The following is a 138,579-nucleotide window of genomic DNA, read 5'->3' on the forward strand; positions in this document are numbered from 1 at the left end:
CCCGAAATGGTAGAGGGGAGGGTCTGCTGTGGAGGCTTCTACCCCAACCTCCAGCTGTAATGAAGATGTAAAGCACAGGAAGGACTCACTGAGAAAAGAAAGATGCTGAGGGGGCAGCCAAAGAGGTATTGAGTGGTACAAGGCTTCCCACATGCTCGTGCTGCACTTTGCTGACCTACATCCTTCACGGACATTTGTAAACCTTCAACTCTTCATCAACACACCACAGATTGTTCAGCATCATCCCCTGTCCATGCATACGTACAGCAAACCCACTGCTCCCTAGGTAGGTGCCAGGTGTGGGTTCCCAGCTCAGGATCTTCAATACCTCCAGCCCTGGGCTTGCTGCCCCACAATACCACCCAGCTTTGTTAATGTGTCCCAAGCCAAAGCTTTTGCACTCCCTGGTGCAAACCCATCGCCTCCACTCAGGCTAAGCCTGGTTCCTCGGGCCTGACCCATCAAACTTTCCTCATTAAACACTTGCAGAAGGGCAGAGGGAGCTCTGGATGTCAGGGCACATCCCACGGAGTTCGGCTGGCCAGGATGAGGTGACGTTACTCTTGCCTGCATGGCAGGACAAGGCAGGATGCACTCAGTGGCAGACAGGAATCACAAAATGCCAGGAAGTAATTATTTTATTTTTTTTTTTTTTTTCTGGCATTCCACAGAATTTATTGCACAGATTGATAAACAGCCAGAAATGATGCTGAGCAACACAGACTCTGCTTCCTCCTCCCTACCCCGAGTGGGGAAGCTGCCTCCCTCCCACGCATGAGCAAGAAGGGCTGGGGCCGGCTGAGGAAGGGCATGACGGGTAAAGCAGTGCCCCTGAACAATTAAGCACTGTCCCAGGCACTGCACACCCCTGTCCGGGAACAAAAGAGTCACACACAAGAGACCTGACTGCGAAGCCTCCATCCGCTTTCATCACTGACCCCCGGGGCAGCCAGGGCACAAGGTCAGCCCACTTAAACTCCAAACTCGGCCAGAAATAGAGCTGGGAAGTGGGCAAGGGTGGCCAAGTGCAGGGGTCCCCAACCATTTGAGGGGTTCTTTGACTGAGCCATTTCATTTCATCAAAGACACATTTTTTTCTGAGAGGAAAATGGAGAGCAGCGGGTGTGAAGAGAGTAAGGGGGAGGTGGGATGTTCACCATGAATTATGACCACTTTCAACAAGAGTCTTTTACATCGCAGAGGTGAAGAGAGGATGGGGTAATTGGGCATGTTAGACCCATGCATAATGAGGGCAAGTCTCTGTCTGTCTCCCACCTTCCACTCCACCAGCGCTCGTGAGATATGGTCCCCCATACACCCCACTGCTATCCCACTGTGGGGCTCCACACCCTAAGGGCTCAACACAAGGTTCCCAAGCTTTGACTGACAGCGCCTCACAAGACTGGCAGTCCTGGGCCGTGCAACAGCGTGTGGTAACCCCTCTGGTGTGGAAAGGCTGGAAGGCCTTATAAATTAAAAACTATCACCCAAGTCAGGGTCCGTGCTTTCCATCTGCAGGTGGTCTCAGAAAACCCACCAGGTTTTAAGTCACTGTTTTTTCAAGTTGTAAATATACTGCCTTTGCATGTAACATTTTCATACGGGTAACAGCTGGACCTTCAGGCGGGTCAGCACTGAGGATGTATAATAGTGATAGGTAGGGACAGATGCTCCTGAGAACTATCTCCTTGACTAGGAGAAAATCTGTGGGGGCAAATTCAAGGGAGAATGAAACCTGTTTGGTGCACGTGGAAATACAATGCATCTACCATAGAGCATTGTCAATTTCATCAGGCTTCTTCCCTCTGTGTAAGCTTCTGATAATCTTAAATGCAGGAAATTTCAGAAGAAGGACAATTAAAACACTGAGTGGGGGAAGAGGGCGAACACGGATGGACAGAATCAATGCACAAAAATACTGCTTTTCATCCCAAAAATGTGACATTTCACCATCCAAACTAAGTCAGCCTGATCTCCAAAGGACAGCGATATTGTGTCCTGCTGAAACTCCATGGGGCAAGCACTCAGAGCTTGGTGCCCCTATGGGAGAGGACCTCCAGCTTGGCAGAATGAACTGAAGGTAAATCTCATTCTGGGAGGAGTTTTAATACAGCAGCGATAAGATGTACAGTTCGGGAAATAAGCAGTCAGGTTATTTGTAGCTAAGTTTACAACGTTTCTCACCCTTTCCTCTCTGAGTTGGTAGCCCCAGGACACGTGCTAACAGCAAACTCCCACCCCAGCATGTGATAAACCACCCCTGAGCATGCCTGTCCCCTAAGCCACCTGAGTGGGGCCACCACCTCCACCTCTGTCTTCCACATGCCCCATGCAGAGGCCCCTGCAGGGGTCTGGAGCACCCAGCAGAAGTGGAGCAGGGACAGGGCAGGCAGGCTGTGGAGCGATGGGCAGGGAATACAACTCCCACACTTACCCACCAAACGTTCTCCCCAAAAAACAGACAACAAGGCTTGAGGGACAGCAACTGAGGAGGGTGTTAGCTCAGCATTAGTCGTGTTGATGCTGAAAACAGTAGCAGAAAAGCAGCCAGAAACATGAGATTCAGTATAGAGAAATGCATCTGAGTGCCAAGAAGCTAAACTAGTCATGCAACGTGTGATCTGTTTGCAGACTCCTTATTACACGTGATGAAAGACAAGCAGACGCAGTTCGACTCTCAGAGCCTGGGATGACTTTTCATGGGTTTTCTATTTAAGGGTGGAAATATGTCTGTATGTGCAAACTAAGCCCTTTTGATCCAAGCTGTATCGGTAGACATTAAGCAGTGAGCCCACTTTTCAGGATAAAACTGCATTTCAAATATTTGAAGCAATTATTCAGACCCATTCTTGAGCACAAACAGCTTCCTGGGGTATTTTTTACAGGCCATCAAGCCTTATTTTTTTATTTTACATTACCATTTTCAGCAGTAGTTGATTACTTTTCCTTTGAGAGAAGGTGATCAGCGGGATTTCTAATATTCAGACAGACATGGCTTTAGGGCACGTGCAGATTCATTCTGCATCTCACACAGAGAGACTCCCATCGATCCTGGACATGTTGGAACGACCATACACAAAAGGCAGGGTCAGTCAGCACACGTGTACAAAGGCTGATCCTTAAGGGACAGGCAGAAGGACACAGACAATGCACACATGTCAGCGGAGCAGCACAAAAGCAAGGCACATCAGTCCTACAGGTTTTGGTCTTGTCAGTGTCAGCAGGTGGGGTTTTATTGTTTGTTGGTTTGTTTTTTGGGGGGGTTTTGTTTGTTTATTTGTTCTGCCTCCTGTCTTTCTTTCTTGTGGCAGGAGCTGCAGGAAAGGAGACATTCACAAGGCATTTTTTCCCCTTGCAACTCTAGTAGCAGAAGTGGACTCAGGAGAAGTGGGATTCTGGGAACAGTCTGTTGCCCAGCCGCACACAAATCTCTGGGCAACCCTCTTGAGCACAAGCAAATGATTTATGTTATGCAGGTAGTTCTACCCTTTTCCCTGGAAAATAAGACCTACATCAAAAATAAGTCCTAGCATTAATTTTCAGGATTTTTGAGAATGCTCAAAATAGAAGCTCTACTCCAAAAATAAGCCCTAGTTACAGTTCATTTTAAAAGTCAATTTAAATAGTGTCCAGGCAGCTATACATGTAAAAAAGTAAAATTAATTGGCAATGGAATGCAGCAGGACAGATAGACCCTTCACCAAGAAAAGCAGGCACCCCCAAAAGAATTGCACTCAGAAGACCCCATGAGACCCAAAACAATGAGGGCTGGCAAGTGTTGGGTTCTCACACGCAGATCAGGTAGTCCTGCTGGCGTGACATGACTGTATTTGAATAAATGTTGATTTTTGTTCATGAGTATCAGTAAATGTAGATTGTTGTACATGGAAAAAGGAAATAGAGTGACAAGAAATTCATGATGGAATTCAGGGTTTGGAGAGTTATTATGATGTTCCAGAACGTGATGGCATGACTACATTGGAATAAATGTTGATTTTTTTTTATTTATTTATTTATTTATTTTATTTATTTATTTATTTGTTCCAAGAATAAATGTGGATTGTTGTCCATGGAAAAGTAAGATATCCCCTTAAAATAAGCCCTAACGCATCTTTTGGAGCAAAAAAAAATGAGTCCCTGTCTTATTTTCGGGGAAAAAGGGTAGGTTTCCCCCTCACACCGCCCCTTGCAGTAGAGTAGGAGAATGACCCCACCTTTGCGAACCCCGAATCCAGGCGCCCCTCCTGCAGCAGAAGCTCTCGGCAGTGCCCACACGGTGGAGCTCCCCGCTCACAAATGAAGCCCAGCCGGCCCGGTGGTCACCTCCTCCCGGGGGGACCTTGAGGGGCAGGAGACAGCAAAGGGACAGCGTGCGACACCCAGGGCCCTGAGCTGCTGCACGGAGCTGCCCTGGACAGGCAGCAGCCCCGACTTGAGCCTCTGCCCGCGATCTGCTGTATGACATTTGCTTCATCAGGCTTTGTCTGTGTGAGCTGTCAGCTTTGGGGGGTTGTGCGGGGTTTCCTCTGGATCCAGCAGTGCCCGATCAGCCAGGGGCTGGAGTTCAGCAGGGGATGCAATGTAACCATATCACAAATATGTCACCACCCAGCGGTCAATAGCGAGGTTATATGCTCTGAGGAGGACAGGGGGACAGGTTAAAAAAAAAAAAAAAAAAAAAAAAGCACATTTCAAAATATTTAAGAAGAAGCAAGCTATGGACAGTTGTTTTGATTCAAGAATTTGAAAGAGGATTACACAGGAAAATGTTTTCAAACGTTGCAGGATCTCTCTCAGGATCACAGCATTGTAGAATCTGTCCAGTTACATTTTCACTGTCTCTAGGGGTGTGTATTCCACCACCTCTGGGCTGCTGCAACACTGCTTACTCACCCTTATTGTATTTTTTTTCCTTTTAGCTAACTGGAATTTCCATGATGCAACTTGCAACACTTGCCTCTTGCCTATTGCTGTGCAAAAAGCCTTGGGAAGAAACTAACTCTGTGTCCTGTGCATCATCCTCAGCCAGGGCCAAGTGCTGTTTTGCTGCTGAGCCCCAGCGAGCTCCTCACGTGTAGAGGTCAGGGCCTGGCTCATCAATTCCAGTGCCTCACTGATGGAAAGCCCCCATCAGCATCCAGGGTCAGGGTGTCAGCCTCTGCTCTCCACAGAGCCCCCACTTGAAGGACTGCATTTCTCATTCAGCTTCCCTTCATAAATAAACCACCTCTGAGACCCAGGACTTCAAAGTGATTATTAACAACACGCTCTTGCCCTTGTACTCCAGCATTGTGGGTGGCTTCAGTTGGCGTTTTGATGTACGCAGTCAAGAGGTTCGTGGGGCTGCACACTGCAAACACTAGACACCCTCTCAGCCAGCAAGAGAGGTCATTGTCATCGGCCAGTCCTTGTTGCTGATCACAGTGGAGTTTTCAGTTCAAAAACTGCCTTTTCTAAAAAATCTGGGTCAATAAGTCAGGTTTGGCAGCCTGATAATTGCTCAGAAGCCAGCAGTGCTGGAAGAGATGACATGTAATGCAACAGGCAACTGCATTCCTATGGGAAATGAAAGCATTCTCCCAGTGATGGTGCTGTCTTGATGGAGGCAGAAAATGCATTTGCACACCTGATCCCTACCCTGCCACACACATCGCTGAGGACAGAACAGCGCAGAAACTTGGTGATCCTGCTGTACACATGGTGGTTTTGCACACAGCTGTGCTGACAGGCTTCCAAAACATTACTTCCACAGGTCACCACCACTGCCTTGCCAGCAGCATGAGAAATTGTGCCAGCCAGTTTCAAAGCCCTTTGTGTCTCTGCTGTTATCTGAATCATCAGTTCGGGACATGTCCACATTCACAAACGTCTTTCTGAAACGCTCCCTTCTGTGGGAGGCCAGTGCTGGGTGTGTTTGTGTAGGGGTAACAGTGCAAGCGACAAGTGCAAGAAGTGTTGTTCCCTTGAGGTGGGCACACTTCGGGTGGCCCTCCTGATGACCAAACAGCTGATAGCTCACCGTGATCCACTAACAGCAGCAGGACAAGCCACGGTGCTGCTGTCCCATGCTGCGCGGTGAAACCCTTAAACTCATCCAGCTCAGCAGTTCCCAGAGAAACGTCTTGTCTTTTGAGGGTGCCAGAGCACTGGAACAGGCTGCCCAGGGAGGTTGTGGAGTCTCCTTCTCTGGAGACATTCAAAACCGGCCTGGACACATTCCTGTGTGATCTGCTATGGGTGGGTTGGACTAGATCGGGGGTATCAAACTCATTTTCAGCCCACCATTTGGCCCTTTGAAGGCAACCGTGAGGCTGATGGGGCCCCCGCTGAAAATGAGTTTGACACTCCTGGACTAGATGATGTCCAGAGGTCCCTTCCAACCCCGACCATTCTGTGGTCCTGTGACTCCTCAGCTGCCACCTCAGAGACTCACTGCCCCCAAAGGCTTTGCCTCCCGCTGCTCCTCCAGGACTGGGGTACCTCAGCAACCCCAAGTGGAGCGGGACGGGGAGGGGGACATCCGGGAGACACCGGAGGGGGCTGGCTGCGCTGAGGTGAGCCCTCCCCGGGCGGAGGAGCCCAAGTGCAGAACCAGGACCCCGACACCACCTCCAGCAGTTCTCCGCTCCCAAGATGGCGGCAGGAGCGACCCGGCCCCGCCCCCCGCCGGCGCCCGTCCCCATGGCAACGGGGCACGACGCGAGCGGAGGGGGCGGGGCCTCGCGGCTGCTTCCGGGCTGGCCCCGGCGGTGACGTGTCGCGGGCTGACAGCACCGGGCGGCAGGTGGCGGCGGGGGCCGCGCGCCGGGCAGCCACTTCCGGTGAGCCACGGGACACCCCCTCCCACCCCCGCCCCTCAGGGCCGCAACCGGCGACCGTGTCTGTGGGGGAAGGGCTGAGGGTCCTGCTCCCCCTCCCCCTCCCGGGCTCTGTCAGGGCGATCCCCCCGAAACGGCCGTGCCAGTGCCCGCTGCCCCTCCGTACCCTCGGGGCTGAGGCCTCGGGCCGCCGGGACGTCCCGTTGTCAGGGCCCTGTGCTGCTGCGCGGTGCGGGCCCAGCCCGGTGGGCGGGCGGGGGTCGGCGGGCATGTTGGGAGCAGGCAGCGGCAACGGGCTGTGCCAGAGGTGCGAGGCCAGGTGTCAGAGGAGCCCTCGGCAGCCGGTGGACTTGGACGTGTCGGTCACCACCTCGGGTGGCCACTGCCACCGCGAGGTGAGCCGGTGTCACCCCGCTTTTGGTGCTGCCAAAAAAACACATCTGCTAAATAGAAAATTAAACAGCAGGGCTTGTCTGTGGGGAAATAATGATGCTTTTTGTGAAAATCAGTTGCGAAAAGCTTTGCATAGCCTCCCAAGACAGGAGATGAGCATCAAAAAGTGACATGACTTGCTCTGAAGTCAAGAACAAACCAGAGGTGTTTAGCAGAAGTAGGAGATAAACTAAATATCTAACTAAGTAGCAGCCAGGATGCTGGGCAGGTAGCGCGTGTGGAGAAGCAGCTTCCAAAACAGACCATGTTTTGTTCTGTGCTTTGGAGATACTGCACATGGGTGGGTTTCGAAGCATGCATCACTGAAATTTGAGGACTTTCTTCTGTTTCGTTCCAAGCAGAGAATCAGAGACGCTTGACATGTTTTGTGTCTTTGATATAAGAACAGAAACTACGATGTGAAGTTCAAAAAAAAAGAGGAGGTGGGGATTGACAAGGGTGACAGGTTGATTCTCTGCTGATTCTCTGCTGTTTTCTTTTAAGATCACTGCTTTATTGGGGTTTATTCTTTCTTCTCAGGAAGTTTGGATTAAGCAGTTTCAGGTGAACAGGCTCTACTTAACTAGAAAAATGTTTACAGATTTGGACTATGATATTGAAGAAGATAAGCTGTGAGTATTTCGCTTTTCTTTTCCTGTTTTTTTGCTAACAATAGAAATAGTCTTTGCAGCCAAGACCTAGTGGGAGCGGATAAGTTTACCTGTTCCTGACGCTGTGTGCTGAAAGGTCAGATTTACTGTTCAGTCCTGATTTCTTGCTCCCTCTGGGGACTGGGGATGAAGCATTGCCGTGCTGATGAGCAGAGGAGAGCACTTTCTATTGCTCTGCAGTGGCTACTCTGCATTTCTGACTGCAAAGTAGTGCAGACACATCTTCTGTAAATTAGCGACCTTAGCTAGAGAAAAGAATATTTACAATAGAGGAAAGATAATAAGAGGCAGGAATCAGTGGAGAGAAACTCTGGACTCCTTAGGTCTGTAAGGAGAAGAACACTGGCATTTCCTGAGCAAGTAAAAGGTCTGATGAAATTAGCAATGAATTTGACATGGAACACTTCTATCTCGTTTACACTGTGCAAGTTTCTTCTCACTCCAGCACTAAAGAGCAGCTGAAACACTCTCTAAAACATGGTAGAGTTTCCGCAGTGCCTAGCAAAGGATGAGGGTGTTTCTCCCACCCCTAATCCTTGCATGCAAGTCTCAAAAAATAGCCCAGAAGGTCCTTCTGCTGGCCAGTGCTGATAAACTCTATGGTGGAGATACTGAATTCAAATGTGTGACACCTGTTATGTTCTCAGTTTGTGTTGGCTCAGACACCAGAGCCATTTCAGACACGTGCAGCTCCGCCTACTGTGTTACCCATTCACCTGCTCTCATTCTAGGGGCATCCCCACTGTACCTGGGACGGTGACCCTGAAGAAGGACTCTCAGAACCTGATTGGGATCAGCATTGGGGGAGGAGCACAGTACTGCCCCTGTCTCTACATTGTCCAGGTGGGCACTCGGGGAGGAAGAATAAGTTACCTTTGTAAAACAGTGTTGACCTGAGAGATGGGAAGTGTGGAGAGCCCTGTGTTGTTTGTCTCAACGTGGGAGACATCATCTTACTTCCCAGGGAATGAGGGCTATGAAGATGATCAGGGCTTAGAGCACCTTTCTTATGAAAAGAGACAGAGAGCTGGGTCTGTTCAGCCTGGAGAAGAGAAGAGAAGGCTGAGAGGGGTTCTCATCAATGTTTATAAATATCTCAAGGATGGGTGTCAAGAAGATGGGACCAGACTCCTTTCAGTGGTGCCCAATGATAGGATGAGGGGCAACAGGCACACACTGAAACACAGGAGATTCCATCTGAATATGAGGAAAAACTTCTTTACTTTGAGGGTGCCAGAGCACTGGAACAGGCTGCCCAGAGAGGCTGTGGAATCTCCTTCTCTGGAGACATTCAAAACCCACCTGGACGCATTCCTGTGCAATCTACTCTAGGTGAACCTGCTTTAGCAGGTGGGTTGGACTAGATGATCTCCAGAGGTCCCTTCCAACCCAAACCATTCTGTGATTCTGTGAGGTTTCCTTACCCTAGTACCTAATAGGTGTGGAAGAATTAGATTAAGGCCTCTGAAATTATACTTCTCCTTGGAGAGCGTATTAGAATTGACAGGGGGGAGCAGTGTGACATTCTCAACATCAATAAATCCTGTGCTTGAGGAGCTACATCTTGGAGGCAAGGACTTCCCGAGAAAACAAGATGATCTGCCTGCCTCTTAGTTAGGAAAGGGGAACACCATGAACAAAATACAACTGAGTTAAGTAGAAGGGATGTAATGGTCCCTTTTTTGTTGTTTAGCCCTGCATTCACCTTTCTCTTCCTCTTGATTCAAGAGTACCTCTGCTCTTTCTCTTCTCCACTAGGTATTTGATAACACCCCAGCAGCCTTGGATGGCACCGTAGCAGCTGGTGATGAGATCACGGGAGTGAACGGCAAGTCTGTCAAAGGGAAGACCAAAGTGGAGGTGGCCAAGATGATACAGATGGTAAAGGTGAGAGGTAGGAGGGGGAAACTGGAGCTTCCGGGTTGTAGTTTGCGGTTTATTGTCCACTGGTGAAGGAAGACACTGCTACTTGCTTCCAGCACAGCAGTTTTGGATTTGGTCTTTCTCCAGGGAGAAGTGACAATACACTACAACAAGCTTCAGGCTGACCCAAAGCAGGGCAAGTCTTTGGATATCGGTAAGACTGGTTTCTTTCTCCCTAGACTGTTAAAGTGGCACAGGGTGGGAGGGTGTGAAAGATTGGTCCCAACTAAAAACAAAGTAAAATTCTGGTTCCATTCTTCCTCTTAACTCAGTCATTTTCAAATGAATACTGTCAAAGAGAATTACAGGTTTAATAGAATCCTTCCCTGACTTCTCAAAGCAGTCTTGAAAGTCAAATTGAGGCTTGACTTGTTCCAAGAGGCTTGTTTTTCCTTGCTGTGTTTAGCATGAATGATGAAACTCAACTAGATAATAATTTAATTTATTTATTTTTAATACATGTTAGTTATGCTGACCTATTAAGATTTTCAGCTATACACAGAAATCTGTCTGTTGAAAAACACTGGTTGCAGTTTCTCAGCTTGGAGAACAGTGATGAAATATCTGTCTACATTGAGTTTTGTAAAACCATGAATTTTATAGTAGATAAGGGAGGCTTTATTTCTAAAACAAAGTGTGTTTATTGAACTATACCTACACAGCAGTCTCCTTGATATGGTCTATGTTTCTCACTTTACTAAAAAATCAATCTGTTCTTTTTGCTTTCATTTATTTTTGTGGTTATTAAGTTGCTAATGAATTGTTAGGCGTTCAGGATAATGGGGAGGAATTAGATGGATTTCTGGAGAAACTGAAGTGTGGTGGGAATGTGTTTTTTTCCAGAGATGCTGAACACTGTGGCTTCAGCTGAGTTCTTGAGAGCTGCAGACACTTGGCACCCCTGCAAGTTTGCCTCTAAATAAATATAGCTGAGTCATCTGATTCCAAAGAGGACATAATTGTCTCTTGTAATTTGCAGGGTATGACCACCAAAGACAGAAAGGAATTCCATCAAGGGGTGACAAAAGGGTTTAATTAAGATCCAAAAGATAAAAGTAAGCAAAGGGATAGCTTTGAGCATTAAATCCTATTTGTCTTGCTTTCAGGCTTGTCTCTTGACTTCAGCTGAAGTAATACAGCAAGTAGCATAAGGAAAGTTTAGTTCCAAATATCATGATAGGTAGCTTATAGTGAAGTTATTTGTTAGAATAGTCTTCCAAAAGAAGCGCTGAAGCCCTATTGGGTGAAGTTACAGGATGTGAGAGTGGAACAGACGGGCAAGATAGAGGATGTGCTATGCATGGCTTGACTGAACATGTAGTTTCTATGGTTTTCTTCTTCTGTTTGCTGCCTCAAGAGTGAGTTAAGTTCAGTGAGAAACCAGTGAAGTACACTAGTGAGCTTTTCATGCCCACAGAAATTACTCTGAGCCTGGTTTGCAACTCTCTTTTGACCTTTAGTATTGAAGAAGGTAAAGCATCGACTGGTAGAGAACATGAGCTCAGGGACAGCGGATGCTCTGGGGTTAAGCCGGGCCATACTTTGCAATGGTAAGTATTGTCCAGGAGGACATTTTCGTAAGGCAACACTTACCCTCTTGTGCTTACCAGCTTTTAAAAGTTACTTGCATGTTCCACGTTATTCCTTCATAATTCTTTCCTTCTGCTGTGCCTCGCTATTGTGATTGCCTCTGCCCTATCCTGTCTCTGGGGCCATTTAAATGTTAGCTAAATTCAAATTAATTTAAAGTGGGCAATGAGTGCTGATAGGTGATGACACCACCCTGTAAAAGTGATTGGCAGTTATTTTAAAAGCTTCCCGCGTTGGACCAGGGGACGGGCTTTAGAGATAAGGGAAATTTGAATGAAAAATATTAAACTGGTGTTTTTGCAGTCTGTCAGGTGTTAACCATGTCCTGGATTTGACTGTTTTAATTCTGTATTCTGATTCTTGTTTCCATTTAGATGGACTGGTGAAGAGATTAGAGGAGCTGGAGAGGACTGCAGAGCTATACAAAGGTAAACTGTGTCATCCATCAGACACTAGGTGGGAGAGAAAGATGCCTGTGTTATGTTTCAGTGAAATGACTAAAATGCTTTTTCTGGTTTCCACAACAGGCTTGACAGAGCACACGAAGAGTCTTCTCAGAGCTTTTTTTGAGCTGTCTCAGACACATAGAGGTAAAGAATCTTGAGTGAAGGGAGCAGACATTGAAAACATGCCCTGCCAACTTCTGGTCTTTAGGGAATATGTAGAATTATTCCTCAGCTACCTGCAAGGTTATGTGAAGGAGTGGTAGTAACTGGAGGCAAGGTTCTTCTTCAGGGCCAACTTCTTTCATCTGTTTGTATTTGTTACCCTCATCCAGCATTTGGAGACGTTTTCTCTGTCATTGGTGTACGGGAGCCACAACCAGCTGCCAGTGAAGCCTTTATAAAATTTGCTGATGCCCATCGCAACATTGAGAAGTTTGGGATTCACCTTCTGAAAACCATTAAGCCGGTAAAGAATTAACCATAGGAGTAAAGGGTCCGGAGAAGAGGGGAATCTAGAAAGACAAAAGCCTGTCTTTGAAGGTGTGGTCTTAAAGATAATTTCAGAAAGAACTGTCTTTGCTTTCCTTCAGGGAACTCTGTTCATAAAGAACCTAAGAGATTACATATTGAATATATCAGTCATGTGCCTTTGACTTTTGCACATGAGTACATTCCTCTCCTTTTCTTTTGGGGATGAGAGTTTGTTCAGTGTAGTCCCTAGAGCCCTTTCCCTGATAGTGGTACCCATAGTTAAAAGGACATCACTAAACTTAAAAGAGTTTAGATAAACAGTCCAGGAACAATTTAAGAATTTCAATCAGTATACTTGAGTGAGAGTCTCCTGGGGATCTGCCCACTTAGTTTAACAAAGAGAGTATTAAATTTTTATTTGAGCACCACTTTCAGTGCCACGTTGGATGTACAGCATTGGGTAGTGGGCCATTGAGTCAGGGAAGGTGGTTTCCAGGACTAATTGAAAATGAAACAAGATTATGTGAAAGAAGACAAATTCAGACCAGAAGTGAGGCGTGGATTCCTAACGCTGGAGCCACTTGCCGGTGACTGTAACAGATGCTCTAATCATGGCAATTTTGAGTCAAGATCAAACATTTTCTTTCAGATACACTCTAGTTAAAAAGTGTTCACTTGAGGCAGCCTCATGACCCGTGCTGGTTAGAAGGTTGCACTTGATGAATTGTAGTCGTGCTTTTTGGTCTGACATTCAGCAACAGGATGTTTGCTTTGCAGATGCTCACTGACTTGAACACATATCTGAATAAAGCCATTCCTGACACAAGGCTGACTATCAAAAAATACCTGGATGTCAAGTTTGAATATTTGGTGAGTTGCTGGTTTGGTTTTTGTTTTGTTTTATTTTTGGTGCTGGTTGAAATTATGTTCCATAGAAGCTTAGCCTGAGGGTCACATATAGCCTATACAGCCACATGTCCATCCTTCCACAGTCCATGTGAGAATGCAGTATTTTTTCCAATTCTTTGTTGCCAGATTACTCAGATTCAAACACCAAATAGTTCTCAGTGGTAAGAGAGATCTCCTAGAACCCAACTGACTTATTTTCTACAACACCAAATTAATTTTCTTATTTATTTGTAAAGTGTTCCTATGCAACTTGTGTTCTTGAACTCCCCTAAATAGCTCACCAGCCTCAGAGTCCATATTTTCAGGGAGTTTTGCATAGTCTTTCTTTAGCTAGATTAAACCACTGTCAAATCATGTTAGTTTCCATTTAGGCTATGTTTTTTTTTACCCTTCTCCATTCCCTTTACCGCTTGTTTTCTATGCCCCCAAAATAGTGCATCTGTTTGGTAGCTGTAGGAATCTATTTCCTTTTATCTGTTGAGAAAATTATTTGGAGCTGCAGCCCTAAGGCAAGTGAATATGTCATCATCTCTTCCCACATCAATCCTTCCCACAATTAATCTCTTTTTTTTTTTAATCTATTTATTCCCTCCACATACTTTTCTGGTACTGTGTTTTCCTGAACAGTAGATGAATGCAGGATTTTTCTTTTACTAGGTTATACTTATCTAAAGTATTTGCTCCTGCAATATAAATAGTAAGCACATTGTCTCTTCCTCACTGTTTTCCCTTCCTGTCTTTCTTTAAATACATTTTCTTTCCACCTGGGATATTTAATATACTCTGATCCCAGTGTGCTTTCCTCAGTGGCCCTCGCTGTAGCATTGAAGGAAGGCTTGAAATGATACAACCCAGTGGCTGTGGGTGATGGTGAAATTGCTTCTAATTCTTAACATTTCTTTCTTGTTTTGCTTTTTTTTTTTTTTTTAATTATTTTAAATTCTCTGAAGTCTTACTGCCTGAAAGTCAAAGAGATGGATGATGAAGAGTACAGCTGCATTGTGAGTACTGGTACTGTGGCAATAACTGCATACTCCGTTTTTGCAGCATCCCTATGCACACTGCCTTGTAATTACAAAAGCGTTTCTGTGCCTGTGTGCACCCAAGCCAGTGAACGCACACTAAGAATTATGCAAATTTGTGCTTAATATATTAGAAATTGGAGACCCATAAATGCTACCTGGGAAACTCTGCCAATAACTGTTGTGAAGCACTGGTGCCGTGGCGTAGTAAAAGGACCAGACTTCTCTGCAGCTTGTTTGCTCGGTGGTTGCCTGTCTCAGCGTTTAAGTAATATTAGCTTGTGGAAGGAGGATTAAGGTGTTATCTTCACAGATTCCATTTGTGTGTAGTGCACAGCTTATCATTAATTCTGGACTTGTTTCTGAGAAATGGAGGTTTAGCTTCTCTAGCAAAACGTATGTGAAAGCTGTGTATGTAGTTGAAGAAAATTGATTAAAGGATCTCTCTTAACAGTAGGGTTTTTTTTAATAAAAATAAGTAATATAAAATCAGAAGACTTCCGAAAAAAAAACTGGCGACTTTCTCCAGTAACAGTTTGGTGTCTGTTGTAGAGTTTTACAATTGTAATCTTTAGCTGCTCTGTTTAAGATAAGTTAATGGTGTCCCCTACATGCTGAATTTCCCTGTATAAAAGTAAAATCTTGTTTTATCCTAGGTATTGATCTCAGAGCAGGGATTTGAATTTTTGGAATGCCTAGTTCTTAGTGCCAGGAAGGAATAAAACTTTCCTAATGCAACACTTAATTATATCTTTCCTGCTAAATGGAAAGAAAAGAATCCCAGTCTTGCATAATGACATTTTTGGGTTTTGGCGCATGCGGTGTGCATTACCAAGCCATAGTCAGTAACACAGATTTTCATATATGTTATGTTTACAGGTGCAAGGGAGGAATGCTGTTTTCCTGACAGACCTACCCCCTTTCTCTCAAAACTGTTTTGTGGACAATGTATAGGTCCATCCCTACTCGTTTCCAGCTTTGTGTCTGGATGGTTGTAGATACCACCGGGTTCCCTTTGTAGTTGTATAATATGTCATGCAATCAATATAGAGTGAAACTTGTATAATATGTCATGCAATCAATATAGAGTGAAACTTGCAGAGGAGCGCAGATGTTTTTGTGTGATTAGTATAAATTAATATATCCCTCAGACCCTAGACTTGTTTGTTCATAATATCTGTCTTAATAGTTCAGATTAAATGCCATTCCACTTCCCCATGCTAGGCTGAAAGGTGCCTGTCCTATTGTCTTTGCTTAGTGTAGTGATGCTTTTCTTCATGGTGGCTGGTGTGTTTTTGGCCTTCAAAATGGCTCATTGCCTGCCAGTTGCTGACATGGCTCAGCCTTCCTCATGTTTCCTACTTCCTAATTGCAGTTCCAGTGAGCCTGTAATAACCCAAGGTCATTGTGAGTCCACATCAGGAGGAGAACTCTGTATACAAGCACTGTTGAAGGGGTCTCTAAATTGGCACCGTGTTTTTGGCAGGCTCTGAATGAACCCCTCTACCGGGTCAGCACTGGGAACTATGAATACCGCCTTATCCTGCGTTGCCGGCAGGAGGCTCGCACACGCTTCGCCAAGATGAGGAAGGACGTGCTAGAGAAGATAGAGCTCCTGGACCAGAAGCACGGTGAGTACCACTGTTATGTCCAGCACCTGAAGGGCTTAGGTAGACACAGCTTTGGCCTTTATGCTCCTTCATCTCCGTTCAGAAGTCTTTGCTGAAGAACCCTTCTGCGGCTGTGCCCGAGACAACCACCCTCGGGCCGAAAGGCTTTAATGCGTAGGAGATTGTATCTAATGCTACCGAGGGAGGCTTGATCACAGCCTTCACACTGTTTGGGAAGGGGGTTTTCACCTAATTTGTTCCCAACGTGTCTCCGCTACAGTGCAGGACATCGTGTTCCAGCTCCAGCGTTTCGTCTCCACGATGTCCAAGTACTACGACGACTGCTACGCCGTCCTCCGAGATGCAGACGTCTTTCCCATTGAGGTGGACCTTGCCCGCACTACTCTCAACTATGGGCAGGACACATACATGGACGGGGCAGAAGAAGAAGGAGGAAGCGAGAGAGAGGGTAGCGGGAAGGAGGACGCAAATGGTGAAAAGCTCATTGATGATGCCTGACTGTGTTGGCATGGCCAGAGGAAAGACTTTGCAGACTGTTATAAAAATATGTATTTCACATGGCAATTCATCCTCTGTGATTTCTGTGTATGTGCAGCCTGGGATTCCTCCTCTGCTTCGGGTGGGGGTAGATGGTTGGATTGGGACCAACCTCTGCTTTCCTCTCTCCTCCCTTGCTTATTTGCCTGGATATTACTTGTTCCCCCAGAGACTTTTGCTGCCTAACTTGGGTACCGAGGTGTGAGGATGATCCACTACCACACCACCACGCGACTCTGTGCAGGCAGGGCACTGCTGAGCATGTGGGGTGCACCACTCTCCTCTGGCACATGGAAGCCAGTCAAACATCTGGAGATGATTACAAATTGCAAGAACAGCCCCTTTCTGTCCTCTCCTTGTGCTATGGGAAAGTGCTAACACCAGCATCGTTTTTTTTACCCCACTGCTTGCAGTTTTCAAACTTCCCATTCTCTGGCCTATTTGAAGCTTCCTTGTCTCTCCCATGGGCTGCAGGACCAATTTTTGTAGGAGGATCACTCCCACCACTGCCACATCTTTGCACCACATTTTAAGAAACAGGAGCAAGTCCGAACTGGTGCCTAGAACTGGTGGTGGCACATGTGATCTGATCACCACCTCCACCCAAGGGGCTGCTGGAGGCTCTCAAAGCAGGGGCTGGTATCATAGAATCATAGAATACCAGTCTGGAAAGGACCACAAGGATTATCTGGTCCAGCCTTTTCCAACCAGTCCATGCTGGGCTGCTGCAACCTTGCTGCAAAGGTTTAGAAGTCTCGTCCCTGACCACCATCTTCTTCATCGTCCCTGAGCTCCTGCCCAGCTGGCAGCACATGCACACTTCATAGCTATACCCCAGGGGGTGTTCCAGCTCCAGCTGGAACAGGGCTCGAATCTTGCAGGATGTGGCTCTGCCCCTCTCTGGGGGAGAGGAGGGACCTGGCTCAGGAAGAAGCCCTCCTGCTTGGCAGAGATGATGAGGTGAAGGTGTTTGTCTGAGGCAGAGAGGTTCCTGGGAATAACGGCAAAGGTGCAGGTATTTCTTTTTCCTCTTTCACTTCTGTTGTGGCTCTTTGCGATGGACAATAATGAAATGTGCTTCTTGAGGAAGTGCAGCCAGTCCTGCACACTCTTTTCTTGCGCAGGTGCCAGGAGGAGACACCTGAGAACCACAAAGGAGATATCCCATCCTTAAACTAGAGGAGAGAGGCGGGAAGCTTTATGAAGAGAAGAAGACATGGCCTGTAGGCAGAGGCTTTGAGGTTTTTTAGTGCAAAGCGTGAATAGCCCACCCGCTCCTGCTCTCCTCGTATCTCTGCACAACCATTTTGTGCTGCCTCTGGGCCAGCCAGAAGCACCAGCAAACATCCCATTCCCCAGCACAAGGGAAGGGGGAAGGGAAAACCAAGGTCAGTGAGGCTGCTTCCTGCCTCCTTCCTTTTCTCTTCTCCTCCCTCCCTCCCTCCCTCCCTCCATGTGGGCTGATGCCAGATTCAGGTGGCACTTTCCCTTTTAGCGGGCAGCACAACTGCCAGGAGTGGTGTGCTTCTCAGAGGCCAGGGTTTTGACTTCTCTGTCATTACATTCCAGTGGTAGTGAGAGAAGTTATTTAAAGGGCATTAATTTATGATTGAGATGTTTGTTTTGGTTTTTTTCTCTTTGATTTGTTTTTTTGGAGCTTAGTCATCTCTGTGGGTGCCTGGAAGAAAGCCATTCGTGGTCAGGCTGCTCTGGAAGCTTTAAATGGACTCTGATGTACTGATTGTTGTCTCTAATAAAGAAAAATGTGACATTTCGTTTCCTGTCTGTCATGGGTTTTCTTTAGAAATTTGTTTACTCATGCTCCATGGTTTTAATCTTAAAATATGGTGATGGGAAGATGGGTGTCATGTGCTGGCCATTTTTATTCTTGCTTGTACTGGTGGGTAGTCTCTGTGCCAAGCTGATGTGGTCACTGCAGCACAGGTTATAAATGCTGGAGCAAGACCAGTCCTCCATGGAATACCACATTCTCTGCATCTTGGCTTCCCAGGTAAACACCAGCCTTGTAAAGCCACCAGCTGCCTCAGTCCTGTGCAGTGGCATCCCTGCACCCCGCCAGGGCCAGCTTCTCCACACAGCTCAGCTGTTGCATCACAAGCTTGAGCTGATGCTTAAGTCCCTGATCCTCTTTCAGAGCTGCTTGTTGTGCCAAAATATGGAGCAGTTTAGAGGAACAGAAAAAAAATGCTTCAGCAGAACCTGCCTGACAGCCAACAACATGAAGTGGAAGGCAGTGTAGCCAGGTTTTTGGCAACCTGGCTGGTGGAGGGGAAGAGAGAGGGGTGGGTGTCTCACAGCACCGTCTGTAGTGAGATCTTGTGCCCTAAGGGCTTTTACATGCTTTTGTGAAAAGATTTAAGAGCGGGAGGCTTAGTGGGAAATGTTGATTGGTGACAAGGAAACAGAGGGGACCTTGTTCTAGTGACCTGCCTGGTGCTGACAAGGGCAGTTGTTTTCACACTGTGGACCTTGGACCTCTGCGAAGTTGTGGGTGACTTCTTGGGGGAGGTATTGGTGGATGAGGACAAGCCGGCCTGGGGAAACGGGGGCTAGGGTTTGCTGTGGAAGGAGCTGTGGAGCAACTTGGTCAAGCAGAGCAGAAACTGTGATCTTACTTTGTGGGAGGGGAGAACAGGTCTGCAAAGCATTGAATTAATGTCTATGGGGCTCCATCACCCTTGCTGCTGCTTCTCATTCTACCAGAGCTTTGTGTCTGGGGTTTGTCATGGTGCTTAGCCTGATTTGGGGTGTTTCTAAGGGGATTTGAGTAGGAAAAAGCCCAAAGTCACCACTGTGACTGGCTCACAACGGTGGTGTTAGTCATGGTGGGGCATGCTCCATGGGCTTTACCTTCTTCCCACCCTCATTTTCCAGTTCCTATGTCTTTTCTTAAAATGGCACTCTTCAGCACCTTTGTTTTTCTTGTAATTTACTGCTCTTTGCTCAGGAGCATCTAAAACGAAACACTTTCCTTTGTGTCCCTGTACCCTCATTGGATTTAAATGGCCTTAATAATCCTGCAGGCTTTGCATATTACCCATTAATTTTTAGTCAGTCTTGTCTGCAATGAAACACCCATTTTGAAGGTCCCATGAGCTGCGTTCCCTGTAGCCCTCTGCTTCGTTTTTGATCCCTCGCTCTAGTCACAGGTGCCCCCAGGGTCTCCGAGGTGAAGCAGTTCAGGAAAGCGGAAGGAAGGGCTTTGGCCACGGGTGTTTATAAAAGATCCAGTCCTAAAGCAGATTAAGAGTGGTTTAAGCATGCCAGGGAAGGTTGTTCTCTCTGAAACGAGAAATCCACCCCTGCAGCAGGGGTGAGGGGGTCATGCCTGCCTTGCAACGTGCTCCAACACCCTCGTTAGTGGCACGCAGGAGCTTCGGCTTAGTTCTTCTGCCCTACCTTTGATTCCTTTATGTAAGGGGGTTTTCTCTGTTTAAAAGGAAAATACACACATGCCTGGTGCCATTCGTGCTGAGTAGATAATCAGTTGGGACACACTTATTTACCTGTGCTGAAAGTCCACCCCCACAGGGCTGAATTGTTCCCTTCACGGGTCAACAGGACTCACTTCAGCCCAGATAAAGCCGGCGCGCTGCTATTCCTGGCAGTGAGGCTCTGTCTCGTGGCTGCTCGCCTAATGGCATTAGGCTTGCTTAGATTTCTTCCTTTTGCACCCTGGCAGCAGCCTCTAGCCCAGCGCTTCCCTACTGGGAAAAACAGCACCATGTGCCACAGCCCCAAATTTACCCCCCACAAAGGATGCTCCAGACAGAGGTGGTCTGAGCCGGTGTCCCACCAGTTTAGCAGTGCCCAAAGGAGGTGTTTCAGGAGACACAGTGTCTGCCCCCATGCTGGCTGATAGCTATGGATTACACCACCTCGCAAGCTTGCTGCCAGCTCGCCTGGCGCTATCCCGACCATGGAAATGGGTGGAGGAAACACTGACACCAGACCAAAGCATACCAGATCTGATTACAAAGAGTCTCTAATTGTTTGTGTTCTGTATTGTGACAACGCAGAAGGAAAGGGGAAGTCCTTGGCAGTCTCTTCAAAAGACTTTCTCCAGGGCTGGTTTGGAAGTGAGGAAAGAAGATTTTTTTTTTTTCTTTTTGGTGTTTGGGCTGCTCTGAGCCTGTGTTGTACCAGCACGGGTGCAGGATGCAAGTAGATGTATCACTGGGTAGGTATGTGGATGTATGTACATAAGGACCAGCTGTTCTTAAACCTCTCCCTCTTACTTCTTACATCTGCTTTTGTGTCAACCTTCTCCACCCCACATCCCACCTACCCTCCCATGCTGATGTGCATGCAAACAAGGCCAGTTTTATACGTGCCCGTTCCTCTGCCCTGGCTAAAAACTGTCCCTCTCCACCGTCTGGTCAGCGTTGCAGCCATCTCGTGCCAACACCTCCCCGTCCCCCGCGGGACACCCGCCTCCCTCCCCGCTCTGCTCATCTGCCACATGGTTGGCCTCCTCGCTGGCTGCCACCATGGCGTTGTCAGTGCTGTGGGCTGGCTGGTGGTTGTCACTGCTGTGCTCCTCAGCTTCCTGCACATCAGACTCTGCTTCCTCGGTGTCACTCCCGCCGCCCACGGAGGGGTTCTTTTCTGGGGGAGGCTCCTTCTTCTTCCCACGGTTCAGGCAGCAGTAGGTGGCCATGGCCAGGAAGAGAGCGGAGAGCACCACCTCTGAGCCTGCCAGGTAGAAGATCACCTCGTAGTTCTTGAGAGCATCAACCAGGCGGCCTGATGGTTGGAGAAGAGATGAGACAGTTAGCCTCAGCCTACGTGCTCCTGCATGCACAGGTGGGTAGCACCTGCTTTTGGCTGAGGACCCATTTCTTAAGGGAATATCTAAATATCTAAAAATTACCCTGGGCAAGAACCAAACTGTGCCACCAGGAGAAGTGCTGTAAGAGTGTGGGTTTGGTGTTTTTTCTTGTTTGGACAAGGTTAAATAATTGTGACACATTGATGTTATGCTCCTGCATCATGGTGGGCCACCTTCTTCTTGTCAAGGTGAGACTAGACTCTGAGGGCCTGGCTTGACTAGTCTCAGAAAAGAAACAAAATTTGAGAAGCCGTTACTATTTCTTAAGCTATCATGTCAGGAAAACATTCAGAGAAGAAACATCTATTTGGCAGAGAAATCCCTTTAGCTGGCCCACACCTGATTATTCCTCTGCCAAGGACATGTTCTCAATGCATCTTCTGAATGCACCAGGGCTGGCCATGGAGGTAGAGCTCCCAGTCCTTGGTGCTGGAGACCATGAGCAGCCACCCTGCTGCAGTCAGGGTGGAACCTACCGAGCAAGGACAGGGCATGGTGACCAGAGGCTTCATCCCAGTCCCCCGTGCTCCTGACTGCGCGTGTGGACCCGATCCCTGCTGCACTACGGGGCACAGAGGTGCCTCCCAGAGCAGTCATGGGAGGCACACAGCAAATTCCTCAGTGGGTGAATGAGTCCCTGTTCACTCCAGCCAGCCAGCATGCAGGGAGCCTGCGTGCACTGCATGTGTGTGTGCAGCTTATCCTGTGCCAAACGCCCTCAGCCCCACAGCGCGGGAAGCAGCTCAGGAGGATTACACCAAACAAAGCCACTTTGTTCAGCCCCCTTCCTCCAGCGGAGCACTGCTCTCCCGACTCCGAGCCATGGGGTTTGCCAGATCACTCAAGCTTCCCATACCATGGGGGTCCTTCAGCAGCAAGTCTCCATGGGGGGAAGGTGGGAACCGCACTTGGCTCCCCCCAACATCATTCTTTGGTGACCCTGAACCATCTGTGTCCCATTGGACGTGTGCATGGTGCCGAGGCACAGCAGGAGAGCTAAGGGATGTCCCTCATCACCATCCACTGGTTAAATCCCCTTCTCCCACCATGATCCCTCTGCAGCTGCTTCTGAGACACATATTTCTTGGCGCTCCCTGGCCTGGGACTGCCAACTGCCCCACAGGTGGTAAGACATGAATTATTGTTAGCATCAAGAGGGTCTTCTCTTGGCCACCAATTTTTACGTTGAGAGCTGGGTGGAGTTGCTGATGGCAGGTTTTGCTCTAAACTGGTGGTATGTGCTGAGGAAAAGATCATTCACACAGAGGTGTTCACTGATGGGCTTTAGCCCACGTGTTGCAGCTGAAGGAAGGGAGCGCAGGAAGCGACAGGATGGATTTGCCCATGGTCTGTCTCTGACCCTTCCTTGCAAATCACACATTGAGGGAACTGCACTTCATTTGGAAATGATTCTTTGACATGATTTGGCCTTCTCAGATACTTAACAGTAACCTATACCAACATCTTGGGTGAATGGTCTCTCCCCATTCAACTGCCTGTTTATGGGCTGTTTGTGGGGCATGGACCTTACCAGGGACTGTGGCCTAGTCTAGACTAGTTGAGACGCTGTGAGTGTCTTAATCCTCTTAAAAATAAAGTAACAGCAAATGCCTCAGGTGGCTCTACAAACTGTTTTGAGTTGATTGACACCAAAACGCCTTGGGACTGTGGTCAACACAAATTGAGACCATTATTCACAGCACCAATCAAAAGGCCATGGACACCAAGGAGCACTTGAAAGATCCTCACCTTGTTCTACCAAAGGCTCTAAAAGGTTTGCCTGCAGCATGTGCCTGACTCTTCCCATAACGTGATTTTTTGCAACATTTGCAGTGAAGGCAGAGGTCTGAATCCCAGCATGGAAGAGAGGGAAGTGTCCCTGATCGGGACTGAGAGACACTTCAAGTCATGCCATGCCACTCTGGATAGCCCTACAGCTGCCATCACGTGGGTGTTCTGAGCAAAGCAGAGAGAGAAATACCACTTTCTATCTTCTGTCCCTATTCAGATTCAGTGTTGTGCATGGAGTGAGGCTGGGGGCTTTCACTTCAGACCTCAGCTTCCATGGGAAATTTGAAGTTGAGAAATAGGGTCTTTCTTGAAGTACTGTGCCCATGCCCAATACCTGCAATACTGTGGAATGGCAGCCAAAAAACATCACCTGTGTTTTGCAACAAGACACCTACCTGCAGAGGGCGGACCGATGAGCACAGCAAAAGCCTCAATAAGTAGGACAAGCCCAATAGCACTGGAGAACTTCTGGGAGCCAACAATGGCCATCAGCACCTCAAACTGCAGTGCCCCCACCATGCCGTAAGAGATGCCAAAAAAGACGCAGAAGATGACCAGCCCCGTGTAGTTGCTAGCCCTGGCGCTGCAGATGTCTGTCAAGCCGTTGAAGAGCATGGAGAAGCTGAACAGGTACGCCACATGAGGACGGACCCACTTCAACCCTGCCACCATGCCACAGGCTGGGCGAGCAAAGATGTCTATGAAACCGATGATGGAGAGCAAGAATGCAGCCTCTGTGTCTGGTACACCTGTGTCCTTGGCATAGTTAACCAGCAATATGGGGGGCACAAAGAGACCCAAGACCAGGATGAACTTTGAAATAGTGTAAATTATAAACCCTCGATTGGAAAAGATACTAAAATCCAGAAGCTTCTTTCCTTTCCTGGGTTTCTTCTTGGCTTTCTTGGCTTTCTTGGTTCCATCAGCAGTGCTGATTCCCTCCTCTGATTTCCCTCCTATGGGCAGCATCTCCTTGGCTTCATATTTGTCCCGAGTCTTCTCCATCTTCCGCTTCATGCCCATGTCCAGGGGTCTCATGACTGCCCCACAAGTGCAGCAATTGAGCAGAAGGCCCCCCATGATAAGGAACCCTCCTCGCCAACCAAACTTCTCCAGCAGCACTTGCCCCAGTGGAGAAAGAGAGGAAAGGAAGACAGGGCTCCCAGCAGCAGCCAGTCCATTGGCAAGAGGCCGACGCTTGTCAAAGTAGGTGCCCAGCATGATCAGTGAGGGCTGGAAGTTCAACGCCATACCCAGACCTACATGAGGGCGAGAGCAAGAGTGCAAGAACATGAGACATGGTTCGCAACAAGCTGAAAACTCCCCTCAGACTATCCTAGTTCTGAAGTCCCAAGATGGGATTCTTGTGTTCCTCACAAGCCTCTGCTCCTTCATGTTGGTGGGTTGCTCCCAGAAAAGATAGGCTACAGCAGCCTATCTGCCTGACGTGTACTTGAATCACATAACTGTGGCCATGTTTAGACAGGACCTGTGGCTTAAACATGAACTTTGCCTCTCTCTCCTACCACTATGTACTGATGCCACCCCACTTGCCATGATCACTGAGCATCACTTATGTTCTTTCTGTTCCTCTCCCCTCAACCAAAGGCCCTGCCTGTTTACATCCAACTGATGCATCTCCCACAGGTGCAATGTCCAGAACTAGATGCCTCCTGTGAACAGGTGTGAATAGATGAGGGAGACCTGATGCTAGACATGGCAATACTAAAGGGAGATACAATACGATCTTGGCTTTTCCCCTCATAAGTCTGTGTCCCTTTCACCCCTCAACTCCTGGGTCTCTCACCTGTTAGCACACCAGCTGTAAGATAAAGCTCAATGATGTTGGTGGTAAAAGATGCTAGGATCATTCCAGCAGAAGCTAGGAGCCCACCGATGAGCATCACAGGCCGGCAGCCAAACTGGTTCACCATGATGCTGCATATTGGTCCTGGGAGGAAGCAGAGGAGACAGAGTAGGAGACGAGGAGGAGACAAGACAACTGAGAAGGGGCAGCCAGCCCAAGCAGGGCACTCAGGGAAGATGAAACACTAATGACGGAGATCACTGCTTGGCTGCTGACACATACATCTGTTGGGCCTTGCCAAGGGCAAGGGGCTGCGGTGTGGAGACCTCTGCTTTGCCATGCCTTCAGCCCCCTGTTCACTGGGAACACGACAGGTTGGTGCCATAGGGGCAGTACTTCAGCAATGGAGCAAACCTCATATCAAGTGTCTGAGAGGCAGGTGGGGTGACCCCTGAGGTCTCCTGGCACAGAGGAAACAGGGACATGAAATGCAGCCCACTTCTAGAAGAGAAGCGGTGGGACAATTGCATTCTGCATGTTGGTTCATGACCATGCCAGGGAACACGAGGAGAGCCCATGAGGACACGGTCTGCAAGCAGGGCCGTGAAAGGCACTAGCTGGGGAGGGGTGCGGGGGAAGTGTGTCCAAGCATCACCTGTCCCATAGAGCATGGCCAGCATGATGGAGGAGATCCAGGCTGTGTCACTGTAGCCCACGTGGAAATCTTTCATGAGCTCCTTGAAGTAGACACTGACGGCTTTCGGGAAGGCATAGGAGAAGCCGGTGATCACAAAGCAGCCGAGGAGCACGATCCAGCCCCAGCCACCATCTGGGGGCTTCACAGGAGCTGGGAGTTGCCCTTCTTCTGGATCAGCTCTCCCCATTGTCTAGCCTGGAAGCGGAAAGGCAGAGCAGGAGGAGGCAGGGCAACAGAGAGAGAAAGAGACATTTTCAGGCACTGCAAGAAGAGTACAGCAGGCAAACATTTACTACAAGGTTTGTCTCCATGTCCACCATCTCAAAGATCCAAGAGCCTCACTGGGGGGCCACATCATCTTTCTGCACCTTCATCCTGCCAGGCAAGGCAGGATTGCTTCAGGGTGCGAGGTCAAGCCACAGCTGGGCAGAGGTGGGGAGGTGGGCTCCCTCTGAGCAGCCCACAGCTCTGTAACCCCTGATCAGATGCAGCCAGGCAGGGCCACGGTTCCCAGCTGAGACCAGAGAGCTGCACCTGACGTGGTGGGGCATCAGGATCTGCAGCATCTCACTTGCTCCGCATCCGGCTTTGCCTAAAGGCTGGTGCAAGGTGAAAGCCAGCAAGGTGAACCCTGCCAGGCTCTCAAGATCTTCCTCTAAGCCTCTCCCCTCCCAGTTTGCTCCAGCTGTCAGCCTCCCAGGACCTGCCCTGCTACAGATGCCTCCAGCAGTGGGGCACCAGAGGTCCACTAACCCTACTGTGCCACCTCCCTCACCCTCCCTTCCCCACTGCGGGGGGCCAGATTTGAGAAATGGGTGAAGGGCAAGAGCACAGACAAGCCTGGTGGCGGTGGTTATTTGCATGCCAGAGAGATTAGGTCTCTGTACCTACACCGAGGGGCCGGAACTAAGCCTGAGGGGGGGGAAAGAGGGAATTAGGGGGGAATGTCTTGTGAGTCGCTCTCAGGGCTGTTAAGCTGCCCAGGAATTTTGCTCCAGTTGGCTGCTGTGGGTCTGTTTTTCTCATTTCTCCCTTAGGCACCAGGTCTCTGCCATTCCCCTTCCAGAACCTTTGGCCTCACTTTCTTGATCAGACAGGCTTGTTTTCACACCTATATGCAAAAAAACAATACTGGCCTTTGATTACAGATGCTCTTAAGTAGGTGGGACTTTGAGCTGGACTTTGCTGGGTCCAGTTTGCACTATCACTGTCCTGTTGGCAGTATGTCCGCAGTGTGGGTTCTCTCCCTTGGCTGAAGGAGCTATGAGATGTCAGCAATGTCCCCATCACTTGGCACTGGCAGTCATGGGAAATACCAGCACTCATACACTGACTGGACACTGCCGAGGGGACAAGGACACTCCGATGGATGGTGCACACAGGGCTAGGACCTGGGAGCTTTGGATTGGGGTATGTTTCTCAAGGTGGTCCCTCTTCTTTGTGTCTTCCGAGCAATGAGGACAAGTTACCTTGATTCCCATAGCACTGCTGTTGCTCAGCAAGTTAAACAAGTGCAAATCCGTTAGGCAAAAGCACAGATGGGGCAGAGTTCAGGCAAAGGGTCCTTGCTTGTCAAGAGGTGGCCCTACCGTGCAACAGCCCTGAATCTTGCAGAAGAGGAGGGTGACTGGTCTTTCTGAGGCTGCAGGAGGCTCAGTGTGCAGAGCCAAGGCTGGAAACAGGGCTGGGCAGAGTTCTGAGAGGGGTCTGAAAGCACACTTCAGGGGATGCTCGAGGAGGGACTTGCAAGACAAGACAGCTAGGCCACTTCTGGAGCCCTCCACAAGGGATGTGGCACCTGCACCCACAGCGCATCGACATGAGGAGGCACAAAATGGTCTTGTCTGGTTGGTTTTAGACCAGTGCCTGAGCCATGTTTGACCTGTGGAGGGATGGGTGGGATTGGTGTCACCAGCCAATCACAGTGGTCCCTCTCTTTCCCCTCCGAGGGGGACCCTTGCTCCTGAAACCATGTGAGGGTTTGTTCACGGCAGCACACAGGCATCTGCCACCGCCAAGGGTCTCCACAGCAGAGATCCCCAAACTTCAGAACCCGTTAGCTGTGAAAAAGGGGAGCAGGATCTGGGTCTGAGCGTGGATTGGGGCGGCTCAACTTCTGGGCGGCCACATCCTAACAGCTCTCTGGCTGAACTATGGCTGGTGCAGGCTACTCCAGTCTCCCCTCATCAGCCCAGGTCTCAGGGACTGTGGCCAAGGGGCAGAGGCATGAAATGAGAACAGGGTGCTATAAAGACACTTTCAAGGCAAAGAATTACTGCAAGAATGAAAAAATAATTATACACGCTACAGACACCCATATCTTCCTTCTCTCTCCCCTTTCTGGTGTTATCTGCATCACTAGCACCTGGACAGCCAGACTGAACAGCCTCGCTCAGCTTCTACCATTACCCACCTGCTGCTCCTCTCCTGTTCCACCTGACTGACAAGCCAGGTACAGCTGTACAAAAGGTGACCTGCTGCAAAAATGCAACAATTTCTCCATCAGTGCTGGTTTTCTGTCTCTGCACATTGCTACCTCAAATAGGAGCAACTGAAACCAAACACACCCTGAACCTTTCTACACAATCCCTCTCCCTGCCTTGCTCTTCTTGTTCTCATCTTGCTCCACAAATCAAATGAATCAGTCAAACCATTGCAATAAATGTGGTGTTTTTTTTTTTTTTCTCCAGCTACCTAGCAGGAAAATATTTGTCCATCTGTGGCATGCGCTTCAGGCACTTCTGTAGTATCATCTATCAATGATGAATCCAGTGTCTGATTTTGAACAGCACATTACACAAATATCCATCAGTTCTGCTGGAGTCTGGAGCTGGATGGGTACCTCTGCAGGAGCCACGTGCTTGGTGCTACAGAACTCTGCAGCAAGGCAGGAAGGGGCTTTCACCTGCCTGCAGCTAGATGTTGGCTGAAAAAGATGAGGTGCACCAGAAGAGCTCACCTGTGGAGATGCCTCCAAGGACAATGTGCTATAGCGCAGCTCTGCTGGAGATTTATCCCAGCTCTGAGCCAGATGTTTCAGAGCTGCCTTGTTCCTAACACTGCGGCACATATGCTAGCTCTTCTGCTCGCGGCTGCACACGGTGGTCACAATTTTTACCCGGGACCTGCCGTTGCATACTTTACAGCTTGCTGTTATTTTCTCTTCACTTAAGGAGCTTTATTCACAGGTAAAAATACCACATGTAAGTTCACGCACACCTAAAAGCTCATCAGCATGGGCACCTGCCCTTCCTTGTGCATCCCACGCAGGTGGCCCAGAGCAGGCACTGTCACAGAGCAAGCTGCAGGTGGGTACCAGAAGACTTGTGCCAACACCAGAAGTCACAAGCCTGGGCTGGGAGGGTGAAAGCCACAGCAGGTTCAGCCACAGCTGCCAGTCCCTGGACGCACACAAAGAACAGAGCAGCCGGTGCTGGACGATGCCCAGCAAAGCCCTGCTGTGCCAGGCAAGCTGCGTCCAGGAGGGTCCACACAAATGCTGGCGTGGCTCCTGGTGCCTCCACACAGTACAGATGGGGTGGGAGGGTCTGTTTATTAAATGCAAGGGCCAGAATTTGTGCCAGCAGCCTCTCCAACCCACAGACAACACCCTGGGAAAGCATTCATTAAACAAGTGGGACGAGCTGTCCCCTCGGCAGCCAGTACCAGGATAGAATCATCCCTCCACGCCACTGACCTGTGTAATGAAGAGACAACCTCCTGAGCACAGGCTGAGCCTCTGAGGGCTGAGCGCTCTCTTCTCCCTGCGGCTGGTGCTTCCCGGCTCTGGATGAGGGCACCCGGTTAGATGGTTCTGCTGGCTCTTTGCTCCATGGTGGGCACGCTGTCAGCCGGGCACAGGGCGATGCCTGCAGGAATCCAGCACCCGTCGAGTGGTTTCTTGTGCCCTGCTCCTTCCTTGAGGCAACTATGTCCTCTCTAGACAGCTAATCCTCCTCTCAGCCTGCTTTCCTCCAGCTCCAGTGCTGCCCAGCAAAGCTGCCTGTGGCTGATCCGGGGGGACACCCTGCGTGGGGGACCCCCTTGCGTCCTGCGGGTGCAGGTGGTGCCCCACGGTGCTCCCAGCGTGGACGTGGGTCAGCAGCCGCTAATGGTTTCAGGTTGGCAGAGACTGGCAGATGCTGAGCGGGCAGAAAGCACTTCTCCACTTTTAAGAGGCTTTTCCAGCCAATGGGGAGGAGGTGGCTGCCTGCCGCAGCCCGAATCCCCCGAATCCCCCGGTAATCCCGCTGCCCAGGGACTCCTTGCCTTTCCCCCAGCAGAGTGGGGCAGGCCGGAGGGAGCAGACAGAGAGGGGCTGAGGCAGGAGGAAGCAGGGAGAGAGTGGAGGGTACTGGTGATGGATCCAGCCAGGAGGGAGGGCAGCGGAGCATGAGAGCATGAGCTAATGCTTCATTAAGGGGCACAATGGGGGAAGGAGCCTCCCATGGCTTCCTCAGCCACCAGCCAGAGGATGGAGAAGAGTTGGTCTGGCTTTGCAGGGCATGTGCTCAGCAGAGAAGGAAGACAAGGTGGAGCGACCAAGGAATTGCCACCATCCATGGCTCGAAGTGCCAGAGGCAGCCTGCTCCTGGCAGCTCACAAACCTCCCAGAACAAAGCCCCTCAGCAGGTGCCACCCAAAAGAGTGTCTGGTGCGCACTGGGGACAAGCAAGTCTCTGGCTACACATGGGGGAACCTGGTTTACTTCCAGGGACGGGGGTCCAGGCTCAGTCCAGGTGTGGCTTTGGGGGGGGAATGGCCCAGGCTGTAAACCCTCAAAGCCCCTCAGCCTCCTGGCAGCAGGGGGGGCAGGCTGCAGGGGCTTTGCAACACTCACAGCCAGGGTTTAATTTCTATTAATAAGGCTAATCGGCTAAAGCCCCGGCCATCGCTCACGCTCCCTCCCTCACCGCATCTCCCATGAGGGCTCCCCCATCACATGTAGGGCATCCCTGGCAGCAGGGCCAGGCTGGTGAGGCTCCCCACAGGTCCCGGGGCAGCAGCCCCGGGGCGCCCCTGGGGCACACTGCCCGACGGAGGTCGGAGGGCAAGGAGAACATGGCTGCCCAGCCTTGTCCTGCCGGGCCAAGCCTGCCCACCGGTGGCAGCCGGGAAGTGGGGGCTTGCTGCCCTCCAGCGGCAGGACAGCCGGGGCCACGGGGGTGGCCAGCCGGGGTCACACAGCCCTCCTGCTGCCCACCCTGGCGGCCCCCTGGGCTGACAGATGCTCCATCCAGAGCCGCAGGACTGTGGTGTTCAACGCCCCGACCGTGGGCAGCTGTCATGGCCCCAGTGCTGGTGGGGACCCCACATCTTTCTCCACCTGACAGAGCCACTACAGAAGCAGTCTTCTCCATTTTATTTATAAAAATCCAAACGTTTTCCACAGGACAATTGCCAAAGGAGCTGGGCAGCAGCTGTCACCTGCCCCTGCCATGTCCCAGGGCTGCCCAGCAAGGGAAGGAGCCGCATGGGGGGTGAGAAGGGGCAGATGCTGCTACAAATGGAGATGGTTGCCCAAGGGGCCAAGAACAGAGAGCTGCACCCTGCAGACCCTGTCAGCCAGACCATGTCACGGAAAGCCTTCTTGTCGCCTCCTCCCTCTGGGGTTCATTTTTCTGGTAGCAAAGGGACTGTTTGGCCCGCGTTCTTCTCTGCCCACAGCAGGGCTAACAAAGCTTTGCCTTCGTCACACTGCTCCATGCCACAGATGATCTTACCTACCCATCCCTCTGCTCCCCAAGACAAGCAGCATCCCCTCTCCCAGGCCACCAGTAACAGCAGACTTGTCCCATCGTAACATCACTCTGGGAGGGGGGACGAGGGACAATCTAAAAAGAGCAGCAGAGATCTGCTGCGGGCTAAAGTGTGCCAGATGGCCAGGTGAAACAGGTTCCGATGTCCAAGAGATAAGGAGGGAGAAAAGAGAGGTTATTCCATGAGCAGTAGCACTAGGTTGCCTCCCCCTTCCCTGCTGAAATTCTCTGCCATCCGCATTTCCACTTCATCGGATGATGGGTGCTGAGCGGTCATTGGTGACCGTGGGACGTAGCTTGACTGTGGCAAAAGGGTTGGTACCTCTGGGAGGGGAAAGGAAACAGGCAACCATCAGGAAATCTGGAAAAACCATGCAGGGGTCCCACCAACCAATCAAAGGCTATTTAGTCCTGCTGGGCAGCCACCTCCATGCCAATGTAATATGGTAGAGCTGGCTGCTAAGTATGTGTTCTCCCTCCTTAACACACCCTGCTTCAGGTTCCCATGTGGTTCCCCTTGGGCTCTCCTTAGGGGCTTTCTTGCCCTCTTCCATAGGATGAAGAAGGGACACTAGCATAGGGCTGTCCCTTGCAGTGGCACTCTACACTTGTGGCCCCTGACCCCACAAGCAAGGAGTCAGGGAGCAGAAAGAGGATACAGCATCGTGCCAGAAACATGGAAACACCAAACCGGCTGCAGGGGGAAGGAAAGCAGGGGTTTCTGGCAAGTCTCATCTCCACAGACCTGACTCATCAAAGCTAAAAGCCACGTCCCTTACTCCTCAGCCCTCTCCAAGCAGACAGAGCTGCACAAGTTATGTAGCTCCACACTCAAGCTGAGCTGCACTTGTGGCTCTTCCAGATGGATGGGAAGGTGCACACAGGTCTGGCCATATGCTCAGGGTGCTCAGGTCTGACCTTGTATTACCAGAGACAGGAGAGAACATTCCCAGTCAGCAGACACCAGATTGGCCCACCTCTGCCTCCTGTCCTGGAAGGTGGGTTGTGCATTGCATTCCTTCAGACACTTACCTGTTCCTCCCACATTTGATAATCCAAAAGATTAAATAATAATAGCATTGTAATAATGCCCCTCTGTTGATTCCAGAGCAGAGCTCCATGCCTCACTCACCGTGGGAAGAGTTCAGGGGGCTGGTCAAATACTCCTGATTTCTGCAGTGAAAAGAAAGGCAGCAGTGAGTGATCTGGGGTGGGGAATGGAGAGACAGAAGCGGGGCAGAATACACTGCACACACAAAGGAAGATTTTATGAAACACCTAAGTGACTTAGGAGCCCAAGTCCTATTTAAAAGGCTCTGACTCCTTATTCTTTCAAGCTTTGGAAAAGCCCACAAAGTCACTGCTACAGATAACACCCCGATTTCTGTGGTGGGGGGGTTTCCTTATGTCACAGGTTCCCTATTCCCCTAGGACACCTCCCTTTGTCTTGGGGAAGAAAGGAGATGCCTCAGATCCCCAAAGTGTCACGTCTGAAGAGCACGGCAAACAGTGACAGTCTGAACTACGTTTCACCCTGCCAGCACAGCCAGAGATGCCCCCCTCATGTTGCCCACATATCCCGACAAAGAGTTTGTCGTCAGTGCCCTCACATGCTCCCTGCATCCACAGAGAACTCAAGAGCTGTAGCTACCTACCCTACACCACGTACTGCTTAAATGTGGAGCAGCCTGGTGGAGAAAGATAGACCTAGGCCCCGTGGCCCTTATTCTGGCCAGTACATAGTGAAGGGTCAGTGACAACTGGCCTGCTAAAGTATGCCAGTTTCTGTAGCTAGTGGCAGACAAGAAAGCCACATGTGGCTATCTGTGTTCCAGTTGGGAAGTCAAACACACACCCATTTGCTCCTGGCTCAACTGGAGACTGTTTTTGGCATAAGTTTAGAGCAAGGCTGAGTCTTTCCAAACTTCTAGTGTGGCTCAATTGCTCTGCCATGGTACTCCAAATGCTCCATATACTTCATTGCTCAATCCCAGGTCTAGCCCTACATGCTAGCCCTAGGCCTGGATGGAAACCAGTGACCCAGAGGTGGGGATAGGCTGCAGAGCCTGTTCTCCTCTGTGTTGTGCAGCCAGAGGCTCCCTGAAACCACAGAGCAGGACATGAAGAGAGAAGAGTAATTAAGTGTTGTATTTTTCAGTTCTTTGAGCCATCCAGTTGCTTCCAACCTCGCACTGGTCTGGAACGAGTGACCAGAGATGGTTTCCCAGCCTCCTACAAGACTGAGCAAGTAACACCCCACAGGCAGCAATGCTGTTCACGCTCACAAGTCCTCACCTTTAACTGCCCTCAACTCTAACTTTGTCCTCGCCAATCAATTCCCCACAGCTGGAAGCAGTGGTAAGTGGTGGGTTTGCTTCTCAGTATGCCATCCATAAGCCATGGGTTAGACACAAGTTGTTCTAAGGCTCTCCAAAAAGGCTGTGCCCTCAGCCTGTGCTTTTCCCCTACCTCAGCTGTGGCTTTAACCCAACCCTTGCTTGAATTTAGAAGAGGAGCCCTATGAAACTCCTCTCCATTCTCTGAAGTGAGAAGAAGGATGGCATCTCTGTTAGCTGGTCACCCACTCCCAGCCCAGCCTGATCACTCCATGGTCCTACTATTAGCAGAAAGAGGTGCTGCGCTGGAGCCACCAGAAATCAGGCTGGGAGGTCATGCAGAAAAGGACTGAACTGAAGGGTCCCTGGTGAGCAAAAAGAAAGAGAAATGAGAAGGGCAGGGGCAGGAAAGTGGCCCCTTGAGGGAGCAAAGCCAGGCACCAAGGATCTGCACACACAAGGCTGACTGGCAGGGGCCACCGGGACATGGTGGCATGCAAACAGACTGGGTGAGAAAGGCCAGTGCTAACAAGACTCCTTAGCTGAGGAAAGGAGGAGGTCACACTCCAATATCTGAAAGGTGCTTTTCTTTTTCAACAGGCCAATGTGGAAAATGAATGCCTTGGAGGATGCAAGTCAGACATGGCCCACTCCACACACACACACTTCCTGCACTCACCTTGGAGCCAGAACTGACTGGGGTGGCCACCCCACTCTGGTGACTGCTGGCACCCACCGACAAAGGAGGTGGGTTCGGCAAGCTGGGCTGGGCAGCAGCAGGCCAGTAATTGCTAGAGGAAGGAGTGCTGGGACGGTCCAGGATGTCATCCATACTGTGACTGCTTCGCAGTGGGAAGGGCCTGAGCAAGAGGAGAAGACAGTGGGTTCAGAGTCAAAGAACAAGGAACAGGGAGCAGCACAGGTGCTGGCCACAACACATATCTGTGGGACGTCTCTGGACAAAATGCACGTGGCTTGGACTGGCCCAGCCACAAGCACCTTTGAGAGGATGTTGCATGTGTTAAGGGAGCCACCTAGGGTAAGCCTGTGAGATCCCAGGGCACAGCAAGGCTCTCAGCAGATGCTCCAGTGTGGGACTCCATGGGGCACACCCCAAACAGATACCCCACTGGTGTTAGTGACCTACCAGGAGCCACTCCAGCTCCTGTCTGGCTGGTTGCTCTCCTGTTACCTGGTGGCTGGCCCCTCCATCTCCCCTGCATCATCCAGAGGCTTGACATAAGCTTCAGGGAACCAGCCGCATCTAGGGCACAAGAACAAAGATGAATGAGGTCCAGGCATCCATGGTTTGTGGTTCTTCAGATCCAGCTTCCCAGAACTGCTGATCTTCTATGCCCATCTCACATATCAACGAAGCTGCTGCTGCCGCTAACATATGTGACAGGGTTCCTGGACATCTTTCACCCTTCGGTGGGACATGGGATTATTGTGAGACAGTCCTTGAGCTTGGAGCAGGACTTGCTCATCTTGGCCGTGCAAAGTGCCTACTACCAGGGGCAATGCTGGTGCAATCCAGAAAGAGATGCTCACAAGGAAGACAAGGCCAGCGCACAAGGAAGCTGTGGAAATCCCTTCTCCTCAGGGCAAAGCAGCTCCACCCCAGAAAGCCCCCCAAAGACAGCCACTGCTCCTGCTCATCTCACGTCTGAGTTTGAGTGTCCCTGCAGCACAGGGTGCAGGGATTCCATGTGTAACAGGGGCAGGTTTTGCACACAGATGCTGGCTGGCAGCGCCACGAAGAGTAATTCAGTAAGTGCCAGGCGCAGCAGTTTCCATGCCCTGTCTGTGCTGGAGGCTGAGGCGGCCGTTGTGGTGTGAGCTGAGAAACGCCAGACCTCTCAGGTAACTCCAGCGGTTCACGGCCCTGAGCTGGGTCCCATGACAGGAGTCACTCAGTCACGCAAGCTGGGAGGGGGTCACTGTGTCCCTGGCTCTCCCAGCCAAAGCCCCTGGAGCCCTCTCAGGCAGATCATCCATGCTAACCCTGCCCCACCACATCTCCTCGGCTTGGAGAGCCCCCGTGCCAGGCACAGCCTGTGACTGAGGGCATAGTGATGTCCCAGCCAGATAGTGGGTGAGACGAAGTGCCCAAGCCACCCCAGGAGGGGAAGGGGGAGATGATTTTGGGCTTAAGCCTCTCAGCTCCAGACCCGACAAGTCTGCACCAGGCCAATTGACAGCAGCGAAGTCACATACGTGGACGAGCCCTCCAGCTTGCCGTACAGCCACCCGTTCTGCGCCTCTGGCATCAGCACCGTGATGACATCCCCAGGGTCGAACCGCAGCAGGGTCCGGTTGACACCCGTTGTGTGCGGCACGATAGCATGTACCCTCACCGTGCCACTCCTCCTCCTGCCGTCGCTGCCACCGCTGCCGGCCTCACCGAAGGAACCCGAACGGGAGGTACGGCCGGTAGGGAGCAAACCTGCAGGGAGGCATTGGAGTGGTCTGGCTGGAGTCTGGCACCCTCCTGCAAGACCCACGCTGCCTTGAAGGGAGCAGTGCTTCCCTGGTCAAGTAATTATGCTAGAGGAAGAGCACACGGCCTTTCTCTGCAGGGAGTGAGCATGGCATAGCATGTGGAAAGCACAGCAGAAGGTTCCCCTTGCAGGAGAAACTCAAGTCAAACTGAAGACACTTGCTTTGCACTGTGTCCTCCGTGGCCAAATGTCTAGAGCATAGGCACTGCATGGCCTAACCAATGCCCTGGCTGATGGCACTCTTCCCTCCCCCTGCCCTTTTAAATGTTTTTAAAACACTTTAAGCTGAAATTTTTCTAAACGGAAAAGCAGGTGAGATATGAGGCAAGTGGGTAGGTTCTGTAGGACAGGCTATGTTTAATCTGGTGGCATGAGGGAAGGTGCTTTTCCCTTTTTTTAAAATGGGAACTCCAGTAAGATCCAGCCCTCATGGTTCAAGGAGCCTTGAAGCTTGCACATCTGTGGGTTCCCACCTCATAGAGCCACCCAGGAAGCCTGGCCTTGTCCTGGATGGACCCTGCTCTGAAGGCTGAGCTCACCCTCTGTTTCATTCATCCTTGTCCTCCCAAGCTCCCATGTGCACTGTCCTCTCACCACGCTCAGGAATGTGGCTGAAGACTGGTGGTCTGATAGTGTGGTGGTCCCTTCCCAAACCCAACCCTGTTCCCAGAGGCGCCCAACCCCTGTGCTTCCCCCCATGATTGCTCCCGGGCATGGATCATACTCGCTGATGGTGTCCTCCGCAGTGGCCGCCTGGGAGACTCTGGTTGAGGAGACAGTCTCATTTCTGGAGGTTCTGGAGAGAAGACACTGGATCTACTCCCAGTCATGGGAGAAGCAAAGTCCCCAAGGGGTCGCTGAGGCTGTTGGAAGGAAAGGAGGCTTAATGTATATCCACAGGGGCTGCCTTAAGCAGGAGATGCTCTGAGAGATACCCAGTCCCCCTCAGAAAGTCAAACCCAGCACGTTCCCTATTTCAGACCAAACACATGCTTCCATCTTGGCCAGTAAAGGCCACAGAAGCTGGAAAAGGCAGCAAGAACCATGGTTGGCCAAGGACTGGCCTTGCTGTGCAGCCTGAAAGGGGCAGCTGCAGCCTTGCCACCATAGAATCATAGAATAGTTTGGGTTGGAAGGGACCTTTAAATGCCATCTAGTCCAATCCCCTGCAATAAGCAGGGACATCTTCAACTAGATCAGGTTGCTCAGAGCCCCATCCAGCCTGGCCTTGAATGTCTCCAGGGATGGGGCATCTACCACCTCTCTGGGCAACCTGTGCCAGTGCTTCACCAAACAAGGTAGAGGCCATCCATGGGTTCCTCACCATCTCAAGGTGGGTGGGAGTGAGCCGGCCTGATGGATACCCCTGGCTGTGGGAGGCTGAAAGAAGACCATGCGAGTGGCTGTTGGAGGGGTTGCGGCTGGCCTCCAGCTGCTCCTTCCACTGTGGTGCCTTGGTCTGGATCATGCCTCGAGCCTGGGATGAGAGAGAAGACGAGGCTGTGATGGACAAGGCAAAACAGCTACAGAAGGAGCTGAGGCTGCCATGTGCATCGGATTAGGGACCAGGTCCTCCCACAATTAGGTTTGTGGGAATGGCCAAACAGAGCCCCACAGGAGTGAATTTCTAGGATGGCACCCTCCAGCAGAGACCCTGTGGTCCCAAAGCCCCTGCTATAAACACCTACATCACCCTTCCCTCTCCCATCGCTCACACACCCAACTAACCCCGTGTCAGCACCATCCTTAGCCCCAGTCATGCTCTCCCAGCCCTGCAGAGTCAGCCTGGACCCCACAGCGAGAAATAGAGTCTCCTGCCCAGTCCCTGTGCAGATGTTGCCTTCCCCCAAGGGGTGGCTCAGTCCTGGTTCTCTCCTGTCTGCCTGCTCCCCCTCCAGCCATGCTGCCTGCTCCCCCAGCTCAGCTCCCCAGCACACTAGGGCTGTACCCTGCTGTAAAACTGGAGGAGGGTGTTGTAGAGCATCTGGTGCTTTTCAGCCAGGAAGCGGTAGCGGCGTTTCTCCTCCAGCTCAGCCTCCCTCTGGCTCTCAGAGACGAACGCCTGCATCTCCGAGCGCAGTCGCATCACGTTCTCCTGGGCCACAGGGGAAAGCGGAAGGAAGGGATCAGTGTAAATCCAGCAGAGTGGGCTCACACACAGCAAGGGAAGGGTCAAAATAGGTCATCGTGTCTACCAGCCTCCCAGTCCATTCGCAGTGCTGGAGCAGCACAGAGGAGACAGAGCAGAGTGCCAGGGATTAAGTCCTTATACAGGGGGTTTTGATAAATGAGGAAAGGGTTTGGCAGGAGTGTGCACCACAGATCAGCAGCACCCTGTAGAAAAGGAGTTTCCTCCTTTCCAGATGAGCCTGCTGCCTTTTGAATGCTGGGGTCCACCCCTTGGCTTTTAAGGAAGGATGGCGTTGTTCAGAAACCAGTCCTGGCTCCAGAAAAATCATCCAGTTAATTTTCCAACTCCCCTTCCTGCAATCACTGCTCACCTTCATCTCCCGGACATTTTTATCACGGGCCCTCTCCATTCTCCACAGCTCTGCCATGCACTTGTCCAGGTTGGTGGCTCTGCGCTGGTACTCCAGCTCGTACTGCTTCTGGCTCTCCTGCCAGGGACAAACCAGGCTGGGTGAGGAACCAGAGGCCCAGCCACACTGTGATGCAGCTCTGATGGGTGGTTGAGAATCTGAGTCCCCCTGCAATCAGGCTTCACCTGGACCTCTTATAAAAAGTCGTTCTTTACTTTTATCTTCATTTGGAAGGGCCCCAGAGTGCTCATGAGCCTCAGGATCTCAGGAGCAAGAACTGGTGCACAGCTCCCCTGCACTGGGAGCAAGCTCCCAGGCTTCTGTCTCCCTCCACGACACTAGCCACCAGCATGGCCAGCTGGGCCACAATGGCACGGGACCCACACCTGTGCAGAGGCTGTGGGCTGGGGAAGTTGAGAGCTCTGCTTTTGGGATGCCAAGTCTCTCAGCCCCATTGAAGCATTCAGCAAGTCCCACTGCGCAGAAGAGAACAGTCGCCTGCCCTCTTTAGTGCTCCATTGACAGCCAAGCTAAGGGGGGTTTGGTCCATGATGGGAGAAGAAGATAAGTCCTCCTAATTCCTGCTGAGGGAAGTCAAGGAAACATCTCAAGTGCTCAAGCAAAAGCCCTTGGGTGGAGTGGGGAGGGAAACAGGGAGGGTTGAGGTGAAGAACGGAATTCATCACTCACACTGATGAACTGCACGTCCAGTTTGGTGTTCTTCTCCATGTGCTGCAGCAGGTCCACATGGAAGGTCTGAGCCTGGAAGAGGTGAAAGAGCCATCACCCTCATCCCTTCACCATATGGGGTGTTACATGCACTGCAGTGAGGAGTGGCTCACAAAACCCGCAGAGCTAGTGACTCTTTTGCCACCTGGGCCCCACACAGAAGCCACAAATGGGCACACTGGGGCTCCCATGGAGCAGCCCTGGAGCCTGAGGGTGGGCACTCAGCACCCACCCCACCATTAACCACCAAGTCTGGGCACAAATAGCAGCATCTGGTAGGGCTGGCATCCCCTCCATTCCTGTCCCACCACTGCCACCCAGGGAACAAGAGAAGAGCCTCCCCACATCTTCAGAGCCAGGCATGGCTCAGTCTACTGCACACCTGCCACTATGTTTGCAGAGGGGTGGTGACAGTGCACCAACAGCACCAAACGCTGCACAATGGCCAGGCTGCGGTCACGCCAGCTCAGTAACACGCCTCTGTCACATGCAGCAGGGACAGCAGGGAGGCTGCCACCTGCCAGCAGGCGTGTCGGAGGGCGGGAGATTGGGAAAATCAGGCAAATGCTGACATGCTGAGGTTAAAGAAGTCGTTTTCCCCCCACCTGCACCAGCCCCCAGGAAAACCACTCACCACAACTTCCAAATCAGAGCTCAGGAGTCTCTGTGTGTTGGACATCTGCAGCAGAATTTCACCTTTAAGGAAACAGATAGGAGAGGGTGGAAAAATCCCGCGGCCATTTCCTTGTGCACACAACGAGGCAGAGCAACAGCATGAGGCTCGGGCTGGTGATATATGGGTGTGAAAGTCCAACAGATACTGCAACACGCTGCTCTGCACCCTGGGGAAGGCTGATAGCCTTCCTCCCCAGGGCTCAGCTCCACTGCCACCCCTCAGGAACTGCAGAGCTGCCAGACCAGGACCAGGCTCTGCCATGGGCTCTGGGTGCTGGGTTTCCACTCTGCCACAGCCCCTATGAGCCCCATTTCCACCCACAGTGGCACCACAGCTACACTGCATGGTTCTGGCTGTGCTACAGAAAAGTAGCTCCAGCACCCACTACTGACACTGTGTGCGGTCCCACTTCACCGGTATTGGTAGTATGAAATGGTGAAGGGAAGAGACTTGATGACAGGGAGTAGAAGAATGAGTTGGGTGGTGCAGATGATGGTAGGAGTCTGCAGAAGGGACCACGTCTGCTGGAAGCTTTTTACTAAAATGTAAAGTATCAGAGCAGTTCCCTAAACATATTTTCAACAGCCATCATTAGGCTTCAGAGTTATTTGGATTCCTGAGTGTAAGCCTCCCAACTCCAAGCTGCCATTTCAGGTGGCTGCAGGCTCGGGAGGACAACACTCTACCAGCAGCTGTTAGACCATGCTCTCCAGCTTTTCCCTTAAACCTGCAAGGAGGAGCCAAAGGGTTACTCCAAGACGAAAACTTCAACTCTCAGGGCAGAATGCCTCAGCAAGGACTGGCTTCCATGAGAAGTTCATTCCAGAGGCCCATCCCAGGAGCCGGGCTCAGTCATTGATCTCAGAGAGATAAAGGGGAGTATGCTGGGGCCTTGGAAGATATTCAAGGACACACAATAAATTTGACTCTCACTGCCTGCACGGGGCCTGGCGATGTGAGACAGCATTTAGAGGATCTGTCTTCTTTCCCCCAATAACTGGAAAGGGACCAGCTAAGGGGAAAGGCCAAAAAAATGTAACTGGCTCATCAGAGGACAGCGGATGGTGAGTGGGAGAGCCTTACCCAGCACATGTGAGGTGGAGCTCTGCAGTGCTTGCTCCCCAATCTTCTCGATGGCCTTAAAATACACTTCAGCTGCTTTGGATAATGCTGTGAGGAGAGGAGAGGGGAGGTGAGGATCTGGCCTGTCTTCCCACCATCACCAGCCCCAGAAAGCAGCACACAGGACAGCCACCCCTGGTAGCTCGCCTATAGGCAAGGGCACCCTTGTTTCTCCCCATCTGTGCCTAATAACAGCAGTGGGTCCTGGAGCAGGAGAAAAGTGAATAAGAGCAGCTAAGAACATGCCATAGGGGGAGCAGGAGCCTTGCCCTGAGTGACAGCAGCATCTCCTGATGCACAGTGGACACCCAGGATGGACAGAGCAGCACAATCTGGAGCCTGGGCCATGCAGGATTCCACTCACCATGGAAGGCACGCACGTAGTTGTTCCCCAGGTACACCAGGTTCTCCAGGGCTGGGTTGAACTGCTCCAGGATACTCTGTGGCCAGGCAGAAGCACGTTAATGCCGGTCTTCTCCACGCCCCAGAGACCTCAGCAGGTCAATGCCCTCCCGCTGCAGTTTGGATGGGTGCAGCTGGGACCCAGAGAGCTCTCCCAGCCACGACGCTGGATGGCTGTGGTGATGTATAGCCGTGCACAGTCAGCTCCCTGCTTTGGAGGTAGCCGAGACCTTCAGCTGCCCTGAGTCCTCTCCAGCCAGCCAAGGGAGGAGCAATGCCACAGGGCAAGGTAGCTCGCTGGAGGGCCAAGTAGCTGCCTGAAGATGGCTTTACCCAAGGCCCTATACACGCTGCAGACAGGACAGTAACTACATGGGGATCTGAGCAGCATTTCCCTCATCTCTGAGCTTGTTGGGGTGAGGACCACCGTTTATTACCTAGGCACAAACATGACTTTTTCCCTGGCCAGGATTTGATGTGCTGCCAGAGTCAGCAGCTTGGTAAAGAGAAGGGTTTGTCTGCTTCGGACCAGCCTCACTCTTACTTGCTGCATTTATCAAAGGTGTTCATGTCTACATGGTAGCAGACCAGAGGCTGGAATAAGCCATTCCCCCTTCTCCCAGCCCTCACCACCTTGGTGCAGCACCGATGTGCATAGCGAAGCATTTGTGAGATCAGACGACTCTTTCCAGCAAGGGGGAAAACAGCCGACTGATGAACTTCTCCTTCCTAAAGGCAACCAGGACACCTCACCCTTCATGCTCCGTGTCCAAACCACCCTGATTACCTGATTCTTTCCCAAACCTGCCTTAAGACCCACGCCACCCTTCCCTCCTGCTGTCTGCTCTCAAACACAGCTCAGAGCCCACGGGAGCTGCTGCAGTTCAGCCCAGGGACAGATCCAGTCCCCAGCTGTCCATCCTTCCAAGGAATCTTTGGCAGAAAACAGCTCTTCTTGTCCTATCCGCATGTCTCCCACAGGCAGACAGGAGCAGCCTTTGGTGCCAGCACTCACCTTATAGATAGCAATGGTGGATCTGTAGGACAGGTCCATCTCCGTAGTCTTTTCCTTCTCCCACAGAGAAGCAAGGAGCAAAGGAGAGCACACAGTGCTATACTGGCCCAGAGAACTCTGCTTCTGCAGAGCTGAATGGATGGAAAGAGCCTGTCACTGTCAAGGTAGGACAGCAGGAAGACACAGACGTGGTACAAAGGGAACGGAGCACTGCTGGAGTTTAATAATTCACCAGCCAAGAGGCTGGAACTTGATCTCTGGAAGTAACTGGACTCTGTGAAGAGAGGAATCCTGCAACAGCCAACAAGGGCATGTGACCGCCTCCTTGAATTATTGATTGTCAGCTCGGTACCCAGCTCCCCCTGCCCTGACACCTGCAGAGCCAGCCACCTGCCAGAGGAACCGCCTGATGGCTCACTGCCACCACTCGCAGGTGGCTCGCTCGGCCTTGCCATGCTGGCCAAGCATCTTCAGGTCACTCACACGCAGACACTGCCAGCCAGGAGATCCCTGTCAGCTTGCAATTGCAGGCAGCAAATAGCAAGGGGGGGCAAAAATATGTAAAAAAAGTTTTAAAAGGGTTTCACCTCTTCCCTGCCTGCTATTCCCCCACCCCAGGCCACAGCTCACTGGCTCGGAGCCTCCCTCCCACCCCCAGCCTCAGTGAGACTCCCCGCTGGCGGGTGCCCGAACCCTCCTGCTCTCCCAGCCTGTGTGCAGGGGCCCGAGCAGCATCACCCCGGGAGGCCCGGGGAGCGCAAGGCAGGGACAAAAAGCAGTAAGGAGCTCATGTTTTTTCCATCCCAAGGTGTGGGGTTTTGTTTTTCCATAGGAAGGTAAACCCCTTTGATAAGCAGGCAAAAGAAAACCTTTATCCCACATTAAAAGCCTCTTAATTCCACAATCTCATTTGTGAAACTGAAGATCAGAAGGCAGATAATCAGTTTTTAGCCCTGTTTGTGACTCAGCACCCACACTCCTGCCAGTGCTGTCCCTCGGGATCAGTGAGCACCTGGTCCAGGAGGTTTGCAGCAGTTACCTTGTCCAGGAACCACCTGGTGATACCAAAATTAAAGCCCCACCTCCAGTCATTTGTATCCCAGGGGATTTCAGTGTTCCTCTTTTTAGGCCCAGCCACAGCTCCAAGAGGATTCTCATATGGGAGCTCGTCCAAAGCCTCTCCCCTGGCTGCAACACTGTGCTTCGTGGGACGTCCAGCCACTCGCACCATACACGCGTCCCCAGGGCTGGCTGCAAGGACAGGCCATTCACCTCTTCAGCCCACACAAAGGGTATCAAGAAGCCCAATGCCTGATTTTCTACCTGTAAGAAATTAAGAGGCTGCAAGAACCCCTCTGGGACCACTCAGGATGGAGAGAGAGACAAGACAACCATGGACTGCACAACAGTGGAACCAAAGCAAATCCTCTCTTTATTTCAGGTCATGTTAGTTTTGCGTAGGAGCACTGTTCACAACAGCAGTCCCTCCAGTCAAAAGCAAATTATTAAGAATCCAGTTTTTTAGGTTACTCCTCAAAATGCCTCCAAATAGGTACATAAATTATTTATAAATAAACAAAATGTACTGCAGAAACACTGACTAGTCTAGCAGTCACAATGGGATTTCCAGCAACAAAAAAAAGTGAACCCAAGTTGTCACAAGGTCAACTTCTTTGGTGGGAACCAATCTTAGAGAATTTCAATTCCCTGTCAAGAATAAAGAAAAACAATTTCTCTACCAAGCCAAGGCTATTGCCCCTCATCTTGGGCTTGCTGAGAGTAAAATCAGACTTTTGTATCTCAGCCCTTGAGCAAAGACTAGCTCAGCAAGTCAGGTGGCACGAAACAGTCTCTGGGATAGTCTGCCCCCACCCTGGGCACAGTCAGTACCTGTGGTTCCAGTCCACCTTGGAAGGGAAAGCAGAAGGTGCTACAGAAAACAAGTGGCTCAGAAAAGGCTCCCCCTTCTCCCAAGACCAGTCTCAACATTCTGCAGCGTATCTACTGCACAAAGCTACAGCACTTCTGCCCTACTTCAAACCAGGCGTGTTGAGGGAAGAATAATCTCTTTTCCTCACACTATGCACTCCAAAACACCTTGGCCCCAGCGGGCCAAGTAATCCCTGCAGCTTTATCTGGCCCTGGCCCATTCTGTGATGCCTGAAGGTGCGTGGTGCTGTGTCAGTGGAGGTGCTGCACAGGCAGGAGACAGACTCCAGCTCAAGACAGGGAGGTTGGGGCTCTGCCTTCTGGGAAGGACTGTACAGTCAGAGAGCAAGGCAGCAAAACCGCCAGAGCAGCAGAGATGGAGCTACAGTAGGAAGGTAGTTGTCAGCATTTCACAGCTGTCTGGGAATACGTGTATGTTTCCAGGAATACATGTGTATGTGCACTGTTGTCTACTAAATATCATTAATTTCTCAGTATATTAGTAGTAGTCCCTCCCCCACCTCAACATCTTGATTCAAGGGCAAATCGGAGCCATTTCAGTGTCTGCTGCTCCTTGCCATGCAGATGCAGAATGGGAACCTCCAGGTCAGTCATCGGCAGAGATGTTGCACCAGCTGCTGAAACTGCTCCCGCTGCTGGTAGATGTAAAGCTGGGTGTCCCAGAGAGCATTAACCAGCACCGTGTCGTTCACCTCGTCCAACATCACCTCCGTGTGCAGCTGAGGGCTGAGCCTGCAGATGGCAAGAGAGCATCACCAGGTAAGCACAGATGTTGCAGAGTAAGTTCAGTCAAACTAACTTTTAAATTCTATTCTGTTCTTTCAGCTGTATTCCTTTGTTTGAATAACCTATTTTAGCATGAGTAGCCAAACAGCACGAGTGGCCAGGCTCGCTGGAATTCCAGGCTGCATATTGTGGACCTATTTCTTGGTGATGGGGGGGCCTTGAAGACAAGTACCAGGAAATAGAGAGGGAACACTTTCAGCAGGGGCTGCAAACCATCAAGATAAGAACAGTAAAAAAGCTGCCTGGAGGACAGAGAAAGAGAATCCAATATGAAATAAAGAAGCCCCCAGAACCAGAATTAATGTTGGACCAAAAGGCACACGGACAGCACATGAAGGACCTGTGAAGAGTGGGTGCGTAGATTGTGAGGGTTTAAAAGCCCAAGCCTCTTTTGTCTTAGGGTCCTTTGCTTTGAGGGGCACCCAGTCTGGACTGTTTCTTTGCTGTACTTTTCAATTTATTTTTTATTTTATATTTTAAATTATGTTTTTAAGCACAGATATCTGAGACTATGCTATGGGAAACCTAGGGTCAAGAACATTTAACACAGATGTGAATGCGAGGAGACAACGAGCCTGCAAAGCACAAGACTTGTGTGAAGTGGCTCCCACTGTCCCGGATGCTCGCTTCCCCCTATCCAGCCAGCTGGCAGAGCAGGGACCTTCTGTCTCCTTCAAGGCTCAACCAGACTCAAGGCTGAGCCACAGTTCAGCACCTGCACCAGTCCCAAAACAGGCTGTGTGTGGTGGAACAGGGTGGGCTGCACATCCCCCAAGGACCATGTTAGACACTATCCCCCGAGCCCCCATTTATCAACCCCAGACATGGCGTGCTTGGTGCATCAGCTCACATCGTGGGCCCTCGCATCCTCCGTGTGTCACTGAGGCACAAGGAGAGGGGGCAGGGGGACAGCTCTGGGCAGGCATGCCACTGGAAGGGACACGATTTGGGATGACGCATGCCACAGCCAGGTCTGAAGCGAGAGAGCTAAAAATAGGTCTGTGCAGAGAGCGGAAAGGAAGCTCCTACCGGAAATATGGGACATCCGTCATCTCGCACCAGGCCCTGGCACGATCCACAGCTGGGCCATCTGCGTCAGTGCACTGCAGGAGAAACAGCCCATGGTTAAAGCCAGACTGTCACACCGCTCTCCCCGTGGCCGTCACACCACTTTCCCCGTGCCCACCACACTGCCCTCCCCATGCCCGCAAGAGGCTCCCCTGGCACCGAGTCCAACTTGCAGAAGACACAGAGGGAGAGGGAAAACCAGGAGCAAGTGTTATACTGGATGGCAACATTCACCACCAAGAGTGGGGTGTCTTTTTCTTTGTCAGTAGAGCCTGCGATCACTGCAGACTTCTGGGCTATCCCTGAAATAAGACAGAGGAAGCACAGGGACCCCTCTGGATATTTTTCTGACTTTGGGAAGCTAAAAGAAGATAAAGTGACAAAATTAAGATTACAGTCTGAACCTCAGTTCTGATCTTTCTGGCTTTCATTCATTTGGAGTGTTTTCACATACAACATTTAACAAGCTTCCTTCTGAAGCATGCAAGAATCTATCTTTATAACACGCTCCTAACCACAGCTCTGAACTACTGCTTTTTATTAGTGATCCTCCCACTTCTCTAGCATTTACTAATTTCCCCAGTGGGGATAACAAAACTTTTCTAAAGAAAACTGCTGTTTCCCAAGGCATGATTTTCTTTTTTTTTTCGGTCTAGGTTGCTCTGATGATAATCAATACTCCCTGGAAAGATACTGAGTTTCACAAACTCACACCTGAGGGTCACTGACCACCATCCTCTCCTCAGTCCCTTTCAGCTGTAAGAACCTCCCTTGGCACTCAAAACCTCAAACAGGCAGACATGGCTTCAGACCTGCTGTGCTCCCACAATTCTTAGGTTACCCACTATGTCCATTCTTTGAACTGGCCACGGTCAGAGCAGTTCCAAGAAAACACAATTTTCTTCCAAAAGGAAGAAGCTGAAGACTGGAAACCTTCACTCTCCCACTGCAAGCAGCCTCAAGTATCTTCCCCATCCCCTCTCCCAGTACTCACGCAATCCACCACCATCTTGCCGAGCTCCCTGGCCCCAAAGACGGTCTTCGCCAGCTCCCAAGGGTTGGAGGGGCGGAAAACATCCACAGAGCTCACCGGGACCTGCGGAGGCTTCCCTGTCCCCAGAGAGACCACCAACCCCAATTTTCGTACTTTCTGCTTCTGACCCTGTGGACAAACAGAAGATTTGCCTGCAAGGACCAACAGTTAAGGTGGAACATGCCTTTAACAGCAGCCTTGGGGAAGCTCTGAAAGCCAAGGCAAAAGGCCTTTTCCCTCTCCTATTCTTCCCGCCTGGTGAGACAGGTATAATCCACGAGTTCAACAGTTGCACTGTTCTGTCCCTTACAACCCTGGCTACACCCAAACCCAGGGGATCACCGCAAAGATGAGTCCTGGGACCACACGACTATGAAACAGTCCAACTTATTCTGGCAACACACCTTCCATTTTGGCTACAGGGAGCAGTAACTGCCAGTAGTCAGTCATCTTTCTGAGGAATGTGCCACCCCACATCATTCACTCTTCAGCCTTGCAGAGTGCCCCTGCTATTGTCTTCTCCATCTACTTTTGGGCAGAAGAAGGCCCTGCAAAGCTGCATCAAGGGCCACACACAACCATCAGAACCATCAGCTGAATCATCCTTGTTCCAAGTAGCAAGGACAGGCTGATGGGGCAGCCTCACATCCTTGTCAGAAGAGGAATGTCACCTCTCAAACACCATTCCCAAGACATTCCTCTTGATATGCCCCCTTCTAGGCTGCTGCGCTGCTAATTTGTTTATCCACTAGAGAGAGGTCCATTCCCAAACCCTCCTCCCCTCCAAGGGAGGCTCAGTGGACCCAATAAAGCCTCAGTTATCAGTCAGGACCAGGATTTCCCTCACCTTCTTGATCAGCGTCTTGTTGTACTCGTGGATTTCTGCCATGGCATCAAGGGTTGGGTTGTTGGCCAGCAGCCCCCCATCCAGAAAGCGGCCTATCGGCCGGAAATACGTGGGAGCCGCGCCGCTGCAGCGGGCAGCGCGCCACACAAGCTGGTCTGGAGGGAGAGAAAACATACAGCCTCTTGCAGCAACTTCCCTGTGTGCAAGAAGCCTTCGCCAACACAAAGCAGGAGGGCTTACACTCCCAGAAGACCCTGCCCTAGAGAGTTGTGTCTTTCTCCTAACAGTAGGGTCTCTGCTTGGATGCATGGATTATTTTGGGGGGCTTTAGAAGATGTTCTTAGCACTTGCTACGTATCCTGGGTCAAATTCACCCTCTATCAGCTTCATCGCTGCTATTTTGACAGTGAACTAGTTACGTTTGCTGGACAAAGAAAGAAGCAAGCCAGAGGTGGCTGTGTGCTTCAGTTCCACAGCTTTTCCATGTGAATCTGCTCCTGAGAGGCCTCACTGTAGGCAGGACTCCTCTAGCTCACGCCTTCCTCATGGACCTCACTAGCCAGCCCTTGTTCCTGGTACAAGAGAAGCCAAGGGAGATGGAGAGAGGAGAGAAGGGAACCATCGCTAGGACCAAGCTACAAGTCAAAATCAGTGGTGATACACTGCTGGGACACTTCAAATTTCAGAGCAATGGGAGCAGGAACAAGAAGACTCTTGTCTCTGAGGGACAACGCCCTCCCCTGCCAACTGCTGTGTGCCAGCATTTACCTTCTGGCTGAGTGAGCGGTTTGAAAGTTGCGCTTGTCTTGTATTCAGTGGAGGTTTTTGTCTCTGGTACGGGGTAATTTCGGAAAAGGTGGAGTTCAGCTGGCTGCCGATCACAGAGTGTCCCTGTCACCATAACCCTGAGGGAGAGGACAAGACAGAATAAGAGTAAAATGGAAAAAAAAATGTACTTATGCCTTCAACAGTCTACACATCACATTCCTCCAGATCTGCTCTAAGGAGAGGCTGAGCATCTCTGCTGTGAGAGGTCTAGAGTACACTCAGGAGAGCATCAACCAGCACAGCCCCAGGCAGGACTTACTTGGGTTTTTGGACATCTGTCATTTTGGTGTTTTCCCCAAATTCCTTCTTCAAGAATTCGTCCAGGGGCTCCGACTCATAGGGCCGAGACCCCCGGAACACCATGTCCTTCATGCGGAAGTACAGGCAGCGCATGTAGTCCATGGACTTCCCTGAGACAGGCAACAGCGTCGGCAGGAGCAGGGGGCAGGAGGAAGGGCAGGCAGAACAAAGAGCACATCAGAGCTGGGACTTCCCAGGACCAGCAGGAGATAGGAGGCATGACTCCCAGTCTCATCCCCTTCCCAAGCTGCCTGCCATCTGCTCAGAACTCAGCAGCATGACTGGGAAGGATTAAAGAGGAAGAGTAAGCCTGGACCATAATTTCCCACTACCAGAAAGTGTCCATCACGTTGCTGTAAAACCCCCGTGGCGACAGTAGGAAAAACAGAACATGGCACTCTACCACCACGCACTTGCCAAAGCCCAGAAAGCTGCTCAAGGCCAGCTGATGCGAGAAGTGAGGACAAAGCCAGGTCTATGCTTTCCTTCACTAACAAACATTCCTTCCTTCCGTTAGCAGGGACAACAAATCTCAGTTGGGACTCAGAGAGGCAGCTCCCACCCCACATCCACTCCCAACAGAGGAGCACTTGGGCCCACACAAGCGACAAGGGGCCCATAATTTGCACTGTTCTCACCATGTACAATAGCCAAGGCCAAGATCCCTCCAGTGCTGGTTCCCGCGATCCAGTCAAAAATCTCACGAATGGGACGGCCTGCAGCCTTCTCGATAGCCAGGAGGAGCTGGATGAGCACCAGGCCACGGATGCCCCCTCCATCCAGACACAGGAGGCGGTCCTGACTGCAGAAAGACAAACAGGGATGACTGGGAGCTGTGGGACAGCTTACAAACCACAGCACAGCATGGGAACATGGCCAGGGGCATGGGAAACTATGCCAGTAACAAGAACACTGCTGTGGGCAGTGTAATCAGTGAGCAAAAATATCCAGTGGTGCTTCCTCAGATTCAAATAAGACTGGACATGGCTAGATAAGTCTTGTTAGAGATGGTGCAACACCACTTGCTCTTTTAGCCACCTCTAACCTCCACAACAGAGAGACACAGGGTCATAGAATAGTTTGGGTTGGAAGGGACCTTCAAAGCTCATCTAGTCCAATCCCTTGCAATGAGCAGGGACATCTTCAACTAGATCAGGCTGCTCAGAGCCCTGTCCAGCCCGGCCTTGAATGTCTCCAGGGATGGGGCATCTACCACCTGTCTGGGCAACCTGGGCCTGTTTTACCACCCTCATTGTAAAAAATTTCTTCCTCATGTCCAGCCTGAATCTCCGCTCCTTTAGTTTAAAACCACAACCCCTTGTCCTATTGTCCCTGCTAAAAAGAGCATTCACAAGATGAAAATACATCCAAGTCCCTTACTATACGGTAATGGGTATTGTGTCATAAATGAAAAGCAGACAGCCCCAAGTTCCTGCTCACAGCACTTCAGTGCCAGTCCTCCCTCCGCTCCGTGCAGGATGAGGTGCAGGCTCTGCCCAGGCAGCGCAGAGTCTGGCCAAGGGGCTGGGTGAGGGTCCGGGCAGCACATGGAGGTGGGGAAATCACAAAGCCAAAACAGCGTTTGGTGCCCAGTGGCAGAGGGGAGGGACAGAGCAGGGGTTTCACCTGCTGAGCTCGGGCTCCACTGCAGCTCTGGGGCTGCAGGCAAGAACAGGCACAAGGTTCTGCCAAAAACAGCAACATTAACAGACACTAAATAATGTCAGCTCTGAGGATGCCACATCCACAGGTGTAGGTGCGGAGAATTCACACACATGGATTTCACCTTCAAGATGCACAGGAGCCTGGACAGAAGCTGTTCATCACTTACTTTCTTCTGCCCTCACTGGGTGAGTCCACAACATCTGGTGCCTTCAGAAACTGTCCAAGTGTTGTGGAAACATACAGAAGGTCCTTGTACCCTGGAAGGCCATAAACATGCAAAAGGAAAACAATTAGAGACCCCTTTGCCACCTGAACCCTCTGACACACATCTCAGAGACAGAAGTCAGCCAAATTACACTTAATTAATTAGAAAAACTTCAATTATCCTTTCCACTTTCTCTCTTCCCCCAGAAAGCCTGATCAGGCTACCCAAACCTCCCACCCCAGTGGTAAATCATTTTCACCATAAGCACATAGAGATCACACAACTCCCTAGTAGAATACAACTCCCTGCAGGAGACACAAGCCATCCTACCCATAGCCACCAGGTAACCCCCCGACAGATTAAACTCCACACCAAGGAGGTGAAACCCCAACATCCTTTAGAGCAGGCAGCTGGAGAGGCACTGGCAAAGATGAAGGATTTGTAGAAGCAAATGACGAGCACAGCAGGTGAGAGTGAAGGCAGAGCCTAGAAGCATGCCCTCTATGCAGTTTACTGCAAGCCATCAGATAAAACCTAAATCTACTCCTGCGAGGAAACCTTGGCAGGAGAGCTGTGGGGACAGGGAGGCTTGTCATTACCCCTCAGCCGACATACACCCAGGCCACCCTGGGTGCGGGGCACCAATCCAGCCTATGCGAGAAGCCAGTCTGTGAAACCAAAAAAAGAAAGAACAGGAGGAGAGAAGTTAAATATTCCTGCCACCACCTAGGCCAGAAAGTGGCTGTGGATGACGATGAATGTGGTGAGGAGTTTCTTCAAGGGCCAGAACCCATGACAAAAAGGGGCCTTGCTCTGTCACTGCATGAGAGGTGAAACTGGGGGCGTCACCTTCACAAGGCCATGGTGAGAAGAAAGTCCTGGCGTCATCAGCCTGTGAGACTTGTGGTGACACAGACACACTCCAGGGCCTGGGGGGTTGTCCTCTAACCTTTGCAAAGAAAACCACCAACCTGAGAGGGGAAGTGGATCACAAGTGGCTTTTATCTGACTACACAGCCCTCTCACAAGGGTCAGAGCCTACCTCCAAGCCAACTCACCCAGTGCCCACTACCAGAAACCCTGATGCTGCCTCTGCCCAAGCTCCAGAGGTCCCTGAAGGAAAGAAGCCCAGCACCTAAAATAGACCACATGCTTATTCACACAGCCTGGGCAGTACAGAGCACAAGCTACAACACAATCATATGTCATAAAATAGGCTTTTCCCATGCATAACATAAACCCTGTGACCAGGGTCGCTTATCCAGGGGCCTCATCCCTTCCCTCTCCCAGCTGCTGGCCTCCAGGATCTGAACAAGCGACATTTCTAATTTCCCTGTGCCCAGCATGATACTGGGAGGTCTTCAGGGCAGACCAGCAAGTACCTCCCTTTCTGTACATGTCCCAGTGGATAAAGTGCATACAGGCAACTAAGTGCTACACCTCTTCCAGTGGGGCAAGAAAATCAGTCCTCCCTTTCCTTTCTACAGAGCTGCGTTGTGTCAGGTCTAAAAACCAGAAGTTTAGAGGACAAGAGTTTAGAGTACACACACAGGAAAAACAGAGAAAAGAGAAAGAATCCTGCAACACCTGAATGAGGACAGAGTCATCAGAAACGGAGAGCCAGGAGAAAGTTCCCAGAGCACAGCCCATCTGAAGAAGAGATCTGAGGCAGCACTGTGAAGCAAGAAGGAAGCAGAGCAAGGGAGGTCCAGGGGAGGCTTTACCTAAGCTGTTGAAGCTGCTCCGCGAGGAAGGTTGGCCTTCCAGGAAGAAGGAGGAGGCAGATGGTGCCAGGCTTGGGGAGTCGGGATGGGGTGGGTGGCAGCGTTCGGTCCCTACAGTTTGCAGCAGGTCTAAGAGCACTTTCCGGTTTGCACCTTAGGTGACGAAGGGGGAGTCACAGATCAGAAAGGGAATCAGTGCACGCACACACCTGGGGGGGGGTCTGTCAAATTCATAGCAGCTCTGATCCTCACAAAACCTCTGGGATCACCCAGGGAATCGGGAAGCATGTCCTGAGTACCTCTCCCTGAACACCAGGCAGCAGGACTTGTGCACAGCAGGGCTACCCAAGGCTGTGCAGATTTAAGGGTGTGTGCCAAACACTTCTTGCCACTGAAAAACTGCCCATGCCTGCTTACGCCTGGGCAGTTCAGCAGCACTGTGACATCCTGTTGTGAGCCTCCAGTGCCTGACACCGCACCTTGAAAGAGGGTGAGTGCGTGCCAGCTTTTCCTCTTGGATCTCTGTCTCACAAAAGAGAAATTCATCAAGGGCTATTAACAAAAAGCCTATGCCACTAGCTCAGGTAGTGCCTACCCTGTGAGCGACTAGAAGCTGGGAAAGCATGTTGGAGAAGCATCACTCATGCTCAGTGTGTTTTTACCTCTCCCCAAGACACTGGTTTAGCCACCAAGAGGAGAGAGGATGCTAGTTCACCCCATAAGGCTGCTGACATGCTCCCTCACCTTTGCTGCTCCTGGCTGCCAACAGCCCTGGCGTCTCCCCGAAATCATTGGGGATCTCAACATCTCCTCCAAACACAACGATGGCTTTGATCATATCCAGGTTGTCATGCTAGGGGACAAGAGGAAGTTCAGTCAAGACCCAGGCTCCCCTTGGCTACATCATCTCTCATTACCTCCTTCCCCTTTTCAGTAGCCAAAGCACTCACAAGGGATCACCCCATGAAAGACACAGCCAGAATTTCAGAGAAGGCTGTCCCTGTCTCAGCCCTTCAAGAAGAGTCCTTCTCTGCTTCCCAGCAGTCTCTGCAGAAAACTCACCTTCATGGCCAGGTGCAGTGGTGTGTTGCCATCCTGACCCCTGGCATTGGTGTTGGCGCCGTGCGTCAGCAGTACCATGGCACAGTCAAAGCGTCCCCTATTGACTGCGATGTGCAGAGCCATGTCCGCTGTCCGGCTGGTCACATTCACCTCGGAACGGTACTCAAGCAGCAGCCGCGTCATCTGTGCCCAATCGTGCACATGCCAGGTCAAGAAGAGAGAAAGTGATCATGACAACAACTGTCTGGGCACTCAAACGACCCAGGCCTCATGGCAAGCAAAGCAGGGAAAGAGGCAGGACCCTTAGCCTGGACGCAGCTGGCTGGCAGATGTTCCATGCACTGGAAACAGAGTTTTTCTGTCTTTTACCACAGAACTAGTTGGTGGTTTCACAATCCGGCTAGATCTCCTGGGTGTTTTGGGACTTATATGCAAGCATAGCAACTGGCTGAGAGCAATGAAGAAAAAAAGCTCCTACTTGGGCCAGAATCTTTGCAGACTGGAGGGAAAAAAGTTTGCTTTTTGATCTTCTCTTTATAAGCCAAGCAGATTTATGTCTGCTCTGAAACTCCACATTTCTGAGAGAGATGTGATACTGCAGAAGGGAAAACAGTCCTGCCATAGGAATGTCCTCTGCTTGCAACAAGCACCATTCAGGTGCTCCAGCATGGCTTATCACACCACTGATCCACCCATCCCTAACAGAACATGGAACACACTCCACATGCTACCACTCTGTGCCCACCTCACACTCTCCCTGTGGTTTTCAAGGCATCGACCTGCTTTCTTCCATGAAACTGTCACCAATGAGAAGAGAGCTCCCCCCAGGGGTCACAGTGATACTGCTTCCATTTCCCCAATAAAAAGGAAAAAGGGACAACAAGCTGGCAGTTTCACAGCCAAAGGTGACACACTGCAGATGAGCCCACCAGCTTGTTTCACTGCAAGGCTCCACTACTCCGTCCCCTGTGGCAAAGCAAATCAAACACCGAGCTGCAAGCTGAGCTCTGACCCTGCCAGGGCTCCGCACATGCACTCAGGAGAGGGAGAGGTCAGCAGCAGAGGAATTAAACAAGTGCCGGACGGCACCACGGGCCATTGCCACAGATGGGCTTAATTTACCTCTGCCTTCTTCGCCCAGTGCAGCGGGATGGCTTCATAGCGCGGGTCCTTGGAGCGAACCTGGCCAGCATCTGCCTCCAGGATGGCCTGGGCACACCTGGCAAGGACAACAAGGGGAAGGGATGGGTGACTGACATCTTGACTTGAGACCTCCACTCGCATCAGCACCTGCCTCTCCTGCCGAGAGCCTGTCAGGAAGCCCCTCAGCAGCAGCAGACTCTCTGCAGCACCTGCAGCTTCCTCCGCTGCCGTTTTGTTTCGGTGGTTTTAGAAAGGAAAGGCACAACAGGAAGCAAACAAGCAGCACAGTGTTCAGAGGAAGCAGGAGAATCCCTCCCCAATGTCAAGACATAAAGCAACATCTGGGTGCTTCTCCAGCACAGGAGTATGGCATTTCTGGAAACTCTCAAGAACCAAGGGGAAATTCTCCTCTTCTCCCTCTCTCTCCGTGGAAACACGGGGATAAAACTGAAATAATTAAATACTTGCTGAAATTAAGAATCTGTGTGCTTCCCTGTGATTTAGAAATCACACCTAACTGTGAATAGAGCAGTGTCCAGTCCCTAGAAGGTGTGGGTAGGTAGACTTAGGAAACAAGCGTACGCTTTCCACTCTGAAACACCATCAAATAAACCATATACAAAAGATCAATCAGCACTGCAATCTAAGGGACTTAAACACATTTTTGGCTTGTGAATGTGTCTCTAATGTTGGAAAGCACTTTTCAAAATGCTGGAAAATCAGCTAGCAGCAGCTAGTGCTGACTTCAGAACCCTATTTGTAGAACTCAGACACTCTACGAAAATTAAGTATTATAAAGCATATACAAAGAGCATCAAATTTCTCCATGGAAAACAATACAGGGAGTCAACATCATGTCTCTTTTGATTCAGTTCCAGAGTGTGTTATTAACAGTCAAAAGTACCTTCGGCCCACAGGAGACAGAAATAACAATGCTTTGAAATTAAAGCGTATTAGGATCAGAGCACTCAAAGACAGAGGTAGAGTGATTAGCAATACTATTTAAGCATCACTAAATCGTCTTCTTACAGCTCATTCTGAGAAAAAAAATATTTCACAAACCTTAAAAAAAAAAAATCTAATCTGCGTCTTTCTCCTGATGTCTGATACTAAATAATATATAAATTCAGGGAAAAACTTTTTTTTTTTCTGAATTTTTTTTTTCTTTTCCACACCAGCACTTCTCTGTTCTTTTGCAAACTCGGTGATGCAGCAGAGGACAGCACAGGACACCTTCCTACTGAGGACTGCCCTGAAAGGGGCCCAGTTTTGGACAACCCTGAGCAAGCAGCCAGGTCCCCAGACTGTCAGAAGAGCCATGTTCCAGCAGCCCCAGCAGTTCCTTACCCCTTCTGGGAGAACTTCAGTGCTGTGTGGATGGGGTAGCCCAGCGTCCCCACAACGCAGCAGCTGGCACGGCATTTCAGCAGCGAGCGCACCATGTCCTCTTTGCCCAGCTGACAGGCGAGATGCAGAGCGGTCAGCCCTTCATGGCTCAGGTGATCCAAGCCAGCAGTTGGGGTTCTGCCCAGGAGCTGGGAAGAGGAGACAATAGATAAATAGACAGACAGAGAAAAGCACCGTCTCTCTTCCTGAGCTCCGAGGACAGACTCTGGAGGACTTGGCTCCTCACAATGCTGCAGCCTGTCTTCTCCACACCTGCTTCCAACACAGTAGCTATGGAAGCATTCCTTGTTTTCTCTCCCTAAAGGGCTGATCGCTGCTTTCTGCACCCCTTCCTCTGACCCAGGTGCTTCCACAACACCTCTCAGCCACAAAGGGCTCGGAACACGTTGAACAACACAGCCCAGCAGACGTCCAGGGTCTCCCACTGCGTGAGCCAAGCCCTACCCAACCAGACGAGAGCAGTGAAAACAGTAACCACTGGTACTCTCCTGCTGCAGCCCCATCAGTTACTGTGGCTAGCCAGCTCAACTTCCCCTGCAACTCCACCATTGCTGTCAGAAACAAACAGGATTCTGTTTAAAATATACACGTGGACGTATATTTGAATGAATTTTCTTATTCTCCCCTTAAATTTTAGAATTGTTATCTGCTGACTGGTCTGTTACACAAAAATATCCCACTGCTGTACTGGCAAAACCCTGCAAGCCCTGGTGCACACAAGAGAAGCAGGAATTTAGTTTCTTTTCTCTGGTTTAGCAGGGAATCAAGAGAGAAAAGAAACAAACAGAGAGATCAGACCTGGAAGCATTTCTGTAACAAGAAGCCAAGTTACTGCCATCAGAAAAATAAAGGAAGAGGATATCTTTAATACAAAGGTCCTATCTGCCCTGCCCCATAGCATGGCAAGCCCAAATCACCATCCCTCCCCCATCACAAATTAGGAAACCCCAGCAGAGTCTGGCAGGCAGAGCTGTCTCAACAGGTATTGGGCAAATGTTAGGAGTGCAGCCGTAGGGCAGAGATGATCTTGCGCTGGCACCGGGTGCTGGGGAATCGATAGACCCAAGGAACCAAGGCGGAAGGGCCGCCCACACCCTTATAAACCCCGTCACTCTGCCCCACGCTTCTCAGTAATCGAGAATGCCCCTGGCTTCAGACTGTCTCTGCCTTGAGGCTCTGACCACTGTCCCCTGTGCAAGGCCACTCAGTTCAAACAACAGGTTCTGCAGCTCAGGAAAGATCAGGGCGGCTCAGGTCTGTCCTTTGGTCTACAGGCAACACACACTCCCCCACAGCAGCCCAAACACATGCTCCCCCAAGGGAACACTCTGCCCAGAAACAGAGGAGATGGAGAGGAGACAGCCAAGGGCCTGCGGAAAGGCAGGATAGGGCCTGATGCAAATGTCAATCAATGAAGGACACTTTCTGAGGAAATTTGCTTAATATCCCTGTTCCACTGCAGGGTGGAATATGTAGCCTGCTTATGGGAAACAGCACCAGTAAACGGGGAAGAAAGAGGATGAAACCAGCCTCAAGCACTGACTCGATGCTGCAGCAGAGGGAACTGACTTTCTCCTTCCCTGTCTGCAGCTGCTTTCCTGTCTCCCTCCTTACAGCACACAGAGGACCTATTCCAGTCCTGCCACCACCCCCAGCTTTGAAATCGCTCCCACCTCAATGATCTGGGGGTTATTCCCTCGCACAGCATAGTGGAAAACCGTCTCCCCATTCCTGTCGGTGATGTCCAGCCGCGCGTGGCACTCCAGCAGCTCCAGCAGGCACTCCATGTCTCCCTTGCGGCAGGCCAGGTGCAGGGGGGTGCAGCCATCCTCACTGTCCGTGCTGTTCACACAGCTGCAAGAGAGGAGCCAGCATGAGGCGAAGGAAGGGCTGCGAAGATGAGGATGCACAGCTGCCCTGCGAGCTAACTGGAAGGTACCTCCTGTGTCTGTGACAGGCCCACTGGTGCAAACCAGAAGGTTCATGAAAGCCCAGCCTCTTGCCAGGAAAGGGCCACCAAGCTGCTTGGCCATGGACCCTCTCCCTGACATGCTGTTCCTTCCTCTGCCCCCCATCTGGGAGAAGCTTCCCCCTGCCCAAAGAAAGGCAGGAGACAGGATACAGTCAGCAACCTGGTGGAGGTACTGCCTTCAGTCCCCCAGTCCCCTAACTCCTCACTAGTCTCCCCTATCCTCAATGAGGTTGTCCATAGAAAGAGAGCGAGGGCTTGTGGCCCAAAGCCGTTTCCAGAAAGACAGTCCTACTGTACCTTCTCTCTTGTGGTTTACAAAGTCAGGCACAACCCCATCCAAAAAGCAGCTCCAGAAGGGTTCTAAGAATCTAATTAGTACCTCTGGCAAAACACTTTAGCTCAAACACCACAGCTCCAGGCTCTAACATCCAGAGCAGCAGGCTTAAAGCCCACCAATAAGCTTATACAGCAACCACTGGACCGCCTTTGCTACCACATCTGTCATTCAGGCAAGACACACCAAGGCCACCACTTTTAAACTCAACCTCTGCAGTAATCGCAGGTGTTAAGCTCCCCCAAGTAGCAGCCCCTGCTGTTCCCGCCAAATCTAGCCTACCCTGCCCTCTCGAGCTCACCCCCAGCACAAAGCCCACTCGAGATCCCTTCCACCCCTTGCCTCAGAACATGGTTGTGCCGGAAGCTCTCCCGATGGCCAATCTCCACTGCGACGTGTGCCGAGGACCAGCTGGGGTGGTTGCGGAAGCAGTCGCTGAGCTGCTGGAGATCCTCCAGCAACAAGGGCTGGCGTGAGCTCTCGTAGAAAGGGCGCAGTTGCCCGGCATACTGCTCAAAACGTGCCAGGGCATCTGCTTCATTGTCGAGCTGGAAGAGCCTGGAAGAAAGGCAAATGCAGTGTTGGCCCTGCCCAAAGAAACAACCTCCATCCCATGCTCTGACAGAAACAGCTCTTCTCCAAAGAGTCCTGCTGGGGACTTTCCTATTCCTCCACATCTGGTATCATAGTTGTTCCAAGGGAAGAAGGGAGCCTATATTGTCAGGCAAGGGCATCTCCTGTTCCTGAGGAACATTAACTTCTGGGCTGAAGCATCCCCTGCTCCAGATGCTATAGCAGCAATGGGTACAAGCAGAAGTGCACATATCTGCAGCTGTTCTGACCCAAGTACCTATTTCACAGTTGGCTGTTTTCACAGTGTTTGGACTCTGTCCTGTCCCATTCCCACAAGCTGTTCTGATGACAAAACTCCTCCACCAGCACACACAAGGGCCTCCCACTCCGCAAGAGCCCACCTGCTGACTGAACACATCGCCCCACACCCACATCTGTGAAGTCTTGAGATCAGAGATTTAAGGTCTTTAGTGTCACGCTTCAGCAGTGATTGCTAAAGGTCTGTCACTTACCGGAAAGCCACCTGTGGGCTCTGGGGATTGAGCAGCAGGCAGTCCCAGGAGCGGGCGAGGCTGTTCCTGTACAGGACCACCCGGCCTTCCTCCCTCAGGCAGGTGTGAGCGGCGTACTCGGCAGCCGACACCTCCTTCACCCGGTAGGGGTTGGTGAAGATCTGGGTGACGCTGCTGATGGTGTCCACCAGCCGCCCGAAGAACTGCATCGTTCTGGAGCCTCAGGCGGCTTCTCCCGCTCGTCCCGAGGGAAAACCGGTCACAAGCCCGGCCCTGAACTCGGTGTCACGGGGCCAAGAAGGGAGACCGGAGAGCCGCTGGGGCGGGACACTGCCCGGGAGGAACGCCCGGCACTGGCACTTTCGTTTTCTTTCGTGGTTCTCCCGTGAAAAGCACCCGGTTCCCCCCAGCGCCTCACTGACAACGCCGGCCTCCGACCTCCCTTCCCCGCTTCGGCGGGAAACACCCCCCTCCACGGCCGGCCCCGGCGCCCTGCCGCCTGCCCGCGCTGGGAGGAGCCGCCCGGCGCCAGGGAGGCGGAGCCGGCCCGGCGGAGCGGGGCCGGGGCTGGGGCTGGGGCCGGGCCGGGGGCGGACCCGCAGCCGGGCAGGACGGGCAGGGCGGGCAGGGCAGGGGCCGGGTGCGTCGCCGCCCGCAAAGCACGACGGGCGCCCAGCGTCCTCCGCGCGCAGCCCCCAGCCCACTTCGCCGGCCGCCCGCCAATCGCCGCACCGCCCCCGGGACGGGCCAATCAGCGGCGCCGCACCCGGGGAGGGGTGATTGGGGCGGGGTAGCGCGGCGAGCGCCGCTGCGTCACGCCCACCGCCATGGTGGAGGAGGGCGGAAAGGCTGGGAGGCGCCATCTTTGAGAGGGGCGGTGGGGACCGCTCTTCTTAAAGCGGCAGGGGACCATTCCGCTGGGGTTGGGCGGGGCAGTTCTGTCCCCGGCAGGGCCGTTCACTGGGCGTGCGTCATCCCTAAAATTGGGGAAAAAGCAGCAGTGTTGGAGAGCGGCTGCATTCATCGCCCGGTGCGTCTGATACGCAGGCAGCAGGCGAGGAGCGGGGTCACCCGGGCGCTTTAAGAGCAGGGACCGCCCCGCGCGGCGGTGGCCGGGAGGGGCGGGGCGAAGGCGACGTCACCGCATGACTGTGTTTTTATGAATGAAAAGAATCCGCGGGTGAGTAATCGTGAGGAGCGGGACTGGAGGCGCCGCCCGACGGCCCGACCCGGCAGCGGCCCCGCGGGTCCAGCGCAGCCTCCGGTAAGCACCAGCCGGGCTGGGGCGGCGGGGAGAGACCCTGCCGGGGCGTCCCTTCCCTCCCCGGCTTCTCCCCGCCGCGGGTCGGCTAGGAGAGGGGGGCGGTGGGGTCCGGCACCGGCCGGAGGCCGATCTGGGGAGCGGGGCCGGGGGGAGGGTGTCCCTTCTTGGGGCCGTCCGCGTTTCCCTCCTGAGTCCCGGCCACCGCCCAGAGGGAGCCGCCGCTGCCGCTCCCCCGGCTCCGGCTCCCGGCCCGGATTGCATCAGCTTCCAGCAGCCCCGGCTCCACCTTCCCCGCCGCCCCCTCCAGCCCCTCACCTCCCCGCGGGGCGCTCCCGGCCCCTCTCGCCCCTCTGGTGCTCTGCTAACGGGGAGGGGGCTCCTGGACATGAGACGCTGCTCGGCTGCAGCCCGGTCGCCCAGCCCTCTTCCCTAACCCAGGGACGGGGAGGGACCGGCCACCGGCGAGGGGACAGGCGCCGCTTCAGTGACTTTTCCCCCTGGGCTGCTGATTCACGGGGAGGTCACTTCTCGCCCGCCCACGCTGCGTGGCCGCGGCCCCGACCCTTCGCCCCTGGAGCCTGCAGACACCCGACCCTTGCACCGGGAGCCGCGGTGCCCTCGCCCGCGGGGCAGGGGGCGGCTGCGGTGGCACCTCCACGCGGGTCCCGGCTGGGTGGCTTCGCCGCGGTTTCGCCCCGTGGGACTGCTGCTGCTTTTACTTTCCTTTCGGCCTCGGGCGGATCTCGCCTGGGTTTCCTTCCTGGGGGGAAGCATCGGCCTCCCGGCAGCCGGGCTGGGGCGTTTCAGGACTACTGGGCAACGCAGCATCCCGACCGCCTCGGGGCAGGATGGGGGAGGAATGGGAGCTCCAGCGTTTCCTCGTTATTATTATTTTTTGCAGTCATTATTACTATTATTATTGTTATCATTAATACTTACTTTTTTAAAAAGGAGTAGGGATGAGTCACAGTGCTGGCAGGGGAGAAACATGAGCTCTGGGCAGGGGGCCAGCGGGGCCAGCGTCCTCTGTGCCGAGGCAAGAGGCATGGGCTGGTGGTGACCAGCTTTTCTCTTGCTGCTTGGCAGGGCCAGCGTGAGGAGGCAAGGATGGCTGCGGACGGGCTCTCCAGCAAGGCCCTGAAGGTGAGCACCAGGGGACTGAGGGGGCCAGGGGCCTGGTTTTGGGGTTCTCAGGCAACCACCCCTCTCTCTGGCAGGTGAAGCGGGAGCTGGGGGAGAACACACCGCTGCTATCGGATGAGGAGTTGATGGGGCTGTCGGTGCGAGAGCTCAACCACCACCTGCGGGGCCTTTCCAAGGAGGAGGTGGCGAGGCTGAAGCAGCGCCGGCGGACGCTGAAGAACCGGGGTTACGCTGCCAGCTGCCGGGTGAAGCGCGTCTGCCAGAAGGAAGAGCTGCAGAAGCAGAAGATGGAGCTGGAGTGGGAGGTGGACAAGCTGGCCCGGGAGAATGCAGCCATGCGCCTAGAGCTCGACACCCTCCGTGGCAAGTATGAGGCCCTGCAGGGCTTCGCCCGCACCGTGGCTGCCCATGGGCCCTCTGCCAAGGTGGCCACCGCCAGCGTCATCACCATCGTCAAGTCCGGCACCAACCAGGCCGCCTACTCCTAGTGCTGGCCTCCATCCCCCGGATGGGCACAGCCCTTCCCGGGGTGCCTTCCCCCACAAATTGCCTCCCATCCCCTCCCTGACCTCCTCCCTCCTGGGACCTGTACCCGAAATCCCCCTTCTCCCATCCCTTGACCTCCAGGTCCCCCGTGTCGGGAGCTGCCGCAGCGTGGGTGCTGAAGCAGAGGACAGGACCCCATTGGTAGCTCCCGAAGTCCCCCAGCACCGTCCCCTGCTGCAGCCCCCCTGGCCAGGCACCCCTCGCCCTGGGGGTGCAGGCAGGAGAGGGCAGGCCTGCACAGGCAGCACTGGGGAAGCGTCCCATGGCTCCAAGCTGGCAAGAAAACACCAGACGCCTCTGGTTTTGGGGAGGGCACAAGAAAGCTGAGCACAGGCCAGGCACTCCCAGGAGCATGTGCCAGGAAGGGAAAGGAGGGAAGAGAGTTTTCACAGTGAGGGGCAGAAGGGATATGATGGAGAGGAATTTCAGCACTGGCCCCACAACCTGGGCCACAGCTGGAGGAGGGGAGGAGGTGGCAGCATGGCAGGAGTCTCCAAGGATGGAGACGGCGAGGGCAGGTGGCAGGTCAGAGAGGGAGAGAAAGTCGCTGCAGGTTGGTAGCTGGTAAAGGTGAGCGGGATGGGGAAGTGCCATGACAGGCTGGGGTGCTGGGGGAGCCCAGAGGTGATGGTGATGGAGGAAGGTTCCTTGGGCAGGGGAGAGCTGGGGGACGTGAGCTGGTCAGCCCAGGCTGCCGCACTCAAAGGGGAGAAGCATTGATGCTGGTTTATCTCTCTCCATCATGCACATCCTTCACGCTTCTTCCTGCCCATGGGACACTCAGCCCGCCCGGGTGTCTCCAAAATGCAGCAGCACCGGCAGGAAGGAAGCGGAGGCAGCTGGAGCAGAGATAAACACTGTTTTGCTCAGCGCAGGCCAGCTTGTACAGCCCCACCAAGCACTCCCCGGCGCCCCACCGCCTACAGAGCCCATGGAAACGTGCTCCTGGCCCCCAAGAGCCAGAGCTGCAGAGGCAGAGAGGTGGAGCTGCAGGAGGTAGGAAGCGAGGGTGGAGAGCATCCCTGCTCCTGGGAGCCGCCTGGCAGGCAGGTGGGCACCTCCCTTTGGTTTTTTTCCAGCTTGGACACCCGTGTGGGACAACCGGCTCTTCGGCAGGCTGAAATGCTGGAGAAGAGCTGTGTTTGCTACATACAGGCAGAATGGGGGAGGTAACAGGAGGCAGAACCTTCTTGGCTTCTCCTGCCGTAGATGATCCCCCAATTCCTGCCCCACGCCAGCCGCCCTCGGCTGCAGCCTCTGTCCCTCTCTGAAGAGAGGTGCCCACCACTCGTGGAAGGGGCACTGTTGTTAGCATCCCCCCACCCCAACTCCTCTTGGGTTTATTTATTGCACGAACATAAGTTATTTTCACGTCCTCTTTGCCATTCCGCCTCTCGGCACAGCCAGGATGTTGGTACAGAGCCGTACTTTATATTTTATATATGCAAATCACATTTTATCTTATATAGAGCAAAAAAAAAACTTATTTATTTTCTGATTTACAGTATGTGTCCTACCTGACTCCTCTGTATTTTGTAGACTTTACAAATAAAGGAAGTTCTCTTTTTTTCCACAGTGAGAGTGCATTTGGTCATTCTTTAACTTCAGAACTCGCTGTGTCTCAGTGAGACTGGGTTTTTTAGCTCCCTCTAGCTTTGCTGCAGGACGTTCAAAAACAGGGGATGTGGGACAGCTCATAACTTTTTAGGACAAACACCAATTTCTAGTTTGTGGAAGGGCTCAGTAAGCAAACTTAATGCTGAACATCACACCCAAAGCGCTTTTGGGAGCAGTTCAGCTGTGCTGAATCAGCATTTCCTAGGAAAGGTAACACATTTCACTAGAAAAATTCCCTCCAGGCTGCCCTTGGACCTGGTGTGGAACGAGAGGCAGGTGCAACCAGGGCAGTTCTACCCAAAAACTCCCCTGCTGAGTGACCTCACTGCTGGGAGGAAAGCAGGGAGCTCATACCTGTGGGTGGCAGAAGGGGAAGGAAGTGGGGCAGGTGCCAAACCTGGAGGTGAAGCCAGACCTCCTCCCCATGGGGAAAAAACACTATTCCCTGGAACTGAGGTGTGAGCAGGTCCCGGCCTCCTGGCAGCTTGCAGCGCTCACAGCGTGGTTCTGGGCATTACATTCATGTTTTGTGGAAAAGCCCAGAGCCGCTGTTCCAGGGGCCCATGTCAGGGAGAGCAGTTCCCTTTCTCCCCGGGTGTTTGGCACCGAGCACCCAAGATCAGGACTCCTCTCTGCTCCAGGTTTTTGTCAAATGGGTTTCACTCCTGCCCAGGGCCATCACCGGTGTCTCAGCCCCGGGATGTCGTGGTGCTGCTTCTCCATCAGCTCCTGCTCACACAGATGGCGTAGTGTTCTCCTCAAAGACTAGGACAAGGCATCCCAACCCACTAATCCTCAGCCCCAGCAACAAGCAAACACTCAAAATTGCTTCAGAGAAGTCACCCAAACAACACACAGAGGCAGCTTAAGTACAATCTATATTATCTCTATATTTTTATTTGTCATCATATTTGCTTATTTCTGCAGAGTATAACATCACAAAGACCAAAATAGAGAGCGGCTTGTCGCTGAGCTCACATCAGTTAAACACAATAGGTACAAAACTAGGTGACTCTGTCTTATTTATCATACATTTTTTTTTCAGTTGTTTATATACAAAGAACTACTCTATATGGAAAAATAATAAACAAATCCCATGGGTATGTTACATGGTAAGCAAGAAGGAAGGAAGCAGAGGGGAAACAGGTGAGGAAGAGCAGCTCCAAGGGCCTAATTCTTGAACCAACATGTTTGTTGGGGCCCTGGGCTACTGTGGGCAGTCCTGTAAGACCACAGGTGCCTTGGCCTCGTTGGTCTCAAGTTCTAGATCTTTTAAGATCTGTTCCTCCAGGCCAGAGCAGCTTCAGAGCCAGTCCTTGCTCTGGCACTTGCCCAGAGATGATTTTGTGTGGTGTTAAAAAATAGATATATATATATATAAAATTATAATGCATGGCAGTTGGCTGTTGTTTGGGCGCTAGTTCTTCATCAGGCTTCTCCAAAGGCAGCTAGTGCAAAAGGGTTGTACTTTAAACCACTATGTACAGGAAGCTTTGAGAATACCCAGATCCTCTGCACAGCATATATATGTAGCATACATTTAAAAATAATGTTTAAAAAATGCTTCCCCAAGCCTAGATCATCTTCAAGCTAGCAGGGCAAGCCCAGATCTCAGCCACCCAATGCAACAAAGGTTGGGGACAGTCACCAATTAAGTGACACTGGGATATCATCAAGGCCTGCAAATGCAGGGAAAGGGGAGGAAGGGATCATGTCCCAGGCCTCACTTTCCTAGGAGAGAGGGCAAGTTTAACATAAATACCTCACCCTAAAGAACTATTAATCAAAGCCATGGAAGATAGAAGGAAAGCCCATTCAATCTTCAGCCCTGCTTTCCAGGTGGCTTACTGCATGAGGAAATGGAATTTTACACCAAGCCCACACAAAGCCTGGCAGATAGTGTTTGCACGTCCACTTAAACAGCAAGTTTTAGGAAAAAGCAGTAATTGTGTGGCAACACAGGATGTGTGCAAATGGAGAAATCCAGCAGCAAAGAAGCTGCTGGAACCACTGGCCCTGCTTCCAGCTCCCTCAGAGTCAGCACCACTGCTCCCACCGGCTTCACCATCCCCATAGACACACGAGTACGGAAGGAGACACTGTCCTTATGCCTTTCCCCATCTTATCCTCACAGCAGGGAGCAAACCTCCCTCTCTTCAAGCCCTTCTCCCCCCGCTTCTGACCACAGGCTTCTGGCAGCAGTGCTGAGGAAACGCGGAGCTCTTCGCTCACAGTTGCTTCAGAGAAAGCGAATGTGCAAGTACACAGATGAGGAGACAAGAGGGAAGGTAAACGCCAGGCAGTGAACCAGACTCCAGTTCTCCCAGCAGAGCAACAAGGGGCAATTTGGAAGCGTGCAGGGTTGCTGATGGCAGGGTAGGCATCAAGCAGGAGGAGCAGAGACACTATGGAGAAGCAGAATGCAGCAGCTCGCCCCAACCTCTCCATTTTGCTTCCTGCTTGGGGGTGGGGGCATCTGAGCTATGGCCCTTGAGGGTGCTTCCCCCTCTTCCACTAGACATTTTAAAGCAAAGGGCATTTCCTGGTCCCCGGATAGATACAGAGGGATCATTTTTATTTTGGCTCCACTAAATACCTATGGGCCAATCTAAAACCCAACAAAAGCAAGAGGAAGCCTCTTTTCCCACTCCCATGGATGCTGTCTCCACCCTTGATAGCATCAAGAGTTGCTGCAGGGCCTGTGAAATGTGCAGCAGCAAATGCTGCCTGGGAAACTAAGAAAGACAATTTTAAGCGGCCAGGTCATGTCAGTTTTCAAGTCTGCTCCAGTTTGGCCCAGCACAGCTATGAAGATACAAAGCAAGTGTGCAACATCCCTCCTCGAATACTCCAGCCCAAGGACAACACTTGAGCAGCTCACCATAGAAGTCACTGATGACAAGCACAGGGAGAGCTACCTGTGAGAGACCAGGACCTTCTCTGGCAGCTACCTGGTGCGATCCACACCTGTAAGAGGGGCAGCTATGTTGATGGGGGACATGACACAAAAATAAAAAAAAAAAAAAACAAAACATTTTAGCATTTACATATCTTCCTTTCATAAAGAGGAATTAAAGGGCCAGAGCTCCACAAACTTCCACCACCTATAATAGTCAGTCCTCAGTCTTGTTAGCAGGAGACAGCTGCTCCAGGGAAGCTTCTTGCCACAGGAACTCAGGGGAGACGGGAAGCTTGGACACCTGGTGATTAGAAAACCCTGCCCTTGTGAGACAGTAATGCCATCCCTGCTGAGGTTCAACAAGCTCCAGCTTTGATGGGGAGCCCCCCCGCTTCCCATGCGGGGAGCGAAGGAAGAGGAAGGAAGTCCTGTTCTTTTCCCCCTTGCTCACCCAAGTACAGGACTGCACAACCAGGTTCTTAGAAGCGTGGGGGAAGATGTTCCTTACTATGTATTCAAGGCAATGGCTACACACACACCAATCTCTGGTCTGGTCCTCAGGAACGCGCATTGCGGCACCCTAATCCCATTTCCCAAGGATCACAGTGATGCTAGTACCAGGGAGCTGGGGGAGAAAAGTGTGCCCACATCAACCACTCACGAAAAAGAATACAAAGCAGTTGGGTTGTCCAGTTTTTTTAAAAAATCAAAACAATTTTTGGCCACAACTCCGGGCTCTGGCCAGTTATGCTCCACACCAAGCAGGGTAGGTGTGGGGGGCCAGAGCTCCAAACCCTGGAGCTTTGCTTCAGTTAATTCCAGTCGATCGCTGCTGTAAGGAATGGGCTCGAGAATGGAGTCCTGGCCATTCCCCACGTCTGCACCGCTCATTGTGTCCATACCCACAAAAGCTAATGGGAAGTGCCCACTTCTGCAATCTGCACTCTCTAGGAAGTGATATGACTGGCGTATTTCTGCTTCAATAAATTAAAAAAAAAAAAATAAAAAAACAACAAAAGAAGGAAAATGACAGCCTGTGCTGGCAGCTTCCCTTCCTAGAATTCATCATCAGAGCTCAGCAAGAGGGTCTTCTCGTTGTCACGGGCACCCGAGCAGCTGTGGGAGCGCGAGATGACATGACTACCATTGCGCCAGGGTGGACCATGCTCCAGCGTGGACTGCTGCGTGTACTGCTGGTAGGCTGGGGAGAAGTTGTGGATCGCATCTTGGACTATGTCGTGAGGGTTCATGGTCTCCTTGAGGCTGCTGGAGATGCTCTTCATGGGAGCACAGCGACCTGTTGGGGTAAGACAAGGAGGGACAAGTGAAGAATACGGCTGCCTTCTGCCACACCCCTTAACGTGCAGGTAAGGAGAACAGGGAACATGCACTCCTAGGTCCTGCAGAAGTTACTTTACAGACTTCCTTAAGCAGCCGCTGAGGAAATGCCACACAAATGGTGTCAAGTTTTACCAGTATTGCTTCTAGGGTTCAGCCACTGCTAACCAAGGGAATCTACCACAGCACCAAATGAGGGACATGGCATGAGAACGGGACATGCCCACAGCCACCACCTCCACTACACACTACTGGTGCTGGCTTGGGCATGCAACAAAGACGTTCAGCTGGGAAGGTGCTCCTGTAAAGGGTTTCAGAAGACAAAAATGAAGGAAATTCTAAAAATATAGAAGTGGCATTTGCCATTCCCACTCATTGAAAATTAGATTGATAGGCAGTATCAAAGTGCCCACAAGAAAGAAACCGTAAAAGCTGAAAGCAGCACAAAGGAGGGAAGGAAGGGGAACAGGCAGTACCAGAGGCAGAAGCACCCACAGGTGAAGAATGCCACAGTGATACCCTGAAGGCAGCAACAGCTGGAGATGGTCCCACCCAAGTGCTGAGCATAGAGGAAGGCTGTGTGTCCTTCTAGGGGCTGCCGTTTCTCATGGCTTCCATATCCCAATTCCAGAACAGTCTTCCAGGACTGCTTGGTCCTGGGGATGAGCTCCCAAAACGACCAAGGCATGTTGATCATCTGTGGCCATTATGGAAGTGAAGGGAGGCTGGGCTGAGAGAGCAAACCAGCTCCTTTGAGAGCCTGTGCGACTCTTTGGAGAGAGATTCACACAGTCCTGATTGAAACACGCCAAAGCAGGTGTTAAGCCACTGCCCATGGGGCTGGTTTGCAATTTACGATCCAGACATCACTAAAGCAGCTGTGTGAGGCAGTCGGGTTACAGAACTACAAGGAAGGGGGAACAAAGGACAGGCAGGCTGGGAATCGGGACAGAACAGCATCCCAGTTAAAAACCAAGGTAGACAAACACACAGAGCATGCTGTACCTACCGTATGGCCCATATGATGGAACAGCTGCACCAGGGACCATTGGCCAAAGCAAGGGAGAGATAAAAGGGAAAGGAGAGAGAGACAGAGAAAGAGAGAAAGAGAGTGGAAATAACAAGAACTGAACAAGATCCACCACCGAAACATCCCCCACTGTACTGGCCAGCAGTTCACTATTTCATCACCCACAGATCTCATCTCCCTCAGCTGTGGTCACAGTCCTTCCAAAATCTCTGGGGCTGTCTAGGATGGAGGGATCACCTACATGAACATTGCCCAAGTGCTGCTCTCTTCCCACACCTCAGCACAGACTCCCCACAGCAGGAAATATGCCTTTTATTTGGAGAACACCGAATGTACTTGTACAGACTGGGCACAAGAAACCCCTTTTCCCAGAGATAACATCCACCTCCCTCTTCCCCAGAAAAAGATTTCTAGCAGTCTGACCCTCACAAATTCATTACAGGAACATCCTCCTCCTCCAAGCCAAACATATTGCCAAAGCACAGCTTCATCTTCCTGAGCCAGATTCAAAACAGAGCCTATTTCAGGCCCTGTCCCTCCTGCTTTCAGTCTGTTGCACAATCTGGAGCAATGGGAGTTCCCCTTCGGGGAGACGGGAAGAAGGACAAACCCATTCTACCAAAAGGATGCAACTTCTTGCAGCCTTCAGGTCTGCAACAAGCTCTCGTGGGTGGCATACTGGGGAACTGAAAAGGGAACAATGCAATTCAGACAAGGTTTCTGCACTGCAGAGCCGTTGCACAATTAATCTATTCAGACACTACGGAGGAGGGGATGTGATGTTTTTCCAAGCAGTCAGGTTTGGAATCATATCAGTGTGCTGGTTGCTAGAGGGACCAGCCTCCACCCAGTCTCACCGCCAAACAGACACACCGTATCCTCTGGCATGTTTCCTACCTTGGGCATCAAGTCTCTTGTCCAGATACACCTTGTACGTGAAGGCATGGCGCAGGGCGATAGCTGCAAAGAACATCTCCACACAAATGATGAAGTCCTGATACCCAGCAGCTACGGTGCCTTCGCCCACAGATACGTTGGCAGAGTGTATTTTGGGGATGGCACCACACTTTTCCAAGATGGCCAACAGCATCCCTAAACAAAGCAACAAGCTCCTGTAAATATGCAGAAAACATGATCGCATACTAACTGTACGGAATAGAAATAGCTGCCTGTGCTGTATGTCCTAGATGCAAATCCATTCAGGACAGGAGCTACAAACAGAGCAGGCTAGATGCGCTCACCAGTACAACAGAGAAAGGAAGAATAAATGAGACAAATATGTTCACGCAAAGAATGTTCAAACACTGACCCTCTTCTATTGTGGAACTAGTTGCTGCAGGACTTAATCGAGTCCAAAAGGATAAGAAGCAGCCAAATATTTCTATGACCACTTCTGTGATCTCAGCATTTCCAATAGCCATCGCAAAAATTGAGGTAACAGAGCTTTTCATTTAAACATACAGTGGTTTTGACACACCACTGCAAGAAAGATATTTCTCCCTGTCCATAGTCAGGTGGCTGAAGAATTACAGACAAGGCAGAAAGTGTGTGACCAGATGGCTCAAGATGATAAACTTAATAGTTTGTCTGTAAACAGGGTGGTTGAGCCATACTCTAAAAGCCTAAATTCCACCTAAGTTTGAAGTGCAACCAGGTAAACTTACGTAGGGCACTAAACAGGAAAATGCTCAGAGCCACTTAGTAAGAAGCACTAAGCTTAGGTAGAATTTTGTCTTTCTGAATGTGCTTCTGCATCACCTGTATGTATTCTGAATGTCCTTCTACTCTGCGGAGGTTCTGTGGCAGCACACACTGCATTCAGCCAGCCTGCTGCTTCATGTGAGTCACAGACACACCATTAAAATTTTATTTATAGAGCACTAAAAGTACTAAAAATTTTTAGATGTGCCACTTTAATAAAAAAAACGGCAGCATGTAGATAAAGCATTGGCAGCTTGTACTTTATGAGTGTTCCAGGAATGAAAAGGACTATTCATCCAGCTGATTTTGCCAGGCAGATATGTGTGTGCACATGCACAGGCACTGGGATAGTGAGGATTCAGGAGCATTGAAACAAAGGATGAAAATGAGAAAAAACAGATTTCCCAGAGAAACGCAAGGAAAGACTATAAAACAAATATAATAATAGCACAGAAAGACATTCTGGCTATTAACCCTCATCTGCTCTATCAAGTCTAGTGTCTGAGCACCTGCAGAGAGCTCTTTGTGCCTATCAAGGGAAGGGAAAAGCAGCTCACCTTGCCAGAAGGACAGGAAGATGACAGACTTCACCATGAAGAACTTGAGGACTGGGCTATAGGGGCTGAGCAGCTCACGTGTGGCGAAGTAGAAAAGGAAGAGGGCGTACAGTGCCAGGCTGACAGAGATGTTGTAGATGATCGTCACGTAGAGGTAGCCACTGGTTACACTGAAATGAGAAGATACATGGTCATGTGTAGATGAGGTTCATGGTTTAGTGACACTGTTAGGTTAATGGCTGGACTCAATGAACTTAAAAGGTCTCCTCCAACCAAAATGATTCTATGATTCTATGACTGCCTGAAATTTTAGCATGATCTTTTCCTCTTACCACTGTCACTGGGGAGTTCTAAGACTCCATTTCCTTTCTGCCTTTCTGTCCCATTCTCTCCCTCAAAACCGAAGCGGAAAAACCCTGAAACCAAGAGGCTTATCCCTGCCCTCTTTTCTTACATGCATATTCAGCCTGTGTTGTCCCCCTGTCTTCTCCTGTGGTCTATCAGATACACGGACCATAAGCACAGCTGGGCAGGAAGGGGCAGCTGAGGCACACTTCCCAGACAAACAAACTTACTCAAAGTCACCATCCTGGTACTTGCCGAAGGCTTGAAGGATGACTGTGCTGATGGCCATGAGGGGCTTCACCACACAGAACTGCAGGGTAGCCTACAGGAATGAGAAAGAAGGAATGAGAAGTCAGGAGGTCCAAGAGGCCAAGTTCCCAAACAATCACCATGACACTGTCTCCACTGGGACAACACAGCAATGCAATACAATCCAGCCCCAACAAGGAGTCTGACCCTGCCACTTGCTAATCGATTGTGCTTGAGGACTGCACCCCCCAATAGGAGATAAAGGAGATTCAGAAGAAGCATGGGTGCTATCTACTTTTCCAGGATGGGAAGAAAAATCTCTCTGCAGGTTCTCCTAGAAACTACTTAGCTGCTCTCTTATATAGGCTGTGCTGCAGCACATTTATCCACTGTAATGGCCTGAGAATAAAAATCCCACACTGTGCCATGGTACAGACACCTCAGGTTTAACAAAGGGACACAAGGGAAGGGTAAAGCTGGGCAAAATTGTCCCCTAGACAGGAGGGGAACCCAGCTCTCTGAGGAGGAACTTTGACAACTGCCATTATGTTAAAGCACTTCGTATGCACACCAATGCGTGTCGCTAAACAGAAATTAAGAGCTATTCAGTTGTCACTCACACAACCTTCACTGAATCTTCCCAAAGGCTCCACAGCCCTTGGGATCAGCTCCATCCATTCTGCCAGTATAAATCACTGCTCCTGTTGGGACTCCTCTCAGCACCACCCCATGCTTCGTCTTTCTGGAGATGTTGAACCCCAAAGTCCTAGGACAGTGGATGGCTGCAACCCTAAAAACATCACCCATGCCTCCCTGAAGAAGGTTGGAGGAGCCTGGGCAGGTGTTGACCTGCGCACATGTGGGGAGGGCTGTGTATGGAAAGAAGGCAAAACCAAACAGGAGTAATTGGTTTGGATACAATGCAATTTGTTAGTGGTCATAAGACTTCAAGGAGATTAAAAACCCCAGCACATGTCAGATACTGAGTCACTGTAAATATGTGAACCAGAAAAGGTCAAGCTAATTCGTAAACAACTCTGTCCTCTGAGCTTCCTCTCTTTCCAATCTGGGGCTGTTTTAACCATTTCCCTGCAATCCAAACCACCACGTCCTATTTTTAGTTGCTTCCCTAGAAGATGCTACAGCATACGGGAAGCACATGGATGGTGTGTGACCCATCTGTAAGGGTCACCAGACAAAGGCCCAGCAAAGAATCTTGTCCAAGGCATCTTTAAGGAAACAAGCTGTCCAGATTTTAAGCCACAGCCATTAGTGCAGGCAGACTGACCCACAGCAGGCACCTGCCTGAGGACAGCTTGGGGTGGGGGCGAAGATGGAAAGAAGGAATGGTTATAACACGCAGATTCCTTCAGGATGAAAAGGGCTGGAAAGAGCAGAAAATGGGTAGGTGGTGGTGGGAGATAACAGGAGTGCTGGAGATGCTGAGAACAGGGATAAAATGGGCAAAGTGCTCCTTCCAGCACATTCCTCTTTCTGATCATCACGATGTTGGATACCACACAGATCAGCGTGAAGATGTGCTCCATTGCCCTTTTGCACCAACCTCCCCAGGAATTTCCCTTGAAAGGTCTTACTTGGCAATCATGGAAGTCTACAAGTACCAGAAGGTGCATCTTAGTGTCAAAGATTTCTCACCAAGGCAACATTTAAGCTCAAGCCAAGAAGGATGGAAGTACTTAAACATCCTTTTGCAAGTGACACCTCCCTCATAGCCTCCACAGTAGACTTAGCAGTTTGCAAAGGGCAAACTAGAAGAATTGCTGCCAGATAGCAGCAATGGGAAAGCAAAATATCCACCTAAGACAGAGTTACCAAATAAGCTGAGGATTTTCAGAAGCCAGCAGAACCACCACCCCCCAAAAAAGTGCTTCTCATCTTCATTGTTGTGAAAAAACTTTCCAAACACAGCCAGGTGCAACACATGTGGAGACAACTGCCAGAGCCTGTGGGACACGAGAAACAAGAGATCTAACGGAAATTATTTCTCCAGCACTCACTCACCACAGTGGGTGTTATATGCTTATGACATATTTAAAAGGTAAAAGTTAGCATTAGGAGCCAAAAGAATAGGTAATGCATCAAATCAAAGAAAAGGTATACGAATGAAGCCCAAGAGAAACAGGTGAAGCAGCATACTGGGAGCAGATTAGAAAATAAAGTAGTGGGCAGGAAAACAGGAAAGCCATGAGGACAGAATATGTTACAGAGACAAACAGAACAGAGAAAAGAAAGATGTGGTCCTTTGAAAAAGGCCAGCTGTGCTGCAGAGATTAACACTGGATATTACTATGAGGCTGCATTGTACCTTTGATGTTCCTGCATATTGCTAAAACATAGAAGATGGGTCATGATGTGGAGGAGAAGCCAGGGCAGATATCTAGACCCAGTGACTGGAATGACAATGACCTGAGCCCTTCCAAAGAACCAAATCTGCTTCATGCTTTCTCCAGAGAAGCCTCATGTGTTCCTTGCAGCAAGTGAGCAAAGCCTTAAAACTCACCCACTGTTTCTGGGCAGTCAGAGGTGACTGACCTGGGATGAGCAGACGAGGGCTGTATCGAGGTTTAGATCTCCTCCATTCCCTCCCCCTCAGTATATCCAACTCAGCACAGACAGACACACATGGTGAGCAATCCTCAGTTCCTCCTACAAAGCGTTGTGTCACGCTTAACCTCCACCCCCCTACTCAAATCCAAACCACAACAGCAGCACTGGGAATTCAGGAGTCTGTTACACAACTGCGGGGTGTCTGCAACACAGCACAGCCATCAATTTCTTAAAGTTGGGACCTCTTCAATCCAGAAGGGGAAGAAGAAATCAGGATTTCTTCCCAGGATTAGCATCAGATCCAGGAGATAAATGGGGTCTTTTGCTAAAGCCTTCCTCATGCAGGGTTCAGTAGAAAACAAATAAACAACCCCCAAAGCATCTGCTCTTCTCAGCAGGCTGCAGGCCTCTCTAAATAACATTATAAACCCCCTCAAAGGAGTGCTCATCTCAGAAGTTCAGCAGCAACAGCCACTGCCAACCCACATGCTTCATTCACTTCTGGAGGATGGTACAGTTCCTCCAGCCCATACCTGTTTGCAGAACCTTAGGAATCCAATTGAATAGGTCTTTCCCCACAGGCAGCAAGTCCCGTATACACAGCTGGACCTGAAAGAGCCAACACAAGATGACAGAGTTCAGATGCAAGATTTGAGCTAGAGTGCAAGATTCCTACCCTCTTTGTCTACCTCTCTGTAGCAAACTTGCAGGACTGGTGCTTTCTCCAACCATGATTACAGTTAAAGCCATGTTTTCTTTCCCAGTTGTTTTAAACAACATCTTGTCTTCACACTCCACTATTTTTTTTTTTTATTTTTTTTTTTAATTGAGTAGCATGGGGAGAAACACAGATCCTGCAGGAAGTACAAACAACTAACTGAAGACAGAAAAGATTTAAAGGCAGAGAAGACAATAAGCAACAAAGGAGTAGTCAGGTGTCCAGAAAAGCTGTGAATCAGTCCACTTGCTTAAGAGGATGTGATCAGCCTGATCTGTCTCAGAGCAGGGTACTGGTAAATCATCCCCATCCATGCTGCCCAATCCTAGCAGACGTTTGCCACCTGACACAGTTTTTCAGGGCAAGGACAGACACATGCTAGATGGGCACAGAAGGATGAGAACATCATGCTGTAAGCAGAATTAATACTCACTCAATTGGTTTCCCTCTGATCTCAGACATGATGGAGCTCTCCCCTCCCAAGTACTCATAGCAGAGGCTGAGGAAGTTGTATATTACAAATGCTGCAAAGACATCAATCAGTAAAATGACAACCAACTTCAAAACAGGTGCAAGGACCAAGAGTACAGGCAACAGATCAAACACTACCAGGGACTGCTTATGCAGCATTTTTCCCTTCAAAGCACTCCGGATTATTTTCACTGCATTTATCGTCCTACCTCAGCATTCACAAGACTATCTGAACTGGACTTTGGCCAAGGTCCCAGGCAAGTTCCACAACTCATGCCAAAAGAGTCACAGGACCATTTAAAAACTGTGGTCAGTCTCTGTTTTACTTGGCATCTGTAAGGTGGCATTCTTTACGGGGTTCCTGTGCATTATTCCAGGACATTACACCAGTACTAGATCATTTGGAAAAGTTCTCTCTGATTCATCAACTGTATCTTATCTCCTGTATTTAATCTTTTAGGTGATGAACACAGTTTCTCTCTCTGAGGTAACAGGAATGTAGACATAAGAGTTGGAGAAACAGGGTTTTGACCAATCAGAGAAACTCTGTTTTCACGTCTGGTGGCGACTTTTGAAAAACAGGGTTTGTGTTCCATTTCCCCAGAAGGCTGGAATGTCTTGCCTTCTCCTTGGGCCACCTCTTTTCTGCCTTCCCCAGCAACCTGGTGCAGATGAGGAAGAGCCTTCTCAGACTGATCACTAATACTCTGCCTCATTTCAAGTGTCTTCAGGGCTCAGTTTTGCTGATACATATAAACTAAGGTGAAGACACTGTCAAGAGCACTCTCGTCATAATTACAGACACATTTACTTTTCATGAGATCCAAACCCATGTAACTGTGCACAGAATAAGTCTATACGTGCCCAGTTTAACACACTTTTGACCTGTTAAAATCACTGCTGGACCCTCATACAGTTATGAGACTTTTAGGACAAGGATTATATTCCTAAATTAGGTACATACAGCCTTGGAGCAAAATGACAAACCAGGTGACTCCTTCATTCAATGTTACTGTCTACGACAGTCTGTATCCAGACATTCCCTGGAATGCCAACACCAAATCCTGGCTTTGGAACCCAGCATTGACATAATACAAAGAGAAAATAACTTGAGATGGAAACAGAAGTCTTAAGGAATTTAAAATATGAACAAAAGCCTAATAATTTACAGTCCTGAGATGCTGACATCACCAAGCAGCCAGTATTAGACCTGAGGTCAGTTTTCCCAGGTGGATGAACTTCCAAAGTCAGAGACAGACATCAACTCTCATTCCTCTACAAGCATCCAAACTATGCCCTGGAAAATAGGAACTCAATGCTGCCCAAAACACTCATAGTCTCAAAACATATTTATGGCAAGAATGCTACAGCACATAAAAGCCAGTGGAATACCTGCTCCTATGTATGTCATTGGGCTATTGTTCCTCCATCTGTAATCCTTGTTATTGGACAAAGTTAGGTATGGTCATACAGCAATGATTTTGTGAAAGCCTTAATTAGGAGAGAAAACACCAACCATGGAAAGCTTATTTAAATAACTGTGGTAACCCCTTTTGCCTGCAATTTTCCTGCAACTTAGCTGACAGGTCTCAGCACCCAGAGGAATAAAAGCTGAGCTTTTCCTATTGTCCTCCAGTGACCCCTGCCCTCTGATGTGGTCATTACAATACCAGCTGCCCATTCCACAAGCTCTGGGGAAGAGATGACATCAGAGGAAACAAACAAAACAAAAAAAAAAAGGGGGGAGGGGGGGAGGAAGGTGGAAATACCTGCCACTCCATCCCCAAAATAAATTAGTGCTAACTATCAAAGCTCACCACACCAGCAAAAGAACTCTTCTCCCATTCCTGATCCACATTCATCAGAAGGTGCTTATGATGTCAACATAACAAAAAAATCTACTTGTGTCCATGCTACTGACACGCAGGTTTGTACAGAAGCAGAGTCACATGAAAGAGCAATGCCAAAGTACGCTCCTCCTAATGCAGCCCATATGCAGCTATGAAATGCAGCCCATAAATGGCCCAAGAAAGCTTCCAAAGTGTATTAGTAGGGCCAGCTCTCGCCATTCCCTAACAGAGCTCCTCCCCAATTTGCACCGTTTCCAAAAAAGAAAGGATGGGGTGGTGGCAAGGGAGGGAAGAGAACAAAAAGGCTGTTTCGAAGTGATCCCCAGAAAAAGTGAGAGAGAGCACCCACTGATTGAAGGTGCTTTCACCTCCACCCACAGTCTTCTCACACAGCCCAATGTGTCCGGGTGAACCTCAGAGCAGGTGTTGAATTCTGAGCAGATGTTTGCAGACTCCCTGAGCAAGCAAGGCAGAGGGATGCTGGCTGTTGCTAAGAGAGGAGCTTTGCAGAGCAGCAGCCTTCCTGCTAGACCTACACACGCACGCAGGGCAGCAGGGAAGGGAAAAGAAAATACAGGCCCAAACAAAGATGCCTTCTGAATCACGTGTGCACGTTTGCCATCTGCTGCTGCATCTCAGAGCGTTGTGGTAGATGTGAAGGAGGGTCTGCTGGTCCCTTCGGCTGATTCACTTGTTCAAATGGCATGGGGCATTTCTCTGCAATGCAGATCTCACCAAAACAACTACAACAACTGAATTACGATTTAATGAGGGTATAGTAATAAACTGTCCTCAAAAATCCACTGCTAGAGCACAGTTTCCCCTGCTGGGTGGGTAAAAGCTTATTTCAGGATGAGACCAGGAGGGAGGTTCAGATAGCATTTATTGGAGAGTAACTGTTTCCCTCGCATACAGTGCTAGTGGTACTATCTGCAGCAGATAACCAAACCCAAAGCAATCAGTAACTCACCCTGAACACAGCACCCTCCCTCCTTCAGGACTCCAAAGCACTTCACACCTCCCCAGCCCCAGCACATTGTGGCTGTGCTACCTTGTGCGAGCTCACAAGTGGCCACAGGATGGGACCAGAAGAACATGTTGCTAACAAACTGCACCAGGAAAAGAGGACAAAGTAAGTATCTGGCTGCTGAGTAAGTGCTGTTTGAAGAGCCAGGAGCTGACCAATACCTCACTTTGTAACACCCAGGTAGAAACAGATTTTTTTGTTTTCCATCTTCCTGAAGCAAAGAACCCAAGAAAATCATAAACTTTGTCTCTACAGAACACTGGAGAGAAGGCTCAACACACCTTGTCACGCTCAGAAGCCAGCAAGGGAGAAGGTCTCAGTAGGTGACAGTGATACTTTCTCCATGTGCCCAACCAGAAGCAAAAGTTCTCTTAGTGCAGAGACCTCCCACTTCCCCCATATTCTGTCTTACCCGTTCTTACCTTCATAGCAGTCCCGCACCGTGCCAAAGTAAACATAGTACTGATCATTGGTGAAGAACAGAAGACTGAGCCATGAGTCAAAGGCGTAAATGGGCACAATGAAGAGGATCCGAACAATGTAGCGCTGTTCATTCGGGCAGCTATAGCAGCGAAGGTGCATGTAGATCTGAGAGGACGGAGAGAGGAGACCAGCATCAGTGGTACATGGAGCAGAGAGGAGAAAGTAGAATTGGAGAGTCAATTGGGCCAGGAAAAACAACCTCAGTAAATCACCTCTTGATGGCCTCCAGCAGCCCCAAGGTGATGAACATAAAAAAAAAATAACATTTAAAAAAGAAAAAAAAATAAAAAGTCACTGCTATTAGACGGCATTGACATGGCATCTCTTAGTTTGCAAAGAGAGGGAAGGAGGAGGAAAAGGAAGTGGAGGCATTTCTGATCCAGTTTCTTATAGGGAATTAATTTACTGTTATTGTCATCACCTTGTCCATATTCCTTAGCTCATACTTTTTTTCCAATTACTCCTGCTACTCTGTTTTAAGTACTGAAGATTCACAACACTGCCAGCCTCCTTTTCTCCAAAGAGGGAAGGCACACACACATCAGCGCATGCTCATTATAAACACTCTCACTCCCTCAGCAGTTTTGGATGCTTTCGAGACTTTCACCTGAAACAACCTAGGAGAGCCCTTCACAGCACTGCCAAGAGCTGATAGGCCACAGCCCATCTGCTCAAAAAAGTGCCATTCTGCACATCAGTGACAGCAGAGCCACAAAGTGTCAGCCACCAAGGGAGCAGTGAACTCGTGCAGCGTGCTGAAAGGAAACAGCCACACCGCATGTTTTGTCTGCCTGCCTGCACGCACGCCAGTCCAAGTCACTGGCTGGGGGAGCACAATGTCCCCATCACTCACGGTTTGTTAGCCATCATTAAATCCCACGCCTAAGATGATTTTTCACAGAATACCCACCTCCTGGAAAAGGTACTGACCACAAGCACACCCTGAAGATGAGCAGCACTCCTGTAATGGCCTAATAACACGGCCAGAGCTTCAGTACAAGCTGCAGGTAGGCTCTGTTGGCCACAGAGTCAGCAGAGGGTATATTCTCCAGAGGCAAAGCCTCTGTACAACAACCCTCATCAAGCTGCCACCCAACTGCTGGAATTAATAATCGTTGGTTTATTATATACGTGCCTCACAACTGACCAGTTCTGCTGTCTGAAGAGGCACAAGCACTTGTCTGCAGCTCAACCCTGCATTTGGAGATGCTGTGAGGATTCTCCAGGATGTAACAAAGCAAACATCAATGATCTTGCCTTTCTCTTGTAAAGCAGAGGGGGTTGTCTCTTCTCTCCACTGTCTGTTACATATCTCTCCCTGCCAAAATTGACTGAAGGGCTCAAAATACTTCTGTTTCCTATCCCTAACCCACAAGGATCTCATAAAAGCCTAATTTCCTGAGGAGAGCAGGTTGAAAATAAACTAACAAACCTTAGGGTTATTTTTTCCTTGTGACAATCCCAATGACACACCTCACCCAGCACAGGGACAGCTGACACCAGAGTTCAGATGACTCCAAGCTTTGCCCTTGGGATGTCACAAGAGCCCTGCGATCCATGCACCTACGAGAGGACAGGAACTGCTGCCTTGTAATAGGACAACAGCACATTTCAATCAACAGTGTTCCTCCAGCACTGACCTCCGTTGGTCCATTGGAGAAGGGCATTAATGCCTAACTGTGCAATGCTATACTGCAGAGGAAAGATTTCTTCCTACCCTCAGCAGGCAATCAATTTGACAGGAGGATCCATGGCACTTGTAATTGTTACCCAAGCTGGTGAAACTGCAGGTGTTACTCTTATTCATCAGTGACTAATCCATTTTTGAACTCCTCTAGCCCTTGTACTCCATCAATAGGCTGTAGTTTTCTAGATCCTAGTCATCACTCTGGAATCTACAGAGCAACAGGTACAAAACACAGGTTGATAAATAATAGGGCTTGCATTTCTCCACTGTGTTTTTCAGTTCACATGACAACCTCATGAAAGAGAGCTACAGAACAGGATGCAGGGTTTGACTTGCTCTGGCTCCCAGGACACCTGCCCCAGCAAGAGGGGAGGGGAGAAAAATTAAAACATTTCCTGCTACTCCTTTCCGCAGCAGGGCTCAGCCTGTGGAATCCACTGGCACAAGAGATCAAAGAAGGTATGTCAAACAGCAGACAACCACAATTGTTTAGCTAACAGCTGACACAATAACAAAATGGCTGGATTCAGCTACAAGACATGGGAAAGAACAGCTTGAGATAACACAACTTTCTGCAAACACACAAGAGATGGCCAAATGTTTTATACCTGCTAGTTTTAAAGAGTTTGCTCCCTCTCCAGTCACACTACAGAAACAGCCTGAACCTGGGCAGAAAAACGCCTTCATATAAAAGCTGCCACCTTGATCAGCACAGATAATATATTAGACTCCAAAGAAGTAGTCCTGGTACCACTCCAGAGTCTGCAAACCCCCATCACACAGCTACATCTGGCAGAGATATACCAGAGTATCATATGTTTTCCTTCATGTGAGGAAAAGGATAAGAAGCACGAGTGACCAGGTTTTACCTGATGGCAGGTGATGAGCAAAGCTGTCCATACAAAGAAACCTGAGATGGCCTGAGCAGCAGTGGTCATGAGGAATATTGGCTGCTCCACAGCTGTGGGGCTGCCATCCTCTGGCATCCAGGAGAAGTTGGGAGCCACAGCTGGGGTGGTGGCAGTTGACCCCAGCCTGGGGGCTGCCGTGATGTCACTCATCACTATCATGGTGCCTTTTGGTGTGAGGTTCCAGTTGGGATTCCTAGAGAGCCGTCCACGAGCCAAGACCTGTCAAGGAAGAGACCCAAAAAGCAATTGAAGCCAGCTGAAAGGACACGGGAACATAACAGCGACAGTACTTTGCATCTCTCACATGCCTTTCACCAGGCTGCTCACATGCTTTACGAACAGGACCTGGGTAAGTTTGCCACTGCCACCCCTCGTGATACAACAAATCATGCGGTACTCTGGGATCAAAACACAGCTTTCCCGAGATCACAAAATACTGCCACTGTCACCACCCTTCTGCAAGAAAAGCATTTAAGAACGAGTACCGCATTCACCTGAGATCAGAAGAAAGTGCCTAAATCATCCGTACTGGCAGATGAGAGGCACATATAAATTAACAACTTTGCTTTCCACAAAAGCACTGGCTGTTCTGCTGCAACCCAGTCTTACCGTTAGTCTGTCAGAGTCTTAGGCTTATGGTTTTGTCTGGAAGACAGCAGAACAAGCAGCGCAGGCAAAAAGAACACACGCCACAAAGCGTCACTGTGCAACAAGGGAGAAAGAAGAGCATCCTTATGCCTCTGGTGAGCAATCCCCACCTCTCCTAGTGCCATTTCGAAAACCACACTCAGCCAAAAGTACTGTCATTGGAAGGAGACGTGCTGAAAGCTCTGCTCGCTAGAAAGAGGAGCACGAAAGTGATGCTTTTACCAAACATTGTATGGCATGGTACACTTAGCCAGCCGGTCATTAATTCTAATAACTTCACGCAGTTTCCTACATGATGTGAATTTAACGTGATTGGCTTTTAAAAGCCAGCTGACCCATGAAAACACACCAGAACATAAGGATACACAAGATTTCAAAGCAGCATGACCCTTGATCATTTCCTGGATTAAAAGCTATTTTCTTTCAATAGAACAAATTCTTGAAGGTCTAAGATCTAAAGCAGCTATTATTTTCAATTCGGTTGTAAGCAGGCTCTAATGTGACCTCTGGATTGGAGGAAGATAATCCACTTAAACCAAGATCACAAGCGGGCAGCCATTGGTTCTGCCCACTAGAAGAGCTGCTTCTGATGCAGTGGTTGTAAAGACATGGCTATCAAGGAGAACAGCATAATATTGCCTCCTTCTGATAACCTCCTAATAGTTTTGGGTTATCCTTTCTGTAAAAGCACAAGATGTAGCTCTTACGCAGGCCTTTAAGATCAGCGATGGAAAGGGCTTTAGGAAGGTCAATGATCCATCGCCACAGTTTACAGCTGCAACAGGGAACAACACATCTGTCATTTACTGACAGGTCACAGCAGAACACAAAAAAGAACATACATCTGCAGAACCATCATCCCAGTCTTGCTTCACCTGAAGCCACAGCACAAATCAAGAAACCTGCACACAGTAAAAGCAGAGAGCCCAGAGCAAACCATTTCCATGTACACACTGAGGTGTGCAAACAGCCCCTCCAGCACTTGCTTTTCCAAACCACACACCTGTACCAGCAGTGCACTGCCCTCGGATGCTACTTACGCCACACTTCACCTCATTTCTGCTTTCTTCTATTTGGGAAAGTGAACAAATACAAACCCTGGGAAATGTCCACATTTGTTTAAGCAGATATTATCTTACTATAGAGGGAGCTGTGCAACTGTTACGGTTTTATTTACAAAATAATAATCAAACTTGGCTTTTCTTCATTCTTTCCAGTTGTTCTTTTTCCAAAATATCCCTGTTCTAAGTTACAGCTTTCCATAACTGCACATACTGAAGGGCAATTCCTTTCCAGTCCTGATCAGTACAAGAAATGTAACTAAGTTCGTAGTTTCAAAGCATACACACACACATTATTTATACTATATCTAAAAATCTGGAGAGATGAAGGCTGGATGGAGATGCTACAAGGTAGCGAGGTTTTTATTGCTTTGAGAAGAAAGGAGTTTCTACTGACATGACTTCTGAAGCAACCAAACACTCACAGCGTGACAGTGCTTCCACTGAGCTCACAAAGGGCACATCTAAAATGAAATCAGAGCAGATGCACCTGTGCCTAACGTAGCTCTAAATAAAGTCCAGCCAGCTGCGATCCTGCACATCCCAGTGCACTTTGGGAGCTATGCAGGAGAGGAAGCTGCTGAGCCCTTCCTAAAGTTGACAGGGGAGAAGATCTCTGCTACAGACCACCAGTGGCGGGAGGGACAGGACCTGGAGCTCCACACTCCAGATAATCAAACAGCACCAACAGCATCAGTAACGTTGGTGGAACTGAAGATCTGAAAGGGAATTCCTTTGCTCCTCTGCACGCCGAAACAGCAAAAAGCGATGAACAAGCATTTTGACAAGAGAAGGATTAACTATTCAGAAGCAAGGCCACTTACAAGTTGTATATTTAACCTTAACACTGCCCCCTTGTGACTATACATCAACTGTCATTAATGACACAATTATGCATCATTCTTCACCTAATCCCCTCTAATTCACAGAGTCATGGAAACTAATTACTCTTTACAGAACTGTGTTGTGAAAGAAAATACACAAATTTTCTTAACCGGGGCCCCACTTCTACCCCAAACCCCAATCCACCTCACCCATGAGCACTCCCCTGTTCCTCTGGGTTGCCCCTGAGGACAGCTTTTTAATTGCTTTATGTTTTTTATAGGTTGTAAGCATCAGCTTGCATTTCATTCTCCTTGCTAGGGGAACATGAAGGAACACTGTACTCCCAAATCTGCAAAATTAACATATACCTTCCAAGTTACCCCTTCTAATCTCCTAAACTCCCATACACCATTGCTAGAGCAACATGCACAGCAGTGCACAAAACTGTTAGGAGAGACTACTGTATACAAGAAGCTGAAGCTGCAAGGGCAATTCTGTACTACATTTAAGAAATAGATGATAGTACAGATGATTGGAGGGTTAACCAGGTGAGCAGATTTTGTCACATTCACTACCACCAGCTCAGAGTCTGCTAGCTCCTCTTCTGCCGTGTTAAAAAGAGGATCATGAAGGTGGACTACGGCAATTCTCTTAATAGGCCTTGTTTCTGAGAAGCCTCTTCCCCATCGTTCAACAGGACACAAGCCCAGCACATCATCAGAACAGGCTCCCAGCAAACACACTGCCTTGACAAGCTACAGATAGAGCATCCTGGTGTGAGGAGCCTCCCTCTTACCTGACATGGTCAATGTGTTTTGATGGTTGTTTCTTGGACAGCCACCTCCATCACAGCCTATGTCAGTGACACAACACGTACCTTCCTGCTTCTTCCCACACCTGGGGAAAAGGGCCCTTTCCAACAGCCACAAAGCTATTTCATATTCACCTTGATTTTCTCCATTTTCCCACTTTGCTACTCCAGCTGTGCACCAACCTGACCACGGTCAGGCTCCTGGCTGTGGTCTCATTTCTGTGTATGCCTCCCAGCTGGCTGGGTTTCTCTGTTGTTCCTTGCGCATTTTAAGTTCCCTGGGACAATCACCTTTTTGTCCTCTGTCCATACAGTTCCCAGCACTGCGAGGTACCAAACCATAAGGAAAGAACTTGACATCATCATATGGCAAATTAGGGGCATTTAGAATTGTGAATTACCATTGCAATGCAAACCAAACTAATCTAATGCATAATAAAATTTGAAGAGGTCCTTATTCTTCTGCCATATCCTGTTTACTCTGCCCATCTCTTTCATCTCCACCTCATTGCTTCCATTTCAAGGGAGAGTAAAGCTACATGCACACTTATCCTCCCTCTCTGGAGGGCTCTCCTAAGTATATCAAAGGAAAACATTTCAACACTTCAAATTTCACTCATGAAACCTTCCTCATCTCTAGCTGACTACCTTGCTCCCCCCGGAGGTAACTTGGAATATAGCATGTCCCAAACAGCACCAGGAGAACAGATAGTCAGGAAAAGGACCAAACTTTGGGAGCTGGAAACATGCAGACAGAAAAGCACATGATCAGACATCAGACGTGGGTCTATGTGGACTTCAGGACAGCCACAGGAACCTCAGATCAGCTGGATCAGATTCCTGTGCTACATAAGCTTTGGGCAGTGCTTAGGTCTGTGTGAGGTCTATACCCAACAACCCCCAATATCGAAGGCAGAGATGACACCTTCATCCCCAACGAGCTGTTAGGTGTTCCTGTCTAGATGCCATTACAAGTTAGAGCAAGCCAGGACCTTGTATTGCTATGGCATTAGCTTAAACACCAACCTAGCACCAGCTTAAACTTACCTAACAGATCTTCTGAAAGCACTTTAGGAGAATTAGGGTCTGCTCTCAATGCAAGGAGGAGCAAAGCATGTGCTATTTACATCAAGATAACTATCCTGATAAAAACCTAGAGATGCAAACCACTGTTACTGAGATTCTCGACAGGGAAGGGACTCCAACCTGCATGGGAACCAGTTCTGTCAGAGACACCACACTGGTGAAAAGCTAGCAGGGGTGTGTCCACAGGGCCGTGTCCACAGGGCCTGGATCCTCAGAAAAATGGCAATGCAGTAATTCTTGATCAGGAGCAGATTGCCATTCCTGTACCTTTTGGAAACAGAGACCTTCTGTCGCTAACATTAACACGGCAGCTTCTTCCACCAAAAATAAGCTCAAAACAGTAAACAGAAGGGATGTGGCACAAATGAAACAACAACAACAACAACAAACCCAAACAACAAATAAACAAAGACCACTTCATTTTTGGCTTGTGTAAAGGCATGGAAAATGTTACCAGTAAGAAGGAGCTATTTCTACATAAGAATAAACAAACAAATATAGAAAACCCATTTCTGATGCAACAGAAGTGGTGTAAGAGGACGGAAGAAAAGCTTGGTCCTTCAGTTCCTGGGAGTACTTCTGAACATGTACTTGATCAGAGCCTAGAAAAGGAGGGGGGTGTCTGCTGTGGGCCAGACCCGCTCTGTTGTGCTGCTGGTGACAGCAGCCCTGCTTTGCCCCAGCGTCGGGGGGGAGAACCCCAAACGACATGACTCTGAGGCCATTCACTGCCAGCTGCAAATGCAATCCGTGTTTTTAAAATAGAACATCTCCTCTGAGGCTAAAAGTATTTCATTTCTAAACTGCTGAGAGAGCAAAGAATGATACACAAAGCTATCCCGTGAAAGAGTCTTAGCAGCTAAGCCTCCTTCTGCTGCACAAGATACAATCCAACAAAACAGGCATGACCTGGCTGCAAGGTTCTACTGGAAAAGCGACGAGGCAAGAAATTGCTCCTCCTTAAAACCTGCTCCACACTTACTGTAGTATCAAATATCCACCATGCTGTACTTTGGGTTTGTTAAGATACCACAAAACCATTTTCCACTCCCCTCTTAATTTCTTATTCCTCCAAGAGTTTCTCCATTAAATTATCGCAAAAACACCAATGCAGAAGTGCTATGTGATAGGTGATTAAAAATCTGAATTTTCTGTGACTACCAAGGCACAAGCCAGAGCTTTATGTTAGTGAAAGCAAGACCTTCACGGTTTTCAGAATGTCCCCTAGACTTAAAAGGAGTACAAGAACACATGACAAAAAGGTTCAAGGTTTATTTTAGACTATTTCAGTTACAAGAATGCCTAGAATTGCCAACTGGGATCAGCTCTTTCCATTGTGCTAGGTATATATTGCCAATTCATAATTGATTTAAGGTCTTTTCAACCACCCCAAAGGCATGGCATCACCAGCTGACCTGGCAAAAAGTAGGAAAAGGAGAAAGAAGAGAGTCAGGACAAACTAACATAACACCACACAGTAAGAAATCCACTGGTGCAGTTCAAACCAGTTATAGCGATAATAGAAAATCAAGTGCTTTTAAATTTATTACTTCTTAAATTGCTTTTGCTCTCTGGGGTGTTATCTAGTTTACTTAGCAATGTGAGACATGAAAGGGTCCCAATAGTGCATTTTTAACTTCTCCACTAGCATTCTGGAAAAAATCCGTGACTTAAGTATGCGACCTAGCATGCAATTTTTAATAGTGCAACTCATTTACATTTTACTATTCATGCTGGGCAAAGCTTGCTTAATCTCAAGTCAGTGAAAGCCACCCCACAGTAAGCACTTCACAGACACACCGCCATACATAACTCCTAACACATGTGAGCAATACTGTGCTTGGCTAGAAGACAAGCGTTCGACAAGATTTACAAAAACACGCAGTGATTGTGTCTACAGTCCCTGCACTCGGTATCAGCTTAATGCACGCCTTCTCCAGAGGTGTAAGCAGTCTGAATGCTGAAGAGGTTTTGCCCCGTCACAGTTTTCAAACCAGCAGTCAATACAGCCCATGAAACAAGATTAAAGTGTCACTGGGATGTAAAACCAGTAGTGCCAGCAGGAGCGGAGCAGGAAGGCCATCAGCCTCAGAAGCAGAAGGTGGAGGCGTCAGGCACCCAGGACCAAACCGCAGAGCAAGTTACACACCCACTAAGCCACATTCAAGAGATGATCCGATACCTACATACACATAAGCGCATACCATACACATAAACAATTTAACCTTCAACACGGTCATGCAGCTTCTTTTCTCGTTTTAAGGAAATTAAACTCTGAGAATACCAGAAAAACCCTCTCCACTTGCAGCTCGCAGAGCCCCCACCTATTTTGCCAATCCATATACAGCCATTTGGAGAGAGAGAGCAGTTTCCCCTCCCCGTGCACCCATTTAAAAACTCAGAACCAACAATAAAACCCTTTTACCCTGAGCTGTGCACTCTTCTTTCCAGAGTTTTTTTCTGCTCTATTAATTTCTGTTGTCTCTCTGTACACACAGGGCCCTCCTACACCCATCCTCCTCCTCCTCTCTCTCTCTCTTTTTTTTTTTTTTTTTTTTTTTTTTTTTTTTTTTTTTTGTGTGTGGACTGACCCACATTGCAATAGGTCAACATTCAACAATTCAACATCCAGTCCCTTTTTTGGAAGGAGACAGGAAAAGGAAAGAAAAGGGGAGGGCAAGGAGGACAAGGGATGTTCCCCAACCTTCCAACCTCCCCTTCGAGAGCAGGATCAAGCACAGAGGTCCCTTCTAACCCTAACTATTCTGCGATTCTATGTGCCCTGCATCCCTTTCCCATGTACCCAGCAGCCTCACTCCACACAAACCAGTCCAGCCCTCTGCTTCCAAGGAAGAAACACAGCAAGACTACAAAGATATTCTGCAAATGGCAGAAGGGAAAGAGACAACAAGAAAAAGGATGTGTTGTAAACACTTTGTGTCCGGCATGATACAGGAAGTTCACATTTATTTTTCCAAATTCTCAAGAACAAAGTTGAATCAGAATTTATTCCACCACAACGTGCATTCATCCTTCCCACCTCCAACTGCCAAGACAGAGGAGACAACAGTTTTAAATTGTCACAGGGTACACAGTTACTCTAAGAAGAAACAGACATCAAACTCCACAGAAGGATCAAAAGCTATTGAACTTGTGGCAGTCACACATCACGAGAGTTTTTCTGATATTGGAGCATACTTTTCCATGCAGAATATAACATACAGAATCTATAAGATCAGATCCATACTTAAATTTATCAAGTAAATGTGCTGGAAGAATTCAGACATCACAAGCCTAGGAAACAGTGCAGTGATGCACATGAAGGAAATGGCACATCTGACTTCCCCAGTGATCATTCTCCAATGCAAATATATAGCAGTGATGAGCACTGCAGAAGTAAAAACAGTAATTCTAAACAAAGCATCCAAAGTCACTCACTATGAAGCCATTTTGTCAATGCTAAAATAACATCTGATCTGCTTATTTTTATTTGTAAGTTGTTGTGCTTTTTTTTTCTCCAAACATAAGACACATATCCTATATATATATGTATGTATATATATATGTATATATCCCAAAATCACCAACTCCTAATTTAATTACTCCTGTTCAACATTGCCCCCTCCACACTTCTCTCCTGCTCTGTACTCCATCAAGAAAAATAAAAGTCCTACAAATGCAGACTTCTAAAAACAGAATTAGGAGCTTTGTATTCCTGCACTCCTGGGAGAGTTCCTCCCCACACAAAAATGTCAAGCCCTACATACATCAGCATTACAGCTTTGCTAGTTAAAGGAGCCCAGACACACCACCTCCCTTCCTGAGAAGTTACCTCTGAAAGAGGCAGAGAGCAAGGCCGGAGGGGAAGCTGTTCTCGCCCTTGCTAAAGCACAGCAAGTAGAGACAGCATCAATGGGAAAAACCTTGCCCAGCATCCTGTTCTGCAGGCTACTTACGCCACAAGAGCGGCTAAGAGCTGCTCGACCATTCCTGCCTCAGCAATGAAGATGACCACAGAGGTTTGCAGAGAAGTTGTCAAGACTGTTAGAAGCTGATGCACACCAACAGCTACTAAAACGCAGTTTGAGGCAATCCTGAAATCCCCTTGTCTAACCCAGAGGTCAGCAAAAGCAATGCATCTTCTCCATACAGAAATAAGTGCACACTAAGCGTCCACCTGGGAGGGTGTGTGCTTAAAAAAAGAAGACAGAACTTCAACCCATTTTTTCCGACACCATAACATTAAATTTCCTCGTCGAATGAAGTTGCCTAAATGGGAATTTATATGAGTAAGTTCTACCTTAAAACTCTGCTGTAAAATCAGTGCCATCACAAAGCCATTGGGACAGGGGAAAGAAAGTCTGAAAGTCAGGAGAGTTTGGAGGAAGAGAGAGGTCACTCCTGGCTCCCATGGGACAATTAGCTGCAAACAGCTTCGCCTACCTCTAACCAGCCTTTCCTACCAAAACTGGCAAGAAGCAAACTAGATGTGGTTTGGCATCAAGAGAAATTCACTCTCTTCTAATCTGCCTCCTGAGGTGACTAGCTTGTCCAGGTAACCTGGACAGGGGCACAGCAACTTCCACTTCTGCTGCATTCCTGGGCTGTACCTGTGCTGGAGATGACCAGGCGATTGCTGGCTCCCAAGCGTTCAGCTCAGCAGCCTCCAATAGCATCAATGTCACATCCCACAGCCTGGGGAGGGAACGATGGGGCCGCAAAGTCAGCTTTTAAGGTATTATTTCATCTCATCTCCTCCATAAAGCCTCACTGCTGCACTAGATAGCACATTGCAGTCATTTTCTTTGCTGGACCAGCAAGACTTTTTTTTTTGCCTTTTTGCTACGGAGTTGATCAGGGAGCACATGTACAACACATCCAGGCAGAGAAGAACGCTTTTGGGTTAGACAGAAAATTTGAGGCCATGACACCGCCTCTCTACACTCTTGGTCACCCTCAATTATACAACATCCTCAAACAGCTGATCCTTTCAGTATCACCAGACTCTCAGGCACTGTGACTGTACGATAATAATAGCAGTATTCACATCCTTTCAATGCAAAGACAGAATTGAGGGTGAGGAGACAAATTTCCAGGTGCTCTATGGGTTAAAAGACATTCAATGCTGCAGGTAGAGCATGTAAATTATTTCCCTCTTCAGGTTCCTGTAAATTATGCCCCTCAGGGGCTATAAAGACCTGCTTATACCCAGACAGAACACAGTTCTTGGGCAGCTTGCCTATACACTGCATTTTCCCTGGACACAGCTTGCTCTGTTGCATTCCCAGCCATGTCAGTTACACCATCACAAACAAAAACCCCACAGAGGATGAGCAGTTCTTTAAAGACCAGAGAGAACCTGGCTACAAGCAAGTACTCCAGTCCCCTGCCTCTTCCTATAGGAGGAAGACCCTGAGGCGAGACTCCTGGAGGGTGGCTGCAGCTCATTGCTTTGGCTGGCAGAATTTCACCTCCAAAACCTGATTGCTGCTCTGAAAACATGTCCAGTTGCTCTCTCCCAAAGTAGTCCATAAGAGGAAAGAAAGAAAGAAAGAAAAAAATAAACAACAACAAAAACAAAACACCCTTTCAAAAGGGTGTTTCCAGTCCGAGCACTATCATATTTTACAGTTATTTTAGCTAAGTGTTTTAATCCATCTTATCACCATTTCAAACCGCTTTCAGAGTCCCCAGTGTTCTTGTAGGGTGTAACATCTTGGCAGGAAACCACTCTTCCACCACAAGAAAGCAAACCCCAAAGAGTTTGGGAAGAAGCGAGAACAACACACAACACACACACACCGCTTCAAGCGAACAGATGGGCAAGTCCGCACACAAAACCCAAACACAACGCTGCTCTCTACAACACCTCAATTTTCCAGGGCCTCGGCAAGTGCAATCAATCACAAGCTCTACAACAGAGAAAAGCTTCTGCCCCCAGCTCTGGCTGTTCAATAACACACAGCAGCTTTGTTTCGCAGATCGCCAGCAGCAGTTGTGTGGTAGGAAAGTTCCACTGTTCAAAGGTTAAGTGCATTTTCTCTCTGAGGCCGTACTATTCTCTTGATTCTGCAGACAGCCCAACCTGTACATTCACCACTGCTTTATAACCTTGGTTTCCTCAATTTGATCCTGAAAACCCTGTGAAAGCTAGTCACAGCAGCGGCTCTTCAGAATCAACAAGTCTGATTTGCAACTTCGTGTGTCACCTCCACACTCAATAGTTTGAACAATGCAGCACAGGGCTCTTGAAGCAGCTAGGACTAAATAACAAACATCTCATGAAGAATTCACAGCTCTCACCAGCCACTGCCGCAAGAGCTCAAAGACATCCTTTGAGCTGCTGGAAAATGAAACAGGCACTTCTGCTAGAAGGAGCAGGCAAGAGCTCATCTCCATCGCTGCAAACATAAGCCAATTAAACACAGACCCAAAACAGGAGGGGAGGAGGGATGAAGGGTAATTTCCATCACATGGAAATTAAAAGGTTGTTGCCTTAAGTCAAAACATGATTATTAGGTGTTCCAGTTAACTCAACAGGAGAACCGGATAAAGAAAGGGACTGACTTTTTTTTTGGTGGGGTGGGAAGGTGTTTTAAAAGTTATATTAATTAAGAGTTGGGGGAAAAAAAGAAAACATCCTTCCTCTGTCCGTGAGAAGAAAGAACTCTAATCCTACGACTGCACACCATGAAAGCTCATCTCCCAGCCTGCTACCAGCTAACAGGCAAACAAGCTGACAGAGAACAAGGCAGATTTCTAGCTGGATTCTGTCAAATCGTTAGAAACCAGCCAGCTCAGAATGCTTTTGTTACGCCAAACGAGCTAGTCACACTGCACTTTATTTTCTGATCAGCTTATGCATGTCTAAGAACCTTCCCCTTCTAACCACCATGTGTCCCAAGAAGACAGACAAATAAAAGTACAAAAGATGTGATTAGGAGGCGTTCTTCCCCTTGCCCCCCATTTCCAAAACAGAAGCTATTCAGCACTCTGAACAGATTGTAGAGACCTGAGCAGAATACAAAGAAAAACATCTTTCCACACCACAGAACTGGTTAGAAATGCTGACTTCAGTAGCGATGCTTTCCCCATCACTTTACAGCAAGACCAAATCACTTCTACTCCAGATGCTGAGGCAGCCACCTGCTGCATACACGCCACTTCAGGTTTACAGCACAATAGTGATGGTATATTAAGGACTTAAAAACTGCTTCACTGACCAGAGCAGAGTCAAAGCCCATTTTCTTGGGGACAATGGTGAAAAAAAGCCTGAAGTAGGCTTTTGTGGAATACCTTCACCTTAAGAAAAAGCTCTCCCTAAACGCCTACTGTTTAGTACTTAGCCAACATTCTAGAAGTGGGAGAGTTTATTTTTTTCCAAAAGTACCACACAAACACAAACCTTTACTATTAGAAACCTCAATAACCTGAACACTTCTAGAGAAATCTCTGGTCCCTTTTAGGCAAGCTGCTAAGCTCTTAGACTCAAGGGTAACTTCCAGCAAAAAAAGTTCAATGGAACAGTTAACTATGGTGTTAAAAAAGCCAAGTCTTTGTTAGTGGAATGTATGTTTTATTACATTTTCATCGATTGTTGTCTTTTTACTGCAGGATAGGAAATAGACATTTCTATTCATCCTATTAGCCTTTGCTCTGTTATTGATCAACGCCTTCTATTTTTCTCTTCAAAAGAGGTAAACAGTGTTCTCTCTGGGGAAGCCTGCCTGTGTCTTCAATCATTACTCCTGTTCAAGGTCCTTATGTGGCAAGAACAGTTTCAAACTTTCTGTAAGCAGGAACTATCTTCAGTATTTCCTCTAGATTTCCCACTCCTTCTCCTCCTCCCACTCTTGACAGCTTTGTGATGTTCCAGGCAGCTTTCGTTGAGCTGTCCCTGAAACCACTCCAGTCCCTTTCCTGGATCACAATTCATCAGAACCCAGTCACACAGACGTTCTTCCAAAGTCCTCCTACCCCTACACGCTGCACTTACCAATGCTGAACTAGCCCTCATGGAGCAACTGAGATCTCAAGCCACCGTGAGAATCCAAAGACGACCGATCATAACTGGTATGTGATACAGGGGCACACAAGGTGCAGTAACAGCCTCCTCACACATCAGCACACACATGGTGTCCGTCAGTCCATCCAGCCCCAACCACACCAGGCACAGCAAGCCCAAGCCTGGTGCCCACCACTCTGCTGGGGTCTGCTGTGCTACCAGCCCGCCCGGGGACAAACACACCCCTGCAGAAAATGCCACCCACCCGATGCCACCGGGCAGCACGGCAGCACCGGGGGGTGCGGGGGCTGCCCTGGGGCAACGGGTGTGCGCGCGTGGGGAAGCAGGGGAGGCTGCAGCGGGGAGAGACTGGGGATCACACTGTGTGGGCTGCACCGGGGGGTGGTTGTGGGAGCCGCACTGCGAGCTTGTGGGGAGGAGGTCGGGGGTGTAAGGAGGACAAGCGGGGGATGTGCGTGGTTGGGGCAGCTGGGGAGGCCGCGCCGAGAGGATGGGGGGAGGGGAGGGGGGCACACGGGGGTACATGCGCGGGCGGATGGGAGGGAGGGCTGGGGACCGCACCGAGGGGTCGTGCAGCCCCCGCCGGGGAACTGGAGGCGGAGGGACTTGGGGGGTGCGGAGGTCGCGGCCGCAGCGGGACTAAAGGTGAGTTTGCAGGGACCTCGTCAGCACGCCACAGACACCGCCCCCACCCCCCAGCACGGCCCCTCAGGCCCGTCCCACACCCCCGCAGCCGCCCCAGTGCCCCATCTCCGCGGCCACCCTGCCCCCGCCACGTCTTACCTCCCGGCGGGCAGGCGGGGCTCCGTTCGGCTAGGCTCGGCCCAGCCCGTTGGGTGAGGAGGGGTCAGGTCGGGCCCTGCCCCGCTGCCCCGCGGGCGGGCGGGCGCCGGCACCGGCGCGGGGACGCTGCGGGCCTCAGGAGCCCATGGCGACGCCGGGCCCACCCGGCCCCTCCGCGCCTGCGCACGGCACGACACGCCCCGCCCACTCCGCGCGCCGCGCGAGCCGGGCGGGGCGGCGGGAGAACAGGGTGACGTAACCGCCCGGCTCTTAAAGGGGCGGCGCCGCCGCGAAGGGAGCGGGTGCCCCGTGGACAGGGACCCGGGGACCCGCCGCTACTCTGGGGCGGTGCAGCCCGCGGGAGGACGGAGCTGCTGCCCTAACCCTGGCCGTCCTTGCCCGAGCTCCAGCAACTCCATACCCCACCCGGGCCGGTTAAGGGCGGGAAGATCCCACCCCGGCAGATTTCCACCTCTACCTTCAGGCCCGTTTTCCCAGAAACTCCAAGGGGAAAAACATAGGTATAGGTGTTAGAAACGCAAAAACGAAACAAAACACACCAAACAAAAAAAGAAACAAAAAAACAACATGCACATGTGAACAAAAGAAAACCAGCCAACCAAAAAAAAAACCATCACACACAAAAAAATCTCCACAAGCCATAAAAACTGTAATACTCAACTGCTGAGCATTGTCTTCCACGTAGGCAATGCAATGTGGAAGGGAAAAAAGTCCAGCTTCATTTTGATCTGCCAAAACCACACTTGAAATGGAGACAGGACCAACACAGGGTAGAGGCAATGGGACAATACCCCATAACTCTAAACTAGCCTCCTCACCCTTTCCCTCCTACTTTTTGTCCTCTCCCCCCAGGAGCTGGAAGTGCCACGCAGCAGGCAAATGTAGGAGCAGCTCTTCCTGCTGAGCTGGCAGAGGACAGGCTTGGAAGGAATATGTGAAGTCACCAAGATTCATCATTTATTCCCAGCAGGTGTTTCTGAAAATGAATTCCAAGAGTTCGACAGAGCCTGCAAGAAATAGGCCTCTTGTCTGGATAGTGCAGGGAAGCCTAATTATAGGAGCAGTAATTTATAAATAAATCAGAATTAAAATCCAGTAACTTATTGTCAGACAGGTCAGGCAACCAAAGGAGGAGAAACCCAAACAAACCACACCACCGCAGACACCAAAGCAGCAGGTGCTATTTTGCTGGGAGCTCAGCATGTTCACATCAGGCATGGCGCTGTTGAGGGGTGCTCAGGGCTGCTTCTCTGACCCCTCTCCTTCCCCTTGCTCTGTGATTTGAGAAGCAAGCAAGAAAATACCCAATCCAAGGTCCACCTCTGTCAAACGGGGTGCACACCCAAAGCCAACAGCACGGAAATGTCCCATCCCGCTCTTCCTGAAGGCCAGACGCACGGGACACCAGAGGCTCAAATCTAGGAGCTGAGAGATCCCGAATCAGATTTCACATGGCTCCTGCTGTTCCAGGGCTTTCCCTGCAGAGATCACCTCAGACTTATTTTTAGGCACTCCAGCCCTGCGCCTGTTTTTTTCCAGTAATTCTGATCAAACTCGTTCCTGGAACTGGGGAACAGGTTCAGCCACAAGACAGCACTTCCTGTGTGTAAGACGTCACTCCCAGTGAGGATGCCAGGGAAGGAAGAAATGACATATGCTGGCGTCACTTTATCATTTTCTACTTTATTACTTCAAATTAACAACCACGATAAAGCTCAAAAAAGTCCAATATTTACACAGGAAAAAAGTACAAAATCCCCCCCAAAGTTCTTCAGGTTTTTTTTTGTTTTTTTTAAATTACAAAGTAATAAAAAGTTTTGCTCTTTAATTAAAAAAAAGAGAGAGACAGTAAGAGGGGTAAATAAATTAGGAAAAAAACAGGGAGGAAAAGCAAAGTGTTAAATAGAAAGGATAAAAACAAATAAAACAAAGACTAACCCCACCCTCCCCGCCCTGCCAACAACCCATCGGCTCCACACTACAGTGACAGTGTGTCTGCTACAGGCCACAGGTCGCAGTGGTGATCGTTGTGTTTCAAAGCCCCAAGTGCCACAAAGCAGCTTGAGTATTCCTAAAATTATATTTAAAAACAACTAAAGGAGGAGGGGGGGAAGGAGGGAGATGGGTGGGAGAGGGCAGGAAGGGGTTGTGCATGTATGGTGGATCTTACTTGGGGTTGCATGAGGGAAGGAGAGAGCAAGAGCCATTGCTCCATGAGAACACCAAACTCCAGTTTCTGTGTGCCCCTCTCTTCTCCTCAAGTCCCACACTCTCTCCGCAGGAATTAAAACAAATTTTAATTAAAAAAAAAAAAAAAAATCAAATGGAAAAACACGCACAGCCAGACGAAAAAAAAGACCCCGCTGCAGGGATGGGAAGTGGGTTCTCATCTCCAGCCTTCCCATCCTCCATGGGATGAGGTGCCTCTCCATACGGATCCCTCGGTGTGTCAGGACCGCTCCGATCAGGCAATTCTGGCACTTCTCCCAACAGCCAAAAAAACCAAAGAAAACCACGAACGCAGAGAAGCCACCCAAGGAAAGGAAGCCCGAGTCAATGGTTAGGCCATTGCCACAATTCCCCTCACAGCTTAAAACTCATTTAATGCTTGAGAAAATAAATTCTGTTATAATAATAAAAATCAGACTTCTACCATCAAGTGTGGCTGGAATCTGATTCCCTCCTGACCCACAAGGCTCCTGGAAGAAAAAAAAAAAAAACTACAAAAAAAACCCCTACCACAAACACCCAAACCCCCACCATCCCCTGCCCTCAGAAAAAAAGGAGAGCAAAGTTAAAATTTATATGGCTGGAAGCCATCATCTGAAAATTAAAAAACAAAAAAAACAAGTAAAGCAGGAAAATATATCCAAGAAGACAGAAAAAAAAAAGAGAGAAACCAAAACCAGGAGCAGAGAGTCAGGTGAAGGAGCTGGGGATAGCCAGTGGGGGTAGCGGCGGGGCCAGGTGGGGCTGGGGGGGCAGCAGAGGTTTTCCACACTGCTCCCACGTCGTCGGCTTCTCGGAGATGCTCGCGCTGGGGGATGCAGGCAGCCCTCTCGGAAACAGCTCACACCAGCGCGGGGGCACAGCTTGACTCCTCGTCGTTGGCAAAAAGAAATTCTGTCGGGGTTTGGTTTTTTTTTTTTGCTGTTTTTTGTCTTTTTTAGTTTTTTGTTTGTTTTTTTGGGGTTTTTTGTTTTTTAAAAGAAAAATACAGTGAAGACACTAGAAACAGAAAAAAAAGAGAGGAAAAAAAGGGAAGACGACATTAGGAGAAAAGGCTCTTCCCAGCAATTCCAATGCCAATTGGAATGTAACAAATCAAACCAGCCCTTTCTTCTACACTCCTACCACCCCTCAGAGTAACCTTGTCCAGCCACTGTTGTTTCCTCTAGAAGAGGCACTCCATAGCTGTGCAAAGTCTCACACACTTGATTACGTGCTCAGCACTCTCCTCCCCAGCACTATCACGCTGCCAAAAGAGCATTCACGAGGAACTAACAATAACAAAATGGCTCCCTGGCCCAGCACGTTCTCCACCCTCCTGGAGAAATGGAAGCTACCTTCACACCCAAGATAATCCATCCCCCCAAGGTTTTTGGCAGCCAACCTGACTCTTCCCTCTGAAGCCAAGAACCATCTCAAAGTAAGGCGAAGGGAAAGGAACTGTACCAACCCCCCTCCCCCGCAGCAACAGCAAAGCCTTAACCTAATCCCTAATGCCAGCAATTCCCTCCTCGTGGGATCCCAGGCACCAGGGCACTCACCTAAGCAAACACTGGTCCAGTGGCAATTGCTCCTCACTTCCCAAGGTGATCAAATGGCACACTTGTCTACAACAGAAAAAGAAGAATAAGTCAGGGATGGAGAGGAAGAAAAAAAAACATGAAAGACACCGAAACAGAGAGGTTGTGCATTTCTCTTGGGATATCCTCTCTCCCAAGAGTTTACTGTTTGTCTTCTTCAAACCACCGCAGTCCGGAAGACAACCCCATGAAGGCTTACTCAGAGCAAAGCAGAGCTAAGGAGACAGTACTGAGCATGGCCTCCAGAAAACACGTAACTGAAGAGCCAAGGCGTAACCTGCTACCACTCCGCACACCACACTGTAGACGCTTCAGGCACACACCAGCTCCAGCAGATCAGGTAAAAAACACGGTGGGGCCCTCAGTCCTTCTGGGACATGCAGGCTGAGGCCACAAACATCACAGCAGGGACTCACCTGTGATGCTGAAATCCGTGACACTTCTTGCCGCCCTGTGAGGTCAGATGAGGAGACATTGGCAGGAGCTCCTCGGTGTAACCTCATGCTGACCTTCCGCTCCCTGTCCACTCTTGAGATTGCTCTAGGGGACGTGTTTCCTGTCGGTGTAGAGAAACATGAGACAGGAACATCAGTCGATTGTTTCAGTTTTCAGCCAATAATGGGGGAGACACCCTCTCCCAGCTCTCCCACCCCACTCACCGGACTGTTGGATTCGGGAGGTGGGGGTGGAGGCCATGGGCTCGGTGACATTGCGAAGCCGGTTGGCAGTGGCTCCAGCAGGCGGGCCGGGGGGCAGTGCTCGCGTGGCTGAACCCCGGAGTTGCCCCATCCTCTCTTCTCGCTCATGCTCTCGCCGCTCCCGATCCATATCCTCGGGGTTCCGGGCTGCTCCCTGAGGAGGAGAGAAACCCCCCATGCCACGTATGGCTGTCAGGCAGGAGAGACAGCAGCAGCCCCAGACAGAAAACACAAAGTGTTCCATCCCACTGAGAAAGCAAGGCTCCCTCCCCAAAAAAAACATTTTCCCTCCACCATCTTCCACTCCACCCAGAGAGGGCCTCATTCTGTTCCATGAAGAAACAGGGAAAAAAGCATATGGTACTACAGCTGTTATTGCAATCCATGTCTGCGTCCCACCTTCGAATATAGTTTTTTCCTGAAAAAAAAAATCTCTACCTAACTATAGGTGTATTGACAGACATGCTCCAGACATGCTCACAACAGCACATGTAACCCTAAGCACCACCAAACAACTCTGCCTTTTTTCACTTTACCTGCTCCCCTTTCTCAAATTGCTCAGCTGGGGTAAGTCCAAATGGCAGCAGATTCTCAACTCTCCTCCCCCATCTCTATGACACGAATCAAGCCCTGCCCATCCAGCCCTTTCCCCACAGACACTCACAAATTTAAGCATGTTCCAGTCAAAGACATAGTCATAGGAGAAGCCTTGGCGGTGGAAGAGGTTGCGGAAGAGCTGCCGCAGGTACGAGTAGTCAGGTTTATCGTCAAACCTCAGTGAGCGGCAGAAGTTGAGGTATGTCGAGAACTCAGCTGGAGGGAGCAGAGAACAGCTAGCTGATTAACACCATCCAACCCCCCCAAGTCCCACCATGGAGCCACCACAGCCTTTCAGCAGCAGGTGCTAGACCCGGATGGCACAAACACACAGCTGTGTAACAAAAACTGAGCCTGCTGGTTGCTGTGCTCTGGCCACCAAGAAAACTCAGTCCTTATTTTTACCAGAGGAAATGCTCACATATCACTTTTTCTGTCCGCTTCTCCAAGCAAGAGGGAGCAAGTCACAGAGCCTGCTAAAGGAGAGTAAGAACGCAGGCCTAAAGAATAAGTGGAGGTGAGCTTTGGGAAGCTCAGCTCAGAGCAGAGGTCCTCCTAGGTCAGTAGTCCATCTTAAGCAGTGGCCAGAAAATCAAACAGCTACAGTGGTGAAAGACCAGGGTAGGCACGTCTGACACCTTCATTACCATTAGCCCAGCTTCCACCTGCTTTCAGCTCAGGGGACTTCCTGATCTGGATGTGGTTTCTGATTATTTTGTAACTTTCAGTGGATCTCTCTTCCACATAGTTGTCCAGTCTCTCACTGAACTCCTGTAAAATTTAAGTATCCACAACACCACCTGGGAAGGAGTTCCATAGCTCTGCTACTGTCTGTGTGAAGAACCATATTGTTTTGTTTTGAAGCTGGCAGGAACCAGCTTTGTCTTCCAATATAAGAACTGGGGCTACCAAATAACCAGCTCCCATCCAAAAATCTGGAGGCATATCAGGACTATAGACTTCCGATTACCTCTTTTCCAGGTTACAGCCCCATCACTTGTTGCAGAAATCACCTCACCTCTGATCATCCTTTTGGCCCTTTCCTGGACCTTTTTCCAGTTCTACCGTATCCTTTCTGAAACAGTGGGATGGACCAGAGCTGCACAGTGTGAGTGGGCCATGGGTTTATGCTCACTGTTTGGGCTTCTTTTCTTTCCTAGCAATTCCTAACACCTGATCCACTTTCCTCAGTAGACACCAAGTGCAAAGTTGATGCTTTCACTGCAGCAGCTTATTGGTGAGTGGCACTGGTCAGCTCAGAGCCTACTATTCTTCATGTGATATGAGGACCAAGCCTTCTCTCTCCTCTCACATATATGAGTTCATGTTTACCTACGAAGAACTGCATTTGCCATTTCATCGCCTGGTTATTTCTGGTGTTCATCAGAGTTGGCCCTCATCCTCATTAACCAGTAAAAGCTCAGGATCATCAGCATACCTTCTCACCTAACCACTCACCTCCATTCCAGACTGTTTCTGAGGTCCTACAGATCCCCCTCAGCACTCTCATGCCCTTACTAACACAAGGCTCAACTCTCCACAAAAACATGTTTCCCACTTCTGAACCAAAACTGTATCACCACCAGTCTCTTATCCTTCTGATCACTGATGTCAGCAGTCCCTGCTGGTCCATGGGTACTGGGCATTGCCCTTCAGGACTTGAGGTTCAATGGGATTTCAGCAGGAGAGCAAACCATGCATCAGACAAGACAGCCATCAGGATCAGAGCACTTACAAGGGTAGCCTTTGCAGAGCACCTCAATGGGCGTTGACATCTTTTTCTCACTGATCCTCTCGTACTTTTGGCGCTTGGTGGCAGCCTTGAGGCCCTGCCAGGGCAGCGATCCCAGGTTGAAATACATGAGCACGTAGCCCAGGCTCTCCAGGTCATCACGGCGACTTTGTTCTGTGAGAAGTTACAAAGGAGCAATGAGTGAGCAGCAACCAAAACCACTTTGGCAAACCCACAGCTTTGGAGGTGAACATGGAACAAAAGAAACAACCAGTCTCTCTTCTCTGGTAGATTTCTATGGGTGGACAAACTTGTAGAAAGCATTCTAGTAGAAATTCTTGTGGGGATGTTCATATTTAAGAGTTAAAGCACTGTTCTTCCCATACAGCCTAACCCACTTAGTAAATGAATAATTACTCTGACTACATCCCCACTTGGACAAGCCTTAATTCACACAAGAATTCAACAGCTCAAGAAGCACTGCAGCAACACTGCCTACTTTGGTCTCCCCAGTCTCAGAGGAAGAGCACCTACACTCCTCCACCCAGAATGACACTTCACCCTGGGAATTAGTCACTTCACCCTGGGGATTAGTCACGATGGAGGTAGTCACAGAAAGACAAAGTTAGCACAGGTAAACCAAACATAACCCATTAAAAGACATCTTCTAATTAACGTGCTGATACTCTTTACACAGGGCGGAAATGAGGAACTAACGACCCCTTCTTGTGGTAAATGACTTTGTTGACAGTTTACAGAAGCCTAACATATAATACTGTGCAAAGATCTTTCCAGATTGGTGGCATTTTTCAAGCTGTGGAGGAAAGAGGCATGAATACAGAGGTATATTTTGAACAAAAGGTTCCCCTCTAAATGGGGAATGATTCTGTAATTGGCATCACTACCAACTCTACTCAGAGCAAGGGTTGCCCTTAATATGCCATTGTAAGGGCCTGCTTTTAGTCGCTTATTTACAAAACAACAAAAAATGTTTCCCAAACAAAAACGTTCCACACTGAACTTGTTCTCTGGAATGGCCAAGCCATTTTAAGTTTCAAGTTAGATCACGATGGAGTTCATGCAGAACCTCAGCAACGGAAAATGTTGACTGTTTAATTTGTGAAACTCCTTCCAGCTCCTCCAACATGCTTACGAACTCATCTATAAATTCTGCCAAGCAGCTTTTGCCCTTGTTCCCCTTCCAAATAAGATAAACACTTTGGACAAAGTACTTCACATCTTGAGGAGAACAACAACTCACGGAGATAACAGAGAGGCAAAACATGGCTTGAGGGAGAGCACAGTGCTAAAGGAAAGACTAAAGAGATTAATCTCTTAATTTACTTCTGCAGCACATTTTGCTGGATTCAGTGCCTTGTCCTGGAAGATTCTGCAGATCACGTATGGGTCTGTGGGTTAATTCTCAGCATTAGTTACATGCCACCACCTGCCCCATTCAAAGGGCAGTGGATTACCCTGTACTCTGGTAGCTGAACTGAACCCTGATGAAGGACGAGCTGTAGGTCACAGATCCACGCGTCCAGATGTACTGACACAAGATACGGGTCACCATGGGACTTTCTTCCTCCTGCAGCTCTCTCAGAAACTCCTAGTTTTTGAAAATGACGCGGCTTGGCAAGTTAAAAATATTAGGGGAAAAAAAGCATTGCAGTTGCAGAAGAAAAGGAGGGTCTCATCACTCCATAACCCCAGAGCCTTTGGGTCAACACACACATTAAATGCCATCAAAATGCAGTGTTCCAAGACAGGAGTAGAGGAGAAAACAGCCCTGCAGACTCCTCAAAGTGTCTTACTTTGCAGAAATAACAGCATTTTTTGACCTCACTAACTTACTGCCTCCAGGTGCCCACTTTAAAGGGGCTAATACTTCCTAATCTTATCAGGCTGCTGCCCAAGATAACTACATGACTGGCTGGGAAATGCTTAGATGCTATGGAGGAAGCAGGGAAAAGAAACCCACAGTTTTGCATTTGTATTCTCAGAGGGCCATGACTACACACCATGCATATAAAATTAATAAAACTACACAATATTTGATAATGACCTACATCCTGAGACAGGAGTCTTAAGGAAATGGAGTCAGAACACATATCCAGGGCCTGAAAGCACAGGAGATGAGGGTAACCTCAGTCCTGCAATTTGCCAGCCCCTTGACTTATCTGTGTTGCAGTTTTAAAGCTTGCAACTGGGGTTTCCCAGTCTGGAGCATAGTGGTGTCCCTCAGAGGAGCAGGGAAAGGCAGGACAGGAACCAGAGAAACCTATTCAACAAGTAAATCAGTGTTTTAGGAATAAATTGGGATCCCGCCTCGAAGATCTTCATTGAACTTCACACGGTTTAGGGCAGGCTGGACCACTCGCCTCCACTTGCATGGAGCACAGCAGCTCACTAGTACCCCTTCCATGCGTGCGAACACAGGTTAACTGGGCCTTAATGCAGCAACACCATCAAGGAAAAACAACTGCGAGCATGATGTCTATTTAATAAAATGCTGAATGATAGATGTTTGTGTTGCATGCTTGATGTCCAGTATCTCAGGCTCATGTGGTCATTGTAGCCCACTTAAAACAATTTCAGTGAGAGTCAAATCTACGACAGGCCTGAAGCACAAACTTGATGGGTCATAGTTGTCAAGCTACCTCAAAACATTGTAGCAGTCTTTCACCTAGAACTTAGCTACAAGATCCTGAATTAAACCTTGGATGATGGTGAAAAGCAAGAGTTCCTGCATCCTCCTATTCCTTTGTTTTGTCTTCAGTTACTGTTACAAATATCCACTTTTTTTTTTCCTAGCCTCATATACCAACACCCTCAGGTTAACATTAGACCACAAAAATAATTGATTAGAGTTAAAAAAAAAAATCACCTTTACACACCAAAGAAATATTATTTAATATCGCTGCTTTCCACTTTTAGAAGCTTGACAATCATTGACTAACTCTCACAGGATCCCTGAGATGCAGAAAAAAAAGAAAAACAAACAAATACCAAAACAAACAAAAAACCCCCCCAAAACCAACAACAACCAACAAAAAACAACTAACCAACAAAAAAATCCCACACCTCACTATACAGTTTGTAAAGTGAAACACAACTGACATGAATATATGCCCAGAGCAGGTCAGGCCAGAAGCAGGATTACAAGTCATGACCTGTGACACCACATCACAGTTCCTCTCTCCATTATATTTCAGCTTTGCAGTTCTCCTTCCACACATGGGGGGCTGCTATTACTTTTATAAGACACTCATACTTTCCTCCTGTTCTCACAAACTTCTTCCAAAAGAAAACGCAAGGTCACCTTCCCATACAACCCAGGTTCATGACAAAAGCTTGTTTCTTTGCAGTCTAAAGTACCTCTGGTCCCCCAGAACAGGGCTCCTCTGCACCCTAATCCTACCCACAGCAATACTGTTCCCATGCAGGACTCCCTAGAAATCTGGAGTCTTCACTGGAGCCAGCCCAGCTGCAAGCAGTCTTAACCACGCAACAACTTCCCCACTATGTACTCAGAGCTGATTTTGCACATGCTGGGACTGCCCTTCCCCTTTCTCTCCCCACTGCATGGCAACAGCCTTGAAAGCCACACGAAAATCTGGAAGGGGTGACAGAGGGCAGGATGAGCAGAACTTTATGCTCTGCACAGCCCACGCTGATGCCATCTAAGACACACGTCTGGGAGGAACTGCCCCCCACCCCCAGACTCCCGTTATCCAGACAGAGCCCACCAGGCTTCTTCCAAGACTGTCTCCTGGGCACCCCTGGTCATCTATTTCAGACTTTATAAGCTCCAGAGGGTGCAAGAGACTCTCATCCCCAGAGCATGTGAAAATCGATTGGAATGCGTGAACCAAAGCCTGCACAGTCCAATGACTCCCCCAACAGCAAGTCTCCAGCTGTGGAAACCCTCCCAGATCTCGCCTCCTACTTTTTTCCCCTGGTCACTGGGAAAAGAATGCGTTTCCTCCAGACACTGGAATGCCCAACCCTTAGCTTGCACATTCAAATAAAGGCATTTATTCATTTGCTATTCTCGTCACACGAGTACCCCAGCACCTGGTTCCTTCCCTCTCTCTAACCCACATTAACGTAACATTAAGACACAGAATTTAGTCTCCAAAAAGTCAAAAATTTCAGAGCGATGGTTCCCATGGCAATGCTGGTAATTCAGAAACGTGTCTGTCATACACCCTGTGGCAAGGTGTTGAGAAACAGGAACTCCAGCAGCAACCCTGACACCCACACTCCCTTTCCCCCGGCAAGTCGTGTAACCTTTAAGCCATTCAGGGGAACTATCTGTAACGTGGAGATAATACACCCGAGACCTGTTGCACAGAGTAACTCACACCCAGACTTTCCCAAAGCAAAGGGCATGAAGAGGGTGACAGCTGTGCTCAAACCATCGAAGGCATATGCAGTTTGACCTTGGATTAGTGTTCAGACATTGTTTATTCACCCTGATACACAAGCCAAGCAACGGTAAAGGGCTACGCTGGGGTGGGGTGAATAATAAAGCCCTTAAAAAAAAACCAAACACAACTCCCCAACCAGACATTTAGCCTCTCGTGATTAGTTCAGACAGAGCAGGCACACACAAAAGAATTGACAGACACAGAAGTGAGAATTATTTTGTGCATGTCTCCTTGTGGCAGTTACCATAGCTGTGGAAATCTTGACTGAGAATTCAATGGAGAGTCAGTTATATATAAGCAGGTCAAGCCAAAACACAGAAGACCAACTCGGACAGCTCTACCAGAACTATTTTTACTACATGGCAGAGGTCAGGAAACCACAGTCCACTTCTCAACACACAACAGTCCCCCTTTCAATATAAATAAAAAATTTTCAGTCTACAGTTACACAGTATTAAGCAAGGAAGATGGTGGTAAACTGCTTTATTTTCTGCAGGCCAAATCTTGACTCCAGATTTATGAGAAACCACCTGCAAGAGAGGAGAATGGGTAGCTTTCCCTAAGAAGAATGAGCACATGAAATCCTGTGGAAGCTGTTAAGTTCAAAAGGTTTGAGTTCCTTGTTCTGATTTGCAAATTCCCAGCTTATATATTTCAGAATAAGGTCTCCCTGAGATACAAACTGAGCTGCCAGCACAGGAGCTACTTTCCTGGGTCCACAGGCAGGGCAGCTTCAGTGTTTCTGCTCTTCGGACTTGCCAACCAGTAGCAAAACCAAATAACCCTGCTCAAAACAGACCCTGCGGTAACTAAGGAACTCTCACCCTGTGGACAAAATTTAGCCCACGCAGGGGAAAAAGGTCATACACTAGAAAGAACTGTCTGGTCAGGGAATGGAAGAGAAAACTGCAAGAGGTTTTTTCAGCTCTACTCCTCACAGTAACCAGGTATTGTCCCTCAGAGGTTCATTCCCAGGACAAGAGTTTGGGTGACTTCAGGAGCTTTAAGTGCAATGGGTACTAGCCTGCACAAGGTTTTTACAAAGCCTGGGATGACAGCCATCACCAGCGTAAGACCTGACTTAACTCTCAGCACTCCTTTCCATCCTAGTTTTACCTCTACAGCCATAGACACCAAGGGCAGAGTCCCACCTCCCTAAAGCTGCCTCAGCCTCTCTCAGTGGTGAACAGGGCAGTGTGCTTCACAGACACACACACTGTGAAGGCCCATGACAGCCAATCCTCAATCACAAAACCTGGATGTCCAGGCAGTATGAAGCCTCCCCTCATTTCAGCTTATTCTACATTCCCAGCACGTGGCTGTCCCCATTCTCAGCAGTGGGTAACAGGAGTATGACCGCAGTGCAGCAGGCCTGTGTCCTCCAGCTCTGCAGCTACAGAATAATCACTGATGAAGGCACTTGGAAGTCAACAAGAGAGGTTTCAATTGCACACATCCCTCAAGGCTCAGTGCCTGTGAATGTCTCCTTTACATTAACTAATCAGCCTGCAAAAATTGTGCAAGACAGAGTTAGTAGCAGTGAAGTCAGGGAGGTCACAGCCTCAACACTGAAATAGGGCCCCACTGCATAAAGCAGCACACAAACGCATAGCAGTAGACAATTTCTGCCTTCAGGATCTCAGAGTGCCACAAAAGGCAGACAAGGTAACACGGCCCTAACAGTTATTTGCCCAGCATCTCAACACAAGTCAGAAGCAGAGCCAGGCACAGAACACAACCCCACCAGGGACATTCTACCTCCCCGGGAAAGCCCCACCAAGGGGCAGCAGCAGGCTCACCGATTCCCAGGTGGGTGTTGATAGAGGCATAACGGGCTGTGCCAGTCAAATTCTTGTTTTCCCGGTAAGGGATGTGCTGGTGGGTCCGGGCATCTCGGTACTTCTTGGCCAAACCAAAATCGATGATGTATACTAGGTTGCCTTTTTTGCCGAGGCCCATAAGGAAGTTGTCTGGCTTCACATCCCGGTGGATGAAGTTCTTGGAATGAATGTACTCAATACGGCTGATCTGGAATGAGGGAAATAAATAAACAGTGAGACAAGGGAGAGGGAAACTTACCATAACTACAGCTGTTAAAAACAGTACATTGGCCTGTCAGAGCAGGGAAAGGGACACTGCAGAAAATATCAGAGATGACAGCCAAGGAAGAGAAACCCTATGGAAGCAGAAGGATATGGAGATGGAATTCAACCCACACACCAGCCCAGTCATCAATCTAGGGAGGTCACCATTAGCATCACAAGGATGGGAAGCAGGTTTCTACAGACTAAAACTTTGATCTTCAGCATTGACACCAATCAACTTTCAACCTTATCCAGGCTGAGAAAAGAGAGGGTCTAGACCAGCTAAGGGTCTTCAACCCAGGGCATGGGCAGCTGAGTCAAGGCAGGTAGTGATACCAGTCATTCATCATGCAGGCAAAAGCATCTATGCGTGCAACACTAGCAGAGGGTGAGCAGCAGGGGAAGGAAGGAGGGATGGAGATCAGGAAAAGCTAACAATGCCTAGGTTCCAAGCCCGCCCACTTCATCAATAAACAGAAACCTGGCAGCCACTTTCTCCTAAATGGAAAAAGCCTGGGATATAGCAGTTGAGTAGAGGGGATGGGAGAAAAACAAAACAAAACAACAACAAAAAACAACAAACAAAAACCAACAAAGGCATGGAAAAGGAGAGCAGGCACAAATGCTTCACAGGAAACTCACCATCTGGTCTGCCAGGAGCAGAACTGTCTTGAGACTAAATTTGCGGGAACAGAAGTTGAAGAGATCTTCCAAGCTGGGCCCCAAGAGCTCCATCACCATCACATTATAGTCCCCCTCCGCTCCACACCACTTAATGGAGGGGATACCCACTAGGGAAAGAGAAAGATTAAGCCCACAGAACAGAGGAAAACTGCTGCATCCCCTGCTGAGACCATATGTAACACCAAATCACCTCCTTTCTCAGGCCCTCCAGAATAATTTCCTTCTTAAACCACTCCCCCAGCCCCATCCTTTCCTCCTCATCTTACCTCCTCCCTGCATCATCTTGTAGAACTTGCTTTCAATGTGGAGCTGGGGATGCTTGGTTTTGACACATTCCAGTTTGATGGCCACCTCTTCACCAGTCGCAATATTGGCTCCTGCATAGAAATTAGAGTGAAATTAAGATTGTGCAAGCTTCCACTGAAGGTAAACACTTTTAACAAGGCTATGGCACCTGTATGGGCCTTAAAATTTGCCCCAGAATTTATTCTGTGACAGAAGTGAGATGCAGCCACTTCAGCTTCACACAGCATTTCCAGTACTGCCATTTGAAAAGACAAGCTGAGGAAGGCACACAAATAGGAAACCAGCTCTGATCCTGCAGCCAGGCTAGAACAACAGTCCTACAAGGTGTTAACTGCCTTGTTATTTCAAAAAGTGCCAGACTTTGGGAGGTCAATCTGTTTATAGCAGCAGTACCTAAACTGAATGGAAATTTTAGTTGTCTCTGACCATATACGTAGTCCCTGAACCTAAGCCAGCCCCCCAGGCAATGATATGGAGTACCTCTTCCCAAGCAAAATTACTGGTTACCTCAGGTACATCATTTCCATAGAGCAAATTAGTTCAGGAGGAGACACTGCTAACATTCCCAGCTACCTCTGGTTTCTCTACAGACCTGACTTGCTCAATACAGTCAATTCCCAAATCTCCAGCTTCTCCCTCTCCTGAGGGCTTTAATAATACCTTTATCTTTTGCCAACACAGAAACATTTGCTATATCCTAAATTAGAAGTGTGAAGAAATAAAGTGAACCCAGTACTGAATTAAGCTACTCAGATGCCTTTGCTGAAGGTATTGCTAAATAGTTTGTCATGACACAAAACCACCGCCCCACGCGCCTCTTTCTGAAAACAACTAAGCTGCCAGCCTCGAAAGCCAGCACTCTGGTCCCAAAGCACACTGTCAAAGGAGGAACAGGCTGGTCTTTCTCCCATACTAGCCAAGAGGATTCCATATGTTTCACATCATCCTGAAATGGAAAGAATGAAGATCTGTACACAGGTCACGGGAACAACACTCGACTTGCTTCTCTGTCCCCATCTCCCATGTCTGTCGCACACACACAGACAAGCCCTTCCTCATATCTGGAACTATTAAAAGTTGCACTCAAACACAAATCAGAGAGCAGCTCTGATCGTGAGCAGCGTATGAACACCACCATAAAATAAACTACTCCAGTACACGCACGCCAAACATGAACTGGAGTCAAAGGTGACATTTTGTAGATATCACATACCCAGTTTTGCTAGGTCTGGCTAATTCACACCTCCTGACCCCTGTGATAAGACTTTTAGAGTCCACAAGGACAGCAGCAGATAGATCTCTTCAACCATTCTCTTTCACACACCTCCTCCAGAGCCACGGACTAAAGATACAAAAGAAATGTTCACACAACCGGATCCCTTCTCCCCCTGGATCCTAAGGAGATCCATCTCCTGTTGAAGAGCTCTGGCTTGTACACAAAGTTAGCCAAGAGCTGCCTGCTAGCAAAAAGACGTCATCTAGATATTACAGCGTTGGATCGAGACAGACAAGCTGCTAGGAATTTGTAAAGAGAGGAACAAAAACGATCGGGGCCTAGAGGGATTGATTTACTAAGAAAGATTAAAAGAGCTAAATATGTAACCTAGACAAGAGATACAACTCATAAGGGTGGGGAGGAAGAATGGGACATGACAACAGTCTGCAAATATTCGAAGGCTGTAAACACTAAGGAGGGAGAAGAATAATTCAGGGTGCTCTGAGGAAGGGGAAGGCGGAGCAATGGGATTAATTTGAGTTTTTACTCAAGAGCCAGGAGAAGGGAAAGGGAAAAAGCCATCGTGAGAGCTAAAGTCATTTGTCCATGGGTAACTTCTGGAAATATGCTGAAGTTTTGCACTTAGAAACTGCTGGCCAGCAAAACAAGTCTGTACTTTCCCTTCACTCCACCATGGGACCCTTCTTGCAAGCATTAGAAGTACAAGGAGGAAAAGAGCATGAAAAGGGGCTCAGATCACAGTTAAGAACATGGGCCTGGACTAAAATCTACCTTTTGAATTAGTGTTCAATCATTGGTCCACATTCAGAATGGAAGCACCCAGGACTTCCAAAGAGATAGGATTGCTTCCTTCTCCTCCCTCTTTCCCCTGCCTTTATGAAGACTTCCCTCCAAATGCTCCACAGCAGCTCTCCTGTCCATTCCCCGGGGGAGTTCTTCCCTGTCCTAGTGCATCCGCTGACACACACACAATGATAAGTCTTGTTGACTTTTGGCAGCAGTAGCATTAGCATTTCAAATGAACCTTACTTCCTAAAGTTTAACAGTGGAAAAATGAATGAGTTCTTGTCTCCACATTACCCTGTGTGTTTAGGAAGATGATGATGCATCCATCTACTAGGCTGTCTGCAGGTGGGGAATGTTATCTGTGGGCATGCAAAGCAGGAAAAGGAGGGCTAAGCATCAAGAAAACTTGAATGGCATATTCACATTTTGCAAAATCCGAATGATCAATGCAGCCTTCAGCCCCATACTCTCCACAGCCCAAACACAGGTGCTAGTCTCTTAGAAAAAGAAGAAACAGCAAAAGTAGGACCAATCAGACCTAATGAGGAGCTATTTGCTGAGGGGGTTACCAACTGAATACTTCAGGCTCACCTCCTCTCCAAACCCCATTATGTCTTCAGGTTGCTCCATTTTTTCGCTTCAGATCTACCCAGACAGACACTACCACAAGGAAGAAGGGAATTCACAGGCAGAAGTCTCTCTGATCCTTGGTTCCACACTTTAACCACCATGTTTTTTAAAGCTACAAGTACAAAAGCAACAGTTCTCTGCCCCCTCTCCAGACTGGAAAGCCCCACATTTCAGACAAACACAGCAGAGCCTGCCTAGCTCCAGAGACGTATGTAGGATTGGGGATAATTCCCAGCATCCACCCCCAGTCTCGCTCCGCTGTGGGGCCTACACAAATGCAACTCATTCATCACGAGCTGTTTGAAACGGAGCCCCAGGGATAGAGGATGTCACCAGCTAAACAGGATCTTTTTGCAGTGAAAGCCTCAGTGCATGTCTGATACAATAAACGCTGCCCTCCCTGCGCATTGGGCAAACCGACAGGCACATCCCCCTGCTCTTCCCACTGCCCGCTCCCCTCTAGCCAGCCTGATGGGGGAAGAAAGGAGGGCTGGGAGCAGATGGGAGAAGTCAGATAGGGTGAGCGAGAGTTAACAGGCCAGGAAACAAAGGGAAGGCAATCCCCTCCCAGCAAGGGAGGAGCCTGCGACCAGGAACTGTCCCCAGCCAACACAGGTCCCAGCATGCTTTGTCTGCCCCACCATCTCCACTGACAATGTCCAGTGCAACCCAGCCTCAACCCTTCCCACTACATCCAGCAACCCTGCCCTGCCTCTTGGCCAACATCTCTGACAAAGCACCTCTCCTCTGACAGCCCAAAGGTCTCAGGAATTCCTCTGTAAACTGGGTTTTGCTCTTCTGAGTGGGCATTTTTCAAGAAAAACAAGGCCCAGGGCAGGTGGATCTCATTTCCTACCATGCCAAGCCAATGCTGAGGGAATCCCACCATAGCAGATCTATCCCCCAAAACAGAGCCTGGAAGCAAGACATTGTACTTTAGGCCCCAGCTGAGGATTAACAGGAGTCTATCCTTCATGTGTGCCCATGTGGGAATTCAAGTTTTCTTCTGATAGGAAACCCACAAGCAAACCTCAAAGAGCACAGCAGGCAGCACCCACTGGTTACAGAGTGGGTAAAGGCACTAACACTTCCAAAAAAAAAAGGGAAATAAAGCCACTTGGATGCTGTAGCAGTAGTGAAATGGGTTTGCTGCCAATCCATGCTGTGCAAATGAAGTAAATTTTCTCTCTCCAAAGACTGCCTGTATGCCCACTGAAGTTGTTCAGGCTCTATGTTGAAGGGGTGATTTTAGCTTAAGAGGGGGAAGCCAATAAACCGTACAGCCCATGCTCGCCTTCAGAGACAGACAAGGTTTGTCTATCTCTGCTCTGCCTCCACACCATTATCAAGAGAGAACTGTGAGGTGAATCTGGTGCAAGAGAGAAGTCCTCATGAATGAGTCCCTCTGTCTGCCTCTGTCTGCAGAACAGACTGTGAGAGGATAGCACAAGCGTCCTCCAGACTCACCATCAGAGACTATGTGCCCCATCCCTCCAGGCTGGGGAGTCACCCAGGCTCCAACAAGTCTCGCTATCACTGCTTCAAAACACACTGGCCTGCACCTCAGTGAATATCACAAGGGCTTTGATACTGCATTCAAGTGATTTGGTTGAACTTGGCAGCTGGAGGCATCCACTGTGCTAACACCAGGGCACTGGAGCTTCCTCTGCCTCTCGTGTTGTTTGGTTACAGACAAGATGGGCACAACCCCTTCACCACAGCCTGTTTTCCATGTCCTCTTGGCACAGGTGTACGATCTGTTGTGTGAGGCAGAGGCCTTTCCATTCAGTATCTCTCTTTCTTCACAGGCTTGCCAAATGTTTTGCAAGATCCTGACAACTTCTACTGTCTTAGAGAGGGTCTGGATGGCTTCAAGCCTTAGCATAGGTGGAAAATGCTGTGTCTGGGCTGTCAACCATCAATCCCTAGCACCTGGGAATTAAAAGCACCATCACCAGAGACACCAACTGGCTGGAGGGCCACAGAGAAGGACATACAGGAGAAAGCTGCAGTGAAAGCAGCACACAGTGGAATCTGGATCCCAGATCCATTATTTATCATCTTTGTTCGTGCTCTGGATAAAGGTGGCAACAAAGCCTGTTACTGATGATTCCCACAGGATACTTAATCAAGAGAGGCTGCCAACACCAATCAAGACAGAATAATAAAGCAAGAGGGAACTGGAGATAAAAGCCAGAGGAAGAAAACAGAAAGTGATTTACAAATACGGGGAAGAGTAATTTGAACTAGAGGTATTCAAGGAAAGAAACTCTGGGAGGGATGGGAGAATGTTGCAGAACCTAGAGAGACGTCCTACAATACAGCTGACAGCACGCTAAGGCCAGTTCTGCAACCTGATACCGTGTTGGTGATGGGGGAAGCCAAGGAAACCCAGAGCAGCCTATGCAGAGGCGTCACATGACAGATGATTCCAGGGCAGCCCTTCACTGCCAGGCACTGGAAATGCCACACCTCAAATGCTGTTTAGGCTCCAAGCTGCTCAGCAGATGGGCTAAACTGGAAAAAACTGAAGGAGCAGTAAGAGGGAGGAGTAGTGGATGTGCTGGGAAGCAAAATAAAACTCAACTGAGCAAATTAACAGCCAAGTAACATGCGATGACCACCTGTCAGTGCCCAAAAGGTGCAAACACTTGGTGAGAGGGCAATCATTCTGCTGGCCTGCAGGACTACAGCTAAACAGGCAGTGCTGAGAACTAGATGACAGGTAAAGCTACACCAGCTCTCATGGAGGGATCAATCAGACTACTGGGTAGTATCACCACACTGGCCCCACATGGTTTGATCCAATAAAACCATCAGCAGGCAAAGCATCAGGTAACTTATCTACACATCAGCATGATGGCTTGGAAGAACTTCTCCCCAGGTGACCTGCTGCAGTAAAAGGAAATCCAGTGTCTCATGGGCTCTGTCCACTGAGCTCCCAGCTCAGGTCATTCCAGACATCAACTTGAAATCCCATTACAGATTGAGCAGATCTAGGCCCCACGAATTTAACCAGGCCAGCCTCTCTGACCTGTTTTACACCTTCTGGTCTCAGACCTCTCTCTGGCAGGTGCTGGACCACCTCTTCCACTACCAATCTTCCCAAAACTTTATTTATTCTACTCTGAAGGAACAGTCATCTCCTCCCTTTCCACCACCCACTCTTTACAACTCTGTTTTATACCCACACACCCAAGCTCAAGAAAAGGAAGCAAGAGAGCTGGAGTAGAGTGTCTGACAAATATGCCCTAAATAATCCAAATCTAAACCAGTCTGATCAAACATCACTGTGTCTCCAATATCTGCAAGGCAAAGCCAAGCTCATCCCACTTCCTTTGCCATCGGAAGACTGGCAGCAACCAGCAGTATTCCTTGAAGCGCTTTTCTCTCGACCACCTCCAACCTTACATGATTCCCATAAATATCAACAGGCAAGAAAAACAACCCCAAAACAATGACACCACTGAGAAAAACAACCTTGCAGGTAGAAGGACAGAGACTCACACTCACCTAGGTAAATGTCTCCAAATGAACCACTGCCAATCTTTCTGCCCAGCCGGTATTTGTTCCCAACTCGAAGCTCCATGGTTCAGTCGTGCTGAGAAAAGAAGCACAGAAAGCACAACGTCAGAGCAGAAAACAGGATGTGAATCATGTAAGACTACAGAAGAGACCTCCCCACTTCACCCAGAGGCTGGGTACAGTTTTTAATCTTGAAATACTTCACCTACACAGCCTCTATCACTTCTCCTGATCTCCTGGATGTCCAGGGACAGCATGAGCTAGAACCACTGCAGGAACATAACCCTTTCAAAAATTTTTTCCATGTTCCAATTATGTGAATGAAGAAGGACTGAATCTCTTCCACATCATTTTGTTCAGAGACTTGAGGGAGCAGGAAGGGGGCAACAAATCCCTCCCAAGAAGGTTTCAGTGGGTGATAATTTCACAGCACTGTGAAGAGAGGTGGTGAAGCTCCTTGTAACCTACAGCACCTCGCACCAGGGCAGCAGTGACCTTGTGAGACACTAGACAGGAGAGGTGTCATAAACCCTATGAGAAGGAGCACTCGCTGGCCCAGACTTAGACCAGCACCTCTGTGCTGGTGAAGCACAGGACCTGAAGACTGTGACAGACAGACAGACTCCCAGGAGCAAGTAACACCACCAGCCATGGGCAGGGGCCAGCACAGGGGACACGGAGGCGACATCGCTGCACTGAACCCTGCAAGGTATGCACTGACGAGGAACTCCACTGGCTTATCTCCACATGCTTCTGCTGATGCGATCACAGCCTCTGGTCCACCTGAGCCTCTCTGTTGCCTGCCTAGGTGTGCCGGCTGTTTGTTTTTTAGCAGCTCAGACCTTTCCTCATCCCTTTACCCAAGGTGATTAGCTAACCCTTTGACCTGCTATACCCCATCAACATGCCCAGGCTTAGCCTACTCACCTTCCACAGAAAACCAACTAGGTGGAAGGACCACAGCCACAGAGCTTGTTCTCCCTGCCAACCTCAACTTCTGCTCCAACACCTTGGCCAAACACAGTTCCCTTGCCAGCAGTCCCCTTTCTCTTAGCCCTTCCGTGGCCATCAACTTATTCTAGGAACTGCAGCTCTTCCCAAGACAGCCAACGCGTCTCCTTTTAGAGGGATTTGCCACACTCCTAATTTATGCAATGCCACATTATTAGCGTACAAAATGCAGACACAGAGCCTGTTGGGGACAGGAAAGGTGAGGAATGATTCATGTTTTCACAAGTAGGTGAGGGGAACTTTCCCTTGCTGGAGCACGGTGGGAAGAATCACTGAAGGAAAGACAGGAAGAATGGCCTTGTGAGGCACAAGCACACAAAAAAAAATAATCCCAGCTACAAGATTCTGGGCATACTATAAACCCAGAGCTGCTTCTCCTGCCCCAGGAGATGGGATTACAGAAAGAGGAATGGACGGGCTGCAGAGATGTACAGGGAAATAATCCTATCAAGGCATTCAGGGGACATTGTGAACCCTGAAAGCAGAGCTCCAGTCACCAGAAACCACACACAAAACACTCAGAGGTGGAGTCCCCTCACCTAGTATTTACTTATGCATGTGGGTTTCTATGCGTCTAAAGTCTACAAAACCCTGTGGCTATTTCTGACTTTCTTACTACAAGGAATGTAGGCAGAGCCTTGGGAACCAAACCAGGAGGCAGGTGTACCTGGGCAAAGGTGCAGCAAACAGACATGATTTTTATCCGCTGCCTGCTGTTCTGTATAACCACATTAACATACATCTGACTTGTTTATGCTCCTACTCCAACAAACGATCAAAGGTCTGTGTCCCCGGGAACCTGTCACACCACCATCAGCAAGACAGCTCTCAAACCTCCTTCCTTCATGGCTACGTTTGCCCAGGCCTGCAATCCCTCAGCGCTTCCACTCAAGTCCAACTCCCAGCCCGGGCAACCACAGCCAAGTGAGCTGCAGAGGCCAGGCAACAGGTCCTGGCAGGGTCCCTTCCCCACCAGGGCACAGTGGTCACTGCTCTGCAACACCACAGTCTCAAGCCTAAATTTGGTCCCACCCTTCTGGGACAGGCAGGAGCCAGGTTAAGAAGGGTTTTGCACACAACGAGGCAGCAGGCCTTCTGGCTGATTAAGCAACAGGCTCCAAAGGGGAATCTAAAAAATGCTCCAGGGTGAGGGGGTGGAAGTGGAGAGCAGAATAATGGAGTGAAAAAATCATGGTCTCGCACAGCTGTCATTTTGCCTTATCTCCCCCCCAACATACACACACAAGTGTGCTTAGAAAACATGGGTAGAGGCCAGCCGGAGAGCAACAGCCTGGATTCGTGGTAAGGGGGCAGGACATGCACATCCCACCCCCAACAACTGCTCCAGGAGTTCAAACATCCACCACATTTGCTTCTACTTCACACATGTACCCCCACCATCTACAGTTTCCGCCCTTACCATCTGATCTTCAGGTCTGTTACAAGAAGAAAGACAATTTATGAAATGTATATTACTCCCTATGTATTATTTATACATGTTAAATTTTAAAAACTGTCCCTCCCCCCCACCAGGCTTTAGCCCCCCTGGCCTGCCACCCTTCTTGCGCTCTCCAGCCAAGGCAGGTTCCCAGGGGCTGCAGGGCAATCATTTAGTTAAACCATTTAGTTTTCCATAAGGGATTAACACACACACACAACCTCAAAGCAAGTGTGTGCTCTGCATGAGCGTTTGCATACGTGAATATCCAGCATTACGCAGACACCTACGATATACTACACAGCCTCAAAAAAAAAAAAATATTACTATCCAGCCACCAGCGCTGCTTCCCCACACACACCATTTTGCACCAATCCCCTTTTATATAATATAAAATACCCACGTACAGGCACAAAGGCCATTATATAAACACATGATAGAGTTGATCTCACACTGTTGTGCCAGCACCGATGGTGACTGAAGATGCGGGGATCATCTCGAGGGGTGTGGGACAGGAGGGCCACCTCAGTCCCACCTGAGAGGGACAGGAGTAAGAAGACGCCCTGCCTAGCAAAGGCCACGCAAAATGCAAACCCACAGCTCCATAATGGAGGCTGCCGAGCCCAGCACCGCTCCGGCTTTCAGGGGAAGTGTGGGGAGCAGGGGCTGCTTTGCCCATAAAGGCTTTACACGGCTTTTTTTTGTGTGCGTGTGTGTGTGTGAAGAGAATAAAGGAACAGGCTGGAAAAACAATAATTTGAACAGGCTTTAAGAAGAAAAAGGGAAGAAGAAGGAGAAAAATTACATTTTGATTGAAATGCAAAACATCAAACCCCTCCCCAGCCCCTTTCACACTTGCAAAAAAGGAGAGCGGCACATAAGATGGGGGGGGGGGAGAAACCCCACATACAGGGCATTTGGACTACATCTGAGGAAGAAAGAGCCACAATAGGAAAACAGGGGGGGAAACAAAAAAATAGTAATAAATATGTCCCTTACACCCCCACCCCCTACAGGCAAAACACTACGCGAAGACAGCCTTACCCGGGCTGTTATTTTTCCGGGTAGGTAACAAAAAGCTGCCACCCCCGAGAACGGCGCTGAACTTCCCCTTGTAGCCCCCCACCCGGCTCCCAGCCGCGGACCCCCGCCCCCACCGCCCCCCACTCCGCACAAAAGGAAGCACCGAGCCCCCACACACCCCACACAAACGCAGACCCCCCGAAACAGCCGATGAGGGGGGCTGGGGAGGGTGACAAGGAGCATCAGTGAGCGGGAAGAGTGGGGGGTTAAACCACTCAGGGGGCGCCCCCCGCGGGGACCCCCGCAGCCCCCCGCCGCGAACGGTACGGCACCCCCTCCCGCTCGCCCCGGCCCCGCCGGCAGGCAGGCAGGGCCCCGGCAGGGGGGGACGGGGAAGACGAGGGGAGCGCCCCCCCCAAATCAGCCGCCGCTGGGGAGGCGACCCCCTCTCTGCGCCCCCACAAAGGGGCTTTTGTCCCTCGTTGCCCCCCCCTCCGGCCCAGCGCATCGCGTCCTGCCCTCCCTTCCCCCGCCCCCTCCCCCTTCCTCCGTGCACACAAAGAGCCGGAGGGGCCGCCTTTCCCCCGGGGTTTGCGCCCCAAGATGGAGGCGGGCGCCCCCCATACCCACCCTGACGGAAAGGGGACCGTGTGGGGCTGCTGCTCCGCCAGCTGTCAGGGGGCCAGGCGGCCGCGGCGGGGAGGATGACGGAGGATTGGGGAGGGCTGGTGGCGGCCGTGCCCGGCGCGTCCCTCCTTCGCTCGGCTCGGCTCAGCGCGGCGCGGCGCTGCCTGCCGCCTCCCGCCCGCTCGCCGTCCCCTCCAGCCGGCGTGTGCTCGACACAGCCCGGCTCTCACCCAGTTTCCATTGAGCCCCGGAGCCAAACCCACTGATGTCACCCAGCGCAGCCCCGTCCCTCCTCCTCCTCCGCCCGCCGTTAAAGGCGCAACCGCCCGCCGCCGCTCCCACTGCCCGTACGCCCGGCGACCCCCTCAGCCCCAGCGAGGGGGAGGCCAACCGCCCCCCCCACACGGGGCGGGTTTTGGGGGACGTTTCTCCTCAGCGGTCGCCGGGCTCCCCGCTGAAGCTTTCTCCTCAGACGACTGCTGGGGGCAGGGAGCGGGGAGAAATGGGCAATGGCCCACCCGTGGCACCACACTGGGGTGGGGGGCAGCCCCAATATGGGGCCGTTGCCACCATGTTGGGATCACTGGCCCTCAGCTCTGCTTGGCGATCCTCACCCAAGGGCACCGGGTCCCACTGCAATGGCGGTGGATGCCAAGCAGGGGGTCTGGCAGGAAAGTCCGTGAGGTGTCGAAGGAACCCCAAGCCCATAGAGAGAGTCAGGGCTCCTCAGCCTGTACCCCTCTGAAGCTGGGGGCACCCTCTGAGTGAAGCACCTGCAAATCCACACAAATGGCACCATGCGTGCATTAAACCCTAACGCAGATGAACAGAGGCTCACGGGGCACCCACCAGTGGACAAGTGCAAAGCCAGGGTACCCCCCAGGCCCCAGGGTGTCTGAGGGCCAGGTGGCCACTGCGTACCACAGTGAGCCCTGGAGCAGCTCAGAAGAGCCAGTTGTGTCAGAAGGAGTCAACTAGGGTGTCTCAGACTGCATGGGGGTATAGGAGTGGAGCCCAGGCTGGGGAAGCATTTGGGGCTTGCCAGGGGTGCGGGGCTGGGGTTGGATGGGCAAAGGAGGAGCGAGGCACTGTTGTGCAGCTCTGGGAGCAGGAGTGTGGGGGGAAGCCGGAGGCCAGCGTGGGGTGAGAGACAAGGGAACAGTGGTTGGGTACTGTGGAGCAAGAGCCAGGTATTCCAAGCTTCACAGGCATCAGGATGCCTCATTATGGAAGGGCTGCTTCAGCACAGTCATCCCAATGTTAAGAGCTGCAGTTTCTGTGGTCAGGCTAAGGGTGGAGGAGATAAGTGTGAACAGAGGAGAGCTCAAGAGCTGCCATACCAGGCCAGCCCCTTTGTGCATCTATGCCAGAATCCCCATCTTGACTTTCAAATGGCACAACATAAGCACAGGCTGCTGGCACCAAGAAGCCCAAGTTGCAGCCCTGCCAGCGCTGTGCGGTGCACAAAGCTTCAAGTTGCTTCAAGTCATACCAAGATGGTGGGACGCAACGCTCTGAATCCCGCTGCCAGTCAGCGCCCGTGCTGAGCTGATGGGCCATTGAGACCTGAGAATGGTTCCTGGTTTATGCAACCCTTTGGGAACCAGCACCATTTCCCTCTCTCACCACTGGGCCAGCTTTATCACAGAACTTTGTCTCCATTCTGAGAAGTTAAAATGTAATTGAGTTTCTTGTAGTAATGACATTTCCTTACACATGCTCCATTGAACCTCTGTAGTTTCACAGCTTACGTAACAGTGAACAGATGGGAAGGCAGGTAGTAAAGTACGCAGCCGTTGCTGAACCCAGCTGAGGGCTTGCCCTCCTACACTGGTGGGTGCACATCAGCCGAGAGGGAATTTGCTGGAGACCAGCACTGCTCATGACCTTGCTGTAAGAGGCAGGCTTGTATGGGCACTGAGCGAGGTGGGCTCTGCCAGAGAGGGCTCCTGGAAGGATGGATCCAAGTTGGATCCCAGGAGAGCCGGCTCTCAGTATGCCGGGTGGGAGTGGAATTTGGGGTGACGCTGCCTGGCAGGTGGGTGCAGGGTCTGGGGGGATGGTGGCCGCACCAGATCTGCCACTGTTGCTGGCTGCAGTGGCGTGAGGGAATTTGACGAAATCCCAAACGTACACACAGCCCTTGGGGATGAAATCAGAATGTGTGTATGGACACCTCAGCTACCTTTATTTTAATCATTTAGGGCTTAAAATAAGAAGTCTTTAATTAGAAACATTTCCTTAATTGAATTGTAATAAAGCTTTTAGTACTGTTAGCCAGGCTAACCATGTGATCTAATAACACCCACCTTCTTCTCTCCAAGCATTGCCTAGTTACATCTCTTCTTATGGAGTGATTTGTTGGGGAGCCTGGGCCAGGGGCTGCTGGTTTTGGTTATGTGTGTAGCAGTCAGTACAGCGGAGACCCTGTTTCCATCGGGACTGTCGGTGCTTCAGTGGTACAACAGGTAATTTCTGCCCCAGTGTCTAGAAAAGAAAAGGTAGGTGTTATGTATAATAGAAGCAGCAGGACCCTGCCTAGAGGGAGGTTGGGGTTGGGTTGAGAGGGGAAGAAATTTGAGGGACAGGCAGAATCCATACTCAGAATCTGTGCTGGGTCATCTCCATTCCTCTCCAGTTGCCAAACCAGTGTGCAGTGATAGCCACAAGCATCTTTTCCGCTTTGTGTAACTCTCCAAAAACGAACATCCCCTGAGGTCTAGCCCTATATTAGGCACCAGAATACAACAACAAAGGTGCATTAAGACTTTGTTTAAATGACAGCACCCGGAAGGATGTTTAACCTCCCAGACCCAGCCGTGACCTGTGGCCACACTCGCAACCCCATGCCCGGATGACACCCCAGGAGGCCTCACCTCACCCCTTCTCCTTGGTTTGCCTGGGAAGGATCTTTGGTTATAGAGCATGAAAGGGAGTTGAGGCTCCAGCCAAGCCCCTTAGCTTTGCAACTGGGGGATCTACACATGGGACACCTCACATCTAACTTTTGTGGGGCTCAGGCATATCCAAAGCACCCTTGAATGATCCAAGGGCTGCTGGTGCTGAAGGCAGGCAAACAGAAGATGGTTGGGTGGCTTTGCTTGCAGGTCTTTTGCCTGCTGTCCTGTTTGCATGGGAAGGACCTCGGGCAGTTCACGGTGCTCATGCTGCAGCACCGTAGAGGGAACCCAAGGCAATGTGTCTTGGGCTGACTCTTGCGGGCTGGTGTATCCAAGGGGGTTATACCTCACTGGATACACACACAATCTCACCACTGCCTGCCGTGACATTCCTCGGGTGGGAAAGGAGAAGAAGGGCTAGATTTGCCCTGTTTGTTCACACTCTCACTGCTGGGTGGCCTTCCAGTGTCACCATATGTGATATTCAGAGCATCTAGTAAAACTCGTGGGAAAGCTGAGCTCCAGTGACCTAGCAGACCTCTGAGAAATGCCAGGTCACATTTGGCAGCTCTGCCTGATCCACAGTGAGCAGAATTCCATTTCACCCACTATCCAGAGAGGGACGTGCTGCTTTGAAGACCAAATCCACTTCTTCAGGGAGAGACTTCTCCATGCTAGGAAAGTGCAAGGAAGCAGAGAAAAGAGCAGAGAAAACTTCAGCTCTTTGCTGAAGTTCTACTTCTGCAAGGCCACTGAAAACAAGAAAAGATGAGAAGTGAGAACAAACACATTTCCAACTACAATTTAAGAGCAGAAGTTCCTGAGGAGGCAGGTACCTGTGGCTTGACACATCCAACAGAGCAGGACAGAGTTGTTCAAAGCTCTAACTCACAATTTACTCAGAATGTGCAGCCCCCACTCAAAAAAACCCCAGTTATTACTGTTCACAGGGTCTTTTTTTAGAGGACACACACTCAAGTTTTTCAGTACTTCCCAAAAAGTAGTGGATTTGCCTTTTCCATACTCATACCAAGCAAGAGAAGAGTGTTTTAGAGAAGATCCCAGATTCCTGGAGGGAAGGTGAAATGCAGCCTGCAAGGTGGAGATGCTGATCTGAGTGCTTTGCCAGAACACTCTTCATTTTAAAGCCTTTTCTACAGTCAAGTGTAAGTCCCCATTCTGATGTAGCAGGGAGCAATAAATACTCCTGCAAATGAGACATCAGGATCCTAGGATAGCACAAGGCTAAAAACAATGCAAAACCCAAAATAAATAAAACATAGCTAATAGCTACCTCTGAAAAGGCTGCTATGAGTGACTCGCTCAGCATCAGGTAGGAAATCCGCAGCAGGGGCAGGGATGCAGGCCAACACACAACTGTCTCAGCAATGAGTCACTCCTTTTTCTTCACACTTTTTGGGGAAGGAAAAAAAAGAAAGATGATGCTGAGTCCAGGCAAAGAGCCTTCTTCATGACACAACCCAGACTCATCCAGAGCATAATCTAACCTGTGTGCTGCAGGTGTCCTGTGGAAAATAAGTCTGTGGCCACATAATTAAAGACTAAACCATAATTTGTATGCATGAGGACATTGAAGGGTGGTTCTACAGCCAGCCTGGGTGCTGCCATTTCTCAGTGATGAGAAATGTGTAATCTGATATAACAGATAGCAATAGTGGCTTGTTGCTCTCAGTGAGGAGCAGAGCTGGTGAGAGGTGGGACGCACTGTTCGGTGGTGTTTGGGGTAACAGCACTGGAGCAGTAAGACTTGGGAATAAGACTTGGGAGAAGACTATTGTTCGAGCTCTGGAGAAATGTGTGGTTCCAGAAACACAATCTGACATGGCTGTCCCCCTGGCTCCCCTAGTCACCTGCAAGCTTTCCCACTGTTGGCTTCCCTTCTTCAGGCTTGTCAGGAAGCCCTTGGCTTTGGGCTCAGCCATTGCCTCTCCCCGGACCCACTTCACCTGTCTCTTTGCTGTACCCCCAGCCCAGTCTCCTGCTCCCACAGTACCAGTATGGCTCAGCGTCATAACCTGGCCAGTCAGTCCCAGCGTTCCCACCACATGTTGCTCCCTGTCACCAGTCCAGGCCCTCCTGGGCAGTGGGTCGGTGGCAGCCCCCTCCATCCCCAGTCCCCATCTGCCACCAGGATCCCCCACTCCCCAGGCAAACAGTTTGGGTGCTGCCTGACTTCCATCTGTTCCCCCTGCCCACCCTGTTGCTGATCCCCCTTCCTCCACTCTTCCCATTCTCACCTCCCTGCCCCAGCCAGCCCTGCTTTCAGCTCCCAATACCCCTGCTCAGCCAGCAAGTCACTCCAGCAGCTCCCAGGCAATAACCCCTCGCCCAACCAGCCCCAGCATCTCCCTTCAGCTCTCTCACCCATCTCCCAGTCTCTTTTGCTTTGCCTCAAATTTTTGGTCCTTTCCCTTTGAGTTTCATCCCTTCCCAATCAAATCAGGGGCTTTCCTCCACTGGGCTTCCCAGAAGCCAAAAGAGAGGTGGCCAGGTGCGCAGGGCAGAGAGAAGCACCGAGGGATTCAGCCTGGTGCCTGATGCAGAACAGCCCTAGAAGGCAAAACCCTCTCAGTTTCCTTTAGCCCTTCTCTGTGGGAAAGCCCATACATCATCACACCAGCCTCAGAAGCCAAGTGAGGGCTGGGCAGTTTAGCAGAGGCTGAAATCTTTGTAGCTGTGAAGCTGTGACAAGTCTTCCTTCTGCCTTTGGCAAAGCCATGTAATTTATCCACGCTGGTGAGGGAGAGCAGCGGTGTTTCAGGAGTTGGCAACTCTCAGTCTCTGTGACACAGTGTCCTGCTCAAGGCCAAGCGCTTGCTTGAAAGCTCAAATGATCTGCAGCTTTCATCCCCAGGGCCATATATATACCTTCTTCCGCCCAGAAAACCTAGCAGTGGGCCAGCATTTTCAGAAAGAACAAAGTAAAAGTACTCAATTCAAACTGAAGCAACCACTTTCTACAGAAAATTTCTGCTCCAGTGTTGAAACTTTGACAAAGTCATATGCAAGTGAAAATAGGATCTTAAAAGGGGAAGTGTTGGCAACCTTAATAATAGGAGCTGCTCCTGGCCACACCCATAATTAAGGGCCTTTATTGCTTTTTTTTCCATATACCTTGCCTTTTTTATCCTCATGGTATTTCTAGCTTCTCTCAGTTTCTAACTGACTCTTTATTACACCCACACTGGCTTGCTTTGGTAAAAAACAAACAAACAAACAAACAGGAATATTCAGAGCCGCATACGGCCAGGGCAGATATAACAGAGGACTATAGAACAGGGCCAAGGTTCCTCGGGAGGAGCTTGGCTCACGGCTGAAGCAGCAGGATCTTTGCTTTAAGACGTGTAACCTCACCTTCCTCGCCTGCATGCTGAGTGCTCCCCAGGCACCAAGGCATCTGAGTGCCTGGGGATGGTCAAAGAACCTGGCCCAGCATCCTGGGCAAGATGAAGGGATGCAGGGGAGGCACCACCTCTGCCTTGCCAAGTCTCATGGATTCCTCCTCACCCTGAAAGCAGCATGTGTCCCTCTAAGAAACTCTGAGCCTCTTATTTTTTGGAGAAAAGGAGCTGAACTGGTCTCTCTCTCATAGCCTTTTGCTCCATGTCCTGTGACAGAGCCATCAACTGAGGCAGCCCCATCTCATCTTCCTGCAGGGGTGAGATCAGGCTGCTCTGCTCCCCTTTCCCTTTCTGCATGGCACAAGGGCTAGCTTCTGGCAGCAGTGTGAACATCTCAGACCCTCTAGTGAGGGGATGTGCAACCCAAGGAGAAAAGGAGCAACCCTGGGGCTCAGAGACACAGCCCTCTGTCTCCCTGAAGAACAGCGTGAGCAAAGCAACGAAGAACTGAGAAGCCACATTTGTCCCTGCAGGAAGATTTGCAGGTCAGACCAAATGAAGTATAGGACTGGTCAGATGGGAGACAATTCAGCTGTTAAATGACTTATGTTTGAGAGGCTGGCTAGAAGAGAAGCTAGATAGAGAAGCACAGATCAAAAGAGGTCTCCCATGGCTGGATAAAGGCAAATCCTGCATTCTTCTTAAAAAAAAAAAAAAGGCCAAAATGTTGATTCTGGGAACTACAGGCAGGTCACACTTGTTTGGGCCCTGGAGCGGGCCGTCTTGGAACACACTCTTCTGGACACGTGAAGAAGGTGATTGGCAACTGTCAGCATGGGTTTAACAAGGGTAAATCCTGCCTGAACAACCTGTTTACCTTCTTTGATAAAGTGACTGGATTTGTGGGTAAGGGGAGAGCAGTGGAGGTTGATTATCTCTAATTCAGCGAGGCTTCCAACACCATCCCCTGTGATGCTCCTGTACCCAAGTAAGGGTGTTGTGGTCTTGATAGGTGGACAAGCAGATGGGTAAAAAACCTGGTTGGCTGGCCAGGCTCAGGGGTAGTGGTTAATAAGTTGTGCTCTGCCCAGAGGCTGGTTCCAAGTGGGATGCCTGTCCTGGGACCTGTCGTGTTTAACATGGTTCTCGGTGACCTGGAGGAGGTGATGGAGTGCGTTCCCGCCAGCCTTGCAGATGACATCTGGTTGGAGAGGGAAGCAGCCAACATTCCAGAGGACCCGGCTGCCTCAGAAGGACACAAGGAGGCTGGAGGGTTGGGCCTGCAGGAACATTCTAGATCCAGCAAAGGCAAATGCACTGCTCTGCACCTGGGAAGGAAGGTGCCCTGGCCACAATATGGGCTGGGAACCTGCCAGATGGAGAACAGCTCTGTGGGAAATCACCCAGGACCCTTGGTAAAAGACAGAGCCAAGCTCTTCACAGTGGCACATAGTAGGAAGATGAGAGACAACAAGTCTAAGTTGAAAAAAGAGAAGTCCAGCTTGGGTACAAGGAAAATCTTTCTGTCCCGAAAGACAGTCGAGCATGGGGAAAAGTTGGCTGTACAGTCTCCATCCTTAGAGATGCTGGATAAGATAAAGACAAAACCAGATAAAGCTCTGAGTGACCTCATTTAACCTCTTTGCTGACCCTTCCTTGAGCAGGAAGCTGGACTAGAGCTGTCCTGAGGTCTCTTTCAACCTGAATTATCCTCCGACCCTATGATGCGCAGTGCCCCATTTCTGTATGGCCTGTGCTTGGCATATGCCAGGTACATGCCACACATGCGTGACTGTGGCAGGGCTGAGCTGCAAGTCTGTGGCACAAGTCCTGTGTGCAGGGTACAGTTGCAGGAAGGCAAAGTATCACACACATGTGATGGGCAATAGGTGAGAAGGAGCAGCTGGGACAGAGGCTCTGAAGGTGTGTGACAAGCACGCTGGTTTTGCGCTTCCTGGAGAGCTCACCGAGCCTCATGTGTGTGCAAAGCGAGCTTGCGATGTAAGCATGTGGTGGCAGCATGTACCAGGGGAGCGAACATGGCCATAGTAGAGAAAGGCATGTGCAGTGTGCAGATACTGCGTGCATCGAGGGGGGGAGCGCAGCGCTTGTGTGGGCTTGTTATTCACAGCGGCGCAAACCGGCGGTAACTAAAAAGCCTCCCATGTATGAGCATCTCCCATGCGGACGCCGGGGGTGGGGGAATGGGACGTAGTGCAGGCGGTTATGAAACCAGCTTGCCCAGTCAGGATAATTCACGTACTGCTGTGGGAGGGACAGGAGAGATAAGCAACGCATGGGGAGAAGGGAGGGCAGGGACAATGGCTTAAAATGCAGCTTCCCGGCATGCCGTGGTGGATTAGTTCAGCATCTCAGCCCAGCTCCTCTTTAATTCTTATGCAAGGGGTTTCTCTGGAAGGGACAGCCTGTCCTCGCCAGCGGAACACCAGGCACAGGGCACCAATTAACAAAAGGCCATCTCACCACCCATCCCACGCAGCCAAGGCAGCTGGGGACTCATTCCCTGCAAGGACAGAGGTTGTGGATTTTCACTTCTGCTTCGCATCGTGCTGTTTCTCACCAGAGACCTCGAAATATGCTCATCTGAGCCTGCCGTGGCTTCCTGTTCTCTTTTGGGTGTGATTTGAAAGTGCTGATTTGTATCTGTAAGGCCTCATGCAGGACATTCTGGGGGAAGCACTGCACCCCAACAGCTCCCAGTTCTGGATGTCTGGAGGCCAAGGGTGTCTCGAGTTGGGAATATGCATTGCACTTGGTCTGTCAGAGCTGTGATTTGGGGTCATAAGCAGTGGTACGAAGGTGACAGGTGGTGTATACATACCTGGGGAGTTCCAGTGTCCTGGCTGTGGCTTCACTGCAGCTGTGGATGCACGATGGGCAGAGAGCTATTCTAGGAACTTTTGTGGTTCATTTGTCACTTGCGACATCCCAGGCTGTGCAGAGAGGTGGCAGGTTAAACCCATAGTGGCCGATTACATTCCTCCTTGTGCCACTGACTGCTTCATGATCTTGGGCACGTCACTTTGCCTTGCTGTCAGTTGCTTCTGTTCCCCTTTGCTTTCTTGCTGACCAAGACTGGAGTCTCTCAGGAACAGGAGCTGCCCCTTCTCTTGTGACTGCAGGAGCAAGCACAGTAGGGCCACGGAACAGCTGAAGGCTCTGGAGACTCCTGCATGGAATAAATGATCAAAAAATTACAGTAACTCAGAAATTCTTGTGTTTCTCACAAACCGCTCTGGCATTTTAACAGCTGACAATGCATTTTGAGCTCCGTGAGACCATCTGACCACTGCAGGAGAGCTGTGTCCCAAACAGAGCAGCAGCGAGCGTGCAGCTTCATCTGGCTGGTACAACTCCACCAACACATCTTGTACCTCCTCTGCAGCAACTGCTGCTGGCTGCTCTTGTCCTGACTTTCCTCCTCCACTGACTTCAGACTGCTCTGTCCCACCAACCCCTACCAGCTCGCTGAGCACTGCTGGCTGCTTGGGCACTCCAGTGCTCCCCATTACTTAACCCTGGCACACCGGGTACAACCAGTCACCCTGTGGCTGCAGCTCCCTGATCCAGAGCTGTTTCTCATCACAGCTCCTCCTGCTTCTCCCATAGCCTCATGCAGTGCTGGATGGGTCACCTAAGTTTCTCTATTCAAGGCAGCCTGGTTGTTAGTGAGCACAAAGTTGTGTCCTGGAGAGCAGCAGCCTGGAGCTAAATGGAGGCTCTGCTTTGCTTACATTTAATCAGCTCCTTCTGTGTCGTACCAAGTATTCTGCTATAGGTCTGCCTTGCCTGTCATATGCTCTCACCCACTCTGCAACGGATTCATTATTTTATCCCTGAGAGAAGCATGTGCAGGCTGCAGGTCATGTTATATAGATCTTCAAAGTCTTTTCTGGAGTTTCTGCAGCAGCTTGTCCTCTGTTTGGTACCCCAGGAGAGGTGCACAGGCCTGTGTCAGGTCCCTGATAGACATGCAGAATCTGCTGCTGGATGAGCAACTAAACCCCTGTCAAGAGCAATTTCAAGCTCCTTATTCTCTCAGTCACACGGCTGCTGTAACGAAGCTTTGTATCATACAGGCATTCAGCTGACTCCTTCAGTGACTGTAGCGCTGGGACATTCAAACAACTCCATCAATGCATTAGAGCCAGGGCCCTGTATATTACCAGGTCCCAGGTTTCAAGACATGCTATTTCAAAGCTGGGGCCAGTACCAAAATAATCCTGCTAATTTCAGACGCCAAACAAACTTTTAAAGCTCAAATATCCAGTGTCTCACAGACTATTTCAGGATGGTGTTTATGTCCATCCTGAATTTCTTTTCAGGCATCAAAGTAGTGAAATCACATGGCTCCTCTTAGCAACACGCGTTTCCTCTTTCCATGCTGACCTGACTTTGACAGCCAGTCAGTCACTTGGGGGCTGTGTGCCCAGGCTGCCCAGGGACTGGAGACATTGCCCCCACAAGGTGCTTCCCTCTGTAGAGGATGTCCTCAAAGGTAAGCAAATACACTAATGGCCCCACTGTCTGCTCTGTTGGTGTTGCTTTCCCCCCAAACTGAAAGAAGCCTAGGAGCTGAGGCTTGGTACAGTTTGCAAGCCAGGTTGTCATTATCTAATGTCCCGAGGGGGTATGAAAAGTTTGGTTGCCAGAGGAGCTCTTGGGGCATTGCAAACCCTCTACCTGAGTGCCCTCATGTTGGTGTGGATGAGTTTAAGTGGGGCATTTCTCTACTTCCATGCAGTTTCACTGCCCATGGCCTGTGGCAGGGGAAAGGGAACAGCACCCTGCTACAGGCCCCAGATTGCATGTTCCATGTTGAGAGACTGAATAATAGGAAAAGTTGAGCAAATCTCCTACATTGAGCACATGCAACCAGGCAGGGCTGTAAGGCACTGACTGAAGGGCAGGCTGGCAGCAGCAGCAGCAACCAGAAGGACCTGACTGCAAACCCAGATTGTCTCTGCCTAATTGGGTTGGACTAGGTGATCTCCAGAGGTCTCTTCCAACCCCAACCATTCTGTAATTCCCAGGGCTGGACCAGCTTTGCAGGCTTCTCCCCAAGAAGAAATCAAATTGATAGCAGATATCTGAACTGCTTTCAGAGTCAGTGGCCACTCTGTAAAAGCCCTGGCCTGGCTGTCAGGTGGGCTGACCTTTATTGCAGGTTATGGGTGCAGTGTTGGGTGCCTGTCCTCTCAGAGCCTTCCTTGCCTCAGGATCAGACGTTTCCACCCTCAACACCCAGCTCTGACCCACGACACTGCCCGGGGAGCCATGTCCCATCTCCAGCCCTGGGCCAGCCCGAGGAGCTGGGACCTGCAATTTTACCGGGACCTGCAGTGATGCCAGGACCTGCGGGGATGTCAGGACGTGTGGGAATATCGGGACCTGCGAGAATGCCGGGACCTGCGGGGCTACCGGGACCTGGGGGATGCCGGGACGTGCGGGGCTGCCAGCTTTGCTTTCATCCCTAGATGGAGCTCCAAGGCCGGGCAATGTCCGGGCTCCCCGGTTTGTGCGGTGCCGCTCAGTCTCCAAGCGCCGCGTCCTGCCGGCGGGAACGCACTGGGGCTGGGGAGGGCAGGACCCCCACCTTGCTGATCGTGGCAGGAGGAGAAGCCTGTGTAGCCCTTCCAAGAACCTGCTACCGTCTCAGCTCCTGCAGGTGTGGCATCCCCCAGCTGTGGGATACCGCACTGTATCGACAGCCTGGCTCCTCTTCCTCCCCATCCCTCCACTGTCCCCTGTCACCTGCCCCAGCAGGGCTGCCTTAGCTGCCCCTATGCTGCCCCATGTTTTCAGCATCCCAGCAGATTGCCTTTCCCTCTCTCCCCTCCTGCACAGCGGCAATAGTGCACCCCAGCTCTGCAGATTTAGCACAGGGCCAGCGCCTGCGGGTTTTTCCAATAGTGGTGCTGCTCCATTAGGGCCCAGCTCTGCTCTTACCACAGGCAATGGCAAAAGTCCCATTGACTTCACAGGGGCAAGAGCAAGGCCTTAATGGCCTGGGAAAGTAAGGCTTATTTTTCTGTTGGAATTTTTTTTTTTCTGGCGTGACATTTAAAACCATGACCACTTCATATTGCCCGTCCAAAGGCTGGGAGACACCTCAGGCTCTCCTGAAAGGCAAAGAAGGGCTGCTAAAGCTCAAACAGAAGAGGCATTTTGCCCTGCAGATCTCACGAGCTTGCACCCAGCTGCTTGGGCAGCGCCGTGCCTCGCTCTGCTCCTGGCCAGAACCTGGACAAAATGGAGCTGAGTTGAAAAGGAATGCATTAGTTCAGTGGCACAGAGGTTTTCAACACCATTTCCTGATCACGGAAGTCCAAACCCATTTTCTCCCTATTTGAAATTGTTGTTGTGTTCCTTGAAAATATTTTTAGTTGCAGTGTGTATCAAAATGTTTTGCTGAGCAAGACTTGAGTGAGTTGAAAGGTGCCAATGACAGTTTCTTTTCAAAAGGGCTGTCCAAAAGTGCCACCAAAAATAAAACTTGAAATAAGTTTCTCAAGTGTCATTTAAAACAACCACATTCATCTGGAAGCTGGGAAGAGTGACAGCAGCATCGTTAGCTGTCATGGGGTAGAGGATCTGAACGGGTGCCTGGATCTTATTCATAGGGAAAAATTCCTTCCTCTGCCCATTATCTTTCTGGTGTTTGAATAGCTTTCAATAACGAGCCAAAGAAATAGTTCAGAAGCAAGACTGGGAAAAAATATAGGTTGTGGGCAGATAAACAAAGAAGCAGTGTCTTCTTCCTGAAAACCAGGTTGCCAGCCCCTTGGGATTAGGGGCAGGTCTTGGGGAAACAGTCCCTCCATCAAATCCTGGGGCAGGGAGAGAGCCTGGGGACATTGTGTCCTGGTGTGCAATAGAGGTGTCCTCCCTGGAGAGCACCGGACAAGAAAGAACCTACCTGGAAGGTGATGCTCCACATATCATATGCAAAAGCCAGACTATCAGGTGTGTTTACAGTTGTGAATCACTTGGGGAGCTGATTTGCAGACTCCTTAAAAATGTCCAGTGAACAGCTTTCCAAGGCAGATTCTCCTGGTGGCCTTTCATGGGCTGCATGAAGGACTCTCCAGCACACAGCCAGAGGGTTGCTTGTTGAGATGGATGCTGCTGTTTCATGGCATTTGTGTCTACGTTGTTGGGTGTTTATGGGATGCAGTTCTGGTACAGGATGCGTTATACCCGCATGTGTGGCATATGCATGTAGGTATGTGCAGCGCATACTTGGGCATGACGAGCACTCTGATTTGAGTGTGCAGATACAGAAGTACCTGTGCAGAAGGATGTATGTACTACTGTGTATCAGCAAAGCCTGTGTGCAGGTGTGCAGCTTGCAGAGGCAGGAGAGCACTTTCTACTGGGATGAATGACTGCACTGTGCCATCGGAGGGGCTTCATGCTCCCGAGGAATGTGTCATTTTGGCAACATAAGCACAGCTGCAAGAGTTGTGCCTGATGGGAGGAGGTTTACCCATCACCTCAGTTCTCCTGCACTCTGTCTGCTTTCCTCCTTCACTCTGCCGCATCCCCTCCACCCGCTTCTATCCCTTGGGTCCTCGTCAGCCCTCTCCCCTCTCTAGGGATGTGACAGCATTCCCAGCCTTCTCTCCATTTTTCTGTGAATAGCAGGCATTTAGCTGGGTTTTCCTCAACGCCTCCATGTCCCCTCCACTGTGATGCCAAACATGACATGAAAAGGTCCAGTAGGTTCAAACACATGTAAGGAGCTGGGATCCCAGTGTGGCTACATGATATTTTTTCCCTTAGCGTTATTGCAACCTTTACCTATCTTTCCCCCAAGAGTCCTGCCATGTGAAGTGGGGGGCATCAGTGCTGACCTGTGTGCCACCTCAACCACCCCAGCTGTGCAATGCCCATGACCCTGATGCGCTTCAGTTGCTCCATCCTTGCCCCTCACTCTTTGAAGATGAGCATCCAAAGAGCGAATAGGCTGTGGGCACTTCATCCCCATCAAGTGCTGCCATCTGCCTCCAAAGGATGCTGCACCTTGGCAAGGCGGGTGCCCAGCCATGTGGGTTCCCCCTCTCATGAGGTCCGCCACCCCAGTCTGTGTCCTGGATGCCTGTGTCCTCACACAGAGTCCTTCTCTCTCGGTCCATTAGTTTGTTTCCACTGCCATGGACAGTGGCAGGCACCCGGCTCTGAAAGCTATATTAAAAGCCAGGTCAATACCAGCCCCTGCTTATTCCCTCTGGGGAAAATAAATAAATAAATAATGAAAGGAGGGAGAGACTTCATTAATTAGCAATGGGGACGAGAGGTGGGACAGGGACCCACATGGAAAAAATGAGGCTGCATGTCAAGTCTTACATGATAAAGCCAGGAGGCACCAGGATCCACGAGTTCCTGTCCCCACTCTGTGCCTGACGTGGAGAGAGGGAGGCATCAAGAGTGAGGTCTTTACCCCTCCTCTCTCCTGATGCTCGAGCCTGATGCTCGGCTCTTTGGTTCTCACCTGTCTGCTCTTCTCTCATCCTCCTGACAGCTCCTCTTCCCTTCTTGGCAAAGCTTGTCAAAGGTGTCAGATCACAGCATGGGTGCAGAGCAAACGCATATGCAGGGCAGCTGTCCCCCCACAGGACCTCCGCACCAGGACATGAAATGGCCATGTCTGGGTCTAGACCCATCTTGTTAGTCTATCTCTGCTCTTTCTCAAATACACTCCCATATCACCCCACTTTCTCTTCTTCTTTTTCCCTTCCTCCTCCTCCGCTTGCCTGCTGTGCCTGCTTCCTCCTCTCGCTCCTGCTATTTCCTTCCTTCCCCTTCTGCTTCTTCCCCCCTTCCCCTTGCTTCTTGAACCAATTCCAAACTGACATCGAGATGCTGTTTTTCTGCTTTGTAGATCATGGGTTGGGTGAGACATCGTTTCGTCTGCCATTCCCCCTACAGCACAACCACAGCATACCCCAAGCAGCTTCCCGAGCTACCTGTTTGTCTTTCTGTCCTCAGATCATCTACAGTTTTGAAGGAGTGATTCTGCTGCTCCTAAAGAAAAAGGTTCACCAGGTTTTCACATCTTTTGTGACATGACAGGAAAGGGATGTTATACATCTAGTTCTGGCTGACGTCTTCCCTCATTTCCCCTAGCTCTCACTTGCCTCTAGCAAAAAAAAAAAAGGTTTTGGGTTTTTTTTTTGAGCCTTACATGTAAAGCAGTGTCTTGCACATCTCTGTCTCTTCATCAAGCATATCTGTAATCCCTCCCTGGGCAAAAGTCTCATTATCTCCAAAGCAAGCAGGATTGTTTGACCAATCCTACTGGTACTTTTAATGCAAATGCTTCCCTCCCTCCATGCGTTTTGTATGATCTTCTCCCCAAGCAAATTCTCTGAGCCTCTTATTGTAGGTCTTTACTAGGGAGGCCCTGAAAAGGGAAGCCCTTGTGGTGGAGCTTCCAGGCACCAACACCATACAAACAGCAGACACCAGCACTAATAACTCTCATCAGTCTCTATACCAGGCTGCAGCCTTGGGGTCTCTCCTTTGCTTCCAAACCTCCCCCTGGGATAATAGACTTTATTAAAAATAAATAGTTACAAATTCAGTTTTACAGGGAGAAGAACGGAGGAGGTGAAAGGAGCAAGTTGAGGGTCTGCTGTCCAGTCAGGTCTCTTGTCTGTCATCCCAGCCACACTGTGCCGGGGAGCAGTCCGGGTGTGCGAGCACGAGGCCCTGCCTCCTCTGCCAGCTGTCTCAGGAGAGGAGCAGGACGTGTGTTTCAAGAGGACAGGGAGAACTGGGTCTGAGTCTGTGGAGCCGAGCTGCTTCTGGAGGTGACAGATGCCAAAAGCCAAGGAGAGTGCAGAGCAGGCTCTGTAGAGTGTCCGTGTCTCCTGGCTTGGCATTTTGCAGTGGAAGAATATGGATTTCAGTTCTCATTCTGTTTTATATACAAAGAGAGAGTCATGTGCAATAAGCAATAAACATGCAAGTAAACCCTTCCCTTAAGATCCTTCCCCACTCCCCAGGAGTCCTAAACTCTCCCATCCATCCTCATCTGTCAGTGCTTAGATATCATGGCTCTCCTAGTGACGGTCATGACTCTCAACAGCCATGTGGCCTACCCATGTCAAGAGGGAACAGAAAGTCTGCTGTCGTCTCAGCAGTAGAAACCCTTGCTGCAGGTCCTGGTCTGTCTGTTGTGAGGACGGACTCCTGTCACCTCTCCAGAGATGAGAAACCAGGCATGCTGCTCTCCTGTCTCTGGGCAGGAGAGGGATCCCAGCACAAGCTGTGCACACTGGAAGAGTCGTGTATCCTCACTCCTCTTCCAGGCAGCATGACTTCATGGAAAAGGGAATATATCATCAGAGCAGCTCCAGGCTTTGATTTACTCGGGGGCTGAGAGGCAGTCACAGGAGGCATTTTTTTGGTGGGCAAGGGGCTTATCCAGCTACATAAGGGTGCAGAACAGAGGAGGAGACGGTGGGCGATGGGTGCGGAACGGGGAGGCTGGAGGAGTTAGATGGCCGACTCCCTGCGGTATGAGATTGTGTCTAGGGGCAGAGTTGCCTGGATCCGCTCTAGATCCAGGTGGCTTCCAAAATCCATCATTTGGATGACACCTCCCTCCTCCTTGGTGTTGCCCCCCAACACCACACCCACTTCATCATCATCTTCATCTTCATCTTGACTGACAAGAGCCAGCTCATTCTCATAGCAGAAGGCACTGGGAGGTGGGGGAGAAGGTAAGATAGTCATCTTGCTTTCTTGCAGCTCCCTGGCTGAGCAGCAAGGTGTGCCGGCTACCTCGTAGGTCTTGTGAAAGCGTGAATAATCCACTTTGTAGTGGTTCTTCTCCTCAAACACAACTGGTTCAAAACGATGACCCCAAAGGATTTCACTAGCGAGGTAAGAGCTTCGTGCCTGTGTAGTCATGGCTGTGGCTTCCACCATCCCTTCCAGGATAACAACAATCTCAAAGTTCTCCGTCTCCAGCTCCTCCTTGCCAATCCCATAGAGCGGGCTCTCCTCGTCAATCTCATGAACAATAATAATGGGTGAGACCAAAAATATACGATCGAGGCCCACATCGTAGCCCACATTTAGGTCCCGCTGGTCCAGGGGGAGGTATTCCCCTTCCTCTGTCATATAGGGCTTGATGAGCTGGGCTCGGACATGGGCCTCTACGATGTGGCTCCTCCTCAGGTTGCCCACCCGCCACATCAGGCACAGTTTGCCATCCCGCACAGAGATGACCGCATGGTGACTAAAGAGAAGGGTCTGGGCCCGCTTCTTGGGCCTCGCCATCTTGGCCATGATGGTGCCAATCATGAAGGAGTCAATAACACAGCCCACAATGGACTGGACCACAACTGCCATGATAGCCAGAGGGCACTCCTCGGTCACGCAGCGGAAGCCATACCCAATGGTTGTCTGTGTCTCCACTGAGAAAAGAAAAGCCCCTAGGAAGCTGTTCACGTGCATGATGCAGGGCTTGAGGAGAGAGGGACCACCTGCCACTGCTGGTGCATTGAGGTCACCATGGAAGAAAGCGATGCACCAGAAGAGGAAGCCAAAGAAGAGCCAGGAGACCAGGAAAGCGGCGGAGAAGATCATCAGCATGTACCGCCAGCGCGTGTCCACGCAGGTGGTGAAGATGTCGGCCATGTAGCGCTGAGACTTGTTGCTCAGGTTGGCAAAGTAGACATTGCACTGGCCATTCTTCTTCACAAAGCGGTTGCGGTGCTTCCGCCGGGGGGCATGACCCTTCCCATTCCGGCTGTGCCCGTTCATGCTGCCCAGCGCAGAGACCTTGTGTCCATCCTCTTCGGTCGAGACGATGCTGTACCTGGAAGAGAAGAAACAGGCAATTTCCAGCAGAAATACATGAAGAATAACAGCAACCACCGAGACAGCGAGGGTGGGAGACACGTGGGTGGC

General features: G+C 50.0%; 8 protein-coding genes across 13 annotated transcripts; 2 read left to right on the forward strand and 6 right to left on the reverse strand.

Annotated features, from left to right (window-relative positions):
• The first annotated feature begins 6,740 nt into the window (after window positions 1–6,740).
• On the forward strand, window positions 6,741–18,225 carry PICK1 (protein interacting with PRKCA 1). Its single transcript, XM_082076031.1, has 13 exons — window positions 6,741–6,821; window positions 7,791–7,882; window positions 8,653–8,764; window positions 9,680–9,808; window positions 9,932–9,998; window positions 11,305–11,394; window positions 11,809–11,862; window positions 11,962–12,024; window positions 12,213–12,346; window positions 13,129–13,221; window positions 14,211–14,261; window positions 15,769–15,913; window positions 16,173–18,225. Exons 2-13 carry the CDS (start codon window positions 7,842–7,844, stop codon window positions 16,409–16,411), a joined length of 1,218 nt encoding a protein of 405 aa, XP_081932157.1. The 5' UTR covers window positions 6,741–6,821; window positions 7,791–7,841; the 3' UTR covers window positions 16,412–18,225.
• Window positions 18,226–20,822: 2,597 nt separating this feature from the next.
• On the reverse strand, window positions 20,823–25,784 carry SLC16A8 (solute carrier family 16 member 8; the record flags this gene model as incomplete). Its single annotated transcript, XM_082067108.1, has 4 exons — window positions 20,823–21,217; window positions 23,489–24,352; window positions 24,901–25,044; window positions 25,556–25,784. The coding sequence occupies 4 exons, from the start codon at window positions 25,782–25,784 to the stop codon at window positions 20,823–20,825; spliced, it is 1,632 nt and encodes a 543-aa protein (XP_081923234.1).
• A 5,284-nt stretch (window positions 25,785–31,068) lies between these two features.
• BAIAP2L2 (BAR/IMD domain containing adaptor protein 2 like 2) lies at window positions 31,069–42,729 on the reverse strand. Its single transcript, XM_082053514.1, has 14 exons — window positions 42,678–42,729; window positions 41,625–41,700; window positions 41,222–41,308; window positions 40,097–40,158; window positions 39,424–39,495; window positions 38,695–38,811; window positions 38,142–38,288; window positions 37,518–37,670; window positions 36,918–37,056; window positions 35,910–36,138; window positions 34,885–34,956; window positions 34,372–34,552; window positions 32,489–32,529; window positions 31,069–31,680 (listed from the first exon to the last, which is right to left on the reverse strand). The coding sequence occupies exons 1-14, from the start codon at window positions 42,714–42,716 to the stop codon at window positions 31,605–31,607; spliced, it is 1,491 nt and encodes a 496-aa protein (XP_081909640.1). The 5' UTR covers window positions 42,717–42,729; the 3' UTR covers window positions 31,069–31,604.
• A 1,357-nt stretch (window positions 42,730–44,086) lies between these two features.
• Window positions 44,087–60,806, reverse strand: PLA2G6 (phospholipase A2 group VI). Of its 3 annotated transcripts, XM_082065907.1 has the most exons (16): window positions 60,087–60,806; window positions 59,344–59,559; window positions 58,369–58,549; window positions 56,636–56,823; window positions 55,268–55,364; window positions 54,146–54,328; window positions 53,828–53,936; window positions 53,084–53,236; window positions 51,321–51,411; window positions 50,128–50,291; window positions 49,449–49,599; window positions 49,130–49,266; window positions 48,362–48,516; window positions 47,476–47,643; window positions 46,443–46,516; window positions 44,087–45,359 (listed from the first exon to the last, which is right to left on the reverse strand). In XM_082065907.1, exons 1-16 carry the CDS (start codon window positions 60,293–60,295, stop codon window positions 45,218–45,220), a joined length of 2,418 nt encoding a protein of 805 aa, XP_081922033.1. In that variant the 5' UTR covers window positions 60,296–60,806; the 3' UTR covers window positions 44,087–45,217. The 3 variants fall into 3 exon arrangements, with proteins under 3 accessions (XP_081922033.1, XP_081922034.1, XP_081922035.1); XM_082065908.1 differs by lacking the exon at window positions 53,084–53,236; XM_082065909.1 differs by lacking the exon at window positions 47,476–47,643.
• A 434-nt stretch (window positions 60,807–61,240) lies between these two features.
• On the forward strand, window positions 61,241–64,614 carry MAFF (MAF bZIP transcription factor F). The gene is made up of 3 exons (XM_082053006.1): window positions 61,241–61,350; window positions 62,437–62,493; window positions 62,568–64,614. The coding sequence occupies exons 1-3, from the start codon at window positions 61,246–61,248 to the stop codon at window positions 62,979–62,981; spliced, it is 576 nt and encodes a 191-aa protein (XP_081909132.1). The 5' UTR covers window positions 61,241–61,245; the 3' UTR covers window positions 62,982–64,614.
• Window positions 64,615–65,526: 912 nt separating this feature from the next.
• TMEM184B (transmembrane protein 184B) lies at window positions 65,527–97,110 on the reverse strand. 4 transcript variants are annotated; one of them, XR_014184855.1, is made up of 11 exons: window positions 95,731–95,926; window positions 82,449–82,709; window positions 79,832–79,997; window positions 76,495–76,585; window positions 75,877–75,952; window positions 72,757–72,848; window positions 72,182–72,351; window positions 70,821–71,015; window positions 69,903–69,926; window positions 69,370–69,623; window positions 68,734–68,852 (listed from the first exon to the last, which is right to left on the reverse strand). XR_014184855.1 is itself a non-coding variant. In XM_082060967.1 (10 exons), the coding sequence occupies exons 2-10, from the start codon at window positions 82,647–82,649 to the stop codon at window positions 68,611–68,613; spliced, it is 1,257 nt and encodes a 418-aa protein (XP_081917093.1). In that variant the 5' UTR covers window positions 82,650–82,709; window positions 96,413–97,110; the 3' UTR covers window positions 65,527–68,610. The 4 variants fall into 4 exon arrangements, 3 of the variants coding, with proteins under 3 accessions (XP_081917093.1, XP_081917092.1, XP_081917094.1); XM_082060967.1 differs by lacking the exons at window positions 69,370–69,623; window positions 95,731–95,926 and adding an exon at window positions 96,413–97,110 and having other exon boundaries at window positions 65,527–68,852; XM_082060966.1 differs by lacking the exon at window positions 69,370–69,623 and having other exon boundaries at window positions 65,527–68,852; window positions 95,731–95,925.
• A 304-nt stretch (window positions 97,111–97,414) lies between these two features.
• Window positions 97,415–120,607, reverse strand: CSNK1E (casein kinase 1 epsilon). The gene is made up of 11 exons (XM_082055636.1): window positions 120,375–120,607; window positions 116,261–116,348; window positions 110,055–110,165; window positions 109,747–109,895; window positions 108,820–109,048; window positions 102,591–102,761; window positions 100,923–101,071; window positions 100,220–100,412; window positions 99,977–100,116; window positions 99,522–99,587; window positions 97,415–98,979 (listed from the first exon to the last, which is right to left on the reverse strand). Exons 2-10 carry the CDS (start codon window positions 116,334–116,336, stop codon window positions 99,555–99,557), a joined length of 1,251 nt encoding a protein of 416 aa, XP_081911762.1. The 5' UTR covers window positions 116,337–116,348; window positions 120,375–120,607; the 3' UTR covers window positions 97,415–98,979; window positions 99,522–99,554.
• A 16,550-nt stretch (window positions 120,608–137,157) lies between these two features.
• On the reverse strand, window positions 137,158–138,447 carry KCNJ4 (potassium inwardly rectifying channel subfamily J member 4; the record flags this gene model as incomplete). The annotated part of the gene is made up of 1 exon (XM_082053029.1): window positions 137,158–138,447. The coding sequence occupies exon 1, from the start codon at window positions 138,430–138,432 to the stop codon at window positions 137,158–137,160; it is 1,275 nt and encodes a 424-aa protein (XP_081909155.1). The 5' UTR covers window positions 138,433–138,447.
• Between the last annotated feature and the right edge of the window lie 132 nt (window positions 138,448–138,579).

The sequence above is a fragment of the Streptopelia decaocto genome (genome assembly GCF_964273445.1).
Source record: "Streptopelia decaocto genome assembly, chromosome: 1".
In the NCBI taxonomy this organism is placed as follows: Eukaryota; Metazoa; Chordata; class Aves; order Columbiformes; family Columbidae; genus Streptopelia; species Streptopelia decaocto.

What these genes read in the sequence shown, in the direction of transcription:
- MAFF (XM_082053006.1), top strand. Translation starts at nt 61,246, where the DNA reads ATGAATGAAAAGAATCCGCGGGTGAGTAATCGTGAGGAGCGGGACTGG. An exon ending in CGGGTCCAGCGCAGCCTCCG is followed by an intron (nt 61,351 to 62,436) that starts GTAAGCACCAGC and finishes GCTGCTTGGCAG; the next exon opens with GGCCAGCGTGAGGAGGCAAG. An exon ending in TCTCCAGCAAGGCCCTGAAG is followed by an intron (nt 62,494 to 62,567) that starts GTGAGCACCAGG and finishes TCTCTCTGGCAG; the next exon opens with GTGAAGCGGGAGCTGGGGGA.
- BAIAP2L2 (XM_082053514.1), bottom strand. Translation starts at nt 42,716, where the DNA reads ATGGACCTGTCCTACAGATCCACCATTGCTATCTATAAG. An exon ending in CCACCATTGCTATCTATAAG is followed by an intron (nt 41,701 to 42,677) that starts GTGAGTGCTGGC and finishes GCCTGGCCACAG; the next exon opens with AGTATCCTGGAGCAGTTCAA. An exon ending in CTACGTGCGTGCCTTCCATG is followed by an intron (nt 41,309 to 41,624) that starts GTGAGTGGAATC and finishes CTCTCCTCACAG; the next exon opens with CATTATCCAAAGCAGCTGAA.
- TMEM184B (XM_082060967.1), bottom strand. Translation starts at nt 82,649, where the DNA reads ATGATAGTGATGAGTGACATCACGGCAGCCCCCAGGCTGGGGTCAACT. An exon ending in GGTGCGGGACTGCTATGAAG is followed by an intron (nt 76,586 to 79,831) that starts GTAAGAACGGGT and finishes ATGTCTTTGCAG; the next exon opens with CATTTGTAATATACAACTTC. An exon ending in TCCTAAGGTTCTGCAAACAG is followed by an intron (nt 72,849 to 75,876) that starts GTATGGGCTGGA and finishes TCATTCCTGTAG; the next exon opens with GCTACCCTGCAGTTCTGTGT.
- CSNK1E (XM_082055636.1), bottom strand. Translation starts at nt 116,336, where the DNA reads ATGGAGCTTCGAGTTGGGAACAAATACCGGCTGGGCAGAAAGATTGGC. An exon ending in CAAGATGATGCAGGGAGGAG is followed by an intron (nt 109,896 to 110,054) that starts GTAAGATGAGGA and finishes CTCTTTCCCTAG; the next exon opens with TGGGTATCCCCTCCATTAAG. An exon ending in ACTGGAACATGCTTAAATTT is followed by an intron (nt 100,413 to 100,922) that starts GTGAGTGTCTGT and finishes TCTCCTCCTCAG; the next exon opens with GGAGCAGCCCGGAACCCCGA.
- PLA2G6 (XM_082065907.1), bottom strand. Translation starts at nt 60,295, where the DNA reads ATGCAGTTCTTCGGGCGGCTGGTGGACACCATCAGCAGCGTCACCCAG. An exon ending in CTGAAGTTCTCCCAGAAGGG is followed by an intron (nt 55,365 to 56,635) that starts GTAAGGAACTGC and finishes TGTCCTTGCCAG; the next exon opens with GTGTGCCCAGGCCATCCTGG. An exon ending in GAGCAGCTTCAACAGCTTAG is followed by an intron (nt 51,412 to 53,083) that starts GTAAAGCCTCCC and finishes ATGGCCTTCCAG; the next exon opens with GGTACAAGGACCTTCTGTAT.
- PICK1 (XM_082076031.1), top strand. Translation starts at nt 7,842, where the DNA reads ATGTTTACAGATTTGGACTATGATATTGAAGAAGATAAGCT. An exon ending in GACTGCAGAGCTATACAAAG is followed by an intron (nt 11,863 to 11,961) that starts GTAAACTGTGTC and finishes TTTCCACAACAG; the next exon opens with GCTTGACAGAGCACACGAAG. An exon ending in ATGTCAAGTTTGAATATTTG is followed by an intron (nt 13,222 to 14,210) that starts GTGAGTTGCTGG and finishes AATTCTCTGAAG; the next exon opens with TCTTACTGCCTGAAAGTCAA.